The sequence below is a fragment of the Cryptomeria japonica genome, chromosome 8 (genome assembly GCF_030272615.1).
Source record: "Cryptomeria japonica chromosome 8, Sugi_1.0, whole genome shotgun sequence".
NCBI classification, from domain to species: domain Eukaryota; kingdom Viridiplantae; phylum Streptophyta; class Pinopsida; order Cupressales; family Cupressaceae; genus Cryptomeria; species Cryptomeria japonica.
Window position 1 is genome coordinate 581,298,909 of NC_081412.1, and position 144,179 is coordinate 581,443,087.

Here is a 144,179-nt window from a genome sequence, read left to right on the forward strand (position 1 = left end):
ATCAAATGTGGGCACACTAAACTTAGATTGATTCATAGAGGCAATTTGTTGCTGTAAAGAAGAGACAGTTTGTGCAAGATTGTTAATGGTCGCTTCAGTTGAAGAATTCATATTGGATGTGTTAGATTGAGATGGAGGTGTTATGTTATTGAAAGAAGGTAAAGAGTAAGGTGGTGGGACCCTATGATAGTCAGTCATAGGAGATGATTGGACAAGAGGAACACTACAAGGAGGAATGGAATGGTTAAATGAATTGCCCCCTTGCGTCATGTTCATTTGTGGAGATGTAATAGGGACACTCATTGAAGGAATGAATGAAGAAGTCGGATTAAATGAAGGAAGAGGGTTAATTGAAGAAGGGGGATTGCCCCCATGACTAGTGATCACAGGAGGAATGTCTTGTATAGAAGTGGTCATTATGTTTGATGTAAAGGTAGGTATGCTAGCAATAGAAGTTGTCAAAGGAATAGAATGATTGACTTGTGTAGGAGGTTGTGTATAACCTAAAGATTCGGCACAACTCTTTATAGGCATCACATTCGAGTTCACAATGTGTGAAATACCACGCAAAATATCAATTTCATTCTTATCACTTTGAAGCATACGTTTTAGACCCTCAATTAAAGGAAGAGCTTGACTATCGGGATACTCATGAGACATCCATTGGTGGAAATTATCAAACTGGTTATCCAATTTCGAAAGTTGTTCTACAGAAACCTCATGGAGAGCTTCTTCATCATTAGGAGGATTAGAGGAATTACCCATGTCCTCGTTAAAAAGGCTATTCAAATTAGGTTCCATCTTCTCAGTAGTTAAACCTCGGAAAGACTTAATTCTACGGCTTCGTCTAACGGGAATAGTGTAAGTAGGGCTTATTGTTGTAAAACTCATGCACTAGAAAGAGAGAGAAGATTTTGAATTTAGAGGTAGCAATTTTCAATAAAATCAGCCAATCTTCTGGATTTAAGCTGTTAAATGCAATCACGACAGTCTCCCGAAATTTCGGAAAAAATGTCCGGGACCGTGGCGCTCGGAGTGCAACACGGTCCTTGCAACTTTTTTCGAAATTTGCAGGGATGAAAGGTATGATGATTTTAAAGCTAATCTAAAAAAATTGAGTGATTTTACGATCTGTAGATAGGCCAAATTAAAGTTGCAATCTCGAAATTGAACCCTACCAAGATTGTCGAAAAATGCAAAATTTGAATTTTGAAAAAGAGAGGGAAATTGAAATTTTGAATTTTATGATTTTAGAGGGAATGTCAAGAGCAATGCAAATTTTGAAATTTAAGAATTGACTCAATTTCACGCAAAATTCAGTTTTGAAAGCGGAAATTAAAGTTGTTGTAATTAAGCATTTAATTTCAAAAGTCACAAATTGCAAGAATTTGAATAAAGCACTGAAATTTCGAATGAATGCAAACACACTTTTCAGATTTAGGACAGTAAGAACACAATTTTGACACAAAATTTCAGTTTCAATGATTTTTGAATGTTTAAAAGCCTTAATCCAAGCAATCACAAGACCAACTTTGACTGTAATTTTGAAGGTGTTAAAATTGATAAAATCAGCCAAAATTCTGGATTTTAGCAGGAAAATACAGTAAGATCTAGCTCCCGAAATTTCGGAAAAAATGTCGGGGACGATGGCGCTCGGAGTGCACACGGTCCTCGTAACTTTTTTCCAAATTTTCAGGGATGAAAGATATTGTGATTTTATTGCGGAATCCAAAGTTACAGCTGATTTGGAGATGTTTTGATCAGTGAAATTGTCGGACAAAGATTGAATCAAGAGGGTTTCAAAAATTAGGGTTTTGACACTTAACCACTTAATTTTCAAGATTAAAGCATAGATATGAATTGATAATTTGTAATAGAAGGGCAGATTTGAAACAAGCATTAACATTTAGACATTTCACAAGTTTAATTACTTAAAAAGAAAATTTAGGGTTTTTATGCAATCACCTCTAAAATTTTGCAAAAGATCAAACATGGAAATGTAATCAAGGAATCCAATTTTCAGATTTAAGCATGAATAATCAGAAAGGATGTTCACGTCGGGTTCACCAAAATGTAAAGCGGAAAATCGCGATAAGGAGAGAGAAGGGAGATTCACTAGGGTTGATGGTTTTCACTTAGGGAAGAGACTTTACATTCAAAAGAGGGGTTGAAACCCACAAGATCCAATCCCACACAATGCAAGATTGGATGCTAAATGTGTTTCAAGGGTTAAGAAAGCAAGGCTACCCTCTTTTGTAAAGAATGTTGATAGAAGAATTAAGCTAGGAATGCATAGAAAGTGATAAAGATTCGCTTATAAACTGAGATAGGGATATAGGATGAAGCTGCGGACCTGGAATTAGCAGTAAAATGTCGATATGGCGCTGTCCTGCAAATTTGAGCAAAAGTTGTCGGGACGATGGCGCCCGAGCGCCACGGTCCTCCGAAAAATCCGCGAAACGAAGGGGGATCTGTTCGTCTCTGCACAAGGATTCCAGATCTTCAATTTCAGCCGCGTACCTGCAACCCACACACAGAAAAGTGAAGACGATTGGGGGGTTAGGGATTAGGGGTTTGCCTTTAGGTCAAACCCTGGTTTTGGAATTAACCAAGAAATGAGCAATGCTGTAAATGTAAATGTCTGTAATGTAAAACAAGTACTAAAACCTTGTTGTAAGGATGTTTGTATCCTTATGTGCGAAGGTATAGATGTTGTATGTTGTATGTTGTAGTAGTATGTAGTAAGTGATCTCCTCTTCAATGGTTGAATCCTTGTCTTGAATGCAACACTTAGCCTTGAATGGAGACTTGAAATGATCAATTGCTTGAAGGAATGCTTGAATGCTTGAATTCTTGAGTATAATTTCCACGCCTTTTTTATCATCATGTCGAATGAAAGAGGAAAATGTAGTTTATATACTTGTCAATTAGGGCTGATAGACTGATTTTCCCGACCTTAGGCCGACCAGGAAAGACAATTTTCCAATTTGCAAACATAAAGACCCGAAGTCCAAAAGAGACCGGGCCCAAAATAGGACCCAGGGACCAGGGCGCTGGGCGCCCTGGTCCTGAAGGACCAGGGCGCTGGGCGCTCTGGTCCCACCTCCCGGGACAGCAGGGTGCAAAGGAGGTTCAGGCCAGGGTGCAAGAAAATGCAGTTTTTGGTGTCATAATCAGGTTTCGGGGTCTCCATTCAGGTTGCGTGTTGCGTCGCCATCGTGAAGACCGAAATGCAGTCGAAATTGCAAGTGTCGCAATTTTAGGACGCTACACACTTATATATTTTAGAAGTAAAATTAATGAAATTTGAATTAGGTTTCTCTCATAATTTAGTAGATTGATCTCATGAGTTGCATATTCAATTCTAAATGTGATAGATCCAAGACTCCACATAGATTTGACTTATAATCTATGGGAATGGACTTGCTGATAGTGGATAATACAATCTAGTATATTGTGTTCACCACTCCTCGTTGAAAATCATTTAATTGCAAGGGCCAAGTTCCCCTAGGTTGATTCCCTTTATAAGAGTAGTTTTATAATCATGAAAATGATTTAAGAAAACACTCATTAGTGAGCAAATATCTTACTAGGATATTGAATAAGGTCAACTTAAGGTTGTTGACCTGAGTTGTGTGTGGCACATGGCTTGCAATGTGCATTTCTATTGAAGAAGTGTAGTTATGACATGTCATAGAATGTTTAAATTTTCTCAAAAGATAGTGAAGATCTAAAGTAATCATATTCCTACTTAAGAACCAATGAAGGTAGAAAGTACTTTGGCAAGATTGCTATCTGAAGTGTGGTTTTGGCTATGTATGCTTGTAGAAGCCAAGGGAAGTTGGTTCATGTACTTTAGTACTAAAAGGAGTGAGTGTTTTTGACCTTGTTGCCTTTTGAGGAGAAGCCAATAGCTATATATAGTGAAATTTTATAAATGATCCAAAAGAATGGTGTTAGTAGTGAAGTTGTTTGGTGTCATAAAATAGTAATGTTTTCTATGTTGGTTTACATTGTGTCATACTATGAAGAATTAAAGTGTGGCCATTATCTAGTGAATCATGATTCTAATGAAAGTGTAGAATATTATGTTGTTCCCTTTTAATCTATTTTAAAATGAATAACAATAAAACCATTCTATTCATTCTTTTTTATTTTTCTTTTGTTTATTAAAGGATGAAAAATAATACAATTCTCTTTTCTAACAACAAGATGACACATAATTCTAAATTTTAACTCCATTTTACAATAAAACTAATATTAAATATTAACTAGAGATCTACATGATACCTTACATTGGATAATTCTACTCTAGAATAATCTCTCTATGTTTTGGTAATTGCTATGTTCTATACCTAATTTTTTCTTGATAAAAAATAATATTTTTTATTGGTTAGGATGATTTTCTTAGTTTAAGTTATGTTTCAAGTTATTGCAAAAAATAATGGAAATGGTTAAGATAATTTTATTTAAAAAAATCATCCAATTGACACATGTATAAATTTTCTTCCAATGTATTTAATATCACATACATATATGTGAAGCTTAAAGCATTATAATAATTTGACCTCACATATAGATTTGACTTATAATCCATGGGAATGAACTTGTTGACAATGGATGGATCACAACCCATTATTGTTTTTGTTGATTTCTCAATCCTATAGCTCCCAAAGATCAAGAATTATTATGTAGGTCAAAAAATTTATTCAACTAAAAAAAATAAATCATTATAAATATGAAATACATAATGCATGAATGAATTATATAATAATGAATCTTTATGATAAGAAAAATAATCTCCAAAAGAAAGAAAGACATGAATGACTAAAGCCTAAAAAGCAATATCCAAAAAAGAAACGAAGATGAAGAACACCAATGAACCATAAAGAAGTTGCAACAAATTGTTAAAATATTATACTAGATTTTTGAAACAAAAATATTATACTATATGAGGCTCCACAAACAAGGATTATTTGTTTGTAAGATATGAATGCCAAGTAGTTGTGTTTGGAAGAATAATATCCTACTATGTTGAATCAATGGGGGCCATGCATGAGCTAATGACAAAGTCATCAGGAACGACAAAAGATGAAGATGATTGAGATGGGATCTTAATGCAAGGAGTAGGAACATGAAGATAGGCCTGTGATCCATTGAAACATGAAAGACTTGTGATATACCCTTAAAAACCCTCTAAAGTATCATCATCAAAAGGTATAAAATTTGCATGTGCAGGGGAAAGAAGAAAATCTATAGCAAGATCCTCTGGGAATGGAGAGATATGAGGGTCTCCACGCATCTCCCAAAGTCAAGTCTAAAGTGCACGAGGGCACTCAAGGTTTGATATAACACACATAGTGTCATGATCAACACTAGAACAAATCACTCCTACCACATGGTCTATGATAATACCCCAAGATGATCTATATCCTAGAGTCACTAGTTTAGGTATGAGTGCATACAACTAAGACAAAATATCTAGCCACCTGAGATTTGTTAGGATGTCGTGATGCCAAGACTCCTAATTGCTCTTTGCTAGGATGACAACTAAAGGATGAAGCAAAAACCCATTATACCTCCTAAAATAAAATAATCAGACCCCAAAAATCTGATCACATGTAAGGAAGATCAAATAGAACCTTCTCCAACAAACATATCCATTCTAAGTGCCAAAACATTCAAGTAATTGACTAGATATTGAAAACACAAAAATCTGAATAAAAAGTACCTAGGGAAATATGGAAAAATGAACCTGAGATCTGGATAGAGTATTGAATGACCTTTCCAATGGTGTTTGGTTTTAAAAAAATGGAGTCTAAATGTGCAAGGTATGGCCTCAAAAGCGTGGAAATCTAATTTTGACTTTGGAGGCTTGGTACAAAAATATTAGGGTAGAATCTAACAAAACCACTTGCAAAAGAGATCAAGTAAAGACAATATGCTCAATAACAACTTGAGAATTCTGTATCATTGCACATAAGAATATTGGAGATAAAATTATAATGAATGAATGAATCCTTATAAAAGGATGAGTGAAACCCTAGATGCAAAACCTAAAGGCTAGATTTGATTATCGTGCGCCAAGTGTCATAATAATAATGAATGAAACAACTTAAGCTATTATTAGCCAAATTATATAAAAGGAAAAAGCACCTAGTTTAGTTTAAGTGAAAAAGTTAAACCTAATTAATAAATAATTAAAGAAAGTGTCCTAAGTACTCCAAGATACAATGCAAAGAATATTTAGTAAAAATGAGGAACAAACTGGTGGAGGATGCTATTGAAAGTTGAGCTCAATTAAAATTGAATAGTTTGGATTGAACTTGTAAAAACATAGTTACTAACTTGTAACCACATGCTATTTTGGTAGTGGGCAAGGGGCTCACAATTTTTTTTGTACCTCAGTGGTTTGATGCAAGGGGATCACTATTAGTCACCCATGAACAAATTTTATTATTTTTTCCTATAAGATTTTAAATTTGAACTTTTCTTGCTAATTTTTGTTGGAACCTTTTAATTCCTAACTACCCAAAATAAATTTCCGAACTACAAGATTGAAGGAAACAACATGATTTTCTTGGTTGTAGTATGTTTGCATTAATTATGGATAAGTTTTGGAATTAAAGTATTATGATTGGGATTTTGAATAGATTTTGGTTAAAGAAGTTATGAGGGTAGAGAGAGTGAACAAGATAGAAGGTTGGAAGATATTTTTTGGGGGACAAAAGCAACAAATAGACAAGGTTGCCAAAAGAAAAAGGAGTTGAAAGGAATTCATAGGTTTCGTATGATAAAAGAGGAAGCTACCATAAAATAAAAGAGTAAGAAAAACATAGGTGCTAGGACTTGTATGCGGAAATAAATGAAGATTGGAAAGAGATTAGAGGAAGTAATTGGTGGGCCATCGGGTTGGAGGCAAGTTTTTGTTTACTTGTGCATGCTATGGAGAAGTTAGGAAAACCTAGTGATAAACAAGAAGAATATTTAATCCCTATTTTATTTAGTAACCCAAACGCATGTATGTAATAGGAAATTATTTCTAGTTAATGAATTGAAGAACATATTTATTTTGTAGATGCTCCAGTTAAATGTGTAGAATATACATGTGGTTTGGGGTTGTATTCTTTAGCATTTTGCTTGCTTGAAAAAAATGTTTACTTTGTGTAACTATCGTTGTATGTGGAGATTGCTAATTATTCTATTTGGGTATGCGTGTTGTGGCATATGAGTTCTTATTTTATGCTTGTTTGCATGCATAATTATTATCATTTACTTGTAGTAATAAGTAAGGTAATTGAGAGCACTCACGACTAGATTGACTAGTTATAACTTGTAACAACGTAGAGGTTGTAGAACTACCTTCAACAGTGAATACTTGATTATTCCTTGAGGTTACACACATTGCTTGTAGTAGTGCAATAGATCTTTGTTAAAATTGAGTGTAAATAGTCACTTTTAGTTTTTCCTACTACAAGTGATTTGTGGCTTCATCAAGTGGAGAGTATCAACATAAAGGAAGAGCACAATCAAGTTTCTTTTTTTAAGGGGCTAGATTAGTTCAACCTCCATAGTAAGAAAAAGGAGGGGCAAACATGCAATAGAGCAAAGTTAATTATAGGGGAGGCTACAATTGTGACAAGGCCTTATAAAAGAAGATCCAACAAAAGGCTAGAAAAAAACAATGCGACTCATTATCTATGATGCACTAGGGTTTAGGGTCACTATCTTGATAGTTGAAAAGATCTTCAAAACATTAAAACTCTATCACCTTCATCAACTTTTCCATATATTTTAACATGAAAGATATATAAAAATAGATTTTTTTTAATATTACCAAATTCCTAAAACTCTTTATTAAAAATAGCTATAAATTTAAATGTTATAACTGAAATACGATGATGTGTGTATATATATACATACAATATAGTAGGCTGTGAAGATGTAACTTGACTATGAAAACACAATAATGTTGACTACTACAAATAATTATATGGAGGCTTTTGCCATGTTGTGTGCTATGGAGAGGTTGTCTTCTTGGTTGGAGAAAGATTACTTGTGAATCTGACTCACAAGTGCTTGGTTGGAGAAGGATTACTTGTGAATTTGACTCACAAGTGCTAGTGAATATGTTGATTGGACAGTAGGTGGATGGTGTTAATTAGCACTTAGCTTTGGTTATCCGACAAAATCTTTGGTTGATTATTTCCTTAGAATCCGTTTACTTTTCTCATATTCCTCGGGAGTGGAATAGAGTTGCGTATTGTTTGGCTAAATCACCGTCAGATCAAGGACATGACTGGAATATTGTAGATAGGCAACATTTACCTATGGATTTAGTTCACATGCTGTAACAATTAGTTGGGGAGGATAAGACTCTAATTCTTTGCTATTCTGTGGGTCCTTGTTTTCTAAGTCTTTCTGAATTTAATAAATTTTTACCCCATTTGAAAAAAAAAAGATTCATTTTCATAACTAAATTTCTCACATACGAAATATCTGATCTGTTTCATACCCCTTTGTAAGATTGTCAATAGTATATTGAATTTTATAAAACAAATTGATTAACTAACATGGTCCATGGGGAACCATATTCCAGGTTGGTGGCACTTACACTACAATTTAAGAAAGTGTTCAAGAACAACCTCTCACCGGGATGGTGATCAAAGAATGATGGGACAAACATGGAATTTGATGTACTCTATATTAATTTATTATAAAATTACTATAAAATAGAAAATCACTATTCAAATTTTTTTTGTGTCATCCTATAATTCATTTCCCATAATTTTTTTTTTTTTTTTTTGTTATCCTACGATTCGTTTCCCTTGAAATGATCTGCATGTCCCAAACATTAGGGTGGATTGATTAATCTAATAGCATTTCCATTATTGTTTTAGATTATTTACCAACAGATGCAACCATTGCAAGCATCTTTATTCAAATCTCCATAAGATATTTGAAATCATTTCATAGTTCCAATGACATATAAACTCATAAAATTTAAGTACTGTTATTCATGCTTAATTCCAAGAGCCAAATAGATATTGGAAATGTCACTAAAATTATCTCCAAAGTTGGCTGTTTTTGTTGGAATTGAAGTCCAACGGTCTGGACCATTCATATTCTTCTTCTTTCCACTTCTCTCATCTGTCTCTTCATATTTTCTGGAAATTTTTACAAATGAGTGAGTAATGCATGAAGTATTGTATTGTAAGCTGCTGGAATATCAATAAAACAGAGATTGTCCTGCTTTTACCGTAGAGGTAGTCATTAATGGCGAACCACATATTCTTTCTTGTATCATGTATTTCTTTTCTGCATAAGATTTGATTGTTGAAAATCAGAATTCATATTTCCTTTCTGCTCTGAAATACTTTAACAGTTTTTGTTGTTGAAAAATGCAGTGCCTAAAACCTTCCAACCTACCAATTTTTTGGAACACTAAAGAAATGAATAAACAAGATCTGCACAGAAGAATAAGATCGGAATCTGGTTCAACTAAATGCAATGGCTCATCTTCATCCGGAAGCATCTATACCCAAGAATGGAAAGAGATGGTAAAACAGATTAAGTCCCCAGCAGACTGGGATGTGTACCTGAAAACCAGACCAGAGCTGGTGGAAATAGGTATAAGAGAAGGTATTCCAGACTGTGTTCGTTCCCATGCATGGCAACTCACATCTAAGGGTTACCACCTTCTCCATTCCCACCAAGGACTGTATCATCAACTTCTAACTCAATCCAACTCTTTGTCAAATCAACCCTTGTGTAGACTTGAAAACATGGGCATTGTTAAAGACATCCATAAAACTCTAGAGTCACAGCACTTCTCTAACCAGGTCACCAGTTCAGGGTCTCTGTACAATGTCTTAAGGGCCTATGCAAACTATGATTCAGAAGTTGGGTACACAGAAGGAATGAGTTTTATAGCAGCATTACTTCTTGTCTACCTGAATGAAGAAGAAGCATTCTGGGTCATGGCTGCATTGCTAAAACAGGAAGGGAACAGGGGACTCAGGGGAATATATACATATCACATATATGATTTGTGTGTTTTTCAGTTTGAAAGTTTACTAAAGGATCACCTCCCAAAGCTGGCTTCTCACTTTGAGAAAGAAAAAATCAAAGCTAGAATTTATTTTCCTTGGTGGTGTATGACAATGTTTGCTGCTAGATTTCCCCTGAACTTTGTTAAGAGGATTTGGGACATTCTTTTCTCTGAGGGTTTATGGCTTCTATTTAGGGTTGGGTTGGCACTGCTTAAGTACTGTGAAGAGTATTTGCTTAGACTGGGTTGTGAGAGGCTCAAGAACACTTTGACTCTGTGTCTCTTTCCTGAGGATGCTCTGGATCCTGATTTGATATTGCCACTGGCCTATTCTTTTAGGGTTGGGAACAACAGGATGGAGGAGCTCAAGGTGGACTATGAGAGGATGAAGAATCTCCCATGCTTAAGACCTATGGAGTGTGTCAGGAGGCAACCTTTTCATAAGAATACTGGAGTACAAGGTGAAAATTCTCATGTTTGAAGTTTTTATATGTAGACATATGATTTCCGCAGTTCATAAAGTTATTGTGTATATGTTTTAATGTTTTTTTTACAATAGAATTAATTGGAAGGTCTCATTTTAGTTCACAAAGAGATTATTGAATGTGAAGCCCAATGGTCTTGCATTGTTCTTATTCTTCTGTCTCTTCCTGTCTCTCTTTTGTTTCTTTATATTTTTCTGGAGGTTTCATAAACTTGTCGATAATGTAATATGTATAAAATCTGTAACCTAAATAGAAGATTGTTCTTTTTTTTTTGTAGATGTAGTCATTAATGGTGAACCACATGATTACTATGTTATATACTTCATTTGATTGTTACAATGACTTAAATTCTCAACAGCGACAACTATTTCGTACATGAGAATTTTTTATACATAACTCTAAATAATTTTAAATAGCCTTTTTATAATATTATTGGAATATATTTAGAATTTGAAAATAATGGTTCATTTTATATTAATATATTTATATTTTAAATTAATGGTTAAAATATATTTATGTAAATTTATAAAAAAAATAATTGAGATTTTTTTTTATTGAAAATAAGATTAATAAATATAATTTTAAAAATAATAATTTAGATAATTTTATTTAGAGTTAGAAGTTTATGCAATAGAAATCAAAGATTTGAAAATAATTAGAATTTAAAATGTTTAGTTGATTTTGATAGTTAATAACTAATTGTCTATCATTTTGCATATTGAAGTGGTGTGGTGGACAATAAATTACTAATGTGTGCTATATAGGTTTACATTGGATAATACTAAAAAGAATTAAAGTGTGGCCATTATCTAGTGAAGTATGATTCTATTGTAGTAAGACCAAGAGCTCATCCTTCAGAGTGAATATGTGAAGGTTCTATATTTTTGTTGTTTTGATGAGAGATAAGATTTCAAAGTGGATGTAGAGATGACTCTTTGCATGTGTAGAAATGTATACATGCTACATGCACACATATGTTATGTATGCATATGTGTATTCATGTGTCTATATATATGTGCATTAATTTGAGTTATTTGTAATTAATTTAAGACTATGATATTCCTTTTTAATCCAATTTAAAATGAATAACAATAAAATCACTCTATTCATTCATTTATATTTTGCTTCTGTTTATTACAACTTGAAATATAATACACTTATTTTTTTTAACAAGATGAGCTAAAATTTTGCTGTTTAATTTTGGACGCCTTCAGATTGTGGTTGTTATAGGGACAACACCGTTGTTATGCTGCTTATAATATACAAAACAAGATGAGCTAAAATTATTCTTTTTAACTCACATTTTATAATAATTGATCCTCAAGATGAGTAAAACCAACATTAAATATTAATTAAAGTTCTACATGATACCTTAGATTGGAGAATTCTACTCAAAAGTAGTCTCCAATGTTTTGGTTGAGAATAGTTTCATCTTGATTGAGATTATCAAGTAATTGCTATGTTCTTTTTTCTTAAGAAAAAATAAATAATTTTAATTGGTAAGGATGGACTTCTAAGTTTAAGTTATGTTTTAGGTTAAATTAATGGAAATGGTTAAAATAATTTAATTTATAAATATCAATCTATTGAGATAGATTGATATGTTCTTCAAATGTAATTAATATCATATCACCAACTCGATCCTTATTGGATTTGATTCGATCTGCTTTTCCAGAGAGATGATATGCATGTCATCGATCAACACCACCAACACATCGCATTCCAATGTGCGTTTTCTAAATATGGAGGTTTGCACCATGCTTTTCTGCTTTTCTCTGTCACATGCCATAAATGGCTCAGATGTTTCCTTTAGCAAATGGGTACGAAGATCAGATCTTCTTGCAGGATAAGTTCAATCTCTTGCCAACATTTCTTCCTCAAGCTGCAATCTTCTGGCATCCTCCATGACTTGCAGGTTCTTCATAAAAGTCGACCTGCTTGCTGATTGTTATGTTGATGTACACTTCATTGACCTGTGTACTATCACTACCTGGCTTCCAACTATCATCTTTGTCAACATCCACCTCTGCTTGGTTTGCTAGATTGGTTTGACATTCTTCATTGACCGAGATTAACTATCGATTCGACTCACCTTACCAGTAAAACCTAACTCCATCGGTGGGCTTTCATACCTACAGATCTCTTCTCTTTCAGTGGAACAACTCTGCCTTCCACCAAACATGTTGGTCCTACTACTCAGTCCATTTACCGACAACATTAATATGAACTCTGAGTATATCGATTCACATCCTTTAGTTCTTCTCTTGCTTGCTTGCTTTGTCTTGTCCGTGGTCCTTCTTTACTGGTAAATGACACATTTCATGTGTACCGGCAACCTACCTTCAATCTGCTTACATACACATGGATTGACATCGTCATGTCTTAATTCTCCTATACCAGTCACCACTTCTTACTCACCGGTGACCATGCCAAACTAGTTGACATCAATGACAACTTAATGCCAATAATGCCAACAATCTCCCCCTTTGGCATTAATGTCTGTTGGCCATTTGGAGGAATTGATTATGTGTTGTATTGTTGTTTTGTCATTGATGCCAACACTAGGTGTTTTGATGCTTTATCGACACCCTTCTGGTCTTGGTAGGTTGAGTGGTTTCTGGTTGATTTGAATCCAGCATGATCCGGTAGGCTCCGGTATAGTTTGGTTATGGAATTGGCTTATTCATGATACTCATGTTTATATTCAGTTAGTTGGTTTTGGTCTGGTGATTGGATGCCATTGTGTTTTCTTAGAAGCCTGGTTTCTAGTTCCGGCGAGGGTTTCACTGGCAGAGCTTTTGATGAAGATCTTTGATGAATTGCATAAGTTGTGTTGGTGCATCTTCTAGTGGAGTTTCAAGATGTCGTTGGTGATCATGTTTGAGACTTGGCAGATGGAGATCATTGCTGTAGCGTGTGGACCTATACTGGGTCCCGATTGGTCTATGTTATGGACCGATTTAATGAAGTGTGTGGATTGGACCTCTCAATGTGTTTCTAGGATGTCTTATGTGTTTTGATATTATTTGTTTGGTCTAAGGCCAACATGTTTTGTAACTATGTAATTGGTTTATTGTCTAGTGGCCAACCTGATTGTTTATGGTTGAGGGTTTGTATATATAGATGCAAGATCTCATTGTAGATAACATCATGGTTATGGGAAATTGATATGTAATGTGCGAATAATGTAATATCATTCAGGTAGAGGATTTTGTCAATAATTGGAGATCGAATTGGGTTTATGTAAGAGGATTTAGTCTTCTGGTATTAAGCTTAACCGAAACTATACTCAGGCATAAGAGACACTATCTTTTGGAGTTCAACACTTCTCTGGATTGTAGTCTGGATTTCTACGTAGTTAGTGAGGCTCCTATTGTGATAAGCATTGTGATCTAGGCTATTGGACTTCCTACAAGTGCAGGCCTCTCAATTGTAATTTACATGCTTACTGTAGGAGTATTATCTAATTATGGGTAGGCTTCCCACAGTGGTTTTTCCCTTTTCCAGGTTTTCCATGTATAAATCTTGGTGTCGTGTGGATGGTATTTATTATGTGATTATTGTTTATGCTTAATTGGTTTAATTTCTATTCCGGTATTTGGTTTAAGCATTCTGGTATTAATGTTTTGGGTTCCAGTATTAAAGTTTTAATTGCTAATGGTTCCGGTAATCTGTGACAATTGATTCACCTCCCCCATTTCAGTTGTCTTTCGGTTATTTGAACTGTCTAACAATGTCAACTTACTACAAAACTTCATACCAATATATTTATCCCCTTTTGACATAATGAGAAAGGGTCAGGGTACTTTATACTCCCCCTTTGATACATACCTATCTCCCCCTTAGTGAAATCTTCTCTTAGTGATTACAGCCGATATTGAGACATACAATCATGAACTTTCCCTATGAACACCATGTGGTTCAAGAGTTATAGATGCCGCTATGAACTCCCCCTGAACCATATAACTCCTTACAAACTTAAGTGCATAAGGCAGGTGACACAACTCCCAATTTGTGTCTTAAGTACTCAAAAGTACTTACTGACAATGGCTTGGTGAAAATGTCCACCACTTGTTCTCCTGTAGGGACATAGTCCATCTTTACTTCCTATCCTTCAACATTCTCTATGAGAAAATGATACTTGATGGCTATATACTTTGTCCTGGAATGCATCACCGAATTCTTTGATATGTTGATGGCACTTGAATTATCACACCAGATGGGAATAGGATTAGGGATGCCCACCTGTATGTCCTTGAGGGTTTGCTTCATCCAAAGCACTTGAGAGTAGCATGTAGAAACAACAATGTATTCTACTTCAACAGTTGATAGGGAGACTGAATCCCGCTTCTTGCTATGCCATGAGACCAACCAGTCACCTAGGAAGAATGCTCCACCACTTGTGCTCTTCCGGTCATCAATGCAACCTGCCCAATCAGCATCAGTATATGCTTCTAAAAGGAATTCCCCTTGTTTAGGCCTTGTTTAGGGTACCACAATCCATAAACTGAGTGTTCCTTTCAAGTACCTAAAAATTCTGTTTACGACATTCATATGTGACTGCTTAGGTGTAGCTTGAAATCTAGTCACCATGCACATTGTCTGCACTATATCCGATCTAGAAGTAGTAAGATATAATAGGCTGCCTATCATGGATCTATACAATGTCTGATCCACCACTAGTGATTCATCAATCTTGCTTAATTTGATTCCGGTCGCCATGAGGGTACTTACTGGTTTGGAGTCCTCCATTTGAAATTTCTTCAACATATCCTTTGCATACTTGGTTTGTGAAATAAAGATTCCATTATCTTGTTATGATATCTGCAAACCAAGGAAGTATGCCAATTCTCCAAGCATTGATATCTCAAATTCTGACTGCATCTGATCAACAAATTCTTTGCAAAGGGTGTCCTTGTTGCCTCCAAAAATAATGTCATCTACATACACAACCACAATGATCATGTGGTTTCCATCTTTCTTGATGTATAAATTGTTGTCAGCACTCCCCTTTTTGAATCCTATCTCCTTTAGGTACTGATCTAGCCTTGAATACCATGCTCTAGGATCTTTCTTTAAACCATATAGGTCTTTCTTCAATCGACACATAAAGGTTTCATCATCATGTAGTAGAAACCCTTCCGGTTGCTCCATGTACATTTCTTCTTCCAAATTTCCATATAGGAAGGTAGATTTTACATCCATTTGATATACTTTATAACCCTTGTAGGCAGAAAAGGGTAGAAACATTCTAATTGCTTCTAATCTAGCTACCAATGCAAACGTTTCTTCAAAATCAACGCCCTCTACTTGAGAGTAACCCTTGCACACAACTCTAGCTTTATGCCTAACAATTTTACCTTCTTCATTCATCTTATTTTGGTAGACCCATTTGGTGCCAATGATGTTCTTGTCTTCCAGTCTAGGGACTAATTCCCAAGTCCTGCTCTTTTCAATCTATTGTAGTTCTTCTTCCATGGCATCCATCCATTCGTCTTTTGTTGGCCTCATTGAATGTTGTAGGTTCTACTTCAGTCATGAGGCAGAAGTTGACTTGTTCATCATTCCAGGCAAGTCTTCTCCTACTCTGCACACCATCACTCTTATTACCTAAAATCTGCTCTTCCGGGTGGTTGATTTGCACATACCGGTTTGGAGCCTTTTTGGATGCTTCTTCCAGTTCATTGTCTGACTGAGCTTCCTAACCTTCATCATTGGAATCATCATATCGATTTACCTGTGATTGTCTTCCTTTGTGCATATCCTCATCAACTCTTACATGCACACTCTCAATGACTCTTCTTAGTCTTTTGTTGTAGCATTTATAGGCCTTACTGTTAGATGAGTAACCAAGGAAGATTCCTTCATCACTCTTGGAATCAAAACTACATAAACCATCCATATATCTCTTGATAAAATACTTGCTTCCAAATACCTTAAAGTGCTTGACTGATGGTTTTCAGTCATACCATAACTCATAAGGTGTCATTTTGCTGTTTGTTCTTAGTTGAACCTGGTTCAAGGTATATGAAATAGTATGAACCACTTCCTTCCAATATATGTCTGACAAACTGGCCTCATTTAACATGGTTCTAGCCATCTCCTTGACTATCCCGTTCTTCCTTTTTACCACACCATTTTGTTGTAGTTTCCTAGTGGCTGAGTATTGCCTTCTAATTCCATGTCTTTCATAGTAATCTTCAAACTCATTTGATGTGAACTCTCCACCCTGGTCTGATCTTAGACATTTCAGCTTGCACCCACTTTCCTTCTCCACCATCTTCCTAAAGATCTTGAATCTGTCAAATGCTTTTGATTCATCTTGTAGGAAAGTGACCCATGTCATTCTTGAATAGTCACAATGAAGATCATAAAATATCTTTCACCGGCAAGAGCTCTTGTCCTAGTTGGACCACACAAATCTGTATGTACAATTTCAAGTGGTCTTGAGGTGTTGTGTTCTTTTGTTCTGAAGCTCACCTTAGTCTCCTTCCCTTTCACACATTCATCACAAAATGTGCTTACGGTTTGATGATGGGTGTAATATTCCTTACACACCCGTTTTTTCTTACTGCAACTAGGTTATGAAAATTTATGTGGCCTAATCTTCAGTGCCACAACTAGCTTTCATCCACTTGTCCCAACATACATTGGGATTCAAAACATTCTTTTAGATTATATACATTACCATCTGTCCTCTTTCCTTCGGCTATAGTTTGACTGGTACTCTCTTTCTTTATCTAGCAGCCAATAGAATCAAAGGTGAATTTATAACCTTTGTCACACATCTGACTCACACTCAACAAATTGTTCTTTAAGGCTTCCACATAATACACATCATGATCTTTTAGTTTTCCATCAATGTTTAGAGTACATTTTCCCTTTATTTTGATGGATGAGTTGTCTTTGAATCTCATTGAACCACCATTCCAATCTTCAAGCTTGATAAATTTCTTTTTATCACCGGTCATGTGGTAGGAACAACCATTGTCTACAACCCATAGATTTCTCCTTTCAAAATGTAGGACAATTTGCACTATCAGATTTGATTCTGCCTTGTCCTTTTCTTTCTCAACCCATATTAGTTTGGTTTCCTTCTCCTTGTTAGTTGCAATTTTGTGCTCCGGTTTAACTACCAGTTCTTGATCAAGATCTGTCCTCTTCTACTTGATTTTCCCATTCTTACAAAACTTTTTTATATGTCCAAACTCTTGACAGTTATAGCATTTCACATTTTCATTGAAGGATGAATCTTTGAAACTATTGTAGGACACTGGTTTGCTCTTCCTACATTCAGAAATCCTATGACCAAATCCATTGCACTGATAAGAGATGACATTCATATCCCAGAGTGCATTAAATGGATTTCTACTTTCATAAATCATAGTGGGCTTATTGTTTAATCTACAACCAGCTATCCTATGTCCAAATTTGTTACACCGGTAACAATAACCATGAAAGTTTGGAACATATTGGTTAGGTTACCTTAGTCCTACAAATGACTGCCTCACCAAGGGTCTTCCTTTCATGTTGCTGACTTTGGTGAAGCTTTCATGATCAACTCTTGCATTTCTCCTTAGATTTGCATGTAGGTACATTGAGTGTGGCCTCCGGTTCATTGATTGTGTATACCAATTTGTGTGGCGGTTTCTAACAGCATCTACATAAGTCTTCCTACCTGTATCCTTGCTTACTGTGAATGTCTTCTTCTCTTCACCTTCACTTGAAGCAGTGAGCTGTATCTCCTTACCGGATGTGTCCTTGTTGTTTGAACTTTATCCTTCTTCAAATCCTAAGCCACCAGTATCTTTAAATGGCTTCTGTTTACTCAACATCTTGTCGAAGGCTTCGGTTTTGCCTTCATATTTTCTTCCGACTTTCATTTCTTCCTTACTTTTTTCAAGCTCCTTTCTGAGCTTCACTATTTTTGCTTCTAGATCTTGATGCTCCTTTTCCTTCTTCATCAGATCAGAGGATGTCACTTGACATATCCTCTTGGCTTCTTCCAACTAGAGCTTCAAGTTAGATATAACTTGATTGGACTCATCTAGGGATTGCTTCAAGAGACCTTGTTCATCTACTACAGAAAGCTTGAACTTCTTGAGTTCTCTTCTTGTTTTACTCAGCTCCTCAAGAGCACTTATGATCTCACCTTCTAGATCCACTTCGGCCTCAATGTTTTCTTCTTCCTCATGTCCACCAACTGGTTCATAAAGTGCCATGAAGAGATTAACTTCTTTGTCATTCTCATGATAGTCATCTTTTGATGTAGTTTCTTCATTTGTGGCATCATCCTCAATAGTATTTAGGTTATTCTTCTTTTGGTAGCCTCTTCTTCCTTATCGACAGACATTTCTTTCTTTGTCTTTACCAACAGATCTGCTAAAACTTGTAGACTCATCTCCACCGGTTTCATTATAAGGACATTTTATAGCAAAGTGTCCAACTTTTCCACAGTTGAAACATTTGAGTGGTAATTTTCCTTTATACTTGCCAAATCCTCTCTTGAGATTTCTGACAAAGTTTTCTACCTCTACATCCGAGTCTTCACTAGATGCTTTATTAGCAACCTCTTCCTTGCCCTTCTTGGTGGAGTTGAACACTGCCTCTTTCCTTGAGGATGCTTCACTAGTTGTTCTCATTTCATAGGTTGTTAGTGATCCAAATAGCTCATCCATTGTGAAGATCTTCAAATCCTTGGCTTCCTCTATGACAAAAACCTTAGTATCATACTTAGGTGTGAGAGATCTAAGTACCTTCTTGAAAAGAATCTCATTTGCAATTTCTTCTCCAAGTCGTCTAATGGTGTTCACAGTTTCATCTATTCTTTGAAGGTAGTCAGCAATATTTTCTTCATCCTTCATCTTGATACCTTCAAGTTGATCCCTTAGTGCTTGTAGCTTGGCCTCTTTGACTTTTGCATCTCCTTCAAATAACCTTTGCATTTTATCCCAAGTCTCCTTGGCAGATGCATAGTGCATGACCTTGACAAACTCATTATCAAACAACCCGCTCAAGATAACATGTTTAGCCTTATCCTTTGCATTATTCTCATACTCCTTCTTGGCATCTAGATCAGTGGGAGGAACACAAGGGATAGTATACCCATTCTTGACAGACATCCACACATCAAAACCAAGGGAGGAAATATAGGTCTCCATTCTTCTGATCCAGAAGGCATAGTTAGATCCATCAAACATGGGGGATTTTGAGGAGACAGACTCATTTCTTGCTATTATGTTCTAAGACCAAAATCTACCCAAGGTTTAATCAACTGGGAACCTAGGCTCTGATACCAATTGTTGAACATAATGTACCACTGAGAGGGGGGTGAATCAGTGGTTCCTAAACGTTTTGCTTTTTAAACAACTTTGGAATATTGGTTATCACCCTAAGCACTAAACAATCAAACCGGTAAGACAAATGTTGATATCAAAAGAGGAAAACACACAAATGAAACCCACAACACCAGATGTACGAGGAAAACCAAATATGGGAAAAACCTCGGTGAGAAATTCTGCTGGAGTTTACTGCTCCAATCTAGCCTCACAATGAAACAATGGGTTACAATTATTTAGGGCACCAAACCAAGGAGCACCATCCCCTGCACCAAGCTCCAAGTCAGTGATGTATAATGAAATACAATTTTGATACAATTATAGCACCTGGTTGCAAATAAGTTTTGTAAAACCTGATCAATAGATTTCTGCCGGTTAACAACCTCCTCTTCTTCACTAGTTCTCACACTGTCGGTTATCAGATTACTCTCTCTGATCACTCACTAGTTACTCCTAGCATCTATTCTATCTCCCTCAGCCTCACACCACACTATGTCACTCTCAGATTCTTTCTTGATCAGTCACACCTCATTGGTTAGAATAACTATTAGACCTGCAATGGTTTACCGGTTACTTTGTTTCTATTGGTTAGAGCCTCTCATCTGTTCACCTACTAACTCACTTTGAAACTTTCTTAGAATAAACTCTAAGAAAGATGATCTTTCTCCTTGCTCAATCTCTCTTCTCTCTCTCTCTCTCTCTATCTCTCTCTCTCTCTTCGCATCAAGCATCAACAAGTTTCAGTCTCGAGCTCACATATTTATCTTCTAGGGTTCTCACTAAAGCAACATTCAAACAGTGCCATGTTAGGTTTTGCCTTCACCAACTTGATTCGTATTAGATTTGATCCGATCTGCTTTTCTAGAAAGATGATCTACATGTCATCGATAAGCACCACCAATGACTCGCATTCCAATGTGCATTTTCTAAATCTATAGGTTTCTACCATGCTTTTTTGCTTTTCTCTATCACACACCATTAATAGCTCTGTCGTTTCCTTTAGCAAATGGGTACGAAGATCAGATCTTCTTGCAAGATAAGTTCAATCACTTTCCAGCATGTCTTCCTCAAGCCGCGATCTTTTGGCATCCTCCATGACTTGTAGGTTCTTCATAAAAGTCGACCTGCTTGCTAACTGTTATGTCGATGTACACTTCACTAGCCTGTGTACTATCACCACTTGGCTTCCAACTGTCATCTTTATCAACATCCACCTCTGCTTCATTCGCTATGTCAGTTTGACATTCTTTGTTGACTGAGATTGACTATTGGTTCAAATCACCTTACCGGTAAAACCTAACTCCACCGGTGGGCCTTCATACCTACAACCTCTTCTTTGTCGATGGAACAACTTGGCCTTCCACAAAACATGTTGGTCCTACTACTCAGTCCATTTATCTATATCATTAATCTTCTCTGAGTATATCAGTTCATATCCTTCAATTCTTCTCTTTCTTGTTGCTTTGTCTTGTTGGTGGTCCTTCTTTACCAGTAGATGATAGGTTTCATGTGTACCGATAACCTACCTTCAATTTGCTTACATACATATGGATTGATATCATCATGTCTTACTTCTCCTATATCGGTCACCACTTCTTACTCACCGGTGACCATGCCAAACCAGTTGACATCAATGACAACTTAATGCCTATAATGCCAACAAAAGATTCCAAATCCAACATTGGTTCTCGACACCATACTATCCTCAAGGGAATGGAAAAGATGAGGCATCCAACAAAACAATCCTCAAAATATTGAAGAAAATAATTAATGAGGCTGGTAGGGACTGACATGTTCAATTGAATCCTTCTCTATGGGCTTATCGCACTAGCATTCATACACCAACTGGAGCAAATCCATATTTCCTTGTGTATGGATCGGAAGAAATCTTACCAATTTTAGTAGAGATACCTTCTCTATGTGTGTTACTAAAGGGACTCATTCCAGATGAGGAACTAAGGGTATCAAGGTTGTAAGAACTATAATTGTTACAAGAACATCACCAAAATGCTTCAGATCACTTAAAATCATATCAGCAAAGAATGGCAAGAAGCTATATTCACAAATTTAAGCCCATAGTATTTTAGTTGGGAGATCTTGTTCTCAGGGAAAATCCACGCAACTAGCAAGATAGAGAGAAAAAGGGGAAGTTTGATCCAAACTGGTTGGGTCCTTATATCATAGTAGTTGCATATGGATCTGGAGCTTACAGGTTGTCTACACTATAGGGTGAATGGTTTGAAGAACCAATCAACACCATACACCTAAAAAAGTTCTATGTTTGAGGTAGCGGGAAATCCAAAAAAAAGTGAAAAAGTAGAAAACCCATAAAAAGCAGAAAAAGGAAAATATAAAAATAGTGAAAAAAAAATCAAATATGAGAAAAAATGTAATAAAAACAAATGGTGAAAACATGGAAACATGCACTATTTTTCCGCTGGCTCTTCTATCTATGAGTTCACATTTCTTTCCGCATCTATCCATCACATACATACATATTCATAATAAGGCCTTTTGTAATTAATCAGACATATCCATCTTGCCATGTTTTGCATTATCATTGTATATCCATAATGAAGTTTGTCTCTAGCTGGGGGAAAAATCTTGAACTTAGCTGAGGGAAACATCGAAAACTTGGAAAAATAAAAAACATTGAAAAACTTAGAAAATCCAAAAACAATTTGGATTTTGAAAACAGACAAGCAGTAAGACAACAAAGCAAAACAAAATCAGGACGTAGACAAAATGAAACCATGAAATTCAAAATTCTGAGATTCAACAAGAAAGTAGCAATACATATCAACAATCATTAATTGGGATGATTATATTTGTTTTGAGAAAGAGAACATACATGTGACATGCATGATTCAATGTTTGTATCTTGATTTTCGATAATCATGACCCCTATGTAACTTGATGATGTCTGAAACTAGAGGAGCTATGATGGGGCATGGTTATTTTATTTGTCTTTTGTTTGTGGTTTATCTCTTAGTAATGTATGTACTTGTCTAAGGACATGATCGACAAAAGATCATTGAGGACATGCCAAGTCATACATGGAAGGGGATAATCCTTGTCTGTTAATTGGTGCAGGAGCACCTAAGGATTGAAATTCCCTTACCCTATTTTGGATTTTGAGACCTTCCAGTGGTCATGTACATACTTAAGGACTGGCCCTAGTCCATTTTGTTTGATTGTTTCTGGTAGTTTTTGAATTTTTCGTTATCGGCAAAACCCACCTCGATCGGCAAGTCTTACCTTGATGAGGTCGCCATAGTTGGAGTAGTTGTATCAGGTTTCAATGAGCATAGTTTCAAGTTACCCTGACGACCTGATGAGAAAGTATAGGTGCAGAGTATTGTTATCAGGTATCGGAGAGAGTGGTTTCAAGCTATCCCGCGGACCCGATAGAAAAGTGGACGGACCGGAGTAAGTCATCGACTATCGGAAGGAACGCTTCAATGTTACACCGATGAACCAATGACAAAGCACAAGTGGAGGAAGATGCCATCAGCCATCAGGATAACATGTTTGGAGGAGACCCGATGGAAATGCCCAGGAAGCAGAGGAAAGCATTGGCCATCGGACGAAGGGATTTCTTGCTATCCCGATGCCTGATAGGAAAGTGCGAAGCAAAAGTGTGAAGACATCAGTCATCAGTAGCCCCGTTTTGGTGTTCCATCGAAGACCTGATAGGAAGTACGACAAGTTAGAGGTTATCATCAGACATCGGTAACCTTGTTTGGATGTTACCTCGATGTTCTGATGGAACCTATGAGACAGTTACAAATGGAAACCATTGGTAATGAGATTTATCTCATCCAATAGGAGAAGTTCATAATAGAAGAGAAAATGTATAAAAAGACCCAACGGGCATCTGTAAGAGGTTGATGGCCTCGGAGAACAAATTTGTTTTTCTGAATAGCTATAAAGACGTCTATTTTGTGGTTTCCAAATTAGAGTCAAAATTCTGTTTGTGAATTGCAAATAATGTTTTAGAATCTTTAAGTTCATGAATGCTGTTAATGTAATTGTTTCTTTTCTCTATTTTGTGAGTTTCTGGTTCGAACCCGTGAATAAATTCAGGGTTTGTAAATACAACTTTCCTTTTCAATTTTTGTTCCTTGCTTGCAATAATCATATGGCTCTGACTTGAAACTCCACAAGATCATTGGAGATTGTCAAGCAGAGCCAGAAATGTACAATATGTTTTCATTTGAGAGAGACCAAGAAATGGCCATCGCCGTTTCTGCTTACTAAGATTAGGCAATCTTGGTGATACTCCAGCTAGGTTTCAGTAATTTGAAGGAGATAACTTGCAGGGGAAGAAAAATTTCTGAGAACTGGTAGAATATCCAGAAGGATACACGCCTGAAGCTGAGACATTGTATAACTAAAGAGGGAAAGTTTTCTAAACCAAACAAGACGGGTGGTTTTGCAAAGAGTGAAAGAATGTGTGTGTCCTTCACCCCTGCAAGGATTTAGTAAACAAGCTTACCTTGTGAGCTTGAGGAAGATGAGATAAGCAAACAAATGGTAGGGAAGACCTTAGAAGTCTAGAGGAGTAGACATGAAACCTAGAAAGAGATAGAAGAAAACCATCAAAGAAACCTATTTGATGGTAAACTAAGTGGCCTCCCTATCATATTGGTATTAGAGCCATAGTTTAGACTTGGGAAGAAAGTAGTTGATGTCAGATACTAAATCAGTAGGAGAAAATAGTCTCATAATGGTGACTAATGTAGAGTTAGCCAAGAAGGTAGAAGATCAGGAGGAAGAGAATAGACTCCTGAAAGAAAGATTATCACAATTGGAGAGCAAACAAGACATAGTTGAAGAAAAAAATGAGAAAGTGACAATCAAGGTCAATGAGGGGAAAGACAAAGAAGTTGTAGAAGAGGATAGGACTCTTGAACCAGACCCTATTGTACTGGAAGAACCTTTCCTGAAAGCAATTAAAGCCTTAGGAGGAAAATCCCTAGAAGGAGTGCCACTTTTTCATAGGAAAATGGAGCCTAAAGTAGTCATGGAATGGATTGAAGGAATGGAGAATCACTTTGAGTGTGATGGAATTAGTGAAGCCCAAAAGGTGAAGGTAGCTAAGTCTAGATTGAGAGGATCAACCTTAACTTGGTGGAAATTTATCCAAGAAGAAAGGCAAAAAGAGGGCAAGAACCCCATAGCTACTTGGAAGGGCATGTTAGCCAAGGTGAGGGAAACCTATATCCCTGGAGATTATGAAATCCAGTTGCACAAGATGAGACAAAACTTGACGCAAAGAGACTTGGATGTGAGTAGCTACACTGAGGAATTTTAGAAATTGTGTCTGAGATCCAAGGTGGTATAGGATGAGAGCATCAAGGTAGCCAGATACTTGAATGGCTTGAGATGGAATATTCAAGAAGAGTTGAGTTTGTTATGTCCTAACACTGTGCATAAGTGATATCAATTGGCACTGAAGGTGGAGGAAAAGAGTAAAAAGAAGGAAGAAAAAAGCAACAGAGGAAGAGGCAGAGGAAAAGATGGTAGAGGCCAAAGAGGCAGTTTTGGTGGAAGAGGAGCAGATCAAAGGTCCCAAGGAGAGTCCAAACTTATAGAGAAAAGTGAGGATTCACATAGAAAGAGAAGCTATAGAGGAAGGGGATCATCTAGAAACCCAGGAAGAGGTAGATTTAGTGGACCAGGAAGAGGGTCCTACTTCTCAATCATGAAGTGTTACAATTGCCAAAATTTGGGTCACCCTACCTATATATGTCCAGAGAAATCCTCTTCTTCTCAAGGAAGTGAAAGAAGAGTGACATATGCACAAGAAGATGCATAAAACAACAAGACACAAGATATGATCTTACCTCCTGAAGATGGAGAAATTTTAATGATAAGAGCCCTGATTAAGGAGCCAATCAAAGAAGAACCAACTCAAAGAAGAGGTTTGTTTAGAATCAAATGAAAGGTCCTTGGTAAGGTTTGTAGAGTGGTGATAGATTCAGGTTCTACTGACAACATTATGTTAGAGGAAGCAGTAAGTAAACCAAAGTTGAAAATAATTCCACATAGTAATCCATATAGGGTCACTTGGCTCAACAAGGAGCAGCATGTGGTAGTAAATGAATACACATGGGTTGAGTTCAACATAGGTAGTTATAAGGATAAAGTCTTATGTGACATCCTATCTATGGTGCTTGCCATCTACTTCTTGGTAGACCATAGCAGTTTGACAGAAAGGCCATTCACAATGGAGAGAAGAACTCTTATTATTTTCAAAAGGATGGAGTTACATACCATATTTAGTCCCTAAGTGATGAAGGAGAGAGCAACAAAACTAAAGGCCCAAATGTGTTATTGGTAGGTGAAAAAGAGTTCATTAACACTCTCAAGGAAGGAGGAGTGGGATTTGCTCTTATAGTAAAACCAAAGGAAGCAAAGAAAGAAAAGAAGGTTAAAATACCTCATGGAGTGCAACAGATACTAGACAACTTCAAAGCAATCATAAGTGATGGAGCACCAACAACCCTACCTCCTATTAGAGCCATAAGCCATCAGATTGATTTTATTCCCGAAGAATCATTACCCAACAAAATAGCCTATAAGATGACTTTAGAATAGAACAAGGAAGTGGCTAGACAAGTCCAAGAATTGTTGGACCAAGGGTTGATAAAGAAGACCATAAGTCCTTGTGCCATACCTACAGTGTTAGCACCTAAGAAAGGAGGAACATGGAGGCTATGCACAGATTCAAGAGCCATAAATAGAATCACTATCAGGTACAGATTTCCTATCCCAAGAATTGAAGACTTAATGAATTTATTGGGAAATGCAAAGTATTTCACTAAGATTGATCTTAAGAGTGGATACCACTAGATCAGGATAAAAGAAGGTGATGAATGAAAAACAACCTTCAAAACCAATGAAGGACTTTATGAGTGGCTTATTATGCCATTCGGTCTTAGTAATGCTCCCAGTACATTCATGAGACTCATGAATGAAGTGCTGAAATATTTTATTGGTAAATTTGTTGTTGTATACTTAGATGACATCTTGATTTAGTAGAATCAAAGAGGAACATCTAGAGCATCTTAGTATTGTATTGCAAAAATTGTATGATGAGCAACTAACAATAAACTTAGAGAAGTGTGAGTTTATGAAGCAGGAACTTGTCTATCTTGGATTTGTAGTTTTAGGAGGAGATTTGAAGATGGATACATCAAAGGTGGAATCCATCACAAATTGGCCAACACCAAAGGCAACAAGTGCAGTAAGAAGTTTTCATGGTTTGGCACAATTCTACAGAAAGTTTATCAGAGGGTTCAGTGAGATTTGTGCACCCATGCTGGATACCATCAAAGGAGAAGTTAAGATTAAGTTTTAGTGGACCAATGCAGCTAACAAAGGGTTTGAACTTTTGAAACAAAAGGTAGCTACACAACCAGTACTCATTCTTCCTAGTTTTGAAAAGTTGTTCACAATTGAATGTGATGCTGAAAGGAAATAAAAGAGCAAGGAAAGGAAAATTAATCCAAGAAAGTTTATGATGAAGTAATTGTTACCAAGAGAAAAGCAATAAACTTGGAGCATCACCCAAATGTGAAGAAGGAGGCACAAGAACTTTTGAAAGGGGAAAAGCAAAGAAAAACCCCTTGTGATATTATGAATGAGGCAATGCCTAAAAATGAAAAAGAGAGAGAGAGAGAGCAAGAAGCTCTTTACAATATTGTCATTAAGAAGAAATGAGAGAGGAGGCATCTCTTAAATAGAGATGAGGAGAGGAGTTACAAAGTAACTCCCAAATCTATGAATGCCACCATTCATAAAATGTGTGTGCCATGTGTCCACATCCTCTTATGGAGGAAATCTAATATTCCTTAATAAAGGAAAATAAAAGAAATGACCTGTCCTCACACATGTACTAGAGGACAAATTACATGTAGGAATTCCAAAGGAATATCCTAAACTAAATAAAAATAAACCTAAGCTAAGTAAAGATTAAATATTCTAACACCCCCCCTTAAGCTTTACTTGGGGAGCTTACATCAAACCCTTCAATGGGTTGTAATCCAAGATTTTTACAATGAAATTGGAACTTTTCTTTACAAAGTGGCTTGGTCAAAATATCTGCAACTTGGTCTTCCCCCTTGCAATAGAGGAGTGAAACTTGCTTGTCTTCAATTTGTTCTCTAATAAAGTGGTGTTGGAGAGCAATGTGTTTTGTCCTTGCATGGAAAACTGGATTTTTAGCCAAGGCAATGGCACTTTGGTTGTCACAATACAATGGAGTTGGTTCGTGTTGAGGTAGACCCAAATCTTCAAGAAATCTTCAAGTAATCTTCTAAGCCACAAGACTTCTTTGGAAGCATTAGTGCATCCTTTGTACTCAGCTTCAGTGGATCCAAGAGAGGTAGATTGTTGCTTTTTACTATTCCAAGAAATTGCTCCTGAACCAACAAAAAAACAATAACCACAAGTAGATTTCCCATCATTGGGATCTCCACCTAGATCGGAATCAGTAAAACCTTTTAAAGTAAAATTAGAATTGGCATCATAAAACAAACCTACATTAATTGTTCCTTTAATATATCTTAAAATTCTTTTAGCAACTTTAAAGTGTGTTTGTTGAGGTTTAGACATGAATCTTGAAACCAAACCAACACTATAAGCAATATCTGGCCTAGTAAGAGTTAAATAATTTAAACTTCCAACTAATTGTCTATACAAAGTAGGATCAACAAGAGGAGTTTGCATATCAAGCATTAACTTAGTGCCTAATTCAATAGGAATTGAAACATGATGAGCATCATTCATTTTAAATTTATCTATGAGATCTTGAGCATATTTACTTTGAGATAAGAAAATTCCTTTAGAGGTTTGCCAAATTTGCATTCCTAAGAAATAATGTAAAAGACCTAAATCAGTCATTTGAAATTTTTGATTAAGTTGAAACTTAATATCAGAAATCAAAGTATTGGAACTTGAAGTAAGAATCAAATCATCTACATACAAGATAATAATTATAATATCATCTTCACTATGTTTAATATACAAGTTAGGATCATTTTTACTTCTAATAAAGCCTTGAGAAAGAAAGAATTCATTAATCTTTGCATACCACTCCCTAGGAGATTGCTTTAATCCATAAGTTGATTTCTTTAATTTACAAACTAAGTGTGCATTACCTTCTTTAATAAAACCAGGAGGTTGAGACATATAAATTTCTTCATGTAAATCACCATTAAGAAAAGCACTTTTAACATCCATTTGGTGAATAGGCCAATTCATTCTAGAAGCTAAAGCAAGCACAAGTTTAATTGTAGGCATTTTAGCAACAGGAGCAAAAGTTTCATTATAATCTAAGCCTTCAATTTGAGAAAAACCTCTAGCAACTAATCTAGCTTTAAATTTACTAACTTGATTATTAGCATTCAATTTAGTTTTATAAAGCCACTTGCAAGAAACAAGATTTTTACCATGAGGCAAGGGAACTAAATCCCAAGTTTGGTTAGAAGTTAAAGTATCATATTCTTCCTTCATTGCTTTTTGCCAATGCGGTTGATTTTTAGCTTGATCAAATGTTTTAGGATCATTAGAATTCATAATAGTAGTCATTAAAGCATAATTACAATAATTAACCCTCCTAGCTTGAAGTTTATCCATTCTAGCTAAGTATTCATCACTATCTTGAATTAAAGATTTAAACCATTTAGGTCTTCTTTTAGAAGTAATGGATTCATCACTAGAAGAAGAGTCATGAGGAGTAGAGTTATTATTATCATCATCACTATCACTAGAAGGAATAGAAAGAGATGCATTAGGAGTAGGGTTAAGAGAAGGAGGTTGGTCCTCCACAAGTACAACTTTGGTTTGACCAAGTTCATCATCCTTCACTTTAGAACAATCATGAATGCCCTTTTCTGCAATACAAACATCTCTTGCAACTTTTACCTTGTTAGTAATAGGATTGTAAACTCTATAACCTTTAGTATTTTCATCATAACCAACGAAAATAAAAGGAGAAGATTTAGCATCTAATTTTTTCCTTTTCTCCTTAGGTTTGTGAACATAAGCTATGGAACCAAAAATTCTTAAATTCTGCAAATTAGGCTTTCTACCAGACCAAGCTTCTTCAGGAGTTTTATCCTTTAAGGCTTTGGTAGGTGTTCTATTAATTAAATATGTTGCACAAGCCATAGCTTCAGCCCAAAACTTGTAATCCATATTTTTAGCATGCAATAAACATCTAGCCATTTCAACAATTGTCCTATGCTTCCGTTCTGCCACACCATTTTGTTGTGGTGTATAAGGAACGGTAAGCTCATGTTTAATTCCAAAAGATATTAAATAAGCATTAAATGCATTATTGACATATTCTCTTCCATTGTCAGTACGAAGAATCTTAATTTTAGAACCAGATTGCCTTTCTACAAACATATGAAATTCAGTAAAAACATCAAGCACTTGATCCTTACTATGAAGGAAATATATCCATGTTCTCCTTGAAAAATCATCAACAAAGGTAAGTGCATACCTTGAACCTTGGATGGAGGGATTCTCCATGGGACCCAAGAGATCACTATGAACGAGGTGCAATTTAGTGTATGCCCTCCAAGATTGACCATGAGGAAAGGGTTCCCTATGCATCTTACCACTCATGCAACCATTGCAAACAATTTGAGAAGGGACAATAGTAGGCAATCCATCAACCATATTTGCTTTTTGCATTAGTGAAATATAATCAGAATTGAGATCGCCAAGTCTTTCATGCCATATAGTAAAATCAACAGTAGTAAGCAAAGAATACTTTGGAGGAGCAAATTCATAGAACTTGAATAAGTTATCACTATCCATTTTAGCAATAGCAATAACATGATTAGTGCTTGGATCAATGATATAACATATGCCCCTATAAAAGTTAATCTTATAATCTTGACAAAGTTTAGGAACTGAAATCAAATTTGATTTTAATTCAGGAACATAAAGAACATCATGTAATTTCCCATTAGGAACATTCACATCAGCAATAGCTTCAACTTTACAACTATGATTATTAGCTAATTGAACAGGAATATTAGAAGTATCGGGATGCAAAGATTCAAAACATTCTTTATGAGAAGTAACATGTTGAGATGCACCAGAATCAATAATCCACTCAAGTGGTTGAGAAACATTATAAGTACATGTAAATGCATGACGAGATGAATTACCATTACCTTTCTTATAATGAGGTTTATGTTGATTATTTTGATTATTTTGATTCATGGGCTTTTTACCATTTTGTTTCTTAAAACAATTATTAGTAATATGTCCATCTTTCCCACAATATGTGCAATGGGGTCTTGTTTGAGAATTATTCCTTTGATTATTGTGATTATTATTATGATTATTATTATGATTATTATTATGATAGGATTTAGAATGAGATTGATAATTAGAAGATTTGTGATTATTATTATGATTATTATTATGATTATGATTATGATTATTATTATTGGATCTAAAATTATTATTATGATTTTGATTTTTAGACATAAAAGCATGTTCACTACTTTTAAGAGTACCAAATTGAATTAATTTAGCTTCCTCTTGACGCAATAAATTACGAAAAATATCATAAGTTAATTGAGTAGCTAAGCTAGGAATAGCAAGTTGAGCATGAATATTCGTAATAAATTGTTGAAATTGACGAGGAAGACATTTTTTAAGAATAAGATGAATTAAACGTAAATCAGCTAGAGTAACTCCTAAACCAGTTAATTGACTATTAACAGAATCAAACTTTAATAAGAATTCATCCATAGTTTTAAAATCCGTATACCTTAGATCTTCAAGTTGATCTTGAAGTTGAATTTTTCGGGATTCATTTGAGCTATCATAAGTAGTTTTTAAAATTTCCCACGCTTCATGCGCTTTTGTACAATTTCCAATTAAAACATACAAATCAGGAACCATTGAAATACCAATTAAACCAGGTGCTTCCTCATTTTGAGCCTTCCATCTATCTATGTCGGCTTGAGGAGCAGTTGTAGCGGGCTCAAAGGTTTTATCAGTAGCAACATCCAAAAGGTGTTTGAAACGAAAAATAAAGGAAATATGTGTTTTCCATGAATGATAATTGGAACTATTTAATTTAATTTCCGGAATTAATGTAGACATATTTGCAAACTAAGCTTAAACAATAATAGTTAATAAAAAAAATTACTCCTTTTGATTAAAAAGAAATAACTTCCTTGATTAAAAAAGAATTGAACAAAATTTTAATAATAACAAAAAAAAATGTTAAAGAGACAATTTATCAAAAATATTAATTTCAAATAACAAATTTAAAGTTTAAAAAAAAACTATTTTAATTAAACAAACTTTATTAAAAAAATTATTCTTTAAAATATCACTATTTAAAGTAAAGCTTTTAAATCTTTAATAAAGTTTTTATTAAAAGCACTTTATAGGTTATGTAAACTTTACTATTAAGAAAGGTTTATAAACTTTATAAACTTTCTTACACGTAGGAAGAAGAAAAGACCAAAAACTAAAGCTTATTACATGAAATGAATGATTAAACAATGGTTCAGGCAGCAAGGTAGCAAGAATACGTTATGAATGGAAAATTATAAAAATAAAAATTGAATGATATAATGAAAAGTAAGTATGATACAAAACGGAAAAGAACAAATATGCTATGTGGCAGAGAATTCAGAAGGTCCAGAAGGGTAAGGAAATGAAAGGAATACAGAGGTAAGAATAGAGAACAAGCAGAAAGAAGGGCAGGTCAAAGGCATTACATGACAGGGAACAAAAAATGAATTCCTTCTCATTAAAGCCTCTCACCAATAACATGGCTGATGCAGAAACTGAACCCAAAAACTTAATAAATTATAACAGGCGTAAGAAAAGAAAAGATTTAATAGAAATATGGCAGGATCTGACAAATATAAAGTAACAAAATAGGAGAAACAGAAGCGCGCTATTCACACTACAAACAAAATACTTTCAGACCAGATATATTAACCTGCAGAGAAATGTTAGAACACTTGTAGATTAAAGCAGATAGAAACTTAAAAAAACTACAAGCGAATTAAAGATACAATTTAATAATGCAAAATGTTACACAGAAGAAGTGTTGTGATTAAGGAGCAGAAACGATTCTATGCCAAATGACTACGTAAGGAGTAGAAATTTAAATTTCTGATATAGATCAGATCTGTAATGAAAATATAAACAACAGAGGTAAAAGTACTCTTTGAAAAACGATTTCTACAGTAAATAAAAAACAACAAATGGAATGAGATATTCAGAATATGTTACTATGAAAAGATTGAATAAAGAATATAATATAAGTATTAAACTTCTGGAAAAAAAAAACTGTGAAAAGAAAAATGTTGAAACCTGCAAGAAAATCACATATGCAACTCAATGATAAACCAGTTTTGGCGGCAAGCCGACCAAACAGATTAAGGAGGCTGAGTTTGGCGGTAAACCTTCCAAACTATTCACACTAAAAAAAACCAGAAACTTTGGCGGCAAGCCTTCCAAAGCCCTTTTTTTTAATAAAAAAAAACTAGAATAGAAGATTAAACCTGCAGGCAAACTTGTTAACAAGTTTGAAAAAAAAGTTAAAAATTTGAAACCAAAACCTGCACAATAGAAAATATTAGAAAAGAACTTCTTCTCCTCTCAAGAATGCCTCCAACAAGGTGAACTCCATAGAATGGTAACCTTCATCAATGTTAACTTAAAACAAGGATTAGAAACCTGCTCTGATACCATGGAAGGAAATAAAAGAGCAAGGAAAGGAAAATTAATCCAAGAAAGTTTATGATGAAGTAATTGTTACCAAGAGAAAAGCAATAAACTTGGAGCATCACCCAAATGTGAAGAAGGAGGCACAAGAACTTTTGAAAGGGGAAAAGCAAAGAAAAACCCCTTGTGATATTATGAATGAGGCAATGCCTAAAAATGAAAAAGAGAGAGAGAGAGAGCAAGAAGCTCTTTACAATATTGTCATTAAGAAGAAATGAGAGAGGAGGCATCTCTTAAATAGAGATGAGGAGAGGAGTTACAAAGTAACTCCCAAATCTATGAATGCCACCATTCATAAAATGTGTGTGCCATGTGTCCACATCCTCTTATGGAGGAAATCTAATATTCCTTAATAAAGGAAAATAAAAGAAATGACCTGTCCTCACACATGTACTAGAGGACAAATTACATGTAGGAATTCCAAAGGAATATCCTAAACTAAATAAAAATAAACCTAAGCTAAGTAAAGATTAAATATTCTAACAGATGCAAGTAATATAGCAGTTGGTGCTATTTTGAGTCAAGAGAATAGACCTGTAGCTTTCTTTAGTGAGAAGCTTAATGATGCCAAGAAGAAGTATTCATCCTATGATCTCAAGATTTATGCTCTTGTCCAAGCTCTTAGGAAGTGGAGGCACTACTGGTTACCTAAGGAGTTTGTTGTTTACATAGATAATCAAGCTTTACGTTTTCTGAATTCACAAGATAAGTTGAGTTATAGACATGTTAAATGGGTTGAGTATTTGTAGTCATATACTTTTTCCATTAAGCATAAGAAAGGAAAGTGTAATAAAGTAGCAGATTCTTTGAGTATAAGGCTACTAACAGTGCAAGAAGTGCATATTCAAAGTATTGGAGTTGATTACTTCAAGGATTTATACCCCAATGATGAAGATTTTGTAGCCATTTACAAGGTTTGTCAAGAATTTCAGAATCACTTTCATAGTGAATATGTTGACTTTACTTTGTAGAATGGTTTGTTGTTTAAAGGTGGACAGCTGTGTGTTCCCAAAGGATTGATGAGGGAAAAGATGATCCAAGAAAAGCACAATGGATGTTTGAGTGGTCATTTTGGCCTTATTAAGACATTGGAACTTGTGCAAAGGTTCCACTATTGGCCCAAAATGTAGAGGGATATCAGAAGGTATGTTGAGAAGTGTATGGTTTGTCAGAAAGATAAAGGTACAACTACTAATGCTAGTCTTTATCAGCCATTACCTACTCCTACAAGGCCATGGGAATGTGTAAGTATGGATTTTGTGGTTGGCTTACCCAAAACAAAGCTTGGCTGTGATAGTATTTTTGTTGTTGTTGAAAGATTCAGTAAAATGGCACATTTTGTTCCTTGCAAAACTAATCATGATGCTAGTCACATTGCACACTTGTTTTTCAAAGAGGTTATAAGAATCAACAGTTTGCTAGTTAGTATTGTTCCAGATAGAGATGTCAAATTCCTTGGACATTTTTGGAAAACTCTTTGGAAAAGACTAGGATCTAACTTGTCTTTTCGTTCAACCTATCATCCCCAAACTAATGGTCAAACAGAGGTGGTCAATAGGACACTTGGAAACCTTTTAAGGTGTTTGACAAAAGAGTATGGACAGAGTTGGGATCAGGTTCTTCACTAGGCAGAGTTTGTGTACAATGATAGTGTCAATAGGTCTACTGGGAAGAGTCCTTTTGAGATAGTGTATGGTATGCACCCACAAGGTGTTATGGAATTATGAGATCTTGGTGATCTGTTGCACATAAGTGGTCAAGCTGATGATGTCGCTCAATCTATGAAGGAGGTTCATGACCAAGTCAGGTGAGCTCTCCAAGATTCCTCACAAAAAGTTAAAGCCAAAATTGATACCACACAGAGAGATGTCAAATTTTCAGTTGGAGATTTGGTGAAGGTACATTTGAACAAGGCTCAACTTCATAAAGGAGTTCCTAGCAAGCTACAAATAAAGAGAATAGGCCCATGTAAATTTTTAGCCAAGTATGGTTGTAATTCCTATAAGATTGATTTGCCATCTGATATTGCTTTGTCTCCCATTTTCAATATTGCAGATTTGGTTGTCTACAAGGGGAAACTTCCCAAGGAGGATGCACAAGTTTTAGATGTTCAATAATCACTTGCCAACTTGCCCTTACTTTCTTCTTCCATGCCTTAGGCTGAGAAAGTGTTGGATTCCTGCATTCTCAAGAGGACTAGACAACAGGTCTACATGGAACATTTGGTCAAATGGATGCATAAACCTTATTCTGAGGTGACCTGGGTCCCTGAATCAGACTTTGTCAAGTCGAGAATTCATCTCTCCTTTCTGCCGCGTGCACTCATTTGACTTCTTTGTTTTTGGGGGATTATGGTGCAGGAGCACCTAAGGGTTGAAATGCCCTTAACCTATTTTGGCTTTTGAGACCTTCCAGTGGTCATGTACATACTTAAGGACTGGTCATGTACATACTTAGGTTCTTTATACTTGTTGAATATTGTTGGCCATTGTTGTTGCTAGGATATGTTGTTGTCATTGATGTCAACATATTCCTATGATTTTCTCCATTCATTGTAGATTGGGAAGATTTTTTGATCTGGTTTGTAGTGTTGGTTTGCTGATCATTATTTTGTACAGTCCGATATATCCTCTGGTATATTTCGATGTGATTGGATCTGGTGCTAAGCTTTTGGGATATTGCTTGGAATAATCTTATGTATCTTCATTTCATTTGGATCATGATTTTTTGCTCCGCAAGTTAACTTTCTTCGTGACATTTGCTGATTGGTTGTGTTCTTGAGCTTTCAGACATTGATCGATGAAGATTTGAAAAGTGGTGTTGGTGCAACTATTCTGAATGATTCTAACGTGCATTCTAGTATTTCTTATTCATGTCCTATTTGTTTTGGAAATTTTCATTGATTGTTGTGCAAGATTTTGGTGGTTTCTATCAACCGGTGATGATTTGCATGTTATGCAATATTTTTGGTGGTGTAGCGTGTTGCAGTTGATCTTGGCATGATTTTCGGTAGAGTTGTGCGTTTGAGAATTTGGTTTAGGAGCATGATATGCTATGTAAATGATGACAAGTGATTTTTCCTTCGATGTTGATTTTGTGGTGAGATTGGTGTTGCAGGATAGATGTTTGTGCTTAACCAGAACTGTAATCAGGCATTTGGAGATGCTATTCTTTCAATTCATTTTTTCTAGATTGTAGTCTGAATATTATTGTAAGTCAGCGAGACTTCCCCGAGGGTTGTAGCCTTTTGGGCCATTATATTTGAGCAATGAGCTCTAGGCAGTGTTCCTGAATGCATGTGCATTCCCCATTATAACATTTTCACATACTAATGTATAGTATCATCTTATTGTGGGTAGGTTCCCATCGTGTTTTTTCCCTTAACTGGGTTTTCCACGTAAAAATATTGTTGTTATGTGGTGTGCTGTTAATTTTATTATTTGTCTTATTGTTGTAGTTTATTAGATCCATGTTTTGTGGTTAAGTTTATTATTCCAATGAATTTTGATTCACCCCCCATCTTAGTCTTCCATCTTGGCTATTGCTGACAATTGATATTAGAGCTAGATTCTTTGGTAGAAGCTTAATCGCTTGAGGAGATCTAGGATAGAAGCTCACTTTAAGAAGGACAGTCCTATTAGCATTTGGCATTATAACAGACAATGGAAGATTGTTGGCATTTCAACAAGGATATTGAGAAGCTTGTTGATGATTATGGATATAACTGATTAAGGATGTTTACTGTCTTAATATTATTATTTTGTCATTGATGTCAAGAAATTGATTTTCTAATTCAGTATGATGTTGCCATATCTTGAGAAGTATGATTTGAAGAGTATAAAGATGTCGGTAAAAGACACAAAAAGATTATGATGAATAAGAGGATGAATTAATGTATTCAATGGGCAACTATTACTGAGTCAGACAATGATGAGATCATGATGTTTAGATTGTTTTGACATCATACATATGTTGTAAATTGTAAGGCTAATACTATACTATGTTACCAAGCAAAGAACCTAGTCGGTAAACCCTAAGGAACCTAGTCCGTAAACCCTAAGGTTATCGCTATCGGTTAATGAAGGCAGAATGTCTACCAAGTGAAGTTTAGTTGTAACCAAGCTGTAACTGAATGCATTAAATGTTTACATGCATTATTTAATGAAGGAAGCTGATGAGCTGGAACTGATTAAATGATTGGTATGCCGTAAATATAGTTTTTTAAGAATCTATGGCAATGGAAGATCGGCAAGAAGATCTATAGCTCAGATTGAACTGCAATACCCTAGCACAAGTTCCAAGGCGAGGTAAAATTTTTTTCAGATTGAAAGATGCATTGAACCTGGTCAAGCATGAAGATCTGATGGCTATGATTGATCATGGGAAATGTGATCAAGGAGATCAAGCGGTTAGCTAATTGTTTATAAATAGGAAACTGTTGATAAACAATGCATGCGGGAAAATGTATGCACATGGATGCTACATAGTGATTACTGAGCACAAAAGCTTGAAGACCTGTTTGAATAACAGAGTATAGAAGCCCAATAGATGGACAAGATTAGTTCTATGTCTATATTGTATTAAGAAAATAAGAATATGCTTTAGCATTTTAGATATGAAGTTGCAGATAGATTTTATTACTGTTATTTTGTGAAAGTGACAGAAAATCTCTTAACCGAGTGGACTTAACAGTCTTATTTGTAAAACCCTCTAGCAAGGTGACATTCTGATTGAGTGTTTGAAATCCTTTAACAAGGTCACCTCTAACAAGGTGAAGATCCTAATAGATCTGAGGGAAATCCCTTAACCAGGTCACATCTAGCAATGTGTTTGTAATCTTTAATAGGATTTTCTTTTAACGGAGCATACTCTAGAAGAGTATATTTCTTGGTGGGTCCAAAATCCCACAGTGGTTTTTCCCTATTTGGGTTTCCACGTTAAATCTGGTGTTATGAGGTCTATGATGTTTATATGCTTTTGAGTTTGTATGTTTAGTAGTTTTGGTTATATTATTGAAGTATATGTTACCGAGGTTGAATCTGATGTTTTTATGGAAGATTAAGTTTGTATGATTCACCCCCCCTCTCATCTTGTTGGCTATTGGATCTATACTTATATTAAGTATCAGAACTATCAGGTCTGAGATTTGATAGAAGTAACTATGCTATGTGGAAGGCCTAGATGAAAGTGCACTTAAAATGTCTTGGTGAATATTATTGGAAGATTACAAAGAATGTCCATGTTGTTCCTCAAAATGGACCATCTACTCCTAATGAGGTTAAGGAAGTAGAACATAATATTAGAGCGAAGGAAGCATTTATTCGTGCCTTGATTGATTCTGAGATAACAAATGTAATGGGACTTCAGACCACACATGAGACTCGGTAAAGCTTGAGGTGCTTTATGAAGGTGATAAACAAGTGAAGGTTGCTAAGTAGTAGAGTTTAAAAGGAAAGTATGAGACATTAAAGATGAGAGATGATGAGAACATACACTCTTTTATGGCTAAGGTGAATGACCTTGTCCTAGGTATCAGATGTGTCAGTGGAACCATTGAGGAAGATGAAATTGTTGCTAAGGTGCTGGGATCTTTGCCTTCTATCTATAAACATAAGATTTCTGCTATTGATGAGATCCAGAGTGTGACTACTATGACAAGAGATATGTTGGTTGGAAATCTTGCTGTATTTGAGCTAAGTGAATTTGGAGAATCACACGGAAAGTATGAGACAACATTTAGAGCATCTGCATCTATATTCAATAAGCAAAAATATGATTCCAATGAGTGTAGAATATCTAGATATGAAAGATAGAGGAGAGAGATGGAAGAGCAAGAAAGGGAGTTGGATGAACTCAAAGCACTGACTCCCTAGAGATTGCCTAAAGGTGCCTGTAAGTATGATGGAAAGTTTCCTTTGAAATGTTTCTCTTGTAACAAGATATGCCATTTTGCTTCTAGATGCCTGAAGAGAATGGCTAAGTATGAAATACATGATAAGTTTGATAAGCATGATAGGAATGATAGATATGACAAGCATGAGAAGTATGAAAAGCTTTACAAGCCTAACTAGAAGTATATGAATCAAAAGAACTGTTATTATGCTACTGATGAAGGTATCACAGATGAAGAATCTAAAGGAGATGAAGTTGTATTCCTTGCCATTAAGGGAGATGGACTTGTACCTGTTGATTCCACTAGCTGTACTATTGAGGAGAAAAAAATAGCTACTAAAGTTGAAGAGAAATATGAATGGGTGATTGACAGTGGTTGTTCACATCATATGACCAGTGATAAAAGAAAATTTGTAAGCATGGAAAGATATGATGGTGGAATAGTAAGATTTGGAGATGATAAAGCCTGTGTGATCTGCAGGAGAGGTTCTATTTATTTTGATGGAAAGTATAAAACTGATGATGTCTTGTATGTTGAAGGTTTGAAGCATAATATTTTGAGTGTTGGATAGATGGTTGATAAGGGTTATGATCTACAATTCAAGGATGGTAAATGCAAGATCTTAAATGTCTCTGGTATAGAGATTACATCTGGAGCTAAGACCAAAGGTAATGTTTTTCATTTGAATGCTGGTGTGAAAAGATGTTTGATTTATCAGATTGATGAGAGTTAGTTATGGCATAGGAGAATGTGTCATGTAAATTTGATTCAATGATTAAGATATGTTCTACACATGCTATTAGAGATCTGCCTAAGATTTTTAATCCTGCTAATCCGGTATGTAAGGAATGTCAGTTGGGTGTAAATAATTATTCATCTTGGATATTATTACACTTTACTTAAGTTTACATAGGTACATGCATTTCATAGTAGTTTGGGTATGAGACACTTGGGTGTTTATGCCACATTGGGATAGTGTATGTAGGAGAATTTCTGACTTTTATGGTGTTGATCTTATCTTGTTGTTACATTCTACCTCATATGAAATATTATATTGTTTCTCCTACCCACCCACACCTATTTTCTACCCACCCTTGTTTCTTATTGAGTCACATGTCATGTTTGTGTGCTCACATATCCATAAGCCTTTCCTATATAAGAAGGCTCATCTACATTGTTTGTACGGACAATCACGGACAATCAATCTATATCTTGTAATGATCCAGTTGATCATATTTTGTATCTTGATAGAATACAGTTTATTCCTATAATCTATTTTGTCTCTCTTATTTGTGCTTTTCATTTCTTTGGCAAAATATCACATGATATCAGAGCTGGTCCATGTCTCACATCGTATCAGAGCCATTAGAGTGTCATTGATTTGCCAATTGAGAGAAATTTGATGCAATTTGATGTTTGCATTTTGGAGCTTTCTATTGCAGGTTTTTATTGAAGCTTGATGAGTTTTTCCTTTTGTTTCATCCAAATCGAACTTCGGAGGCCAAATCTAGAGGCATTTGAAGTTTGAAGCTGCGGCGGAAATTTGCCAGAAATTATAATTTTGCATGTAATTTTCAAATAGTGATATCTCACAAATCCAGACTCAATTTTTCGAGCAATTTTTTTTTGTTTTGGGGTAGAATTTCATGATCTATATAGTGGTGCATGAGGTTTCTAATTTTTGGATACATGTTTTTCATAAATCATGAAATCCTGATTTTTACAACTTTAGAGGCTTCATTTGGGCTCATATGGACTCCTTTTCAGGTGCCATTTTTTTTGAAAGTGCATATTTTTTAATCTACTTTAATAATCTGCCATTTGTTTGTAGTAATTTTGAGTAGAAATTTTACTTTCAATATTTGGTCATTTTTGACCTATTTGGTACTTGTATTTTGCTTGGATCTCTGTTTAGATCACTAGTAGTATTTGTTGAAGTCTCTTATATCTCATTTTGAGAAGTTATAATCATTGAAATTAGAAGTACACTTTTCCATTATTTGCAAGTGCCAACATGACCTTTCTATGGGGGTCAATTGTTCATTTATATCTCTTGGTGAAACTCCATTTGGAGGCATCTTCTTCTGTAGTATTCTATAGGGCTTCTTTGTTGGTGGCATCATTTTCATGTTTCCACATTTCAATATTTTATCATCATGTATGCTCTTGCTTGAGGAATGTTATACTCGCACTATCATAAAGTGTCACACCTCTTTGTATCTTGTAATTGTTGACTATTTGATATAATCCTCTTGTACATGTAGATTAGGAATATCTTGTGAGACTTGGTGCATGGCTCCAGTTGAGACTTAGATTGTACACATTTGTGCATGGCTCCCATGAGACTTGGATTGTACCAGTATTTCAGCTATTTCTAAGTATCCAGATGATGCTCATAGTAGGTTGTCTCCATGCCTGATCTTCTTTTTGTTGCATCGAGTGATTCATCGTCATTGACTTGGTACCTGGTTTTGTCACACTTTGACGTTATTGGTGCAACATTGGCTCTCTTTCTTCCTTATGGGGAGAAAATTTTGGTCATCATCATTGGACCATCTTTGCAGGAGATTCGATATTGAGGGGGGGCTTCATGGTCTCTTCTTCTCTCTTATGGGGGAGACATAGTTTTGTTCTTCTCATTCATCATTGAGAGCATTGTGTTCTTTCACCATCTCTCTTTTGGGGGAGGGTTTTTTTTCATTGGGTTTTTCTCTCTTTCTCCATTTATGGGAGATTGCATTTGCATTTGTACATGGGTACCTTACATGGCCTAGTAGCTGGGAGCCATCTTGCATTGCTTAGTTGCATTGTAGACTTAAGTGCATTCCCCTAAGTTGAACTTAAGGGGGGGTGTTGGTGTAAATAATTATTCATCTTGGATATTATTACACTTTACTTAAGTTTACTTAGGTACATGCATTTCATAGTAGATTGGGTATGAGACACTTGGGTGTTTGTACCACATAGGGGTAGTGTGTATAGGAGAATTTCCACCTTTTATGGTGTTGATCTTATCTTGTTGTTACATTCCACCTCATGTGGAATATTATATTGTTTCTCCTACCTACCCACACCTATTTCCTACCTACCCTTGTTTCTTATTGAGCCACATGTCATGTTTGTGTGTTCACATATCCATAAGCCTTTCCTATATAAGCAGGCTCATCTACATTGTTTGTATGGACAATCACAGACAATCAATCTATATCTTGTAATGATCTAGTTGATCATATTTTGCATCTTGATAGAATAAAATTTATTCCTATCATCTATTTTGTCTCTCTTATTTGTGCTTTCCATTACCTCTTGATCTTGGCAAAATCTCACATGGTATCAGAGCTGGTCCATGTCTCACAGTAAGGAATGTCAGTTGGGTAAGCAAAAAAAAATTTCTTTCAAAAGAAAATAATATACATATGATAGATTGCTAGATCTTGTGCATACTGACCTATGTGGACCTACAAATGTTTAAAGTGTGCAGGGTGATAGATATTTTATGCTGCTAATTGATGATTATTCTAGGATCATGTGGGTTGTCTTTTTGAAGGAGAAATCAGAAGCCTTTGATAAATTCAATATATTCAAAGCTAAGGTTGAGATTGGGTCTGGATTGAAGTTGAAGTGTCTGAGATCTGATAGAGGTGGAGAATTTTGTTCTGGTGAGTTCAATTCATTTTTTGAGAAGCATGGGATTAGGAGACAATTATCTGCTCCTAGAATCCCTCAACAAAATGGAGTTGTTGAGAGAAAGAAGAAAATTGTTTTGGATGCTGCAAGGACTATTTTGATTGAAGGGAATGTTCTAAAGATCTACTTGAGAGAAGCTATTCGTACTACTATTTACACATTCAACATAGTTCACATCAAAGGAGATACCGGTAAGACCCCTTATGAGCTTTGGTTTGGTCATGTTCCTATTGTGATATATTCTTGAGTATTTGGTATCAAATATTATATCAAAAGAGACAAGGATATAGGAAATTTTGATGCTAGAAGTGACAAAGGTATATTCTTGGGATATTCAACAAAGAGAAAGGCCTACTGGTGACACAATAAGAGACTGAGAAAGATAATAGAAAGTGCAAATGTGAAGGTGGATGAGAACCTTGGGAAAGAGATCAGAGCATTTGGTTATGATGATGGTCAACATATTGGTTTAGCCCCTATTCAGCCTGTAAAGACTAAGCAAAATGATTTAGTAGAAGTTGTGAATCCGGATGTTGTTGGTGAAGGAGTGCAGGAACCTGAAAAATTAGAACAATCAGAAGACTCTGAGGTATGTAAGATTAAATCATTCTAAAAATCAGATTATTGGTGATAAAATAAAGGTATGATGACTAGAAGAAGGTTAGCTAATGAAGAAGTATGTTTGATTTCTAAAGTTGAACCTAAAGATGTTGCTGAAACCTGTAATGATGAAAGTTGGTTGAGAGCTATGGAAGAAGAACTAGATCAGATTGAAAATAATAACACTTGGGAACTTGTTCCTAGACCTAAGGATAAGAATGTTATTGGTACTAAATGGGTATTCGGAAGTAAATTGAATGAAGTGGGTGAAGTTGTCAGGAATAAAGATAGACTGGTCTGCAAAGGGTATTCACAACAAGAAGGGATTGACTATGAGGAAACTTTTTCTCTAGTTGCCAAACTTGAAGCTGTTAGACTGTTGCTTGCTTATGCTGCTTATAAATATTTCAAGGTATATCAAATGGATACACAATTTGCCTTTTTGAATGGTGATCTTGAGGAAGAAGTTTACATTGAACACCTTGATGGGTTTTCTCTGTCAGATGATGGAGACATGGTATGTAAGTTGAAGAAAGCTCTTTATGGACCAAAATAAGCCCTTAGAGCCTAATATGCTAGACTAGATAAATACTTGTTGAAATTGGGGTTTAGTAAAGGTGTTTCTAACAATAATCTGTGCTTTAAGATAGAAAATGATAGCATCCTGATTTTTGAAGTCTTTGTTCATGATATAATCTTTGGTGGTGATGATAACTTGAGCATGAAGTTTTCCAATGATATGCAAAAGGAATTTGAGATGTCTATGATTGGTGAAATAAATTATTTCTTAGGTTTGTAGATTACACATACTAGAAAAGGTATATTCATATCTCAAACTAAGTATGCAAAGGAATTGCCGAAGAAGTTTGGATTAGATGACTCCAAACTGGTTGGAACTCCTATGGTGACTAGTTGTAATTTGTCTAAGAATTATGAATCTCCTAAAGCTAATCAGAGTTTGTACAGATCCATGGTTGGTGAACTGTTGTATATTACTCAGACTAGCCTGAGCATTATGCATTCTATGTGCATGGCTGCTAGATATCAAGCTGATCCAAAAGAGAGTCATGTCACTACTGTGAAGAGGATATTCAGATACTTGAAGGGAACCGTTGACTATGGGTTATGGTATCCTAGGAATGATGATTTCATGCTATGTGCCTATACTGATGCTGATTGGGCTAGTGATGTTGATGACCGGAAAAGCACTACCGGTGGAGTATTTTTTTTTTGGTAAGAAGTTGGTTTCATGGGCTAGTAAGAAACAAGATTCAGTGTCCTTATCTACTGCTGAAGCTGATTACATTGCTACTACTATTAATTGCACTTAGGTAGTTTGGATGAAGCAAATATTGAAAGATATAGAGTATTTATGATTTGACTACTACTATATTTTATGATAATTCCAGTGCTATCAACATGTCAAAGAATTTGATGTAACATTCAAAGAATAAACATGTACATCAATCAAATATCATTACTTGAGAGGAACTCAGTGAAGAAAAGGTGAAGCTGGAGTATGTATCTGTAGCGTCCTAAAATTGTGACACTTGCAATTTCGACTGCATTTGGGTCTTCACGATGGCGACGCAACACTAAACCTGAATGGAGACCCCGAAACCTGATTATGACACTGCAAACTGCATTTTCTTGCACCCTGGCCTGAACCTCCTTTGCACCCTGCTGTCCCGGGAGGTGGGACCAGGGCGCCCAGTGCCTTGGTCCTTCAGGACCAGGGCGCCCAGCGCCCTGGTCCCCCAGGACCATGGCGTCGAGCGCCCTGGTCCCCCAGGACCATGGCGCCCAGCGCCCTGGTCCCTGGGTCCTATTTTGGGCCCGATCTCTTTTGGACTTCGGGTCTTTATGTTTGCAAATTGGAAAATTATCTTTCCTGGTCGGCCTAAGGTCGGGAAAGGTCGGGAAAATCAGTCTATCAGCCCTAATTGACAAGTATATAAACTACATTTTCCTCTTTCATTTGATATGATGGAAAAAGCGTGGAAACTATACTCAAGCATTCAAGCATTCAAGCATTCCTTCAAGCAATTGATCATTTCAAGTCTCCATTCAAGGCTAAGTGTTGCATTCAAGACAAGGATTCAACCATTGAAGAGGAGATCACTTACAACATACTACTACAACATACAACATACAACATCTATACCTTCGCACATAAGGATACAAACATCCTTACAACAAGGTATTAGTACTTGTTTTACATTACAGACATTTACATTTGCAGCATTGCTCATTTCTTGGTTAATTCCAAAATCGGGGTTTGACCTAAAGGCAAACCCCTAATCCCTAACCCCCCAATCATCTTCGCTTTTTTGTGTGTAGGTTGCAGGTATGCGGCTGAAATTGAAGATCTGGAATCCTTGTGCAGAGACAAACAGATCCCCCTTCGTTTTGCGGATTTTTCGGAGGACCGTGGCGCTCGGGCGCCATCGTCCTGGCAACTTTCGCTCAAATTTACAGGACAGCGCCGTATTGACATTTTACTGCTAATTCTAGGTCCGCAGCTTCATACTGTATTCCTATCTCAGTTTATAAGCGAATCTTTCTCACTTTCTATGCATTCCTAGCTTAATTCTTCTATGCACATTCTTTACAAAAGAGGGTAGCCTTGCTGTCATAACCCTTGAAACTCATTTAGCATCCAATCTTGCATTGCATGGGATTGGATCTTGTGGGTTTCAACCCCTCTTTTGAATGTAAAGTCTCTCCCCTAAGTGAAAACCATCAACCCTAGAGTGAATCTCCCTTCTCTCTCCTTGGAGTTGGAAGAGGGGAGAGCAACTAGGGTTCAATTGCGATTTTCCGCTTTACATTTTGGTGAACCCGACGTGAACATCCTTTCTGATTATTCATGGTTAGATCTACAAATTGGATTCCTTGATTACATTTCCATGTTTGATCTTTTGCAAAATTTTAGAGGTTAATTGCATAAAAACCCTAAATTTTCTTTTTAGTAATTAAGCTTGTGAAATGTCTAAATGTTAATGCTTGTTTCAGATCTACCCTTCTATTACAAATTATCAATTCATATTTGTGCTTTAATTTTGAAAATTAAGTGGTTAAGTGTCAAAACCCTAATTTTTAAAACCCTCTTGATTCAACCTTTGTCCGACAATTTCACTGATCAAAACATTTCCAAATCAGCTGTAACTTTGGATTCCGCAATAAAATCACAATATCTTTCATCCCTGAAAATTTGGAAAAAAGTTGCGAGGACCATGTGGACTCCGAGCGCCATCGTCCCCGACATTTTTTCCGAAATTTCGGGAGCTAGATCTTACTGTATTTTCCTACTAAAATCCAGAATTTTGGCTGATTTTATCAAATCTAACACTTTCAAAATTACAGTCAAAGTTGGTCTTGTGATTGCTTGGATTAAGGCTTCTAAACATTCAAAAATCATTGAAATTGAAATTTTGTGTCAAAATTGTGTTCTTACTGTCCTAGATTTGAAAAGTGTGTTTGCATTCATTCGAAATTTCAGTGCTTTATTCAAATTCTTACAATTTGTGACTTTTGAAATTAAGTGCTTAATTACAACAACTTTAATTTCCGCTTTCAAAATTGAATTTTGCCTGAAATTGAGTCAACTTTTGAATTTCAAAACTTGCATTGCTTTCAGTATTCCGTCTAAAATCATAAAATTCAAAATTTCAGTTTCCCTCTCTTTTTCAAAATTCAAATTTTTTCATTTTTCGACAATCTGGGTAGGGTTCAATTTCGAGATTGCAACTTTAATTTGGCCTATATACAGATCGTAAAATCACTCAATTTTTTCAGATTAGCTCTAAAATCATCATAACTTTCATCCCTGCAAATTTCGAAAAAAGTTGCCGGGACCGTGTGCACTCCGAAGCGCCACGGTCCCTGACATTTTTTCTGAAATTTCGGGAGATTGTCCTGATTGTATTTAACAGCTTAAATCCAGAAGATTGGCTGATTTTACTGAAAATTGCTACCTCTAAATTCAAAATTTTCTCTCCCTCTCTAGTGCATGAGTTTTACAACAATAAGCCCTACTTACACTATTCCTGTTAGACGAAGCCGTAGAATTAAGTCTTTCCGAGGTTTAACTACTGAGGAGATGGAACCTAATTTGAATAACCTTTTTAACGAGGACATGGGTAATTCCTCTAATCCTCCTAATGATGAAGAAGCTCTCCATGAGGTTTCTGAAGAACAAATTTCGAAATTGGATAACCAATTTGACGATTTTCGATAATCGATGTCTCAAGAATACCCCGATAGTCAAGCTCTTCCTTTAATTGAGGGTCTAAAACGTATGCTTCAAAGTGATAAGAATGGAATTGATATTTTGCATGGTATTGCACACATTGTGGATTTGAATGTGATGCCTATGAAGAATTGTGCTGAAAATTTGGGTTATACACAACCTCCTACTCAAGTCAATCATTCTATTCCTTTGACGACTTCTATTGCTAGCATACCTACCTTTACATCAAACATAATGGCTACTTCTACACAAGACATTCCTCCTGTGATCGCCAGTCATGGGGGCAATCCTTCCTCTTCAATTAACCCTCTTCCTTCATTCAATCCGATTTCTTCATTCACTCCTTCAATGAGTGTCCCTATTATATCTCCACAAATGAACATGACGCAAGGGGGCAATTCATTCAATCATTCCATTCCTCCTTGTGGTGTTCCTCCTGTCCAATCATCTCCTATGACTAATCATCATAGGGTCCCACCACCTTACTCTTTACCTTCGTTCAATAACATAACACCTCCATCTCAATCTAACACATCTAATATGAATTCTTCGACTGAAGCGACCATTAACAATCTTGCACAAACTGTCTCTTCTTTACAGCAACAAATTGCCTCTATGAATCAATCTAAGTTTAGTGTGCCCACATTTGATGTTGCGAGCCCACTTTCTCTTGACATTGTTCGAGCTATCCCTCCTAAACATTTTGAAATCCCGCATTTGGAGCTTTATAATGGTAAAGGTGATCCTCTAACACATGTTAAGACTTTTCAAACAATATGTACTGATTTTGCTTATGACCAAAGGTTGCTTTCAAAACTGTTCACTAGAACATTAAGAGACAAAGCCCTACAATGGTATTGCTCGTTGCCTTCTTATTCTATTACTTCTTTCGAACAACTTGCAAATGCTTTCATTCAACAATTTCAAAACAATATAAGTCCTAAAGTTACTTTGATTGATTTAATGCATTGTAAACAAGGTGTTAAAGAAAAAGTGACTGATTTCATTGGTAGATATAAGCATTTGTATGCTCAAATTTCTTTTCCAGTGCCTGACAATGATATTCAAAGAATCTTTATTTCTAATTTACAAAAAGATATTCGAGACAAACTTCTATTTTCTGAGTTTACTTCTTTCCAACAGTTGTGTGCAACTCTTCACAATTATCAACTGACTGTGAGTCAAATGGAACAATCACATCCTATGGCTCCGAGTGATAAGGGTGATAGCAGTCAACAACCATTTGGGAAGTTTAAACCGAACAGAGATTCCATCAAATTCAATGAAAACATCATCAACAACAATGTGAATGCAGCATTAGGTGTGCCTCCTATTTCTAAATTTTTCAAGAAAGAAAGAAAGTATACTCCTTTGAATGAATCATTGCATAGTATTATGAATAAGTTATTGGAACAAAATGTGCTTACTCTTCCTCCTATAAGGCAAATTGATCCTGCAAAGATTACTTCACCTTATTTTGATAACAAAGCTTTTTGTCAATTTCATCGTCAGCCTGGGCATGATACTGAAAAATGTTTTTCTTTAAAGGGTAAAATTCAAGATTTGATTGATAATAATACTATTTCTATTTCTGGAGTGAATGATAAAGGCAATACATCTGTAGCTCCTCCTAATCAAAATCTTCAGATTTTCACTGATCCATTACCTTCTCATACCTCTAATGCGATTGAGACTAATGATTCCTCTTTTTCATCTGATGGTCTTGTGTCTATGACTCCGAATGTGATTAACTTTGTAGAGCAGCAAGAAAACCCTAAAGAACCTTCCATCACATTTGATTCCAGTGAAACCATTAGGGCACCTGATGGTCCTTTATACATAGTTGCAAAAGTCAAGAATACACCTTGCCGTGGAGTGCTTATTGATCCTTCGTGCATGGTTGATGTTATTATTGAAGAATTTCTTTTTACTTTGGAATTGAATCATGTGATATATGACAAAACAGATGTGATTGTGAAACTATTTGATGCATTTTCTTCTCCTGCAATTGGTTCTATTACATTGCCTATTGAGGTCCATAACAAATCCCTTGATGTGAACTTTGCTATTATTCCTTCATCCGAACAATTTCGTGTGAAGCTTGGCTATCCTTGGCTATCTTCCATGAAAGCTATTGCTTCTCCTATTCATAAGTGTTTGAAATTTCCCCATAATGGTGAAGTTGTTACTGTCAATCATAGTCTCTTTAAACCAGCTGAAAGAACTTCTAGCGTTCCTATTGATTACTTTTGGCCTAAACAATTCCAATCTCTTCCTCCGCGAAGTGATCATCTTTTCAAATCTTATCAAAATTGGAAAATAGATATGATCCTATCTCTAAGTGAACCTAGAACACCCAAACTTGATATTCCTATCATTCTTGAGAAGAAAGTTCTTCCTTTGAAAGATAAAACTAATGTCTTTCCTCAAGAAGATTCCCAACCCATCCCTATGGATGTGACTATGTCTATATCTAATAAACTTCCTAAAAGTAGACCTATCCCTCCTCATCATGATGGACTTGGTCTCCTTCCTAAACCAAAAATTCCTCCTTTATATGGAGCAGTCCCTCCTCCTTCATTTTATAGAGAGAAGAGACCTTCTTCTTCTCTTATTATCCAGCCTAAGAGACCGCAACCTAAACACCCAAGTGATAAGGATGAGAACATTCCTCCTCCTCAATCTTCTTCACTTCCTACTAAGACTAGACGAAATCGTTCTGCACATGAATGCCGACGAAAGCGTCGTCTTAGAGCTCAAGCAGCTGCTTCTCAAACTTTGCAATCTCCAAAAACACCTTCAACAAGCATTATTCCATTTTCTCCAAAATCTCCAAAACATAAGATGCATGATGGTCTTGATCCTGTGCGAGTTAAAGACCCTATTTTTATAAATCTTGATGATGCTATAGATGAAAATGTTATTCATGATGAAAATGTTACTTCTCTTGCTTCTGATAGTGAATATGAACTTGTTGATATTGATAACCATTTATCTAATGAATTTTCTAAAGCACTTATCCTAGCTCCTAGACAAGAACAACGTGGCTTGGAACATGAACATATCCCTTGTTTGGATCTTGTGATAGCTCCATCTGCTGTGTTGAATGTTCCTCCTCTAGCGTGTTCCCTGCCTTCCCGAAACATTGATCAGCAAGATCGGGGGATAGATGACGTGCTAGACTAGTTACATTAGCATAGCAGATTCTCTCCTCCTCTCTTGTGTTACTTCTTCTATACATTACTTTCATTCTTCTATTTGTTGTCCTTAGTGTTGTCTACTTGAGGATGATGCAAAGCATTGAGATCTCTCGATCTCTCTCATGTTGACTCAAAAGACACGTGTTCCCTTCTTCTAGGTGACCTTCCTTGATTGGGGAATGAAGAACAATTATGCATACATACATATGATATATATACATGAATTATCATACAGCATACTGACCCCAAGGAAAGCAAAGTCACCTCGTGCTTTATGTTATGTGTCTATTATCCTTGGGCTTATCTCACACTTGGGGGCTAAATCCTTGTGATAACGTGCTCCTTTCCCTTTTTCATTTTCTTATATGTATCACTACCTTACAGAAATCACCCCCGGTGAGGCATGTGCGATCGCTTTAACGTAGGGGGGCATACATCCTGTTCATATCTTTTCAAGATACTTGAAAATTTCTTGACAAATTTAGCTTTGCCTTGAAAATTTTTGATATCTTTCTTGCATGACTCATAGTGAGGGAACCTTACTACTGACAGTCATGGTTCTCCCTCGTGGTCTTCCCTTTTACTTTGTCAATCGAAGTCGTAAGATCCTTAGTCCATTGGGGGCTTGGTGTATCTTGCCTCCTTGACGTGGTGAAAGTTTTTCAATGTTGTTTCCTTGTACTTTACTGGAAGTATGAGCGTACGCTTATACTCCCGCCAAAGTGGGGGCTAAATGTAGCATCCTAAAATTGTGACACTTGCAATTTCGACCGCATTTGGGTCTTCACGATGGCGACGCAACACTAAACCTGAATGGAGACCCCGAAACCTGATTATGACACTGAAAACTGCATTTTCTTGCACCCTGGCCTGAACCTCCTTTGCACCCTGCTGTCCCGGGAGGTGGGACTAGAGCGCCCAGTGCCCTGGTCCCCCAGGACCATGGCGCCCAGCGCCCTGGTCCCTGGGTCCTATTTTGGGCCCGGTCTCTTTTGGACTTCGGGTCTTTATGTTTGCAAATTGGAAAATTATCTTTCCTGGTCGGCCTAAGGTCGGGAAAATCAGTCTATCAGCCCTAATTGACAAGTATATAAACTACATTTTCCTCTTTCATTCGATATGATGGAAAAAGCGTGGAAACTATACTCAAGCATTCAAGCATTCAAGCATTCCTTCAAGCAATTGATCATTTCAAGTCTCCATTCAAGGCTAAGTGTTGCATTCAAGACAAGGATTCAACCATTGAAGAGGAGATCACTTACAACATACTACTAGAACATACAACATACAACATCTATACCTTCGCACATAAGGATACAAACATCCTTACAACAAGGTATTAGTACTTGTTTTACATTACAGACATTTACATTTACAGCATTGCTCATTTCTTGGTTAATTCCAAAACTGGGGTTTGACCTAAAGGCAAACCCCTAATCCCTAACCCCCTAATCGTCTTCGCTTTTCTGTGTGTAGGTTGCAGGTACGCGGCTGAAATTGAAGATCTGGAATCCTTGTGCAGAGACGAACAGATCCCCCTTCGTTTCGCGGATTTTTCGGAGGACCGTGGCGCTCGGGCGCCATCGTCCCGACAACTTTCGCTCAAATTTACAGGACAGTGCCGTATCGACATTTTACTGCTAATTCCAGGTCCGCAGCTTCATACTATATTCCTATCTCAGTTTATAAGCGAATCTTTCTCACTTTCTATGCATTCCTAGCTTAATTCTTCTATGCACATTCTTTACAAAAGAGGGTAGCCTTGCTGTCATAACCCTTGAAACTCATTTAGCATCCAATCTTGCATTGCGTGGGATTGGATCTTGTGGGCTTCAACTCCTCTTTTGAATGTAAAGTCTCTCCCCTAAGTGAAAACCATCAACCCTAGAGTGAATCTCCCTTCTCTCTCCTTGGAGTTGGAAGAGGGGAGAGCAACTAGGGTTCGATCGCGATTTTCCGCTTTACAGTATCTACAAAGGAATAAATAGCTGATATTTTCACTAAACCTTTGCCTACAGATACATTTGTCTACTTGAGAGAGAAGTTAGGGGTATTCACCCCTCTTAATGAGAACTAGATGCATTAAGTTGCATCAATTCAGTGGATCTCAGAGCCTTAGCTCCTTATTCCGATTGGTGAGTTGGTGCTGCTCCTCTGGTGGAATAGTTTGTTGATATGGTTATATAATTTTGAGGGAGAGAGATTCATGTTTCTATCATTGGGGAGAGATTTTGGTTTTCTATTTTGTGAGCTTTGGCATTGTGGTCAAAGGGAGAGAGGTCAAAGGGAGAGAGGTCAAAGGGAGAGAGAGATCATGTGAAAAACTTCTTTCTAAGTCTTGATCTTAGGGGGAGTTTGCTGGAGATATATTCTTTTCTTTACATTGATTGTTTTTCACATTCATATGTTGCCATCAATTCCAAATGGGGAGATTGTTGGAGATTGTTGGTCAATGCCGCTGCTAGGATATGTTGTTGTCGTTGATGTCAACATATTCATGTGATTTACTCTAGTGATTGCAAATTGGAAAGATTTCCTGATCCGATTTGTAGTGTTGGTTTGCTGATCACTGTTTTGTAGAGTTCGGTATATCCTCCTATATATTTTGGTGTGATTAGATCTGGTGCTGAGCATTTGGGATATTTCTTGAGATGATCTTGTGTATCTTCATTTCAGTTGGATCATGATTTGGTGATCCATAAGTTATCTTTCTTCGTGACAATTGCTGGTTGGTTGTGTTCTTGAACTTTTAGACATTGACCGATGAAGATTTGAAAAGTGGTTTTGGTGCAACTATTATGGATGATTCTAACATCCTTACTGGTGTTTCTTAGTCATGTCCTATTTATTTTGGTAATCCGCATTGATCATTGTGTGATTTTTTGTTGGTTTCTATCAACTAGTGATGACTTGCATGTTATACAATATTTCTGGTGGTGTAGTGTGTTGCAGTTGATCTTGGCGTTATTTCTAATGGAGTTGTGCATTTGGGAATTTAATTTAGGACCATGATATGCTATGTAAACCATTATATTGGTTCAATAGTCGATGTTTGTATCGTGTGATGTAATTTTGTAATTGAGGGTTGATGGCTTAGCCGACCTTGTTATCAAGTTTGATGAATTGTATATATAGGTGATATAGTCATGTAATTTATGTGTCGATGTTGTGTCTGCATTATCAGAGAGAGGTTTGTGTGTGAACAAATTATTTTCCCTTAACTAGGTTTTCCATGTCAAAATCTTGGTGCTATGTGTTGTGCTGTTAATTTGTTTATCTATCTTATTACTACAGTTTATTAGATTTGTGTTTTGTTGTTAAGTTAGTTATTCTGGTGAAGACTAATTCATCCCCCCTCTTAGTCTTCCCTCTTGGCTGCTACTAATAATACATATATGCTTGTATTAACTTACTAAAATAAAATCCATGTAAGAGATACTTAGGTCATCTTGGTGTAATTGTACCCAGGTGCTTGTATTTTCTTACAACATTTTAAAAGCTCAATGATGAAATCAAGCACTATTCCAAAATGCAAAAAATATGACAATGTCATTTAGGTAGGTATTTGCATTTTCTTTTTTATTTTCAAGTATTTATTATCATTTTGCATTATAAGCATCCATATCATTCATGATCAATGATTAACAAATAATGATTGAATATACTTGGACGAACAAAAACATTTTCATTAGTTGCATTCATTTCATTTTTCATAGTATTTGCGTTTATTCATAATAAGCATTTCATTAATCATTTAGGTTTATTTATCATTGATATAATTTGTTATCATATTCATTAAACACTTTTTCACTTACATATAGTATTACATTATAACCATTGCATAATCATCATTTCATCTATCATAATTTTATATCATCATATAATTTTACATCATCATATGCATATGCATCCATAGCAATTAGACTTCACATTAGTATTATCAACATTATAAGCATTACATTATAAGTATCATCACAAGCATATAATAGACATTAAATCATTATTTTAGTTATGCATCATGGAATCATCAATGCATCACATATATAAGCATGACTTCATAATCAAAGAATCATCCATATAACCAATGCATGTAAAGAATAAATCATCATCACATAGATCATGTAAAATCATCATAATGACATCATCATGTATGAATATAAAAGTAAAAATCACAGAGTTGCATCATATAGAGTCCATCAATGTCTGCATATCATCATAAAACATAAAATGTCCAAGTATACAAAGATATCAAAAAATCATAATCAATAGTGTACAAAGTCTCATGATATAACATCAAAGAATATCAAGTCTCAAATCATGTGGCACTGCAACCAGAATCTATATGTTTCTGACAAGAAGGTTGTCCACCACCGGATGGTCGTGTCCCTGGATCAAGGTCCTTGCGATGTGGTACCATGACACCACCACTCTCTGCCTGACCCTATCGGCCTAATCGCTATGTGGTTGACACATAGATACTTTCTCTTTGACTGGGAGGAGCCACACTCTCATATAGTTTGCGCCAGTGGGAGATATCCTTCCCAACATGTACCAACTCCCTGATTGTATCTGTAGAGAGGGATCCAGTGCTAACCTGCTATATGTGCTCGAGCATGCTCTTTTCTTGCCCATACCTCTCAAAATTAGTATCCCTCTCATGTTCAGCAATATCCATCTCTAGAGTAAGTGTCTGGATCTATGTGGGAAGCTATGCAACTCGTGCTCTCAAATCACCTATATCATCATGTCACTTTGGCACATCCTACTGCATCAACTCATCCTCATCTCCCACCTCTCCCTTTGCTGTGTCTCCACCTACTGGGGCATCCACCTATACTACCTTGGTAATCCTATGCCTAATCAACAAAACATCATCCTCAGAGTCCTCATCATGACCAACCAGCCCAAAATCAAGAGGTGTACCTCTCCCCTCTCTCCTCCCTTGACTCCTATTTGCTCCTCCTCTATCTCTTCTACCACCTATTCATGGACCATGTAATAATGGACCTCTATCCAATCCACCTTGCCTTCTACCTCTGCATGGATCCTTGCCTCCAATAGGTAGTGGAAGACCTCTCCCTCTAAGCCCAAATGGTCCACCTTAGATTCTAGCCCGACCACCTCTCCTCGATCCTTCTCTCCCTCCTTGACCATCATCCCCCTCATATCCACTATCCCCTCAGAATCTCTCTTATCTCCGTCTCCTCCTCCTCCATCGAGGATCATCATTATCATTTTCCTCATCCCCTGAGCTAGGTGGCGGATCTGCAGGATTTGTAAACTATGGGAATGGATGAGATGCTAAATATTATGCATACTCCTTAGTGGTCTCAACATCCAAACTATGTGGTCACAAATCAAAAGGAACAAGTGGCATGGCTATAAACTCTGCATATGTTGCATCAAAGGAAAGAGAAGGACCCCAATCTTGCCTATCCTTGTATGTTTGTGCATACAAGGTGACACCCTATGGTATAAAATATGGCTTTCTGAACTGTCTAAGAACTCTCTTAATGAGTTGTCTCTCAATGATAAATGGAGTATGACCAATCAAATATCTACTTTGTATGATCACTAGTGGTGAACTCAGATCATCCATCCATAGCTCACGCTCTATGTAGGGTCTCTAAACAACTAAGTCCATGGTGTCAAGAACCCATCTCTAGTACTCAAGCATACCCAACTTGTGCTAGGTAAACATAACACGATATAAATAAATGTATGGCTAACCATCTCCCCACACCCTATCATGAATAGGTTGGGTGATAAAGATATGCTCTCAACACCACACCTATAGGAGAGTGACCCCGAATGACAAACTGACTACACCATTATAGAAAAACTGGTGAAGATCATGGTATAAATGAGCTAGCATACAAACTCCCCAAGCATACTTGGTCCTATGCTATATCATACTGAAAAGAATCCTGCCCCAACCAACTAATAATATGCGTGATCTCCTATCTGGGAAAATAAAACCACCAACTAATCCATCTAGAATGAAAGGTAGAGTCTCATAATACATCAACATGTCCTCCCATCTAATCTCTAGATCATCAATAGAATCATCACCAAAAATAGTCCTCAATGCTGCTATCCCGCCCATCTCATGGTGATCATACTGGACAATCTCGCCAATGATTAGGATGCACAATATCTTATACACATCCTCCAGTGTAACACTGATCTCACCAGGTTATCTTGATATCAATAATCACCTATTTATCCTGATATTAGGCATATACAAGAGTTGTCTCAAACCACATGCATCAATATGTCTTACGAATGCTACATCTAACTCATACACTAAATGTCACATCGAGGGAAACTACTCACGACACTTGAGAACATCTAATCTCTCATTTTTACGCAAACAATATTGTCTAAGTCAATCATCATGAATTCATTTATCCTATCTATCAAAGAATCCATGATATCAATCTATCATCAAAATTGGTTGTTTTACCTATCAACTCTTCATTAGAGATTAAATTGGTCTCTTAGAGCTTCTATCTAATCTAAAACCATTAATCACATCATCAATCTATCTTGACAAATCACATCATCTATCTATCTTGATAAATAAAAAATTATCAATTCATCAAAAAAAATTGAGTTAAGACATAATTGTACAAGGCAGACATGTAAAAGTGCTAAACCAAATCATATATGCATGAAAAATTTGTGTATTTGTGCTAAAACAAACAAAAGTGCTACAACATGTAATAAATGTACCATCAAAAAGGGTATTTGCACCAAAACACACAAAAGCACTATCCAATCCAACAAACACGTGACTACATTGTGTGACTGTGCTATACTAAACAAAAGCGCTACAAAATCTAACAAAAGCGAGAAAAACCTAAGCGTTTGCGCTATACTAAACAAAATCGAGAAAAACCTAACCGTTTGTGCTAAAAAAGTAAATACACGAAAACTATCAACAAAAGCGTGAATACTTTGTGTAAATGCGGCAAAAAAAAGCGCGAAAAAACATGCATATGCACTAAAAGATCAAACAAAAGCACGAAAAAAGGACCAAAAAAGCAGAAAATTCAAAAATAACCTAACATGTGGATTTATCGGAAGAAATAAAGAAAATAAAAGTCACAAGAGAAAGTTTATGGTACCTATTGGGGGTCCATACACATCTAGTCTGTGATACCTCAACACTTGCTCGAATCGATGGCTAGAATAGGGGACCACCATGGTGACAACTCAACGCTCCAAGTCAACTCTCCTACTTTCACTCTCCAAAAAGAAAAAAGGCAAGTGAGGTGGAAATAGGCCCAATGGGGTTTATATAATTACCATTTTTTATTTATTAAGGGGGTAATTAATTTTTAAAATTTGAGGGGCAATTTTATTTTTCAAAAATAAAATTTAATTGCTAGGGGCTTTTAAATCAAACCTTTTCATCATTTTGTTAGGAATCCCATAAATACTGAGAGGGGGGGGGGGTGAATTAGTATCTAACTGGTTAATGGAATTTCTTAACTTAAAATATGCAAAACATAATATAACAGTGTGCTGGTATGCAAGAAATAATGCAATAAATAGAATCAAGAACATCCACATGAAAAGCACACCATAACACAAGATTTTAACGAGGAAACCTGGTGTGGGAAAAACCTCAGTGGGATTTGTGACCCACAATATTCACTCACTGACCAATAAGAGAATATTACTTACAAGAGGGGCCTGCGCATGCAGGAAGGCCAACTGCCTAGAGCTCACTGCTCAATGGGAAGTCTCACTGACTTACAATGAGGATTATACAAATCCAATAACTTGTACTGCTTTACAATAGCATCTTCAATGCCAGATCCAGTACCGGTTCCTGCTCTATTCTTTACATATACCCCTTAACCTATATTTCGCACAATAGGTCTGCCTAATATTTTTCTTATACTTATGTCTCCTTGTTTTTTTTATGTCAACAATGATCTCTTTTATATATAAGAGTCATTTTACAATTTTGCCAAGTCGGCTTACAAAGTTTTTCAATAATAAACAAAATATAATAAAACAAAATCCTATCGGCGTCTGTGCCGGTGCCAGTGTCCTGAGTGCCGGTGTAGAGTGTGATCTGCTAATGCTAGTGCCATAGGATTGCAAGGTTGCCATCAATGACAAAACCTTCAATCACATACAATGTCTCATTGGAGTGTGCATATGCCAACAATCTCCCCCTTTGGCATTGATGGCAACAAGAAATTTAAAAAATGATCCAAAAATGTTACGAAAAATGTGTGTGCTCCCCCTGAGCATATGATTCCTATGATATTGAATTTTCTCATCCTACTACTCCCCCTTTGGCATCAATGACAAAGGTTGTCAAGATGTCAGTAGAGTTTGTAGTTTCAACCTTGTAACTGGGTGGTTACAATTTGAAAAAGATCTCCCAAAATCAAGTTTATACTGTCCATATACTTTTTGCTATCCTTTATTGCTGTTTCTATTCTCTTCACTATGCCGGTGAGATGCTGCAAATGCTTTGCCGGTGTTTTCTTTCCCTATATTAATGCCTAAGATACTTCCTTCTGTAGAGATGCTAGATAGTCCAATCTTGGACTTAGCTTTGATCAAATGCTTTGCCTTATTTACTATTCTTTCTTTCTCTCTTTCCAATTTAAGTAGTTCTTCCTCAAAATTTGTTATCTTCTCCTCAAAAACTGATAGTGTATCAGGTGAGTTGACAAAACTATCTACAAGTTTATTGATTTCATCCTGTATCTTGCTCATTTTCTTGTCTATATCTATAGTCAAAAAGTTTATTTTACAGGTATCTTTGTACAGATTTTTGTACTCTTTCAACAAATTACATAATTCCGATAGAAGTGTGTCAAAATCTTTGTTACACTTCTTTATTTGCTCATCAAAGAATTTCTGTTTTTCAATTTCTACCTTATCCTTCAATGACTCTTCCTTTATTTTGTCAATGTTTTCTGTGATATATTTGCACGGTATATCAAGTTGTCCTAAAGAATCTTTGTTATCTATATTACAGTTAGGAGCAATTACCTTCAAAATTGGTATGGTATCATCAATTGCTTTGTAAGCTTGTGAGCTGCAGTCGGTTATTTTCTTGATTGAATCTAATAGTACCTCAGTCACATTAGTTGATTTGTATCCCGATGATGAATCAACATTCTGAGTATTGGTGGAAGTAACTAAGCTTGTATTGACCTATGGTAGGTTTGTCTGTGTCTGCATTTCTTTAAGCAATGGTTTTTCTGCTTCACTAGTTGCCGGTGGCACTGTTTCCTTATGTACCTGTTCTTGTTGCTATTCCGGAGCCTTTTGCTTTGTTTGTTCCTCTGTTTGTTGTGTTGTCTTAGTCTGTGTCTGAGTCTCTACCTTTTTCTCTTTATCTTTTGCCGGTTTCTCTTGTGTGTTATCAGTTTCCTTAGCTACCAGAGGCTCACTAGCCATATTAGCCTTATCAGTTGTATCTTTGTCTACCACTATGTTGATCTTCTGAGTATCAACATCCATAGTATATAAGACTTTAGGATTAGGATTATTATCCTCTACATCCATACTCTCAGCTACCGATTGATCATCTATTGTTGTTGTTTTTACCGGTGGAGTAATTAAAGGAGGTGGAGGTAAGTTGTCTCTAACCTTGATACTAGGTGGTCCACCAACTTTTCCTTTCCCCTTGTCTCTATCTTTTTGATAAACTTTTATGGGTTTGGGGTTCTTGTATTCTTCTTGTTTTTCTTTCTAGGAATATGTCCCATCCATCTTCAGTTTCTTCAGTCACCTCATTTACTCTTTCAACCATTAAAGCAATGTGCCGGTGTGCAGTAGAAAATACTGTCCTTTTGGCTTGAGCAATTAGGTCATCAATTTCTTTGGGAGAGTTTACCAGATACACAACTAGTAGCTTTTCAATTTTTATTTTCTTATCCAGTTCTATTACTGCTTGTCTTCTTGCTTCTAGTTTTTTGAATAGTTCATCTGGAACTTCATTGACTACTTCCATTAAAAACTTCTTATACATATCCATGTGCAATATAACACTATTTTCAACTTGCTCTTTTTCATCAGCTGTTAAGGTGTCATATATTTTCTCTATGTTCTTCAATTTTCCTTCCTCTGTGATTTCATTCAGCAGTATATCAAGAGGGGCCAAGTCTTTGTTTGTCCTCTTTTTCTTCTTGGGTGTCAGTTTCTTCTTTGGTGTGGCCTTTCTTACCAGAGATCTCACTGCTTGTTGTTTTTTCCTTGTCCTCCTGGGTGAAGGTGTGGTTGCCGGTGAGGGATCTCTTTTTCTTACAACTCTTTTGAAAGTTGCAGGCATGTCACCTTCCAAAGAAGTACCTACCGGTGATAGGTGAGTTTCAGGTTGTGGAGCTGCTAACTCATCCTCTGTTATACCGATTTTCTTTAATACCTCTTCTTTGATGGCTTTTGCTTGTTTGGAACCTCTTCTCACAACTGCTTCAATCTTTTTCACTCTCTTCTTAGATTGTATTTGACTTTCTATGGTTTCAGCACTACCAAATACTTCTTCCTTAAGTTCATTTGGTGCTTCCAGAAGTGCTTTAGCATAAGTTTCAACTATATGATCATCAGTCTTATAACCCATCTCTGTTACCCAGATTGTTCTAGGGATGACTGCTTCCATGCAGATTTCATCTTTCTTGATTACAAAGCATATTTCATCTTTGTATTTGTCAACAATCTTTTGTGATAACCTTATTCTTTTCTTCATTTTGGCCTTTAATGCTTGAAAGAAGTCATGAATATTGTTTTCCTTGTCTTTTCCCATGTTATTGAATAGTTCTGTTAACTGTTTGCCTACCGGTATATCATATCCAAGTTCTTTGTAGCCTATACCGGAAACCTATTTTGTTATATGTAGCATCAGACATACTAACAGATTTCCAAACTTGAAAGTTCCTTTCTTGTCCTTCTTGATCTTTCCAAGGTTGTCAATTAATTCATCTTTTAACCACTCACATACATCAATTTTTGCATTATCTTTGATCATATCATAAGCACTCTTAATGCATAAACTTGAAACTGAATTGAGTCTATTTGCATTAGTAGCTTTATACCCTAATATCATGCTGATGAATCTCACATTAATGTCTATTATATCATTAACTCTTAGGGACCTCTTGTCAAATGTTGCACTAGTTAGGTTTATAACTAGGTCATTGGAAACTTTCTTGGTTTTATCTGGTCTTTTACTGATGGTTGGTAACCTTGTGACAACTTTCACAGCTTCCTTGGTGATTTTGTGGACTGTATCTAACCAGAAAAACTCACCATGTACCCTGCTTAAGACTATCCTAATCACATCCTTGGGAAATTCAGGAATGCTAAGGATCTCTGTAAATCCTAAGGTGTCAATGATTTTGTGATCATCTTTTACATTGCTGGTTTTATCACATATCACAGTTTTAAACATGGTTTTAATTTCTTCATCTCCTAGTTCCTCAATGTTGCAATGGATGTCCATTCTGGGGTCTTCAACATAAACAACTCCCTTAGGAATTTGAGAAAAAGCACCTAAGGTATCATCTTTCTTTGCTATCTTGGGAACTAACTGAAATACAGGCCTAGGTCTTTTTATCACTTCAACAACAGTAGGGTTTTCTATATATTCAATTGCAGAGGTGGATGCCATGATTAAATACCTTTCACTGCCTTTAGGATGGATGATTGCTTGGAGTGTTCTTGCTTCTTGTTTGAAATTCCTTAGCTCAGAATCTTCGCACTCTTCGTAAATTTGAAATCTTGGTGAAATGAAATGGAGCCAAAACCTTAATTTTATAGTGTCTATTCGCCATCTACCAAATTAATTGCATGCCAGTTAAGTATTCACTTAACATTGTTTGCCGGTAATAAGTAATTTTCAACTTCTTATCTCTAACCGAGGGAATAATAATACATGTGTCATTAGATTGCCAAACTCTCAAAGAAACTTTCTTCAATTGGATGAAGAACTTCCTGCCAGTGGAGCACTGGTCTGTCCTTCTGGTGAAGCATCACTTCGTCCTGCCAGTGAAGCATTGGTTTGTTCTACCGGTGGAGGAGTATTCCCAATATTTAGATCAGCTTTTCTAATCCATTGTTTTGAGAATTCTTGCTTAACCTCTTCAACTTTTTCTTTACCTTTCAAGCTAGAAATTTTGTTGTCTACCGGTGTTCCTTTACTTCTATAGAATTTAGCAATATGCCCAATTTTGTTACATGCATAACAAGTTACATTATTCTTCTGAATAGCTTTTCCATAACCTATGTTAGTTTGTGTTCTGCATTGATTAGATAAATGTCCAAATCTTCCACAAACATAACATCTCACATTCATTTTGTAGTTTTCAGAGTTGTGACCAACTTTGTTGCTTTTAGAACATTCACCGGTGGGTGTGTTGATATTCTGATAATTTCTAGATCTACATTCATTTGCTCTATGACCATACTTATTACAGTTAAAGCATTTTCCATTGAATTTATAGGCATTAGGTTGTCTTACCAGTTTGCTGTGATCCTAAGTATTTGCAGTACTAGAGCTTTCACCAATTTCGAAGCCAATTCCAGAAGTGTCACCTTTAGGTTTTTGATTCTTCAGCAAGGTGCCAAGTTCTTCTAAGCTTTTCTTGAGTTTTTCTTTATGTTGACTTGCAGTTTCTAGTTCTCTTTCTAAGACTTCCTTTTGTCTCATCAGTTCATTTGAGTCATTCTGAGTATGCATCAGATCTGTCTTCAACATGTCATTTTCATAGCTAAGTCTTGTGTTCTCATTTGCTGCATCACTTAGTCTTCTGGTCAATTCTTCTTCATTCTTCTTCCTATCCTCAATCTCTTTGCAAAATCTCATAGTCATATCCCGAATCTCATTCTTTGTTGTCATTATCTCTTGTTTCAATTTTCTTATCATATCATTAAGTGATTCCTTTTCATCATTCTCATTTTGCAATTTTTCACAAAGTTGTCTTCTCTTATTTCTTGCAACAGTAAAATTTTCTTGAAGTGCCTGAATGATATCCTGAGCTGCCCTTAAATCATCTTCTAGTTTGATATTTTTCAATTCTCTGCATCATAGTCTGTAAGAGCTCCTTCAAGTTGCTTCATTAGATTTTCCATCTTTACCGGTGTCAAGATCTTCCTCAAGCTGTTAGGCTTCTGAGAATAGAGGACCAAGCTTTGCTACCAATTATTAGGAATCCCACAGATACTGGGAGGGGGGGGGTGAATCAGTATCTAACCGATTAATGGAATTTCTTAACTTAAAATATGCAGAACATAATATAACAGTGTGCCGGTATGCAAGAAATAATGCAATAAACAGAATCAAGAACATCCACATGAAAAGCACACCATAACACAAGATTTTAACGAGGAAACCCGGTGTGGGAAAAACCTCTGTGGGATTTGTGACCCACAATATTCACTCACTGGCCAATAAGAAAATATTACTTACAAGAGGGGCTTGCACATGTAGGAAGGCCAACTACCTAGAGCTCATTGCTCAATGGGAAGTCTCACTGACTTACAATGAGGATTATACAAATCCAATAACTTGTACTGCTTTACAATAGCATCTTCAATGCCAGATTCAGTACCGGTTCCTGTTCTATTCTTTACATATACCCCTTAACCTATATTTCACACAATAGGTCTGCCTAATATTTTTCTTATACTTATGTCTCCTTGTTTTTTTTATGTCAACAATGATCTCTTTTATATATAAGAGTCATTTTACAATTTTGCCAAGTTGGCTTACAAAGTTTTTCAATAATAAACAAAGTATAATAAAACAAAATCTTGTCGGCCTCTATGCCGGTATACTTCCTTTCTTCTGTGCCAGTGCCGATGTCCTGAGTGTTGGTGTAGAGTGTGATCTGCTGATGCTGGTATAATGTCTTTGCCGGTGCCATAGGATTGCAAGGTTGCCATCAATGACAAAACCTTCAATCACATACAATGTCTCATTGGAGTGTGCATATGCCAACACATTTTATCATGAGATTCATAGCTAAAATAATTTTTTTCAAAATTTCATGATCAATCTCTTGAGGGGGCACACTAGTGGTATTTTATAACTGATAGGGGTAAAAATATTGAGACTTGATTTTCTTTGAAACAATGTTGTTCCAACAATATTTCAAAGAGGGGCAAAATGTATACACTAAAAAAAGGCTATGATTAATTAAATAAATATTTATTATTTATTTAATAATTATTATTTAATTAAATAAAATTTTAACTATTAAATTCATTTAGTCTTTCTTCCAATTCAATCTTATTAAATATTTAGTATTTAATCATGCACTATGCATTCTTCTAAAGTCTTCATTAATTAAAAAATTCTATAATTATTTAATCCCACCTCACTTCATCTCCACATCACTTAATCTTGCTAACTCACAATTTTGCGGCTAAACAAATTATTAATTTTCATTTATTAAATAGCCATATTTATCTTCAACTTCTGTCGCCTAAATAAAATAATGTGTACGTACACACATTTTCAACTTCCCTATATTCTCTCCTTTACTCCTACATCTTTGGAGGAAGTTGTGTCCACATCATCCTGGTCAACTTCTACTTGTCCCACATTTCTTAAATCTCCTCCAACCATCCTATATTCTTGGAGTCTTCATCTTCAGTCAAGGTGAGCATCTTGCCACTTGGACTCCTCTTCCAACTTTTCCTCCATCCTGCATGTGTAGGAGGATCATCTTACCCCCTTTTCTCTCATATTCCAACCAATCTCTTCATAGCCATCAATCTTGCAAGATTTAATCTCAAGCATTGATCTCTGGCACATGGGATTTTTGCTCATGAAAATCTATAAAAAGGGCATTTCCTATGCATTTTGAAGCTAATAGTCATCTAGTAGTTATCTTGCAATCATGTGAATTTTGAGCATCCAAGCATTTTAGCAATTCATAGTGTGCCTTTGGATTTTAGTTTAATCTTTCATATAGTTGCAAATTTTTCTTTGTATACTCATTTTAGCTTGCATATCAAACATCTAGTTATTAGCCCATTCATCAAGTTGTCATCTTGGAAGCAACTACAATGCATACTGAGAGAAATATCTACAATCAAGTTCAAATGGTGATAGGAAACAATGGGACAGTAAGTGAAGGTATAATGTTCTAAGTTTTAAATCCTTTATTTGTTTCATTGGTAACTTTTGGAGTATTCTATAGGATTTTTTTGTTATTTGTGAAAATTAATCAATCTTGCAGGTTCACTTTTGAAGTATATTTCCAAGTTACACAACTACTATTGGGGTCATAAGTGAAACGATACCTACATGATTGATAGTACTAAGATAAAACTTGAGGCCTACAAGATTCACCCCCATCACCATGTACTAGAGGTGTTGGTTATGATATGATGGTCTGAGTTAGTGAGTGAATGGACTCTAAGGTATGTATCTCGACACTCTTCTTCATAATGGAAATGATAGTCACATCCTCCACCATAGGTCTACCCAAGGGTCTCAATGTTACGTTTGTGTCATGCCATGTCCATTCCCTATCATGTCAGGAGCCCCCACCCTTGCCCTAAAAAATTTAGATAGTCAAAATAGTTTGGGATATAATTAAGGACAAACTCACAATAGAGTTTCCTCAAAAAGTATTGAGACACCTCATTTCTATTGTATTGAGGCTAATAGAAAACCATTCACCACCTATCCCAAAAATTATTCCTTAGATATTTGTGGTGGCACCAGTGGATAAGGAACCTCCTTGATCTAGGGTGTAAAGGTTTATTGGTTTGAGGGTCGAGGAAAAGTACACACAAGTCGACTTTGTTAATTTTCTTTTTCTTTACTTCAACACATGATAAATTGTTTCCATAATTTTTTTTTTATTCTCTTTTATTGGACCACATATTAATTTGTCCACCCATTGAACCTACAATGGCCATGATATATTACAGTGAGTTAGCAAGGCTTGCCCCATGAGAGGTTTTTGAAATGGGATCTTTAAGCTTATTCATCAACTCCTCAAGTTGTTTTTTATTATTGTCAATTTTCCCTAGAATGTTTTCTTGTGTGCCTGCGGAATGTCTATGAATAGAAGGAGGGGGTTTTTATGCTTCTTCTTTGGAAGGATCTTGACGAGGCGGTGATGGTGGATTTGTAATATTTTCACATAGATTCTTAATTCTTGAAAATCAAAACAAATTTTAATTAAAAAACCTAATTTAATCTACAATTCAATCAAAACTTGAGAGTAAGTAATCAAAAGTACATACCTCTTTGACCTCTTCGATGTTGTGGTGGTATTTTGATGATTATCCAACACCTCCAAGAGAAAAAACGTCTTCTTATTTTGACAAGCATACTCTGCAGAGTTAAATAACCAGACAAACTTGTGGGTTGCAATAGTGAGATGACAAAAAAACAACAAAATTTTACTTTTATTTGTGTTTTTCTTTTTGGTACACACAAAATAAGATGCGTACCAAAGTGCATGATGGGGGCCAACTTTTTTTTTGGCAAATTTTTGGTCCCATCTTGGTGCACTCACCCTATAATTAAGGAGAAGCCAAAACTTGTAATAATGAATGTAAAGAAATAGATAGGGCTTGATAACTAGGCTTTATGAGGTACCCATATATGACTAAAAATATCTCTCATAATTGGAAAAAGGAAGAAAACCTCATTATAAAAAACACTCTCCAAAAGAAAGAAAGACATGAATGACTAAAAATCCTTACAAAAATATCCCCAAAATAATAGGAACATGAAGAGCACTAGTAAAGCACAAAGAAGTTGCAAAAAAATGTTAAAATATTATAGTATATTTTTAAATTAAAAAGATACTACTAACCCGATCTAAACAATACTACAAGTCAAAAATACAATTTCCAATAGCCTCATGATATTGATCAATTAAGGTTGAAAGGTAATCTTTATAAAACATAAATGCACGAGTGTCTACAAGGTAATTGTTACATCTCACTGAAATGCATGGGTGACTATTTGCTACATCCACCTAATACATCGGAACAAAAACAAGATACATACCTCACTCCAAATTGAAACCAAGGAATCATTAACACCAATAATATAAGACCCCCATTATAAGTTATGTAGAGGAACAACTTCATACACTAATCTTATGAGGAGGGTAATACAAAGTTTTTATAGATCTTTATAGCAGTTATAAAAAATTAACAAAAATAAACACAAATAATATTCACACCACAACATAGTGATTTACAATGTGGGAAAAACCCTTTCAGGAGAAAAATCCCACACTCCAAAAGCTATTGAATATATTATTCATAAATCAATAACAGATTACAATAAACTTTTAGAGAAAGCTTCTCATAGGAGAATCACCAACATAGATCCAAGGGTAACTGAACTACTATAAGACTCTTACACACAACATCCATCTCACATACATAATATATAGGAGATATAATATATGTGTTGACATTACAATAAGTTTGTTGGTATGAGGATATTGAGAAGGTTTTTGGAGATTGATGATATAATTGATAAAGGATAATTACTGCCTTAATAATATTATTTTGTCATTGATGTCAAGCAATTGATTTTCTGATACAATATGATGTTTCCATATCTTAAAGAGTATGTTTTGATGAGTATAAAGATGTCAGTAAGTGACACAGAAAGAATGTGAAAATCAAGGGGAGTAATAAGTTATTCAATGGGAAACTATAATCGAGTTAGACAGTGATGAGATTATGTTATTTTGATTGTTTTGATATCCTATATACGTGTATTCGAAGACTGAATAAGAAGGAGAAAAGATTTCATGCAATGGAATGAGTAAAGGTTTGATATTGTTCTATTTTATCGAGAAAGGATCTAGTCGGTAAACACCAAGGTTATTAGTATCGGTTAAAGAAGGAAGAAGTCACCGAGTGCCATCAACAAGCAAAACTACTAAGATAGTGACCGAGACAAATACAAAATGTCTAGCGAGTAAAGTTCAATATTAACCGAGTATCAATTGAGCAGTAACAGAGTGCATTGGATGAATAAATACATTATTAAATGAAGGATGCCAATGAGCTGGAGATTTATAGAAGATTGGAATATCATGCAAGAAGTTTGTTAAGGATCAACGGTAATGAAAATTCAAGAGTTAGATCTACAACACATATTGAACAGTCATGACTGAGCACAAGTACCAAGGAAGGAATACAAGTTTCAAGGCAAGATAAAATGTTTTTCAGTTCGAAGGATTCAATGAACCTAGTCAAGTTTGATGATATGATGGCTAAGATTAATAATGGGAAATGTGATTAAGGAGATTAAGTGGTTAGGGATTACTTATAAATAAGGAAAAGTTGATGAACAAAGTATGCGGGCAAATAGAAGAGCAATGATACTGCAGAGGTGATTACCGAGTATAAAAGATTGAAGATCTGATTGAAGAATAGATTGAGAAGCCCAGCAAGGAGGAAGATAAGTCTTATGACAAGATTATTTTGAGCACATAGAGTTTGCTTTAACATTTTAGATGTGAAGCTGCAAATATATTTTATTACTTTTATTTATTTATGTGACAAGAAATCTCTTAACCGAGTGGACCTAATAGTCTTATTTGTAAATCCTCTACCAAGGTAACATTTTGAATGAGTGTTTGAAATCCTTTGACAAGGCCACTTCTAACAAAGTGCAAGATTCTGATAAATCTGAGGGAAATCCCTTGATTAGGTCACATCTAACAATGTGTTTATGTAATCTTTAACAGGATTTGCTTTTAACCGAGCATACTCTAGAAGAGTATATTTTCTTTGTGGGTCTGAAATCCCACAACAGTTTTTCCGTATTAGGGTTTCAACGTTAAATCTAGTGTTAAATGTATTTTGATGTTTCAAGTTTATTAGTTTATGAGTTTGAATGATTTATAGTCATAGTTGCATATCAAGTAAATTCTACCGAGGTTGAATCTGATGTATATGTTGTATTGTGAGTTTATCTGATTCACCCCCCCTCTCATCTAACTAATAATTGGTATCAGAGCTAGGACTTAGAAAGAAAAGTTTAAAGGAACTTGAGGCAAGATCTGAAGATGTATACAAGGGATGCACCAAAGTTGAACAAGTCAAGTTTCTCCACATGGCAGAAAAGGATGAAGTTGCACTTATCAGGAATTGGAGAATATGCAACATATTATCTGGAGAATGATTACACTACACCTAGCACCTACCCGATGACAATGGAGGAGATAAAGGCAAAGCAAGAACATATTGAAGCAATGATTGAAATAACATCAACATTGACTGACTCAGAGTTTAATGATCTAGAAGGTTGTAATGATGCCAAAGCTATGTGGAATAAGCTTATATCTGTGTATGGTGGTGATGAACATGTTCAAAGAGAAAAAGTAGACAATCTAAGAGGACAATTTGAATCCATGAGAATGAATGAAGGAGAGAACATAATCCAATATAGTACAAAGTTAAAGGAAATTGTCAATCAAATCAAAGGAGCAGGAGGAACTATTGAAGAAAAGGATGTAACAAGTAAGTTGCTTAGAACACTTCTACCTGCTTATGCCATTCGAGTCTCTACAATTAATGAATTAAGGTCTATACCAAACATGCCAGTCTCTTTGGATGCTACTATCGGTAAGCTACATTCTTTTGAGTTAAGTAATTTTGATAATAGTGGGTCTTCGGTAAACAAAGTTGAATCTGCATCCAGTTCTTTTCATCTTGGTGAATCTAATGATTACAATGATAGAATGTATAAGTACATTGAAGGAAATCACAGTGGAGCAAGTGAGAGATTTCGCAAAAACATGGAAGAAGTACATAAACTATATGAGGAAATCAGAAAGCAAGAAGAGTTTGAAGCATTATTGGCCAGAAGGTTACTGAGAGGCAAAGGTAAGTATAAAGGAAAGTTACCTTTAAAATGTTTTAACTGTGATAAAATTGGACATATGGCTTCAAACTGCCCTAACAAAGAATCTTGTGAAAAGAGAGAATACCGAGATGATAGACAGAAAGACAACCAATACAAAGGGCACTGAGACTTTAGAAGGAGAGATTGAAAAACATGCCTAGTAGCTGATGAGGAATCCAATGATGATAAATCTGATGGGACTGAGATAGAGGAAGTTGTATATGTGGCTATCAAAGATGGATCAGATGAAGAAAGGTATGAAGAAAAAGCCTTAAGAACAGATTTAGAAGCCCAACAAGGAGGAAGATAAGTCTTATGACAAGATTATTTTGAGCACATAGAGTCTCCTTTAACATTTCAGATGTGAAGCTGCAGATATATTTTATTACTGTTATTTATTTCTGTAAGTGACAGGAAATATCTTAACTGAGTGGACCTAATAGTCTTATTTGTAAATCCTCTAGCAAGGTAACATTCTGAATGAGTGTTTGAAATCCTTTGACAAGGTCACTTCTAACAAAGTGCAAGATTCTGATAATTCTGAGGGAAATCCCTTGACCGGGTCACATCTAGCAATGTGTTTATGTAATCTTTAATAGGATTGGCTTTTAACTGAGCATACTCTAGAAGAGTATATTTTCTTTGTGGGTCCAAAATCCCACAGTGGTTTTTCCCTATTAGGGTTTCCATGTTAAATATGGTGTTAAATGTGTTTTGATGTTTCAAGTTTATCAGTTTATTAGTTTGAATGATTTAAAGTCATAGTTTCATATCAAGTAAATTCTATCGAGGTTGAATCTGATTAATATGTTGTATGTGAGTTTATAAGATTCACCCCCCCTCTCATCTAACTAACAATATGAAGTTACCGCCAAATGGTATTACAAAACCAAGGTCTAAAAACATGTAAGAGTAGCACCCATCTTGTATCCAATATAAGAATTATGATGTGTCAATGCATAAACCAACACATGTAACTCCCTTTAACAACTCATTTATGTGTCCAACATGTTTTTTATATTTCTCATTATAGGACTCCCAACTTTTGAAGGCCATAACTTTTGAATCAGGTTACTAATAGACAAATCATTTGAAGTGTTGAAAATATTGCAACATGCTCTATCAAACTATATGTGGATATGATGGTTACAAAACCTTTCAGGCTATTTGAAAGCATCTAAGACCCTCAAAATTGAATTCAAAACTATAAATAAGAGAAACTTTAATATCTTCAAATTGAGACATGATCTTGGAATGAAAATTGACCATCATGCTTATCTAACCATTTCAAATTTTAGGGGAAAATTTTAGACTAATCTATGCTTAAATATATAAATATTGAAAATAGTAATCTTATTGTGATATTTTCCCAAGATCAAGAGCTCAATGAAAAGTACAAAATAGAGAGACCAAATATAGGACAAGAATAAACTGTATTCTCATCAATAGATAAATGATCAATTGTTTCATACAATGAATATGAGCTTGCTTATATAGGCAAGGCTATATGGATATGTGAGCACACAAACATGACATGTAGCTCAATAAGAAATAAGGGTAGGTAGGGATAAGTAGGGGTAGGCCAAAGAAACAATATAATATTTCACATGAGGTGGATCACCCATCGAATGTGGAATGTAATAACAAGATATGATCACAAAAGGTGGAAATTCTCCTACACACTATCCCAATGTGGCACAAACACCCAAGTGTCTCATACCCAAACTACTATGAAATCATGAACCTAAGCAAACTTAAGTAAGGTGTAATAATATCCAACATGAATAAATAATTACACCAACACCCCCCCTTAAGTGCAACTTAGGGGAATGCACTTAAGTATACAATGCAACAAAGCAATGCAAGAGGGGTCCCGGCTACAAAGCCATATTAGGTACCCATGTACAAATGCAAATGCATGCAAATGAGGAAAGAGAGAAACACCCAATGAGAAAAAACCCTCCCCCAAAAGAGAGATGAAAATTATACAAGAGAAATTTCATAGAAGTGTGTGAGGAACAAAACCCCATGTGAGGAAAAAGTACCCCCCATATAAGAGAATAAGAGAAGCTAGGTAGCCCCCCCCTTAATCTAGAATCTGCACCAATGGTAGAAGCTCAAGAATGAATGAAGAAATTGATCCATGAACATCGAACAAAATTCCTCCCCTTGGGAAGAAACAAAACCAAAGTTGTATCCATGAAATCTACCCAATCATGAAGGGAAGAGGTATGAAAAAAACTCATGATGAAGTCTCTGAAAACTACTCAAGTGTCCCCATGTTGATGCTAAAAGATACTCCCTCCAAAGGTGGTGAATTGCTCCACATTGCTGAAAAAGGTATTCCAAGATCTAGTGGAGATGAATGTAGAACAAGTCCCAAAGACTCACATGTCTCCTCTAAGAATAAAGAGACCTTCTCCAAATACTGTACATAAGTATCCACAATCATGTCAACCTTGAAAGAATGATCATGTAGAGAATGAAAAAGAGGGTCATAGTGTTCCCTCACAACAATCAAAGAAGGATCATCTTCATCAAAGAGAAAATGAGTATCATCAATGATGTCTCCCAAATATGCAATGTAGGATTCCACAAACAAACCTGCAATGTCTCTCAAGTACTCATCCCATGAAACTGAAGCTGAAAGACAAGGAATATCCTGATGCACTAAATCACAAGAAGGAAAACTATTGCACTATTCACATCATCAGGTGCAATAGGCGATGTGATATCAATAGGAGGAGATGAAATGCAAGGCTCAAGAACAAGGTCACATGTGAGAATCACCAAGTTCAAGTACCCAAAGTTCTCAAAATTTGAATCATCATATGTAGAATCATCACATGAAGAATAACCATATGTAAAATCATCCTCATCAACAAAATCTGAAAAGGAGTATAACTGAGATGCATGATCAACCACCCTAGTTGCAATGATAGCTCTAGTCTCCGAGTCTCTAATGAAAACTGACTCAGTTGTGAACTCCACAATTTTCTTTGTTGCCCCATATGTGATTTGATAGATGGAAATAAGATTGTTTGTCAAGTGGGGTACACACAACACATCATTGAAGGAGTTATGCCCAGTGATAATAGTCCCTTTCCCAATCACATCCATGTATGTATGATTGACCATCAAAATCTTCTGCATGGTGCAAGGCTCAAATGTAGAAAACATAGACTGCAAAGATGCCATATGATGAGAAGCTCCTGAATCTAGAAGCCATCTCCCTAAATCATGACTTGTAGTAGCACAAAGAGATTTTCCTTTTATTATCCCAAAAGAGTGAGTCTTCCCACTTGTTGAAGCCATGAATGCTTGCCCTTTCCCTTTTGAGTGTGAGGAAGTGGAAGGTGATGAATCCTCCTTTTTGTAGGAATTAGGTAAATCAATGTTGTTCTTTTTGATAATATGTGTGAGCTCATGAATCTTCTTAGAATGGAAATGATGCTCCTCATGACCAACCTTTATACAATAGGCACAAGTTGGTCTATCCTTCTTTGGTGAATTGTCCTTCTTGGAAGAGGATGAATCTCCTTGTTGTGGAGAAGGTGGTGCTTTGTCCTTAGGCTTTGATTGCCATTTCTTCTTGTTTGAATTGTCCTTTCCTTGATTTCCTTTGTTCCCTTGATTTTCCACTAATTCTTGAGACTTAGAAGTCTTAATAATTCCCATGCTTATCAACTTAGTTTGTTCCACCATCAACATTTTGGCGAAAGTATCAAGTGTAGGCATTGTGTAGCTTGATCCCAATGTCATCCTATGGGTTTGGAAACTAGAAACAAATGCTACATATTCTTCTGGAAGCTTTCCTATCAAATTTAAGATCAATTGAGTATCCTTCTTATCAATGCCACAATCCTTGAGTTATGCCCTCGACTCTTTTGCCTTAGTGAGTTAATCTTGTATAGTATAAAAGTTCTTGGGATCTAACATGGTGAGATCACTGTTGATTTGATATCGCCTAATCTCATCAACTTGACCATACAAGTCTTGAAAATTTTGCCAAACATCCTTAATTAAGGCACATTTCTCAATATGAAAGATGATATCCTTTGACACATACTTTCTTAAGGTACCAATTGCCATGACAGTTTTAGTGAGCCAATCCAACTGAGCAACAAGATCAACCTTAGGATCAATGAGAGAAACAATAGTTCCATTAATGTAACAAGTTAGTCCTTTTTCCATAATTTTACTCCATGCATCAATTTTCCAAGTAGCATAATTGTGAGATTTTGCCAAGATCAAGGGCACAATGAAAAGCATAAAGATAGAATAGAATGACAAGAACAAACTGTATCCTCATCACTATGAAAATGATCAACTGGATTAACCAATACAATGAATATGAGCCTGCTTATATAGGCAAGGTCATATGGATATATGAGCACACAATCATGACATGTGGCTCAATGAGAAACAAGGGTAACTAAGAAATACTAGGGGTAGGTAGGAGAAATAATATAATATTCCACAAGAGGTGGATGACCCACCAAATGTGGAGTGTAATAGCAAAATAAGACCACAAAAGGTGGAATTTCTCCTACAAGCTATATTACTATGTGCACACTTCCCTAAGTGTCTCATATCCAAACTACGAAGAGATGCATTATCCTAAGTGAACTTAAGTAAAGTGTAATAATATCCATGATACATATTTATTTACACCAACACCCCCGCTTAAGTGTAACTTAGGGGATTGAAGAATCAAGTCAACAATGTAAGATGGGTCCCGACTACTAGGCCATGATAGGTACCCATGTACAATATGCAAATTCAAGAAAAACTATGCAATACAATCTCTCACGAATAGAGAAAGGGAGAAAACCCAGTGGGAAAAAACTCTCCCCCAAAAGAGAGATGAATGTACAAAAGACTCTGAAAGAAGAAGGACAAAACCTCAAAGAGGAAAAAGTCCCCCCCATAAGAGAGGAAGGAGAAGTCAGTTGAACCCCCCTAATGAGACATCCCACACCCCCAAGAGAGCTTGCAACTACTAGAACTTACTCTTGCTGAAAGGTTTGGTGAATATGTCTGCCACCTGCTCCACTGTAGGACAATACTACAAATCAATGAACTTCTCCTGAATCAGCTCTTGGATGTAGTGCATATGGATCTCAATGTGTTTGGTCCACTGATGTTGGACCAGGTTCTTTGAGATTGCAATAGCACTTTGATTGTCACAATGTAGAATTGTCAGCCGTGGAATGGTGAACCCAAACTCTGTGAGAATCTGCTGAAGACAAATGATCTCAGTGGCTGCGTTAATAACTCCTCGATACTCAACCTCTGTTGAAGAGAGAGAAATATCATGCTGCTTCATGCTCTGCCAAAAAATGGGACTTGAAATGAGGTGAAAACTGTAACCTAAAGTAGACTTACGATCATCAAGATCGCCAGCCCAATTGGAGTCTGTGTAACCAACTAAGAAAAGTTCTGTGCCTGCTGCATAGTGAATCCCATAGTGATGTATACCCTGGATGTAATTAAGGATGCATTTGGCAAGTTTCTAATGAAGCTCATGTGGTTCCTGCATGAAGAGGGAAACCATGCCAACTGCAAATGAAATATCGGGGTGTGTGTGAGTCAAGTAGATGAGACTACCCACAAGTTGGCGATACAATGTGGCATCAACTGGTGGAGAAGAGCACTAAGCCTCAAGATTTACTCCTAAAAGAAAGGGAGTCGATGCATGCTCAGCCATATGAAAGCATGCAAGTAGATCAAGAGCATACTTATGTTGCGATAGTGTAATCCCAGAAGGTGACTGTGAAATCTTGATACTGAGAAAGTAGTGCAAAAGACCCAAGTCAGTCATAGAAATTCTGTCATGCAAAGTAGATTTGACCCTTCTAATGATGGATGCAATGCTCCCTGTAATGATCAAATCATCAACATAGAGAACCAGTATCAAGTGAGAGTCATCCTGTTGCAAAATGTAGACAATCGGATCAGAATGACACCTGGTGAACCTTGCTGAGAGAAGAAAGGAATCCATCTTGGCGTACCAAGCCCTAGGGGTCTACTTAAGGCCATAGAGAGATTTCCTTAGTCCGCAAACCAAGGAAGAAACCTGGATGAAACCTTATGGTTGTTCCATATAAATCTCCTCATCAAGATCCCTATGAAGAAAAGCACTCTTCACATCCATCTGATGTACAACCCAACCATGAGCTGCGATAATAGAAAGTGTCAAGTGAATGGAGTTCATCCTGGCTACGGGCACAAAGGTCTCAATATAGTCAACACCTGGAACCTGAGAGAAACCTTTCACAACAAGCCAATCCTTATACTTATCCACACTACCATCCACTGCAAACTTGATCCGATAGATCCACTTACATCAAACCATCTTTCTCCCGTTAGGGAGAGGGACTAAATCCCATGTGTTGTTCCTGATCAAGGAACTATACTGTTCCTCCATAGCATGGTCCCACTTAGGAACCCCTGATGCTTCCTGAAATGTCTGTGGATCAGAAGCGGTAGCAATGAAAGCACGTGGAAGGTCCTAATGCTATGATTGAGTCCTCTGTGTATCTGAAGGATCCCCAACAAGAGAACCTGCTGACTCAAGGGTTTGTCGAGCCTAATGAGGTCTAGGTAGAGGTGGAGAACAAGGCTCCTCAACTGCAAGTGGACCTTACGAAGGTGTAACCCCGCGAGTTAGAGTTGAAGGAGTCTCATCATCTGAATCACTAGCATCACTATCCATAATGGAGGAAGGTGGAGGAGGTAGAGAGGCTAAGATAGGAGAGATTTCCTCAAAATTAACACTCCTCTCAATGAACACCTCATGTGTCTCAGGATCCATCAATCGATATGCCTTAACACCCTCAAGATATCCAACAAATATGCAAGGCCTACTCTAAGGTACCAATGCCTTGCATTTCTGCGGAGGTATGCGAGCCCATGCTAGACACCAAAAGACTTTGAAATGTCTCACAATTGGTTTCCTACCAGCCCAAGCCTCAAAAGGAGTAATAACTTGCAAAGCTTTGTGAGGAACCTAATTTTGGATGTGTGTGACACAACTGATAGCCTCTGCCCAAAAGGCCAGATCAAGAGAATGTGCATGTATCGTATAGCTAGGCATTTCTTTGAGAGTTCTATTCTTACACTCTGCAACTCCTTTCTACTGTGGAGTGTAAGCAACAGAATGCTAAAGATCATTCCCCTCAAATGTACAAAAATATTCAAGTCTTTTGTTCACATATTCCCTTTCATTATTTGTACGAAGAATCTTGACCACTTTCTCGGATTGCTTCTCCACACGAGTCTTGAAGTCTTGAAATCTGTCAAATACTTCACTCTTATAAATAAGAAAGTAGACCCAAATGAAGCGGGAGTAGTCATCAATGAAGGTGAGAACATAGTGGGCCTTACTAAATGAAGGTGCTGGAAATGGACCGGCTACATCGCTGTGAACAAGTTGAAGAACTTCCAAAGCTCTCCAAGATTTTCCCTTATCAAACTTCTCCTCGAGATGCTTGCCCATGGAACAACTTGAACATACACCCTCCAAAAAACTAATTCGAGGTAGACCTATGACTATGTCTTTACTGCTAAGCTACTGAAGATAGCGGTAGTTGAGGTGACCAAACCGCTTATGCCATAGCTTACTTTCCGAATTTAAATGAGTAAAAAAGGCCCTAGAAGGAGAAATTGGTAGAAAGTGGGAGAATGAATAAAGCCTTGAGTTGTCATTGACTTTTCCCACTGCTACCAAGGCATCATCATCAAGTTCCTTTACCACAACTGAATCAAGTGTAAACTCAACCTTTTTCCCATTCCCATAGTGAGTGATTTGGTAGATAGAGGGAGGATTGGTAGATAAGTTAGGAACATAGAGAACATTCTCATATGTTCCATCATCCATGTCAATTGAACCTTTCCCTTCAACCTCAACTTGTGTATTGTCACCTATGTAAATGTGAGGAACCTTTGATGGCTCCAATGAATAAAAATGCTCTTTTGTAGAACCCATGTGATAAGAGGCACCCAATTCAAGTATCCACTACTGTGAAGAACCTATTGTAGCCACAAATTCTTGCCCTTTTCCTTTAGACTATGAGGAAGAGGAAGGAGATGAATCCTTCCTTTTGTAGGTGGATGACAAGTTGATGTTGTTTTTCTTAAGAAGATTTGTCAACTCATCAACTTGCTTGGTTTGGCATCGATGCTCATCATGACCATACTTCTTGCAATATGCACAAGTTGGTTTATCCTTCTTAGGTGGAGTCACCTTCTTGGAAGAGGATAAAAAATTGCCTTGTGATGGAGAGGATGATTGCCCTTTTTCCTGATGTGGCTTTGACTTATATTGCTTCTTCTTCTTGTTGGAATCTTTGCCTTGACTCCCTTGACTCCCTTGATTAGCCATGAAAGCCTTGGAATTTGAAGACTTGAGAAGCCCCATCATCCAAAAATTAGATTGTTCCAATATCAACATTTTTGTGAAAGCATCAAATGAATGCATAATGTAGGAACTCCCCACTATCAAATGATAAGTTTGGAAGCTTGAAACAAATGTTGCATATTCTAGTGCAAGCTTGTGCAACAAGTTGAATATCAACTGAGCATCCTTTTTGTCAATTCCACAATCCTTAATCTTTGCTCTTAGCTCATTTGCTTTGGTGACATAATCTTGGATTGTATCAAAACTCCTAGGATCCAAGTTGGTGAGCTCAATGTCAATCTTGTAACCTCTGATTTCATCAACTTGACCATAAAATTTCTGAAACATATCCCAAGCCTCTTTTATTGTAGTACACTTCTCAATGTGAAAAATGAGGTCATCTAATACATACTTATGCAAAGTTCCAAGAGCCATGCAATTCTTAGTGATCCATTCTAACTGAGCATTAGGATTAGCCTTGGGATCAGGTGGTGCTGCTATTGTTCCATCTATGTAATGCATGAGACCTTTTTCCATTAATTTTCTCCATACTTTAATTTTACAAGATGCATAATTATGTGGAGTTAAAGGTGGAAATTTATGAGGACTCATTGCAACAAAAATAAAAGAGCACAAGGAAAGAGATGCACAATCACACAAGACACCCCCCCAAATTCACTCAATCAAAGAACCCCCCCCCCCCCCAAAAAAAAAAAAAGAAATGATGATTTGGCACTTTATACTTAGTGCATGTACAATGAGCCACTTGCAAAAAATTGGAAAGTGGACTTTTGATTTCAACTTTACAACTACCTCAATGAGGCCAAAGGAGACTCAAAATGATAATGCGAGAGATATAAACTAAGATCCAAGAAAATTACAAGTAACAAGTAGGCCAAAAAAGACCAATATCTGAAAGTACAATATCCACTCAAAATATCTGAAAATTGATCATAGATTATGAAAGTAGATGAAAACATATGCACTTTCAAAAATGATGGCACCTGAAAAAGGAGGTCGTATGAGCTCAAAAGAAGCCTTTGAAGTTGCAAAATTTAGGATTAGATAGGTACAACTGAGAGTATCCAAAAATTCTTAAAAACATGTGCACCCAAAACAAAGCAAAGTTGAGCAAGTTATGAGCCTCCAAACATGACCCAAAAATCCAAATTGCTCAACGGAGAGGGGTCTAAAATTTTCAAAAAATATTGACGTCAGATAAACACTATGCTAAAGTTGACGTCCATATGAACATCAAAATGACCATCACACCCTTGGACTAGGTTGATTGGGTGGCTAATTGTGCGCTGCTGACTAGGCAAAAGGTACTATTGGTGCTGACTGGCACCTTGTTGGCATTATGCACTCTTATGAGTGATAACTCAATGATGAATGAATAGTACCAAATTGGTACTGAGAGGGGGGGGGTGAATCAGTACATACAAAATACTATCCAAAACCGGTTTGACAACAAATACTCCAAATGACTAGCAAGCAGTGACACTGGTTGAAACAAAGTGTAACCGGTAAGACCCAGAACAACTAAAACAATCATAAACCAGTTACTTACTTAGCTTTCCTCTTAGCTCAATACTATAGTACCATTACATCCTCATGCATGAACAGGTAAACTATCATTAGATCTTCACAATAGTTAGTTCAATATGTTTTATAGACAGGCATAAAACACAGAACCATCATATGCTTAACAGGTAATAACAAAGCATCACAAGATAAAAGCATCACACATGACACACATATTTTTCACGTGGAAACCCAACTGGGAAAAACCACGGTGGGGACACTAGTACATTCGGGTCAAAATTTCGATGGTAAATCGTCAGAATTCCAACGATAGGCCAATTTTTTGGAATTTTTTTTTTTATAGAAAAAGATTGACATTGGTATCTCTCTTCTATCTCTCTTCTCTATCCCTCTCTACTATCTCTCTTCTCTCTCCCCTCTCTAGGTCTCTTTCTCCATCCCTCTCTTCTTCTCTCCTTCTCTACTTCTCTTTCTCTACTCTCTCCAGGTCATTATCTCTTCCTCCCACCCTCTCTTCTTCTCTCCCTCTCTACTTCTCTTTCTCTACCCTCTCCAGGTCATTATCTCTTCCTCCCACCCTCTCTCTCTCTCTCACCTCTATAGGTCTCACCTTCCATTCCTCCATCATTACCCATGTTGTCAAGTTGCAAGATATTTCCCAAAGTACTTGGTTGCTAGGGTTGATTTGCTTAAGTGTTGGAGTCGGAGTTAGATGAGACCTGCATGATTAAGCTGTATTAAGTGATCAAGTCACCAAGATCTCAATTGTAAACATGACTAGGTTCTATGGTTTTAGGGTATAGCATAGGTCAAGATTGAGGTATGGTGGTCAAGAATTACCTTCCAATGACAAAAGACATCCAAATGATGAAGAATGAAGGCGATGAACTCATAGAAGTTTGGAGGAGATAATTTGACTAAGTTAAAATTTTGTTTAAGTCATGGTCATGATACTAGCTTGCTCATCAAGAGAAATTTGTGCGAATGAACCCTAGAAATGTGCCCATGCTAGAGAAGTAAAAATTCCAATAAAACCTAAGGCAATGCTAGTAAGGGGTCAAAATTAAAGAATTAGGGTACAAAAAACAAAATTTGGCTAAGTCGAGATGTTGCTCAAGGATGACCTAAATCATGGAGTGTAAATCAATCATGAAACATGAGAATGGATAGGTCTTGACCCAAGAAATGTAAGTCCCCTTGTGATTCGAGTAGATATCACATCACAATCATTGAGTCTATCTGCAATATAAAGTCAAGACCCGACTATTGGAATCTTGGAGTCATCCCATTTGATCACGTAGTTTAGCACTTGGGAGGATTTTGTTCAAGAGAGGATAGAATACTTAGTATTTTATTTTGTGTTGCATAGTGCATAAAAAACACATCAACAGAAACCATTGAAAGGTTTGGTTAAAGCCTTCAAATCACAATCTCTACGAGAAGCTATCAAGAGTGCCCAGAATTTGGAAACTTTAGTATCCAAGAACATAATTCATAAGGTCAATGTAATAATTTATTTACCTTGGATATGTTTTATCCTAAGTGTGATATTCCACTATTAAAAAGCTTAATTAGGTAATATTTTTACTTAGGTAGAATAAGATAATGAGTTGCACATTCTCCTTCTTTGATTGAGATTCTACTTTTTCCTTGTCACAAATTTGGAAACTTGGATAAGCAATTTCTTTTTTTGGTTTTCTAGCTCTTCATGATCCTCATGGATTTGGAATCTTGTAAGCTATATATTGTAGGTTTTTCCTCGATTAACATATGAAATGAAACTATTGTGAGCTTTCATATCTTAACATACCAAGGGCTTAAGTTTGGGGAGGACAGGAGGATGACAAAGGGGGTGGGGTGGGATGCAAATATATATACAACTTAAAAAATTAATTATAAAAGGATGTGTATAGAATAAGTATAACAACTGTAAATAAAACTTTGCCACACTATGTAAATTTTACAATAAACATAAAAAATATGTCAATGATTGCAGAAAGAAGGTTTTGTAGAAAAGTGGCTAATAATTAAAGCCTGATGAAAGCATAAATCCATTATTGTACATTATGAAATGTCATCATGCAAACAAACTGTTATTTGATTTGAGACAACGAGTTAATTTTTCATATAGTGTATATGATAGAAAGAAAGCTAATACAAGTGCAATGCTTATGCTATACAAAAACCAGTTGAAGAAATTTGATATCAACTTTCTCTCTTTTCCATCATTCTCATCGAATTGTTCTACCCCATGAACAGGCAAAGAGCCCTTAATGCCTCCAACACCAAGAGCCATGACATACAGACCAGTGTAGAGTATTATAATTTGTCCACCTTCGACTTGCTTGCAAATACCAGCTTTGTATGCACTTCCCATGTCACATGCCAGAGGCTTTAGTGAAGGAAAATGTGCTTGTACTGTTAATAACACCCAACCCTGCATATTTCATGAACATCAGAATCTAAACAAGTCGAGAAGAATTTTTGTAAACTTTGGAAATAACGGTATTGCAAGTTGAATTCCACTGTCATTTCTGAGCATAAAACAATAGGTTCTATGTTATCACATTCTTTCATTTGTTCAGGGCTGATTAATTACAACAAAAACATAGGTTCTATATGATCCTAGTTTTCTATTGTACAGAACAGATTGCTTATAGTTGTTTTTTTTCCTGGTCCTTAGAGCTTAGTTTACATATTTGCATGCTAGCAGGAAAGGTTTAAACATGGGATGTCAAATGGCTATTCGCTCAAATTATTGAAATTATTTGTATTATAAGTGAAATCCAATGTTTGCTTTTGGATAGTTCTGTAATGAGTCCTCCACTTCCTACAATACCTGGGTTGTCCTTTGGAGCAATGTCAAAATTGAATTTGAATCTGCCTTTCTGTTGTGGAACACATTTTCTATAGGCTTCTACCATGGATCCATTTATTAGGGGAATTAATGATCTCAGGATTTGAATGTCTATCCTATGATTTGGACAGGATTTAAGACTTTTAACTATCGAATGCTTGGCAAGAGGTCAAGGCATTTTAGTTACAGTGTTTCTTAGGCTTCTCTGGAGAGAGTTTTACCTTACAAGTTTGTGTGCTTTTGTTAAGATATCAGTGGTTGTAAGTAGCATAGTATAAGAATTTGTAGGTCAATGAGGTTTCTTGAGATAAGAAAGAATTGACCTCGTAAGAAAACACTAACATAGAAGGACAAGCAAATGTCTACATCTAATCTTTGTTATTAAAAAGGTATAATAGAAACTATCATTAAACTTGACTAAAAGATTGAATCAAACTAAAATGAATTAAAATGGAAAAGGTGGGGTAAGATAATAATCTGAAGAGAACAATATGCATAGTTAAGGCTTTGACCATGTCAATGTTAAAAAAAAAATTCATAAAATTCATAATAATGGTTTCAACTAAAAAAACAACCACGAACCATAATCGTCTTCAATATGTCTCTGTATTTTGTTGACAATCAGACATAACAGACAAAGTCACAAAAGCAAAACCGAGCTTCTTCTATTTGCAAGAAACTTCGCTGTCTGCAACCATTCTTTATTTAAAGAACATTAAAAGGTAAGTATAATAACACTACTAAAAATAAGTTTTTGAGTCTATTTTGAAGATGTCAACCAAATTGAGAAACACGTAAATTATAGATCACAAATTCAACATTTTTCTGAATGCTTATAGAGAACAAAAGCTACAGCAAGGATTCCACCATGTTTGGATTTATCCACAGGTTTGTTTCTTCAGTCCACATATTCCTCTAGCTAGTGTGCTTCACCTCGTTTAGATTTTTATCAATAAAATGTTTTCATCAAGATAAAACCTGCAATCATGTTAGACAAGTATTGAAATTATAATGTAAACTTTTATGAGCATCAATCTTGTGCAATCATGTTGCACACTAGTGCTTTAAATACAAAATTTAATCTTAGAAATTAAGAAACAAAACATCAAAGTTTAAAAAAGTGTAGCGATTGTGTTACCTCAAATGTTGATAAAATCCTAGAGTTTGAGGGAATTCTTAACTTAATAGTAAAGATAACCTATGAACATTGAAACCATAATATTTGTCTATTACAAATTCAATTTTCTATCTTAAAACAAAATAAAATACAAAGAGATTTTCTAGCTGGAATAGAGTTTTCAAGCTCGAGTTGGAAGATTCGCAAAGATAATAATGTTGTGAAATCTTCAAACCATAGAAATCAATTTTACAAAGCACTCACAAAAAATTAAAAAACCGAGCAACATAGACGAAAAGATCAGAGCTGAAAGCTGGAACATGGGGACAAAGTATCTTTAAGAACACCATTAAAGTAGATGAGTATTGTGCTTAACATGGGCAATCCTCCCACATGAATAGTTAGAATGTGCAGATGATTTAACTTTTAACTTTTCCACAGAAAGATACATTGTTTTGTTTATATAACAGTAACCTAGATTTAACCCAAATCATGGATTTATATTTTCCTCCATCTAACCTATTCTTTTTCTTTTTTTCTCTAAATTGAAGAAAGCTGAGAAAAACTGAATGTCAAAGACATAATAGTTGCCCAGGAAGACATCAATAAAATCGTAGAACTAGTGGCTTTATGTAATAGATGAAAACACAAGAAAAGATGTGGATCCTAGTGATCTCAGCTATATTCCCTTATGCTTAAATGAATGTCCATTCCCTGTTCCAAAGGTTCCCATTTTGGCACAAGTGGGGAGGATGCTGGCAAAGGTTGTAAAAAATTTCAACAAGTCCAAATTTTGCATATCCAATGACCATCGCAGTCCATGAGACACATTTCTTGGAGGAATTTTGTCAAACAGTTCACGTACCTTGTCTCTACTTCCACATGTTGCATACATGTCTGCCCATTGAAATTTGAACATTAACAATGGTGGTAGAGTTTTGGAACTTTGGGAACAAACTAAGAATAGGTATAAGAATTGCAGATGAAACTTTGGCATACTAAGTGTTTAAACTAGTCAACATAAAAAAAATGGAAACAATTGCATTAACAATAAGAATGGTGGGTAGAGGTTTGGGGTCAATGGGTAGTGCCCCTTGTGGGGGGTTTGGGGTAGAGCCCCCATCAAGGTTAGGGGGCATTGCCAAACCTTTAATACGGATGACATTTTCACAATAATTTCACCATTTTTGTTTAGAATTGGAGTTTCTAATTTGGGACCATGGGAGACTCATAAGCATCCTCAAGATGGTCAAGAGACTCCTTGGAGTCCCTAGGATGTCCCTAAGTGGTGCGGCAAGGGGATGTTTTGCCTAAGTATTGCATCTTGAAAACATAGGGATTTTGGAGGGGGGGAAGGGGTCCCCATGTTTCAATGGTTTCAAAAGATTCTAAGTTTTTTTTTATCTTGTCATAACAAAATATACTCCTCTTGCATCCTTGGATGATTTGAAAATTGAAAACAATTTGACAAGAAAAAACTAACTTCTAAAGTTTAGACTTAGTTTTCTTTTTTTGTCCAAGTCACTACAACATTTCAATGATCAAAGTAGCTTTTTTTTGGTGGTTTCGAAGCATCCAAAAGGCTTGAGAAATTCAATATTATCTTTCATTCCACCAAAATTGGAGATCAAGAAGCATGCTCACAAACAAGGATTTGTTTGTAACTTAAGGCAATCGACTAGTTGTTGGGGCATTTTCAGGTCTAAAGAACCTACCATTGTGTCAAAAAGGCCCATAAGACCCCATTTTCATCTAAAACTTGTCTCTTTTGGTCGTAGAAGCATTTAAGGAAAAAAAAAATCACACAACCAATGATATGCCTATACCATACATATTTGAGTTAAAATAAAAATAAAAAATTGACAAGGTTTGGAGACCATTCAACAATTTGGGAGATTGCTAATACATACACTCAATTTATAAAGTCTCAATTTGATGTACTTAATCTTCGAGAGGCCTATACAAAAGCATTTTGAAATTGCGAACTAAGATAAATTTCCATTTTTGGTAGTTTTCATCATGGATTATGGTATTAAATTCCGACATTCTATTGTCAAGATAAATTCAGAGAACCATTTGTACTCGAAACAAGGGATAGTGAAAAATTACATTATGTAGGATCTCCTACCCTATCTCATTGAATTCATTCCTATACCAAGTGACTATGAACAAAAGCGTAGGTATTTAACAACAATGACATGGTCCATGGACTAGTGATCCTCTTCTTGATACTCCATCTACAAATGAGAACATCTCTTATACACGTTGCTACTTTAGAATTAAAAGTTGCTTCTTCTAGAACTTTCCATGATTCTTTGCAATAGGATTATATGTCTTCTAGATTCACCCCACTAGGACACATTCCTATCAAGCATCTTTACCTTTTTGAAAAGTAGACCACATTTCAGATCTAGATGACACCATAATGACTTTGATTTCCTCTTGCAAGATATTCCTCCATCATGTATTGCTTCATCGAAGTTCGAATTTGCTTCTTCAAGGGCTCTCAATGATTCTCTATATAGGATTCTTCATGTCTATGAGATCCACTTCATTGGGAGGCCTACTTAAACATTTCACATCTGTTTGTGGACTCTCACCTTTCAAATATGTTATGAAATCAACTATGTTATGCTATTTTGATTTTATTATCATTTATATTTAACAATTTTAAAAATGTTATCACTTACATTAATTTCTAGGTTAATATTTATTGAGCTTCACTTTGTTTCGAGAATAGTTTAATATTCTCTACTTAACAGGGCCAACCACATGAAGGTGGAAGCTCATTTGGCCCCTCCCCCCCCCCCCCCCCCCTAACATCACTCTAAATTCGCCGTTAACATCTAACATTCATTCATTCTTTCATCCATTATTAAAATATAACATTCATTCATTATCACATAACGTTCATTAACACATAAAATTCATTAACTTTCATTAACGCAAAATTCATCAATAATCATCAACACATATCATTCATGAACATTCATTAGCACATAATTACATTCATTAACACATAAAAATCAGTCATTATCAAATAAGGTAGATTACAATCATTTCTTTCTTTGTTTTTTCTTTGAAGCTATGAAAAGACTAAGTGGAACATCAGTTTCTTCATCATTTCCCCCATCTTTAGATGTTCCGCCCTCTTCTTGTGCTCTTGATGTATGCCTAGTCCTATACAAAGGATGAGGATGCTGAACCAAAGGGGGGTCCTTTGCAATAACAAAGAATTGGGTTAAATTCAAAACATTTTTTTATTATTGTTACAAGTATTTCATTAATTTAAAGAACACAACCGTTACACTCTTTACTTGATGGGGCCACATCATCTTCCACATCATTTTGTCTAGCATCAACTTCGACATGTTGAACACCCTCTAGATCCTCTGGAGTTGAAATACGAAATGTTACATTAATCAATACACCAATTGCAATTAAATTTGTTTAAAGGAATAACAGTGGTCCTCTTTACCTGATTGGGGAACATCATGTTCTTGATGTTGTCTACCCAGATCATGCTCCACTTGGTCACCATCTACTACATGCTCTAAAATATTAACAATAAAGGTTACATTAATTACTACACTAATTTTCAATTTAAGATGTTTAATTGTATTAATAATTACATAAAAAAAATTGAATAGCAAATGAATACCTCCACTACTAGGATGCACATACAGACCTTCATGTATAGGTTCTGTTCCACGATTATCATGCTGCATTCCAATGTCACGCGCAGTGTTATCATTGCTTGCTTATTTAAGAAAAATATAGTCACTTTATGTTGAAACTTAACATCAAATAGATTATTGGTTAAGTATTCAATTTGAAATAATTTTCATTTAGCTTAATTACCATTGTGATAGATGCATCAGAATCTCGTGTTTTCCCACTCAATTCTCATAGCCATTCAGCCATGGCTATATAGCCTTGCTAGTAGCCAATTCTCTTGTCATCTTCTGTGGGTACTCTATTGAATTTAGAGCCCCGCATTTTTGCTTAGTGTATGCGGGAAAAGTGGGCGAATAAAACTAAATATGTGAAAATTATGTTATAAACTAGTCCACACACACACACAGGACTTCTTGATGCAAGCTATGGAGTAACGTAGTGTTACTCAGCTTCCCAAGGAGGGTCCCATGGTTCTCTATCTCACAATGTCCCTCAAACCAACGTTTTTGCTCTCAGATCACTGAGCAAAATGGTTTAGGGATGGCAAATATGAGAATGAGAGATGCTTTTGATTGATTTTAGTATGAAATGGAGATTAAGCTATGTATGATTCTAAAATGCAATACACTAGATGATAAGATGATGAGGTTAGTATGAATACTATCCTAACATGATATATTTAGTCTATGATTGAGCTAAAATGATAAAGAAAGTACTCTAGCATGCATATTTAGTCTAATTCCTGATCTAAAAGAGGTTAAATGATGAGCATATATGAAATGAAAGCTTGAAAGAATTTGAGCATAAGTGTAATGCTTCAAATTTGAAAGATGATTGTTAAGAATGGAGGAATGAGAGCTCTATTTATAGCAAAAACAGGGCAATGGATGGTCAGGATTGAAAGGTTTAATCAAGGGCTAGGTTTGAAAGTTGTGTCTACACTTAGTATTGTGAATTTTCCTTGTATTGTTTGATAAAAAAAAAATTGTTTACAATTTATAAATATTTTGATGTGATACTTAATTTACTGATTCTTACAATTCATGCGGCAAGTTTCATATAACCACCAGAGTTGAGTTTGTGTTGCCCATGCTTTTCATGTCTTCCCTTGGTTGCCTTTGACGTGTCACTCAATCTATGAAAAGTTTGAAATATGTTAGATTATATAAATATAATGAATAATTAGTACATATTCACATTCTTAATAGTATCACATACCTTCTTCTGGCATCTGGTGGTGTATTTCCTTTTTTCCTTTCAATTCTCTCCTTTGCATGCAAAATCAGGTCCTTCCACTCCCTCTCTGGAATCATGGGGGGACGCTCATACTTTACGTTCTTCTCTAAATGTGTCCTGTATTGGTCCCTCACATACTTTAGATGTGTGCCAACTTTTTCCAGGAGCTTAGTCTTGTCAAATGTGTCATTTCCAAACAACCCTACCATACGATTTGTGAGTTCATCTTTTAACTTTTTTTCTTGGTCATTCCACCTTTAAAGCAAAAACAAACCTGTTAGATTTAGAAAGAAACTGAAGCTACCTTTGATATAGTTCAAGAAATGGATAAAAGGAAAAATATTCTAGCAATGATACGAAATCAAAATAGTGGATAAGGGTTAGTTCACGTATGATGTTCCACCTTTTACGTATGGTGGGCCCAAATATCTGCAATATAATGTCATTAAGATTTTTCTAAAAAATATCATTTCCTGCAAAAAAAACATGGGATCATTAGTCCAAAATGAGTGATCAGTAAGTAAATTACAATTAGACTATATATAATAATAATTTTAAAGTACCTGGAACCTTCCGTATCTTCAAGAGAATCAATTCTTCATCACTCACCACTAATGTGGCCTACAATGTTCTCGTACTAGCAATACAGGAAGATCCAGGAAATGATGGTATGTTATCACCAGTAGTCGCCTCTGGCGCATCCTCATGTGCATCTCCTGCCATAGTAAATGAATCCACTATGAAATGCCTCCAAGAAAGAACACTTCAAGGGTAATAAACACATAACGAAAGAGAGAGAAAAAGAGGGATCTACCACCAGTGGGTGGGTCAACATGAGCTGGTGCAATAGATGATGTCTGCATGCTACGTGTTGCTAACATTGCAGTCGGCAATACAGTTGGGGTCGACCTCAGACCCATGTCAGCACCTGAAGAGTAATACATTAAATATGTAAAACATTAAAAAAGCAAGTTCACAAGTCCAAAGGAGTGGTTTTAATATATAGAACATGGTCATCACCTGAACTACCCGCAATACCCTGATCATCGCCACCAGGATGATGAGGCCGTATAAATTTATGTAAAAACAACACATACATATTTTAGTTAATGACATAAAAGAGAAAAAAATATAAATCATTATTGAACTTTTGTTATGATTAAAGCTTTCATTATTGCTTACTTGCAAGTTGTCCACTGTCTGCAACAATAGTTGCACCCTCTCTATTATTTCATCAGTCTGAGGGCTTATGGTTGCCAAATCAACAATCTCTTGGCCAATTTTTCTAATATTTTTTTGTACCAATTGTATAGGGTTTGTGCTAAGTACGATGTCAGCAGTGCATAACACTGTCGAGTGCCCCACATCCCTATGGAGGTCCTGAGGTACTGCAAGTTCCTTTCCCTTATCCTGAACATCCATCTATGACAAGAATATAATTAACACTATCAAAATTACTTCAAAACACTCAAGAAGAGATCATAATGTAACAGTTTGCTTCTATCTAATTTGTACAATTACAATGAGGTTTACCTGCTCCGTAGAAGTGTCAGAACTTACACCCCTATCTGTGCTATGTGGTGGATCCATGTGGCTTTGTGACAAAGAAAAAATATAAAAACGTTAGCAAAATGAAACCAATAGACTTAGCAAAAAAACTTAATAATACAATGGTTTATTGGATTCATTAGTTGGAAGTTGGCTTAAATGGTATATATATAGTACGTACCACCCCCATGATAGTAACTTTGTTTGTATCTATACGATTCAAATTGTAATTGATTAGCAGCTCTTCCCCTGCACTTATTGATTTTATTGCATATACAAACACACAATTTCCCTCACGTGCCTCAAATATGAAATTGGGTTGCTTATTAGTTGACCTAGGTCGTGTACTATTTATAAAACCTGCAATATTCCTTGTTGCTTTTGGCCTTCCATCAATGTATAAAGCCACTCATTTACTTTGATCATTATCTTTTTGTTGTATATAATTGGCTGACAGTGCATACCTACGCATACTTTTTTAATATCGAACAATTTGCATCCAATCATTATAATTGTAACAAGGTCCAACAAACTCCATCAATTTAGCAACTTTTTTGTAAGAGACCTTTATGCTGTCCATGGAAAATAGGCCCAAACCATGTAACGATGAAGGTGCTATGCGATATATCCTCTCATTAACACAAAAATCAGTGTTTATTGGAGGAAGTTCCTTGGGTACATATTGTTTCAGTAGATGTTTGTACCTCAAGGGCACCTCAATGTCGCCTTTGGTCTCATCATCATAAGAACATGACCCCCCTTGAGCAAGAAAAAATTCCATGTGTTTATTGAATTTTCTTCTAATCTTTTGACCTCTAGTTGATCTCCCTATTTGAGATCTACTACATGTCTCACTTTCCTCTTCTATTCCTGCATTTCCCTCACTCGAGGAAGACACATCTGACAAATACCTATTTGGTGATACCTGTGCACCATCAAATGAGAGAGTTAGTTGGTAATGAGAGAGATATTTTGCAAATGAGGGTAATATTGATGAAAAAGTCGGCCATAAATTTGATTTTGAGATTAAAATTTGAGTAATTCCAACTGGGGCCTTAAGTGTTGATAACTATATTAGATTTGCTGCTAATGTTGAGGTTTGAAAAACTAAGGAAGTTTGTTTTTCTTGTAATTTTTTAAAAATATATTATTTCTATAAGGTGTATTGACTTATACCTGTCGATCCATGAGACTATGCAGGATCCTCGTCAAAGGGGTTCAGGTTCCTGCACCAACAATTGAGCATCATAAGCATTACATTTGTAATTTGATAAACAATAAATACTGCAGTATCATAAACATCATAAGCATCACATATGTATCATCATATATGTAATTGAGCATCATAAGAATCACATATGTATCATCATAAACATGTAATGCATCACATACGTATCATAAATCACCATCCATCACATAGCTAATAAGTAGTCCACATTCCATAAATAAACACAAAGTCCAAAGAATGTCACATGTATCATCATAAGCATGTAATCCATCACATATGTATTTTAAATCACCATCTATCACATAGCTAGAGGTGCATCATGAATTAATTAAGTAATGGCATTAGAATTCAAAACATATGAATTATTTATGTAACCATATAAGTCAAATCAATTTCTATCAAGATATCAATATTAAATAGATAATATAATAATTGCATCTCATACATTTCATTCATATCATTGATCTTCTTCTTCATCCAACTCATCATCATGACCATGCTGATGATGATGATGATGATGATGATGATGATCCTTGTTGTCATTGTCGATGTCGTCGTTGTCATCGTCATCATTGTGTTCATCATCGTCATCATCATCACCATCACCATCACCATCACCATCACCATCACCATCACCATCACCATCACCATCACCATCAATAGCAACAACATCATCATCATCAACTTCTTCTTCATGTACATTTCCATCAAGAACATCATCGACTAACTGTCGATCATGATCATCATCTATATCATCTTCTACTTCTTCGATATCTTCTTCTTCCATCACATTATACATTATCGACCTTCCTCTTGGATCATGTCTAACAACAAATGACCAACCTGGTTTATGTGGAACCTCCAAGTAAAATACCTTCTCACATTGACTTGGAAGAACATAGGGCTCATCCCCAACTTGTTCAAATGACCTTGTATTAACCATTGTAAATCCATTATCATGTTCGATAACAGTTCTATCAGGATCATTTTTATTTAGTCGTAGCCTATACCATTTGACGACGAACAAAATTAATTTGAAGGAATTAAAGTCACACTGAAGTATATCATCCAAAATGCCATAGTATTGATTTTGAGACTCTTGAGGATGTATGTTGTTTCTAGATGAAATATTGGTCACCTCAAAGACTGTAGTTATCCCAGAATCACAAGTTTTCTTCATGTCATCCAATTGTTTGATGCAAAATTTATGACCATTGTAGCACATAGCCTTGTGGTGTTTGACCTACAATATGTCTAACATATTAAAATTATTGCATCATGAGTTGATAAACATACGGGTGATTAATAAAATTATACATACCTATTGATCTCTTAAACCATATGCTAAATCAATTTCCTTTGTGTAACATTGGAATCTCCATTATGATGAGCTTCTTTAACCAATGAAGCGACACCATCCCATGTTAATGTGCGACCAGAATATTGACATCGTTCAATCCACACCATCATCCAATCAAGATTGTTTGCAATATATAAATGTAGCGCATCCCACTCCCGACCAACTGTACAAATAATTAATAGACCACTTACAACTGATTTATTTAGAAGATGAAGAATTAATTTACTACAACAACATCTTATAATTACCTCTCACTTTCTTCAATCTACCTTTCCCCATCAAGTGCCCCCCTTCAAATTTATTAATGGGGTTGGGATCCCAAATGCGATCTACGTGGATTTTTGCTGCAAACTTAGGAAGATATTCAGTAATGTACACCATAGTTTGGTATACCATATATCTCTCCACCATAGAACCCTTAGGATGTGCTCTTTGTCGAACCAAAGCCTTCAAAAATTTCAAGTGCCTCTCAACCATCCACATTGACCTAGTGTGTATAGGTCCACACAATTCAATCTCCTCAACTTGGTGTATGAGGTAGTGTTCTTGTGCATTGAAAAAAGTTGAAGGTCGACACTTTTGCATTTCACACATTAGATGAGGGATTTTTCTCTTCCAATATTTTATATCTTCCTTGTGGATTTCTTTAGATGACAACCACCTAAAAGAGATTGAAGACACAAAAATATATGAATGAGACTTTACAAAATAATATACAATATATTGCATAACAAGTAAAACAAATGGCAAATATAATATCTATACAACAAATTGAACAAACATCACTACTTACCTCATGTATTTTCCAAGATCATATATGACTTGCTTGATATTATTGTCGACCTGGGAGAGATAGAGGTAGAACATACATTTTTTAATTATAAAATGATCTTTTCATTGTATTCTAACATAATACAATGAAAAGTACATGCGCATTATACAAATATATAGTAAATACACAAGAACACGAATTACCTTAATGAAGGTATGCCAGTCATGCGTTTTCATCCCTGGCCCAAATTCACTCTTCTTTGATATGAGATTGTTTATGTTCGCAACAAATCCTGTGGGAAATCGAATTTTTCGTATGACTTCTTTTATAGAATTGCTTTGTTGCTCCGTTAATAACCAAGGAAGGGCACTTATATTAATCTGATCTCCATTGCTATTTGATTGAATGACATTTTTTATTGCATGATTGGATTCCACAATGTCACTACAAATTTTGACAATTTTTTCTTTGTCACGCCTTCCATCCAATATTTTCCATAATGTCTCTGTTATATTCTTTCCAATATGCATTGTATCAAACAAATGCACAATTTATAGCTGCTCGTAGTTAGGCAACCTACTGAATTATCTGGGATAACTTTTTAGTCCCTTTGGAAGGTGGCCATCCATGCCTTGACGACCTTCAGTATCATCAATTACATCATCAGTAAACAAAACACGATAGAAAAATTCAAATTCCAAAAATAAACCATTAGATGGAATGACATTACCTTGATGATTAGTTCTATTATATTCCAACTTCCATAAGTGAGGATTCATTCTTCATGGCTTTGATGTAGTCTCTTCTTTCCCATTGAAAAGATGTTTTTCAGTATTCCGGTACTTATGATTTTTGTGAAGGAAGTGCCTATACTCATCAAACACTTGCTTTCCTAAACTTTTTGAATGACGAGATTTCATCTTTGGACCACAAACTGGACATGCAAATTTTTCCTTTGTTTGAAGACCTACAAGATATTGTATAATTCTATTAAATCTGTTAATTTTTATAATTATAATTATCATGCGCAACTTGAACACTATAACGTACCACAAAAATATGTTAGCCTTGGGGCATCATGTATTGTCCATACAAGTATTGCATGGAATTGAAATTGTCTTTGTCCTATTGGTCTAGAGATGTCATACATGGTCACACCATTCCATAACTCCAGCAACTTGTCAATAAGAGGCTCAATATATACATTCATATCTTTAACTTGGTACTTGCCTAGTGGAATGAACAAAAACATTACATAATTATTATGACCATTTTACTGCAATATTTATAATTAAATGTAGATGACTATTAAATGATAAAATACCTCGAACAATCATTGCCAACATTATGTGCTCCCTCTTTATTGACATCCATGGAGGAATATTATTGTTGATAACAAAAATAGGCCACACCGAGTAAACAGATCTCAACTCTCCAAATGGATTGACACTGTCCGCTACCAATGAAAGCCCGAGATTACGAGGTTCTTCTTTTAAGTGTGGCCACTTTTCCTCTATGTCCATAAATGCTGAACCATCTGTAGGCATTCGAATAATGTCATCTCAACTTCTATTGCATGCATGGTAATCCATAAATTGTCCCAAGCTAGTGCACCTGATTAATCATTGCATACGTGGAATAATGGGAATATAACGAAGAACCTTGCGAGGCACCTTTTTTGTTATTTGATCTGTTCGATAGCTACTGATATGACATTCAGGGTATTCTGTTCCAAATTCATGTTGTTTATGATATATAATATGATCATTGGGACAAGCATCTATTGTTTGATACTCCATTCCAATATCTTTCATAATGGTAGATAATTCTTGGTATGAGCGAGGTAGAATATTTGATGGTGGTAAGAAAAACTCACCTATCAATCTACAACAAAAAAAAAAGTTTGAGGTGTTAATATAAATAATATTAATGGTACATGATTCACCATTTATTAACTGTAATGACATGTATGACACACCTTAATATACGTGAGATTTTTATGTTGGATAAACCATTCATAACCTTCAAGTTCAACAACAACAATACAATAGAGAGAAGAGTTGTTTGGGAGCCTTTGTAAAGGGGCTCATATGCCTTCTCAAGAAGAGGTAAATCATGAACATCAAGGTCATCCTGATCATCATGATCAACTGTGCCAGTAATAAATGTGTCATGGATCAATGTATTTGTACCATCATCTTCAATTGTGTTTTCTGGTGCATGATCATCATCTTCCATGGGATCATTATCTTCAGCTTCCATATTCACACCTCCATGTTCCTCCACTTCGAATACCATGTTCTTTGGGTTGTGTTGGTCCATATCATGTGCCCTGGGGTTCTCAACCTATATAAAAATGATCAACATAAATAAACCATGATCATGATCTCATTATCAAGTGATTTCTTATGTATATAAATTGTTAAAATGGTATAATGAACAACTTACCAGTGGATGATAATCATGTCCCCCTTCAATGTGACCATGCTGCCTACAATGTTTCTTAGTTGTTTTGATTAGAAGTCCTCTAGTCTTTAAGCCCTTACAAATTTTGCAGGGACAATAACATTTCCCATCACCTTTTCTTTTCAAGTTAGACCATAATCTAGCAATTGTCTCCTTATTTTGTTCTTCACTGATATTATCTGACATGGTCTTTCTTCACAGGCAAAAAAATCAGGCTATGGAAACTTCAGTGCAAAAGCTTCACAAAAATTGCAAAGAATTCACATATTCTAAATCGTGATCTGATGATGTGAACAACTCATATGCAACTATATGGCATGCAAAGAATTTATTTTAACATACACTTATTCATCCACATTGCAGGGATAACAATACAAGGCTCACATATTGGTCTAAGAGGATGCCATGGTCTCACAAAGTGACCAAGAACCATATGAAATGATGGTCTTGAATCCACACACAACTAGGGAGGATCCATACGATTATGTATGAATTCCCCCTTCTTTGTTTAATGGGGTTGGCCTCCAAGACATAGCCATCAATAGTCACTAAGAAAGTACAAGTGGATCATAGCTACCCATTCAACAAACACTTACCCCTATCCTCAAATTTTCCCAATGTTTGATTTCTTATATACACTCATCCAAGGTTATCTACGTTGATCTTGGTGAGGAATCACATCACAACAAAGAAGGCAACATTTAAAAATAGCAAGAGTTTCACTAAACTACCAAAGATCATAAATATTGAAAGAAAGAAAAAATAGTACCAATAATAAGTCAAATAAATGTGTTCAATTCCAATAGAAAATCAAACATAGCCACAATAACTACACAATAGAGAAAACTCACATTAGTTATTAGACTAATTCAAACAAGATAAAATAAAATTGTTGGCCCATGCAACAAAGATGAGAGATCATCAATAATTGAAGGAAACTTCACAATCCTTAAAAGTGCACATTACATAACTATACGACTAGAAATTGTGGCTAAATAGAGTGAAGATTCATCACGACTCCAATAATAGTCCCTCATGTGTGCATTTGTGGCATGAACACAAAAACTCCCACATGGCATGGTCATGTACCTAATGGAGAAGACATGCCTAGGCTACATGCCCAAAAAACATGACTATAATAATAGTCCCTCATGCATGCATTTGTGGCCTACACACTACAAAACCTAACATATCATGGCAATACACCTCATAGAGAAGACACACCTAGGGCCACATTGCACATAGCAATGCACCTCACAAAGAAGAGATGCATAGGGCACATGCCACATAGCAATGTGTCTTATGGAAAAATGTGCATGCATGTCACACACCAAAGCTATATGTATACATCATGAGGCACATTCGTATGTCATCAAACACAATCTATTGTATCTAACATGAGTTCCTCTCTACATGTCTGTAAATCTTCCAACACTAATCACCACTAAGAAGGAATAATATAAAATGCATCTTCAAATATTTGTGTGTGTGTGTGGAATTGTGTCTTTGAACCCAAATCGCTACCATCAACAACATGTAACCATCACCTACACTATATCAAAACATAAGTATGGTGTGACATCATATCTATTTGCACAATGTCAAAACACATGCAAACATGAAAATCATCATAGCATGACAAAAATCAATCTCCACCTGTTGGAACAAGGATATAAATAAGATAATAGGGTAAGAGGAAACCCGTACCAAGAACCACATACCAACTATCGGCAATGCCATCAAGATAAATGTAGGATAGGATACCACTATGAGCCATCCAATGGTCCATTATATGAGGAGAACTAGGGGATACTATCTTTGAAAGGTGTGGTCAATAGAGATAATCTCTACTAATGCCACAATATGTCACCATAGCTTCTTGAGTTTTCCATTCTTCTACTTAACACCACATTTATTAAGTTCCTCAACAACGAGGTTGGTTCTCAATAGGATGCACAAACATGTAAACACACAAGCATGGTTTCATCATACTTGTAAAACAATACAAATTCATTTTTGTAGTTAATTACTTAGTGTAAAAATAACTCCATTACATAACATAGGGCAATAATCACCATAAGTTTTCAAATAAACTGCCCAAACATCAATTGGAGTTACCCTTTCTAAGGTACAAACATAATTTATTTATAACTTCAAAATTAAAATAATCACAATACATCATAATAAGTTCAATAGTGCATGGAAATAGACAACATGATCCATAATTAAACCCATAAATTACCCTAATTGGATATGCTAATAAAATGGTGTCTCAAATAATAGAGATTATGTTGGACCTATAATAGAGATCTGGACTTTGTTTCATCATACACAAGCATTGTTTCATCATACTTGTATCCAAATACACCATCCATAGATAGGTACTCAATACTAGAATATCATGGGTACCCTTTTAGCTGAATTTACCCTATATTTAGGTGAATCTACCCTTGTATCATTCCTTGATCTAGTATGTCATTCCACCAATCAATAATTTTTCCATATTCTTGGGAGAATACAATATCCCTTAGGTGAATATGCCATATCCTTAAATGAGTCCTCCTTGTCATCATCCTAAGTCCTCTTTTTGTTAAGTCTTATCCCTTCATCTTTAGGAAAATGCACCTATCCTTATGTGAATGTACTTTCTCTTAGATGAATCTATTTCACATAAATCATTTATCTTATCCATCTTTCTTACGCAAATGGTGAATTTTTCCTATCCTTAGATGACTACACTCCCATTTAGGTGAATCTATCTAGTTTTAGTCTCCTTCCATTATTTTGTCCAAATTTGTATCCTCTAGTTTACATGAATCTACTTGTTCTTAGGAAAATCAACCCTATCATTCAAAGGAAAATTCACCTTGTCATCATCCTTAATCATCTACCTTTCAAGTGTATAGTCCATCCATCCTTGGGAGAATCTAACATATTATTGAGTTCAAATCCTCATGAAATACAGTCATGTTTATCTCAATGATGGCTCCAAGTGCATCTACTTATTGCTTGATCTTCATGGTGATGGGATTCACTTTTATGAATATGATGGGGTGTTCAACAGAATAGCATGTGGTGGGGGACGATAGAGGATGGGATCCTACCTCAAATTTCAAAGGATGGGCTTCCCGCAAGATCTTCCATGTTGGAGGTAATCTTTGTAATATTGCCCTTCCCTTTTTATAAATTTGTTCAGAAATTTTAGTAAGCCCTTTGATTAGGTTTTATAGGTTATATATGTATGGATGCTATTGGTTCTTTCATATCTATTTAAATCCAATATGTAGATATTAGATTGGATCTTTCACCATGCCCTACGCCATGGTGAGTGCCTGCTTTTAGATCTTGTCAATCTCTTTTGAGTAGCTCTTTTAATTGACTTATGGTAGTCAAAATTGGGTTTGTGGAGAACTTAAAGAATAGATCTTTCTTCTAATGAAAATTTTAGGTTAGATAAAGTTTGGCCTTTGTGCCCAGAAAAATGATGGCAAACAACTACATTTTGACATTTGATAGGGTTTGCTTATGCTTCCTCTCAACAAAGCGTATTGGAGCTGAAGAGCCGAGAAGAGTTTGAGAATTGTGATGTGAGCAATCCAATAAAGCTATATGATGGAGGGCTTGATGCAGTCCCACTCATTGAAATGGGTGATAGATATTTTACCAGTGGAAATGCAGAAGGCCGTCAACATGGAATGAAAGTGCACATTAATGTTTTATCTGATGGACTCGACAATGGCCAATCTGACAATTTCGATGTAGTTTCAGATGGGCTTGACAATGTGGCCAAAGATTTGGGTTTAGATTTATTATCAAATGGAATGAAGCATTATATTGTTGCTTCTGCTAGTGATGATTCGATGGAGGAGGGGGCAATAAAGGAGGTAATTTCTGAAGAGCCCACATCATCATGAAGGCAATTATTTGATTGCCCTCCATCAATTCTCATAAAACTCACACTCTCCATTTGTGGCATTGTTATCACCATGCTTATCTATGCCATGCTTTAGCTTATCAACTCTTTGTTGGATTAAGAACATATATATATGTATCTTGTACAATGTTTGCCAGCATCCTCCCTGCATGTGGCAAAATAGGAGCTTTGGAACAAGGTATGGACATCCATCAAAGCATAATCAAAGGGGGTTTTTTGTCAGAAATTCGTTGCAAATACTCCAATAACAAAAATAAAAAAATGGGGTAGCATACACACGACATGTGAACTATATGATGGAATACCTCAAAGAGATGTGATTTCATGGGATTTTAAGATCGCAGGATATGCACAAAATGGATTAATTAAAAAAAAAACCAGTTGCCCTTGATTGCGAAAAAAAGTTAGTTGCCCTAAATTGAAAAACAAAGAGTTCCTTTGATTGCAAAAAAAACCTTACCTTGCTTGTGCAGAGATCCCTTCGACGGGGGGGGGTAGGGAGGCAAGACAGTCACCGCTTGCTTCGGCCGGTTTGCTTTCAAAATGAAAATGCATTGTGTTTTTTTAAAAAATAAAATGCTTAAGGTCGTCGGAATTCTGACAAACACGGGCATTTAAAAAAAAAAAAATCAAATTTTCACACAATGCTCCTTGTCCGTCGGAAACCTCCATCGGAATTTGACCCCAAATGTATTAGTGGGATGAATACCCACAAGCTACTTTTTGAACTCTTTAGAAGTTTTCTCTATTAGGAGCCTTGTCCGGTTAAAGACATTACAATATGTTCTGCTAGGAACCGATCCTGTTAGGGATCACCCAGTTAAGGGATGGCTATAATACCCGGTTAAGGGTTAAACCCGGTTAGGGTTACCTTGTTAGAGGATTTCAAGAACTCAATAGCTAAAGGATTTCCAGAGCTCTATAGCTTCCCAGAACTCAATAACTTCAAGTTACCCTATTAAAGGATTTGTATCAAGCCGGTTAAGGCTACCCTGTTAAGGGATTTCACAACTGTTGAAGTGGTTAAAGATCAACAGGAATTACAATGATCTGATAACAACACTCAATGTTAATGCAGATCCATTTTGGCTCCTCTTCACCTTCTACACATTCACTTGGCAGGTATCTCTTCTTTCTTTTGGTCTGGTAAGAATCATGTATCACTTCCCTTAGATACACACATACAACTTTTGCCAACAACTTTAGAAAGAAACACAACATCGACTTTATAGGAAACAAACAGGTTGGTAGCAAAAACCCTAAACCTGTTAGGTTAAGCAATTCAAATGGTTCAATCCTGACCGTTGAATCATACTGCATTAAATGCAACAATCTTGAATCTATCTTGAGACATTCTCCATCGTCCATTATCCACTGATTTCATGGCGGCTGATAACCCATCATGCGTTATCACTATTTAACAAACTTCGCACATTCCCAAGGTAGATAGGGATAGTCTTCTTCATGCAAGATCCTTCACGTGCATAGGGCTTATGTGGCAACACAATCTTTTCTCCATTATACTGCTAACTCGTCACACAAAGATCACTGATTGAGTCACACAGGCTTGAGGTACTCCAACCGGAAATCCTGAAGTGGAAACTACCTACCAACCAGTAGTCATATAATGCTTCCATGTACCGATTCCCATAACTACATGCCGGTTCACCTTGAACAAATATACCGCTTCACTTTGGCATTTATACAAGTTCACACATATGCTGGTTCTCTCTTCCCACATATCACATATTGACATCAATGACAACATACAATATCATTATGTCCTTATACTGGTTCACATAATGCAAACAATGAGAATAGTTGATATTGTCATTGATGGCAACAAACTAGCAATCATCTGGCAACCAACTGGAAATCATCTGGCAACCAATTGGCAGATACCGACACCAGCAATAGATTTCTACATACATTGACAGACACTTCACTGACATCTGCAACAATGTATACTAGCACTCAGGCCGACATGGAATAAACTTTTGTTTATTGTTTTGTAATGTAATTACCTTTTGTAAGCCGACATGATACACTGTAAAAGACTCATATATGTATGAGATCTTATAGGTCATTTTCATGATAGAGAGAAAGTAGATGGATGAGAAGCGTAAGGCAATTTTGTATATTGTATTAGATTTTGATAATCCATTTTGTGGTTAGTGTGACTCCTATTTTGTGATTGAGCAATGAGCTCTAGGTTGTTGGCCTCCCTGCATGTGCAGGCCCCTTATTGTAAGTAGTATTTATTCATTGGCCAGTGAGTAAATATTGTGGGCCACAAATCCCACCGAGGTTTTTTGCACACCGGGTTTCCTTGTTAAATATCTTGTGTTATGGTGTGTTCTCTATGTTGTCTTTGTTATTCTAATTTCTTGCATTAATTCTTATTTACTGGTACACTATTTTGGGATGCAAAGTTATTAATAAGTTTAAATATTCTGCTAACCGGTTAGACATTGATTCACCCCCCTCTCAGTGTCTTTGGGACTGCCATTGAATCTAACAATTGGTATCAGAGCCTAGTCCTCTATTTTCAAAAGCCTAACAACTTGAGGAAGATTCTGACACTAGTATAGATGGAGAACTTAAGAAAACAATTGGAAGGAGCTCTTGAAGATTTTGATGGAGAGAAATTGAAGAATATCAAACTTGAAGATGATCTAAGGATTGCACAAGAATTCATAAAAGGACTTCAGGAGAATTTTGCTATAGCACAAAATAAAAGAAAAGAACTTCATGAGAAGATGCAGAATGATGATGATGAAAAAGAAACTCTTAGAGACATTGAAAACAAGTTGAGACAAGAAAATAGTAATATGAAGAATGAAATGCAAGATATGACTATGAGGTAATGTAAAGATATTGAAGACAAGAAGAATAATGAAGAAGACTTGACTAGGAGACTTAATGATGCTAGAAATGAAAATCTAAGACTTAGTCATGAAAATGATATGTTGAAGACATATCTGATTCACATGCAACATGATAAAATTGAGCTTATGAGACAAGTTGGAATTCTGAAAAATGAGTTGGGTACTACAAATAAGAACAAAGACAAATTCAAGAAAAGTTCAGAGGAACTTGATGACATGTTGAAGAGTCAAAAGCCTAATGGAGATACTAATGGACTTGGATTTGAAGTTGGAGAAAGTTCCAGTACTGCAAACAATCAAGATCAGAATAAACCAGTAAGACAACCTAATGCTTACAAAGTTAATGGGAAATGTTTCAATTGCAACAAATATGGTCATAAAGCAAATAAATGTCGATTTACAAATAATCAGAATATGAACTCACCCACTGGTCAATGTTCCAAATGCAACAAAGTTGCTCATAATTTAGAAAACTGCAGAATGAATGTGAAATGCTATGTTTGTGGAAGATTTGGACATTTATCTAATCAATGCAGATCACAAACCAGTCAAGGATATGGAAAGGCTATTCAGAGAAATAATGTGACTTGTTATGCTTGTAACAAGATTAGACATATTGCTAAATTCTGTAGAAGCAAGAATGCACCGGCAAATAATATGAGATCTAGCTTAAAGGGAAATGAGAAGGTAGAAGAAGTAAAGCAAGAGTTTTCAAAACAATGGATTAAGAAAAGAGATCAGAGAACTGATGAAACTATATCTTCACCGGTAGAATAGAGTAATGCTCCACCGATAGGAGATTCTTCATTTAACTGAGGAATAATCCCTTGGGGGTATGGTAGCGAATTGAAAAACATGCATTCTACCCTTGGTTGATGGTGAGAAGATACATTTCTTCTTTTCCGATAGGTGTGTTAAGTTTACACTTAACCGACGAGCATTTAATGATGTTTTAGTGAAATTTTTGGCTATAAAGCACCAAGAAACCCTCATTTCAAACTCACCAAGCATTCAAACTTTCTGTAAGCAGGAAATCAAGAAAAGGCATTCAAGGCGAATCTGAGAAGTGTTTTTAAAGCATTAAGCAAACATCAAGATAAGAGGTATTTTTCATAATGGCTGCTTCATCTTCAATTCCTAAATTTATTTTGAACCCTACCATTGTGGAGAATGTGAAATGCCCTAGGCCCATATTCAAAATAATTCTTGAGATTGCAAAGCAAGATGACTCTGTCAGATCTTTTTCAAAAAAAACCTAGGGGTGTAGCATTTGCAGAAGACCCTAGGATTTACATACATTGCAATATAGAAGACCTAGGATATGAGGAGTTAATGAAAATGTTTAATAATGCCATTTGTGATGAACATGGAATTGTTAAACCCGAACAAAAGATTGTGGAAACTTTAGGTTTTGTGGATATACTAAATATCTCTCAATTTCCAGAGGAAGTGGTAAGGTTTGTATTAAGTAGAGCACATGAAGAATTATTATGGTTGGATTCTGTTTGTAAGATAACCTGACAAGCAATTAGGGAAGTTACAGGTTTATGCTCAATCAGTAGCAAACCTGATAAGACAAAGAAGATTCTGAACAAAATGGTGACAAGCCTAACTAGAGCAACATCTGACAATACATCACTTAGAGTGAATGACATTAAGGACATTAATGGGTATGTGCAAGATCATGGGGCAATTAGGGAAGTTACAGGTTTATGCTCAATCAGTAGCAAACCTGATAAGACAAAGAAGATTCTGAACAAAATGGTGACAAGCCTAACTAGAGCAACATCTGACAATACATCACTTAGAGTGAATGACATTAAGGACATTAATGGGTATGTGCAAGATCATGGGGGGCCAAAAAGTGGCAATGGAGAAAAAAATGTGTTTTCAACCTTTCCAAACACGCCAAAATCCACTTTGACTTTTTGTTTGGGTTGGACGAAATTTGAATTTGGTTTGGTAATACCAAACCAAATCGGATATCCAATTTGTGATGTCACTATTGTGATATCACACTTTTCGAATCGGATATCCGATTTTTTCAACATAAAAAATTTAGTTTAGTAAAATGGGCATAACTTTTGCGTTTCTTATCGAAAATTTGATTATTTATAGGCATTGGAAAGGTAATTCATAGACCTATAAAATGGATGAGGTATTTTTATGATATTATAGAAAAAAAATTAATTATAATCATTTGAAGTTAGTCCTTCAATTTTAAAACTTTAAATACTCACAAATTTTGCATACAAAGTCTCATTTTTTTTCCTATCACCTACTTTATCTATCACTTGTATATCTATACTTATATAATATATTTTATATATCTCTTTCTTCTCTACTTATGTCACTTATTTTCTCATTCCATGTAGATAAATAAATTCCCAAGTTACATGCATCTCTGTATATATCTCCATCTTTCTATTCATATCTCTCACTCTCCCACTCCATCATTGTCACTCCTTATTTCTATATTTCTCTCTAATAATATCTCTTCTCTCTATTTATCTCCCTCCTTTACCTTATCCTACATATACTTATATATTACTTGTCTCTATTACCTCCTTTCTCTCCCTATCTTGTCCCCTCTCTCTCTATATCCCTATAGATCTATCTTCATGTATATTTATATCTCATTATCTCTAAACCTCACTTATTGACTCCATCTCTCCCTCCATTTGTCTTACTCTCTCTATCACATTCTATCTATATCTATCTCTATCTCCATCTTCACATCTCCATCTCTTTCCCTATCAATCTCTCTCTTTATATGTTCCTCTATCTCTTTATATATTCCTCTATACATGATTAATCTACTTCTCTATCTCTTCCTCTATCGCCCTCTTGAATTATCTTTCCCTTTCTCTACTTTTATCTCTTTATTTACTCCATCTTTATAAATCTTTTTCTCTCTCCCCACATCCTTCTCTATAGTGCCTTTACATATCTCTATATCTTTCTCTTTTTCTCTCTCCCTCTCTATCTATCCCTATATATAATCTCTATCTCTCTTTCTCACTCTCTTGCACTATCTATATATCTCTATCTATCGATATTTCTCTTCCTTTATATCTCTCTATCTCTTCCTTTTTTTATCTCTCTCTTTACCCCTCTCTATCCATTTTTCTCCATCTCTTCATATATTTATCTTTGTCTTTACCTCTCTCATTCTCTATATCTATTCACCTCCCTCTCCCTTTATCTTCATTTTTTATCTCTATCTTCCTCTCTCCTTTTCAATATCTAGATATGTCTACCTCTTTCTATCCATCCTTGTCCTTTAGTTTTTCTCCCTCTCATTTCATACTCCTTAATATCTATATCCCTATTTATGTCCTTGTCCTTTAGTTCTTTTCCCTCTCTTTAGTTCTTCATCTCTCTTCACCCTTATATCTCTCCTTATTTGAAAATTAGTATATATGGTCTCCTAAGGGGTTATATCATGTCCTAAGGGGTCATAGAACATCATATGACCCCTTAGGACACAATATGACCCCTAACGACACCATATGGTCTGCTAAGGGGTCATATGGTGTCATAAGAGGTCATAAAATACCATATGACCCCTTAAGACACAATAAGACCCCTAATGACACCATATGGTGTCCTAAGGGGTCATAAGACACCAAATGAACCCTTAGGACATCATACAACCCCTAATGACACAATGTGGTATCCTAAAGGGTCATATGGTGTCCTAATGGGTCATAACCATATGACCCCTTAGGACACCATACGACCCATAGCACCATATAGTGTCTTAAGGGGTCATATGGTGTCTTAAGGGGTCGAAGAATGTCATATGACCAATTAGGACACAATACAACAAATGACGACACCTAAGGGGTCATATAGTGTCATAAGGGGTCATAAGACACCATATGACCTCTTATAACACCATACAATCCCTTACGACACCATATGGTGTCCTAAGGGGTCATATAACACCATATGACCCGTTATAACACAAGAAGATCCATAATGATACGATATGGTGTCCTTAGGGGTCATATGGTGTTAGGAGAAACCATATGACCCCTTAGGACACAATATGACCCCGAACGATACCTAAGGGGTCATATGGTGTCCTAAGTGGTTATATGATGTCCTAGGAACCTTTAGGACATAATATGACCCCTTAGCACACCATATAACCTCTAATGACACCATATGGTGTCCTAAGGGGTTGTAGGACACCATATGACCCGTTAGGACACAATATGACCCCTAACAACACCTAAGGGTTCATAATGTGTCCTAAGGGGTCATAGGACACCATATGACCCCTAACGACATTATATGGTGTCTTAAGGGGTCATATTATGTTCTAAGGGTTCATAGGAGACCATATGACCTGTAACGACACAAAATGACACCTAACGATACCTAAGGGGTCATATGGTTCTCTAAGGGGTCATAGGACACCATATGACCCCTTAGCACAAAATACAACCCCTAATGACACCATATGGTGTCCTAAGGGGTCATAGAACACCATATGACCCCTTAGGACACCATACGATGCATACTGATACTATATGGTGTCCTAACGGGTCATAGGACACCACATGACCCCTTAGGAGACTATATGACCCATAACACCATAATATGGTGTCCTAGAGGGTCATAGAACACCATATGACCCATAAAGACACCATCTAGTGTCTTAAGGGGTCTTAAGACACAATATTATCCCTTAGGACATAATATGACCCCTAACGACGTCATATAGTATCCCAATGGGTCATAGGACACCATATGACCCCTTAGGACACCATACAATATCATACCACCCTTTACGACACCATATGGTGTCCTAAGGGGTCATATCATATCTTAAGGGGTCATATGGTATCCTAAGGGGTCATATAACACCATATGACCCCTTAGAACTTATATGACCCCTTAGAACACAAGAAGACCCATAACGACATGATATAGTGTCCTAAGAGGTCATATGGTGTCATGAGACACCATATGACCCCTTAGGAAGCAATATGACTCCTAACAATACCTAAGGGGTCATATGGTGTCCTAAGGGGCTATATGATGTCCTAGGAAACTTTAGGACACAATATGACCCCTTAGCACACCATACATCCCCTAATGACACCATATGGTGTCTTAATGGGTCGTCGGGCACCATATAACCTGTTAGGACACAATATGACCCCTAACAACACCTAAGGGGTCATATCATATCCTAAGGGGTCATATAACACCATATAACCCCTTATAACACAAGTAGACCCATAAAAACATGATATGGTGTCCTAGGGGTCATATGGTGTCAGGAGACACCATATGACCCCTTAGGACACAATATGACTCCTAATGATACCGAAGGGGTCATATGGTGTCCTAAGGGGTTATATGATGTCCTATAAACCTTTAGGACACAATATGACCCCTTAGCACACCATACTGAACCCCTAACGACACCATATGGTGTCCTAAGGGGTCGTATGACACCATATGACCTGTTAGGACACAATATGACCCCTAACAACACCTAAGGGGTGATATTGTGTTGTAAGGGGTTATAGGACACCATATGACCCCTAATGACACTATATGGTGTCTTAAGGGGTCATATTGTGTCCTAAGGGGTCATAGGACACCATATAACCCCTAACGACACAAAATGACACCTAACAATACCTAAGGGGTCATAGGACACCATTTGACCCCTTAGCACACCATATGACCCCTAATGACACCATATGATGTCCAAGGAGTCATATGGTGTCCTAAGAGGTCATAGAACACCATATGACCCCTTAGGACACCATACGATGCATAATGAGACTATATGGTGTCCTAAGGGGTCATAGGACACCATATGACCCCTTAGAGGACCATACAACCTATAACAACATAATATGGTGTCTTAGAGGGTCATAGAACACCATATGACCCCTTAGAACACCATACGACCCATAATGACACCATGTGGTGTCTTAAGGGGTCATAGGACACCATTTGACTCCCTAGCACACCATATGACCCTTAATGACACCATATGGTGTCCTAAGAACTCATATGGTGTCATAAGGGGTCATAGAACACCATATGACCCCTTAGGACACCATACGATGCATAATGACACTATATGGTGTCCTAAGGGGTCATAGGACACCATATGACCCCTTAGAGGACTATAAAACCCATAACAACATAATATGGTGTCTTAGAGGGTAATAGAACACCATTTGACCCCTTAGAACACCATACGACCCATAACGACACCATGTGGTGTCTTAAGGGGTCATAAGACACAATATTACCCCTTAGGACATAATATGACCCCTAACAACGTCATATAGTGTCCTAAGGGGTCATAGGACACCATATGACCCCTTCAGACACCATACGAGCTCTTGCGACACCATACCACCCTTTACAACACCATATGGTTTCCTAAGGGGTCATATGGTATCCTAATGGGTCATATAGCACCATATGACCTCTTTGAATACAAGAAGACCCATAACCACACAATATGGTGTCCTAAGGGGTCATATGATGTCATGAGACACCATATGACTCCTTAGGACATAATATGACCCTTAACGATACTTGAGGGGTCATATGGTGTCCTAAGGGGTTATATGATGTCCTAGGAACCTTTAGAACAAAATATGACCCCTTAGCACACCATACAACCCGTAACAACACCATATGGTGTCCTAAGGGGTTGTAGGAGACCATATAACCTGTTAGGACATAATATGATCCCTAACAACACCTAAGGGGTTATATTATGTCCTAAGGGTTCATAGGACACCATATGAACTCTAAGGACACCGTATGGTGTACTAAGCGACCATATTGTGTGCTAAGGGGTCATAGGACACGATATGACCCCTTAGAACTCCATACGACCCCTAACAACACCATATGGTGTCCTAAGGGGTCATATAACACCATATGACCCCTTAGGACACCATACAATGCATAATGACACCATATGGTGTCCTAAGGGGTCATAGGACACTATATGTCTCCTTAGGAGACCATACGACCCATAACAACATAATATGTTGTCCTAGAGGGTCATAGAACACCATATGACCCCTTAGAACACCATATGACCCATAACAACACCATGTGGTGTCCTAAGGGGTCATAAGACACAATATGACCCCTTAGGACATAATATGACCCCTAACGACGTTATATAGTGTCCTAAGGGGTCATACAAAACCATATGACCCCATAGAACACCATATGACCCCTTAGAACACAAAAAGACCCATAACAACATGATATGTTGTCCTAAGGGATCATATGGTGTCATGAGACAACATATGACCCCTTAGGACACAATATGGCCCCTAACAATATCTAAGGGGTCATATGGTGTCCTAAGAGGTTATATGATGTCCTCAGAATCTTTAGGACACAATATGACCCCTTAGCACACCATACAATCCCAAATGACACCATATGGTGTCCTAAGGGGTCGTAGGACACAATATGACCCCTAACAACACCTAAGGGGTCATATTGTGTCCTAAGGGATCATAGGACATCATATGAGCCCTAACGACACAAAATAATGCCTAATGATACCTAAGGGGTCATATGGTGTTATAAAGGGTCATAGGACACCATATGACCCCTTAGCACACCATACGACCCTTAATGACACCATATGGTGTCCTAAGGGGTCATAAAACACCATATGACCCCTTAGGAAACCATACGATGCATAATGAAACCATATGGTGTCCTAAGGGGTCATAGGACACCATATGACCCCTTAAGAGAACATACAACCCATAACAATATAAAAATGGTGTCCTAGGGGTCACAGAACACCATATGACCCCTTACAACACCATACGACCCATAATGACACCATGTGGTGTCCTAAGGGGTCATGAGACACAATATGACCCCTTAGGACATAATATGACCCTGAACAACATCATACAGTGTCCTAAGGAGTCATAGGACACTGTATGACCCCTTACGACACAATACGACCCCTTAGGACATAAAATAAACTGTAATGACACCTAAGGGGTCATAGGACACCATACGACACATAACAACACCAAATGGTATCCTAAGGGGTCATATGGTGTCCTAAGGTGTCATAGCAAACCATATGACCCATAGCACCATATAGTCTCCAAGCATATGGTGTCCTAAGGGGTCATATGACACCATATGACCCATTAGGACACAATAAGACCCCTAATGACACCTAATGGGTCATATAGTGTCCTAAGGGTTCATAGGACACCATATGACCCCTTAGGACACCATACGACTCCTTGCGACACCATATGACCCCTTAGGACATAATATGACCCTGAACAATGTCATATAGTGTCCTAAGGAGTCATAGGACACTGTATGACCCCTTACGACACAATACGACCCCTTAGGACATAAAATAAACTGTAATGACACCTAAGGGGTCATAGGACACCATACGACACATAACAACACCAAATGGTATCCTAAGGGGTCATATGGTGTCCTAAGGTGTCATAGCAAACCATACGACCCATAACACCATATAGTCTCCAAGCATATGGTGTCCTAAGGGGTCATACGACACCATATGACCCATTAGGACACAATAAGACCCCTAATGACACCTAATGGGTCATATAGTGTCCTAGGGGTTCATAGGACACCATATGACCCCTTAGGACACCATATGACTCCTTGCGACACCATATGGTGTCCCAAGGTATCATATGGTATCCTAAGGGGTCATATAATGTCCTAAGGGGTCATATGGTGTCCTAAGGGGTTGTAGAACACCATATGAACCCTTAGGACACCATAAGACCCATAACAAAACCATATGATGTCCTAAGGGGTCATATGGTGTCCTAAAGGGTCATGGGACACCATATGACCTCTTAGGACATAGTATGAGCCATAACAAAACCTAATGGATCATTTGGTGTCTAAGGGGTCATACGATGTCTTGTGACCCCTTAGGACACAATATGACCTCTTAGCACACCATACAACCCCCAACAACACCATATGACCCATTCAGACACAATATGACCCCTAACAATACCTAAGGGGTCATATGGTGTCCTAAGGGGTCATAGGATACCATATGACCCCTTAACACACCATACGACCCCTAATGACACCATATGGTGTCCTAAAGGCTCATAGAACACCATATGACCCCTTAGGACACCATGAGACTTATAACAACATCATATGGTGTCCTAAGGTGTCATGTGGTGTCCTAAAGGTTCAAGAGACACCATATGACCCTTTAGGACACCATATTCTCTCTCACATTTTTTCTTTTCCTCAATTACCCTCAATCACCTCTCTCCTCCTATGGGTTTATAGATACTTGCCTCTCCCCCTCTACCCACCCCCTAATTACTCTCTATGTCTCTCTTCACCTTTGTCCCCATCTCTCTTCTCTCTTTGTTGATACTTTCCCCTCTCCCCCTCTCCTCCTACCCCCTAACAATCTCAAACTCTCCCTCTCATTCTCTCTTCACCCCAATCACCCCTCCCTCTCTCTCTTCACCTTCCACCTAATCATCTATAGCTCTCTCTCTCTCTCACACACACACACACACACACTCTCTCTTCCCCCCAATTAATATCTCTTTCTCACCTCTCCCCCTCTCCTTTTTTTGATACTTCCCTATGCCTCTCCTTGTCCCCTCTAAATTTTGTTGCTAGAGATGAGAAAGAAATGCAGAGAGACTAGTCTAGATCTTAGGGAAGAGAGAGTGACATAGAGGAGGAAATTATGAAGAGGTAGAAATATAAGCACCTTATAGAGATTGAGATATTTAATGAGGTATTCATTGATAGTTAGAGATATAGGTCTAGAGAGAGATGTATAAATATGGACAAAAGAGAGGGAGGAAGAAACAAATAGGTGGAGTGATAGGTTTAGGAGAGAGAGGTGGAGAAAGGAACAAACATAGATAACATGGTTTATCAAAATTTATCGAACTCAATAAAATTCATAAATTTTCTATTATTAATTAATTACTTATTTAGTTTATTTTGAGATGATTGTTACAAAAATTCATGCAATAGGGAAATCATATGAAAAAGTCATGAGTTTTTTTATGTTTTAAAATGAAGGATGAATTTAAATGAATTATAATTATTTTTTAAAACAAGTAATTGAAAATATACCTATCCCATATCATAGAGCTCTTAATTACCTTTCCAACACCTGTAAAAAATCATAATTTTGATATAAAACGCAAAAGTTATGCCCAATTTACTAAATTTTTTTTTTTTTTTTTTCAAAAATTGGATATCCGATTTTAAAACATAATTTTTCCCTCCATACTTTGGTTCAGGTTTGCTTTGGGATTTGGCTTGGAATTGACAAGCCTGGAAAGTCAACTGAAAAAACGTGTTTTTCAGTATTCCTTGATTTTCTAGACTTTACATTGGTGGTTGATGACTTTTTTTATAGCTAAAATTGATAAAACAAAAAGGGTTTTTTAAGGACGTTCTTAGATTTCCAACAATATAAGGCTTGTCTTATTTTGACTTCAATAAATAAGTTATTAATAAGTTTAAATATTCTGCTAACCGGTTAGAAACTGATTCACCCCCCCTCTTAGTGTCTTTGGGACTATCATTGAATCTAACACACCCGACGTAGCGTTGATGTGGCAGGCGGTGACATGGCAGACAGAGGTGGGCCTGATTGGCGGCGGTTAGATGGCGGGGCTGGGTCAAAGGGTCGATGGTGGCTGTCGTGGTGGCCACTGCTATCAGCGGACGCTAGCTACTGGACTGGTTGGTGGTCTGCTGGAGCGGTGGTGCCGGGCTAGAGGGCTGATGGAAGGTAGCGGCAGGCAGCGAGCCGAGCATGCTACAGAGGACCAACAGCTTGGGCGGTCTGCGGCTTCCAGAGCAGAGGATCAATAACTAGTGGTGGAGCTGGTGGTTGGCGAGCCGAGGAGATGCGGTGGATGGTGGCATGACCGGTTTGCACGTTCAGCACTGCCACAACCTACAAAAAGCATAGTGCGGTGGGGGGTCTACAGACCCTCAAACAAGGTTTTTTTTAAATTTATTTTTCTTTTTTTTTCAGAAAGGAAACCCCTTTTTAAAAAAAAAATATGCGCTTTTTTTTTTTTATCAGAAAATGATTTTTTTTTTTCAAATCCAAAAATTCCGTACCGCCCAAATTGGGCAAAAAAATTTCTCCACACCCAAAATTCGACTTTCGCCAAAATAGGTTGAGTTTATACTTGATTTTTATGGAAATGACCTCCTGGATGCAATGGTGAGATCAAAAATGCTCTAGGATGACTCCAAAATGCATAGAGCCTTAGACGCAAAAATAGAAGCCTTCCAATATGTCTCCCAAAAAACAATCAATGAAACCCCAATAGCTCTGATACCATGTGATATTTTACCAAAATCAAGGGCACAATGAAAAGCATAAAGAGAAAAAATAGAATGACAGGAACAAACTATATTCTCATCAATATGCAAATGATCAACTGGATTAACCAATACAATGAATATGATCCTGCTTATATAGGCAAGGCCATATGGATATACGAGAACACAATCATAACATGTGGCTCAATGAAAAACAAGGGTAGGTAAGAAATACTAGGGGTAGGTAGGAGAAATAATATAATATTCCACAAGAGGTGGATGACCCACCGAATGTGGAGTGTAGCAGTAAAATAAGACAACAAAAGGTGAAATTTCTCCTACAAGGTATATCCCCATGTGCACATTTCCCTAAGTGTCTCATATCCAAACTATGAAGAGATGCATTATCCTAAGTTAACTTAAGTAAAGTGTAATAATATCCATGATAAATATTTATTTACACCAACAATAATTATGAGGAGTTAAGAGAGGAAACTTAGGAGAACCCATAGCAGAAAAAATGAAAGAACACAAGAGCACAAAAGACACAAGAGACACCCCCTCGAATTCACTCAATCAAAATAAACCCCCCCTCAAAATGATGATTTTGGCACTTTATATGTAGTGTGTGTACAATAGGCCACTTGCAATTAATGGCAAGGTGGAATTCTGATTTTCTTTAACAACTGCCCCAATAGGCTGAGAACTACAATGCAGAAGAGCAGAAAGATAGATCTATGCAATACAAGTGCCAATTTGGCCAAAAAAGACCATATGTTGGAAGTACAATTTCTACTCAAAATCACTACAAACTGATAGCATTTTATGCACTTTGAAAAAAACAACACCTGAAAAGGAGTTCATATGAGCCCAAACGGAGTCTTAGAAGTTGCAAAAATGGGGATTAGACAGGTACAGTCACCACAAATTGATATTTAGAAAAAATATGTCCACAAAAATCAGAAAATAATACCAGCACGTGAGAGTACATGAAAAATTAGCCCATTTCAAAAAAAATTGCACCCAAAAAGGAGCAAAAATGAGCAAGATATGGCTATTTGAAGTTGAGCTGCAAAATAAAAAAGCTCAATGGGAGGGGCTGCCAAATTTTTAAAAAATGATGACATCAGAAATCTGTGTTGTTAAATTTGACAGTTGTATGGCTGTCACCAAAACTTTACCTCCCTACCTATGTGGCGTCGTACAATACAGACTGATGACATGTCACAGTTTGATTGGTTTGCAAGGATGACGTGTTGTATGAAACAATTTGTGTGGCAGATAAGGTGGAGACTATGTGGCTATACAAAGTGATGACAAGATGATTGAGATGTCTGCATGGAGGTATGAAATCAATGAGGTATGTTTCTTTCATGGTAGTCTGTGTGGCACAAATGGTAGTGCACCACGTGGCGCCTGCGTGTTGAATGACAAAGCAGTGCTAGTGGAAAGGCCAGAAGGAGGTATCAACGAGTCGGGTGTCTAGGGATTATAGCTGTCGGTGACCATGAGTGCTGAGGAAGAAGGGGTCATCGGGGTGGAGGCAACCGGAGCTCAAACTACCGATAGTGCTCGACGGCGAGAGAAAGGCCGACACGGGTCGACAGAGGGCATTGGAGCCGTGAGCTAGGAGGCCAGGGAAAATGTAGGACTCGCCGGTGTTGAAGTTGTAGGTGGAAGGATGCACAGGAAGAGTGCCTAGTGAAAGGGAGGATGACATCAAAAATTGCCAAAAAATTGTGCAACGGTGGCGAGCTATCACTGGGTGGTAGGTCCAGCGCAGAGCCTGCAAAATACACAAGCCCAGTACAATACGAGGGGTGGTCACGGATCCCCCCAACAAAACATATATTTTTTTATTTTTAATTTAAAAAGCAACTTTTACAAAGCCATTAAAATTTTCATAAATAAAAACTGCGAAATATAAAATGATATTTTAAAAAACTTTTCATAGAAAATAAATATTTTTTAATTTTTTTTTTGCAAAATTGCACTGTATTGCCGAAATTGGGCAAAGTTTTTCCTCCAAGCTCCAAAATCGACTTTCACCAAATATAGGCGAATTTATAGTCAAAATTCATGGAAACAGCCATTCAGACATGATGGTGAGGTCGTATCTAGTCTAAGACGCCTCTAGAAGATGCTGCTCCTCAGATCTACCTCTTGACATCCTTCAAAATCTCTCCCAAAGACAAATCAATGACACTCTAATGGCTCTGATACCATGTGAGATTTTTCCAAGATCAAGAGCTCAATAAAAAGTACAAAATAGAGAGACAAAATAGAGGACAAGAATAAACTGTATTCTCATCAATAGATAAATGATCAATTGTTTCATACAATGAATATGAGCCTGCTTATATAGGCAAGGCTATATAGATATGTAAGCACACAAACATGACATATGGATCAATAAAAAACAAGGTTAGGTAGGGATAAGTAGGGGTAGGTGGGAGAAACAGTATAATATTCCACATGACGTGGATCACGCACCGAATGTGGAATGTAACAAAAAGATAAGACCACAAAAAGTGGAAATTCTCCGACACACACTATCCCAATGTGGCACAAACACCCAAGTGTCTCATACCCAAACTACTATGAAATGCATGAACCTAAGTAAACTTAAGTATGGCATAATAATATCCAACATGAATACATAATTACATGAACACTTATGTATATGCAAGGTCAAGACACCATTTTCCTATATTCTCCCACTTTTCAAACACCTTGTAAGAGAAAAGGGAGTATCTACACAATAATTTAATTGGTAGGGGCCATAAGGCCCATAGACTTCAAATACCATATGCTTATCTATGCTCATAGCCTTAGTTAAATAATCTTTAACATTCATCAAAGTCTCCACCTTCACTAGCTTCACCATGTCATCCTTGACCATATCTTTGACAAAATGGTGTTGAATATCAATGTGCTTGGTTCAGGCATGGAATGCATTCTTAGCTAGGTAGATCGCACTCTAACTATCATAATAAACCGTCACCGTACCTTGTTTTATTTGAATATCTAAGCATAGTTTCTTAAGACAAATGACCTCTTTACAAGCATGAATAGATACCATGTTCTCTACTTCAATAGTGGATAAAGAAACCACAACCTATCACTTACTTATCTAACTGATTGCACCAACAAATAAAGTAAACACATAAGCACTGCTGGATCTTCTACTATCAATATAACCTGCCTAGTCTAAAAGTACATAACTATGAATATCAAGGGAAATTTGATCTCCTACCAAATTTCCATGATAACACAAACAATACTTTGAGGTATCCTTCAAGTATATGAAGGCTCATTTAACTGTATCCCAATGAACTCGACTAGGATTAGAAATATATCTAGAAAGAACTCTCATTGCTTGGGAAATGTCTAGTCTAATACAGAACATAACATACATCAAAATTTCAAATGAATTATGGTGGATGAATGATGAACCTTGCGGTCCACTAGAAATCATAGATCCCCCCCACACCATTGCCTCCAGGGGCATTACTGCCCCTAGGCAATAGTACTGGCCGTGGGGCCAGCACCAGGATTAAGGTTAAAACCAAAAGGAAAACCTGCATTAGGTGTAGCTGAACTACCTATAGGTCTACCAGAAACAGGCAGCCGCTATCGACACTGAAACCAAGGCTTTGACTGGGGTTTTTACTAAAAATTGTACCCGAATCTATATTTTTTTTAACAACATTAGGGGTGAGGTATGCACCTCCCTAATTTGACTTTGGAAAGACACTCTTCTCATGTCTTCCATCTCTGATGGTGATGTAGAACATTTTGAAATAGATAATTTCATTCCAATTGTAAAGGGAACACATAATGGTTTACAATCCTGCATGTTAAACCTTTGTAAAATTGAATTCACATACTTATTTTGGCTTAGCTAAATATTTCTATTCACCCTATCTATTATTTTTTTTCATCTCAAGAAAGTGTTTTGTTGCACCAAGATCTTGTGTCTCAAAATTAGCAGTAAGCTAAGACTTTAGTTCTAGAATCATAACTTTCTCTTTATGAATGAATAATATATCATTAACATATAATTGAATGTGTAGGAGATTATCACCATCAAATTAAATATAATAAACACAGTGATCTGTTTTAGAATTCTCAAATCCCAATCTTAACACATATGAATCAAATTTTTGGTACCACAGCCTAGGACTTTGTTTGGGGCTATACAAATATTGTTTCAAATTACAAACTGGATTACTTTTACCTTTGACTTAATAGTGCTTTGATTGTGTCATATAAATATCCTTCTTCAAATAACCAAAAAGGAAAGTAGTTTTTACATCAATTTTCTCAACCTCTAAATCATAAGCAACAACAATAGAAAGAAAAAATCTAATGGATGCCATTTTTGCAACAAGAGAAAATATCTCACCATAATCAACACCCTCAACCTAAGAATAGCCTTTTACAACCAGCCTTGCTTTATACTTCTCAATACCTCCATCTAAACCAATATTTTTCTTGAACACTCATTTGCAACCAACGGGTTTTCATCCTTTAAGTAATGGAACAAGATCCCGTGTATCATTATTTTTCTAAGTTTCCATTTGTTCATTCATAGAAATCTTCTAGGATTTCACATCATTCATACCTAATTCCTTTTCTATAGATCTAGCTTCATTCACATTAGTATTCAAAGAATAAATACAACTCTAGTCATCAAGTGAATACCTTTTAGGTGGTTGCCTATATCTTGTAGACCTTTGAACAAGTTGAGTTGGATGTTGTTCCTCCTCTTTTGAATATTTTAAGCTAGATGAGCTCTCCTCAACTTCTTTCCTATCTAGGGTTCTCGATTCAACTCTTTTAGGAATAGAATAAAATTGAATCACATATTCATGTTTAGTATATTCTAGCTATAATGTAATATAAAAGGATTTCGTTTCTCTAAAAAATAACACTTCAACTATGTATTACCTTTTGTGCAGTAGGATCCCAAATCTTGTATCATTTCACGCCAAAGTTATATCTAATGAAGATACATTTCACAACTTGGTTCTCCAACTTTGTTTGCTTCTCCTTTGGCACATGCGCATATGCCTTGCAACCCAAAACTCTAAGATGTCTCAATGAAGGTGACCCGACCTTTCCTCTATAGGAATTTTCTCAACTAGAGCTGATGTAGGAGACTAGTTAATCAGACAATAAGCAGTGGTAATAGCTTCAACCTAAATTTTTTTTTCTAGACTAGCACCACTCAACATACTCCTGACCTTCTCCATCAATGTCATGTTCATTATTTCTACAACTCCATTATGCTATGGATAATGTGAAGTTTTCTTCTATCTATTAATTTTTAGGCTTTATAGAATCTATCAAAATCATTGGAGCAAAATTTATCATCATTATCAATGCTCAAACATTTTATTTTCTTTCTAGTCTACAGCTAAACCATTGATTTAAATTATTTAAATTGACTGAAAACTTCAAATTTTATCTTTAGAAAATATACCATCCTACTAAAATCATAAAAAAATGAAACGAAATATGTGGATTATCCAATGGAAGGAACATCTACAAGAGCAAACACATTAGAATGAATAAGATCCAAAATAATACGAGATTTATGAGAAATCAAGTAAAATTGAATAAAATTTTGTTCCATAAATGCATTGCTCATATAAATCAAAGTCAATATTATAATTTCTAAAACCTTCAACAAGGGTTTTATTTTTCAAGGTCCTTAAACTCTTTCTTCCAATGTGGGAAAGCCTCTAGTGCCATAACATAGTCTTCTATATATAGGTAACTTTTTTTTAGAAGAAAGAGCACCCTTACGTACCCAAAAGCTATATCCATCTACAAAAGGTGAAAACCTCAAATATTCCAATGAAGCATCCATATATTTAATTTTCATAGAAATTCTATTACAATCAACATTGTTTGTTTCTAGCTTATATAATATGCCAATTTTGACACCTCTAGCAATCACCATCACACCTCTAACCATTTTACATCCTGCATCAAATTTTTTTATTTACACACTTGCATCTATAAGTTTTCTCATGGATAAAAAAATTATTTTAGTCCAAGGATATGCAACACACCACTAATCCTTTTCACTCTACTATCATGAAACTTGAATCTAAATTGAGATGACCAACAATATCTAAATGAAAATCATCACTCAAGTACACCTTACCTCTATTTAATTCTTTATATTGAGAAAAATAATCTCTATTGGAAGTTGTATGAAAAGATGCACTTGATTCAATTAACTATGCATCATTACCTACATGAGTGACCAAATCTGTAATGAATGCATCACCATCTTCCTTCTTAGACTCAAAAAAAGAATCAAACTTCTTTTTCTTTTGCTTTTCTTCTTTGCATTCCTTATGAAAATATATTGATTTATCACAATTCCAAGAAATGAATTTGGACTTTCTTGGAGATTTGGATCTCTCTTGGCACTTGAATTTGTCATGCTTCTCATTCTTCTTTCCTTTTTCCTTGGGTCTTCCCCAAATATTTAGTGCTTACTTCGAATGAATGGATACCTTACTCCACATCTCTTCACCAATAAAGACACACACCACATCTTCAAACTTCAAAACAATAGAAGTACAACCTATAGCCATAACAAGAGAGTCCCATGAATCAAGAAAAGAACAAAGAAATAGTTGACATTTCTCCTCTTCATCCATATTGACACCAACAAATGTTAGTTGAGACACCAATATATTTAATTATTTCAAGTGGTTTGTAATCCATCCACCTTCTTCCACTCTTAAAGAATACAATTTGTTCCTCAAGAAAATATGATTCAATAAATATTTGGTTTGATACATCTCACCAAGCTTATTCCATAGTTTTTTTGTAGAGGTCTCTTCATAGACATTGATTAGAATATAGTCTACCAACCATAATATGATTAAACCCTTGGATTTATGGTCCATAATATCATGTCGAACAACCACAGTATGATCTATTGGTCTTGAGTCATTCACATTGAAAGCATTCCACGAATCTCAATCTATTATGAGAAACCCTCATCTTTACTTTCCACATCTCAAAATTACTTCCTAAAAAATTTCTTCACCTCTATTCTCCTTGATGAAGTTTCCATCTAAAATTTCTTGCTACAAGATCAAAAAGTCTCTTCTGCACAAGCTCTCAATCAAATAGGATTAGTTCAAAAATCCCAACAACCCACAACTGAAAGCAAAGGTGATCATAATCTGATGCGACTTGTAAGGAAGTTAAGTAGAAAAACAACTTCCTAGACTAATCTTGAGAGTAGGGTAATGCAGATGTTTTATAGATCTTTACAATAGTTATAAAAACCTAACATAAATAAACATAAATAGCATGCATACCACTACACAATGATTTACATGGGGAAAACCCTTTCGATTGAAAAATATCACACTCCAAAAGTCACCCAATATATTGTTAAAAAATGAACAATATATTACAATATACTTATAGATATTATAAGAGTATCACTTACAAAGATTGAGAGCTAACTCAACTCCTATAAGAGTCTTACACACAACCTCCATCTCATGCACTTAATATATATCTAAGATATTGTAAAGGGGAAAATTTGATTTGGCAATTTGTAACATAGAAGGGAGAAATCACCAAATCAATTTCACTTGAAACCTTTACATTCAAAAGAGGGAAGAGAATCCACTAGATTCAGTCAAAAATTAGATTAAGGACTGAATACTGAATGGATTGATTAATTTTTGTGGGGTTTTTCCTCTCTTTTGTAATTTGAAATGATGAATTGAGATAAAGTGCTAAAAAATAGAGGTAAAAATGAGAAAACAGTGAGCTACAGATGCGATATTTTCACGTGCACTTGGATCTAAGTAGTATAAGCCGAATCAAATTTGACCCTTGAAAAAGATCCTAAAAAGTCAGGACCATCGCACATCACAACGGTCCTCCAAACTTTTTGCATGCTAAAGGAGGATGATTCGTCTCTATAAATGAAGCTTATTCTGAGGAGTACATCTCTATACCTGTTTCCTACACATAGAAAGAAGTGTAAAAAGGTTGGGAATAGGGGCTTACCTTAGGTCAAACCCCTATTTTGGAATTGACCATGAAATTGAAATAAAGATCATTGAAATGGCTGTAAGGAAATATTCTCCTTTTGAGGGAGATGTTGAATTATGACTGAAAATTGGATGATGGTACCTCGTTGTGAAGTTTTACTTGCCTCCACATGGAAGGTTTCATGAAATAGGATGTAAATCTCCACTTCAATGCTTGAATCTTGACTTTATTTCTACTCCAAGGCTTAAAGGAAGACTAAAAAATTCTCAATTGCTCTTGAATTCTTGAATGCTTGATTTCTTGATGTCGTATGTGTGCTCTTTCTAATTTATGAATGCTTATGGATGTTAAATGAGAGGGTAAATCCACTTTATATACCTACCCATTGGAAAAAGAATAAATTTTTTGACATGAGCCAACACAGAGAGGGGATCTCACTCAAGTTTAAAATGCTATTTTGGGTTTTGAGGGGCCCAAATTAGGGTGGACCATGATGTGGCGCCATGGTCCCAGTGAGGACCATGGTGTGGCACCATGGTCCTTCCCTATTTTGGGGTAGGTTTAAGGTGCTTGATGAGGTGCAATTTGAGTTTGATGGAATTTATGATGTGTATGAGCATAAATCGGATCTTTAATAAGGCCAAGGGGCACAACCACTAAAGTGAAGGCCCAAATGAAATCAATATTGCAAAGGGGTGCAATTTTAGGATTCCACATTTATCCCCCACTTTAGTGGGAGTATGAAGTCAATCATGCTCTCGGTAAGGTACAAAGGGTTCAAATTGAAAAACTTTCACCAAGCCATCAAGGAGACAAGATACACCAAGCCCCCAGTGGACTTTAGGATCTTACAACTTCAATGATAAGGTAAAAGGGAAGATTAGAAGAGAGAGAGAACCGTGACTACAAACTAGTAAGGTTCTCTTACTATGAGTCATGAAAAGAAAAATATCAAAAATTAGAAATCAAAAGATAAAGATACTTAAGTAAATTAGGGTGGACCATAATGTGGCACCATGGAAAATTCCAAATTTGTCTTGAGAGAGAATCATTGAGTGGAGTGTATGCCCCCATGTTAAAGCGATTGCATACGCTTCATCAAGAGAAATTGCTTTAAGGTAGGATACACCAAAAAATACAAGCACGTTATCACAATAATAATCCCCCAAGAGAGGAAAAATCAAAGGATAATGATCACAAAATACAAAGCATGGGGTGGTTTCACTTAAATCTCGAGTTAGTATGTTTTTTATGATAGCCAATGTATATTATGTGTATATATATGCATAGAAATATTATCCTCATCCCCCCAAAAAAGGAAACCATCATGGAATCAAGGGACACATGTGCCTTTTGATTCAACATGGGAGAGATCAAAATAGATCTCACCTCTTTGCATCATCCTCAAGTAGACAAAACTAGGGCCAACAAATAGAAGAAAGGAGAGACAAATAGAAGAAAGTCACAAACAAGAAAGATAAGAGAGAGAGAATCTACGATGCTAATGAAGCTAATCAAGCATGTCATCCACCCCTTGATCTTTCTCATCATTGTTTTGGGAAGGTGGACAATAGACAAGAGGAGTGACATCAAGCATAATAGATGGAGCTATCACAAGTTCCAAGAAAGGACCATGCTCTAATGACGAGTCACTTTGTCTATTGCTTGGAGCTAGGATTAATGATTTTGATAATTGTGTAGATAAATCATTGTCAACATAAACATAAACATATTCATAATTATAAATATTAGGATCAAAATTTTCATCATTAACAATATTCTCACCTATTTATTTATCAAGATTAACAAAAATAGGAGCTCTAATAAGAATATAACTCGAACCATTGTTGGTCTTAGGCATTTTGCCTCTTGGAGATTTAGGTTGAACCTCTTCACTAGGAGAAGGTTGAAAAAATTGAATTATGTCAATAGTCAGTGTCTTAGGAGAAGGAATTGTTTGAGAAGCAAGTTCATGAGTTTGGGTACGACATCTCCATCAACATTCTCTCGCACAACTGTTTCATTTAGTTTTAGCCGAAGGTTGTGAAGGTTGAGGTTCATCAAGTATAGGCTTCTTTTCTTCTTTGAAGGAAGGATGCATAGGGGAAGGTCTTTTAGGTTTAACAATAGGAGAGGCCAGTGTATTACCTTTGTAAGATGTAGGAGGTGGAACCACACCATATAACGAAGGGATATGAGGTGTAGGAAGGATACTAGGTCCATCATGAGGAGGAAGAATAGTGTTGGCATATGCACACTCCAATGAGACATTGTAGGTGATTGAAGGTTTTGTCACTGATGGCAACCTTACAATCCTATGACATAGGCAAGACATTCCACCAGCACCAGCAAGAATAGACTCTACACTGACACTCAGACCACCGACACCGATAGTGAAAGGAAGCATACCGACATAGAGGCCGACATGATTTTTGTTGTAATATATTTTGTTTATTATTGTAAAATCTTTATAAGCCGACTTGGAAACATTGTAAAATGACTTATATATATAAGAGATCATTGTAGAACATTGATATATAGAGGTAGATGAAGTGAGATATGGAATGTAATTAGGCAGACCTATTATGCGAATTATAGGTCAAGGGTTTATGTAAGAAGTAGAGCAGAAACTGGTACTGGATCTGGCATTATAGATGCTATTCTGAAGCAGTACAAGACACTGGATTTATATAATCCATTTTGTAAGTCAGTGAGACTTCTATTTTGAGCAGTGAGCTCTAGGCACTTGGCCTTCTTGCATGTACAGGCCCCTCTTGTAGCAGTAATATTCTCTTATTGGCCAGTAAGTGAATATTGTGGGTCACAAATCCCACCAAGGTTTTTACCACATCGGGTTTCCTCGTTAAATCCTTGTGTTATGGTGTGTTTTTCATGTGGTTGTTTCTATCTCTATTTATTGCATTATTTTCTACTTATCGGTACACAGTTTTAATTTGCTCTACATGTTTTAAGTTAAGAAATTCTAATAACCAGTTAGATACTGATTCACCCCCCCTCTCAGTATCTGTGGGAATCCTAACAATTGGTATCAGATCTTGGTCCAATGAACACAGAATGACTCCAATGAACTGATGAGACAGAAAGAGATCCTAGAAAGAGAACTGGATATTGCAAATCAACACAAAGAAAAATTCAAGAAAAGCTTAGAAGAACTTGGTGACTTGCTGAAGAAACAAAAACCTAAAGGTGACACTTTTGGAATTGGCTTTGAAGTTGGAGAAAGCTCCGGTACTGCAAACACACAGGATCACAGTAAACTGGTAAAACAACCTACTGGTTACAAATTTAATGGAAAATGCTTTAACTGTAATAAGTATGGTCATAGAGAAAATCAATGTAGATCTAGAAATTATCAAAACACCAATGCACCCACTAGTCAATGTTCAAAATGCAACAAAGGTTGTCAAAACTCTGAAAATTGTAGAATGAATGTGAGATGTTATGTTTGTGGAGGATTTGGACACCTATCTAATCAATGTAGAACACAAACCGACATAGGTTATGGGAAACCTATTCAGAAGAATAATGTGACTTGCTATGCATGTAACAAGATTGGGCATATTGCAAAATTTTGAAGAAGTAAAGGATCACTGGCAAACAACAAAAGTTCTAGTTTGAAAGGAAAAGAAAAAGTTGAAGAGGTTAAGCAAGAATTATCAAAACAATGGATTGGAAAGTCAGACCTAAATAATGTTGGAAATACTCCTCCATTGGTAGAACCAATCAACACTCCACCGACAGAATAGAGTAGTACTCCACCGGCAGGAAGCTCTTCATCAAATTGAAAAAAGTTTTCTCGAGGGTTTGGCAATCAAATGAGACATAAGCTATTATTCCCTCGGTTGATGATGAGAAGTTGAAAATTACTTCTATACCGACAAATAAAGTTAAGTGATTACTTCACCAACATGCATTAAATATGGTAGTTGGTGAATTGACATTATAAATCAGTGATTTTGGCTCCATTTCACTTCATCGTGAATTCAAACACTCGAAGAGCGCAAAATCTCCAGAGCTAAGGCATTTCAAGCAAAGAGGCAAAGCACTTCAGAAATCAATCCTTCCTAAGGTAGAAAAAGGTATTTATTATCATGGCATCCTCCCCTGCACCTGAATTCATAGAAAACCCTATTGTAGTCGAGGTTATCAAATGCCCTAGGCCCATATTCTAGCTAGTTTCCGAGATAGCTAAAATGGATGACAATGTTGGTGCGTTCTCCCAAATCCCCAAAGGAGTTGTTTTTGCAGAAGATCCCAGAATGTACATCCATTGCCATATAGAAGAACTAGGAGATGATGAAATCAAAAACATGTACAAATCTGTTATCTGTGATGATTCTGGTAAAGTAAAACCTGAACACCAAATTGTTGAAACCCTAGGATTCACTAAGATCCTTAGCATTTCGGACTTTCCTAAGGAAGTTATTAGGAAAGTGTTAAAAAAAGTACATGGTGAATTATTTTGGCTTGAATCCATCCATAAAATTACAAAGGAAGCTGTGAAAGCTGTAACAGGGTTACCTTCCTCTGATAGCAAACCAAACAAAACTAAGAAGGTCTCAAATGACCTAGTAATAAACTTGTGAGATTTTGCCAAGATCAAGAGCTCAATGAAATGTACAAAATAGAGACACTATATAGGACAAGAATAAACTGTATTCTCATTAATAAAAATGATCAATAATATCAAATACATACAATGTAGATGAGCTTGCTTATATAGGCAAGGCTAGGGATATGTGAGCACACAAACATGACATGTGGCTCTATAAGAAACAAGGGTAGGTAGGAAATAGGTGTGGGTAGGTAGGAGAAATAATATAATAGTCCACATGAGGTGGATCATCCACTGAATGTGGAGTGTAACAACAAGAGTGGAGTGTAACAACAAGATCAACACCATAAAAGGTGGAATTTCTCCTACACACACTATCCCAATGTGGCACAAACACCCAAGTGTCTCATACCCAAACTCCTATGAAATGCATTACCTAAGTAAACTTAAGTAAAGTGTAATAATATCCATGATGAATGATTATTTACACCAACACCCCCCCTTAAGTGCAACTTAGGGGAATGCACTTAAGTCAACAATGCAACTAAGAAATGCAATATGGGTCCCGGCTACGAGGCCATGTTAGGTACCCATGTACAAATGCAAATGCATGCAAACCAATGCAATGAAAACTCTCACAAAGTGGGGAAAGAGAGAAAAACCCAATGGGAAAAAACCCTCCCCCAAAAGAGAGATGAAAACATATAAGAGAACTCTCATAGAAGAATGTGAAGAACAATACCCCATGTGTGGAAAAAGTCCCCCTCATATGAGAGAAGAAGAGAAGCTAGGAAGCCCCCCCTCAATGGAGAATCTGCACCAATGGAAGAAGCTTGATGTATGAAGAAACTGCTCCATGAACATCGAACAACATTCCTCCCCTTAGGAAGAAACAAAACCAAAGGTATATCCATGAAGTCTCCCCAATCATGAAGGGAAGATGTATGAAGAAAACTCATGATGAAAGGAATCTCTAAAAACTGCTCAAGTGTCCCCATGTCCATGCTGAAAGATACCCCCTCCAAAGGTGGTAAACTGTGCCACACTGCTAAAAAAGGCACTCCAAGATCTAGTGGAGATGGATGTAGAACATGTCCCAAAGACTCACATGTCTCCTCAAAACATAAAGAGACCTCCTCCAACTACTATACACAGGTATCCACAATCATGTCAACCTCTAAAGAATGATCATGTAGAGAATGAACAAGAGGGTCAGAGTGTGCCCTCGCAACAATCAAAGAAGGATCACCTTCATCAAAGAGAAGATGAATGTCATCAATGATGTCTCCCAAATCTGCAATGTAGGATTCCGCAAACAAACCTGTAATGTCTGTCAATTAATCATCCCATGAATCTGAAGCTAGAAGACAATGAATATCCTTTTGCACTGAATCACATGAAGGCAAAACTGTCGCACTATCTGCATCATTAGGTGCAATAGGTGATGTGATATCAATATGAGGAGATGAAATACAAGACTCAAGAACGGGGTCACATGTGAGAATCCCCATGTTCAAGTGTCCAAATTTCTCCTCAAAATCTGAACCATCACAATAAGTGTGATCAACATGTGTAGAATCATCAAATGTGAAATCATCATCATCAACAAAATCTGAAAAGGAGTATAACCGAGATGCATGATCAACCACCCTAGTCACAATGATAGCTCTAGTCTCCAAGTCTCTAATGAAAACTGAGTTAGGTGTGAACTCCACAACTCTCTTAGTTGCGCCATGTGTGATTTGATAGATAGAAAGGAGATTGTTTGTCAAGTGGGGTACACACAACACATCATTGAAGGAGTTATCCCCAATGTCAATAGATCCTTTCCCAATCACATCCATGTATGTATGATTGCCCATCAAAATCTGAGGCATGGTGCAAGGCTCAAATGTAGAGAACATAGACTGCGAAGATGTCATATGATGAGAAGACCCTGAATCTAGAAGCCATCTCTCTGAATCATGACTGATAGTAGCACATAGAGCTTTTCCTTTTCTTGTTCCAAAAGAGTGAGTCTTCCCACTTGTAGAAGCCATGAATGCTTTCCCTTTTCCTTTTGAGTGTGAGGAAGTGGAAGTTGATGAATCATCCTTCTTGTAGACTTTAGGCAAATCAATGTTATGCTTTTTGATGATATGTGTGAGCTCATCAATCTTCTTAGAATGGCAACGATGCTCCTCATGACCAATCTTTTTACAATAAGCACAAGTAGGTCTCTCCCTCTTTGGTGAATTATCTCTCTTGGAAGAGGATGAATCTCCTTGTTTTGGAGAAGATGGTGCTTTGTCCTTAGGCTTTGATTGCCATTTCTTCTTGTTTGAGTTGTCCTTTCCTTGATTTCCTTTGTTCCCTTGATTTTCCACTAATGCTTGAGACTTAGAAGCCTTAAGAATGCCCATGCTTATCAACTTAGTTTGTTCCATCATCAACATTTCATTGAAAGCATCAAATGTAGGCATTTTGTAGCTTGAACCCATTGTCATCCTATGGGTTTGGAAACTAGAAACAAATGCTGCATATTCTTATGGAAGCTTGTCTATCAAGTTGAATATCAATTGAGTATCCTTTTTATCAATGCCACAATCTTTGAGTTGTGCCCTCAACTCATTTGCCTTAGTGACATAATCTTGTATAGTATCAAAGTTCTTAGGATCTAACATGGTGAGATCACTATCAATTTGATATCCCCTAATCTCATCAACTTGACCATACAAGTCTTGAAACTTTTGCCAAGCATCCTTGATTAGAGTACATTTCTCAATATGAAAAATGAGATCCTTTGATACATACTTTCTTAAGGTACCAATTGCCATGATATTTTTAGTGAGCCAATCTAAATGACCAACTGGATCAACCTTAGGATCAGCGGGAGTAACAATAGTTCCATCAATGTAATGAGTGAGTCCTTTTTCCATAAGTTTACTCCATGCATCAATTTTCCAAGTAGCATAATTATGTGGAGTTAAGAGAGGAAACTTAGAAGAACCCATAGCAAAAAAAAGGAAGGAACACAAGAGCACAAAAGCACAAGAGACACCCCCCCAAATTCACTCAATCAAAGTACCCCCCCCAAAGTGATGATTTTGGCACTTTATACTTAGTGCGATTACAATGAGCCACTTGCAAAACAAGGCAAAGTGGACTTATGATGCAAATTTTACAACTTCCCAAATGAGATACAAGAGACTTCAATCAATAGTACAATGAATCTAACTGAGATTCAAGCAAATATACAAGTACCAAGAGAGCCAAAAATGGCAAAGATCTGAAAGTATAATTTCTACTTACAATGACATCAATCTGATAACATCATGTGAAAGTAGATGAAAAATACGCACTTTAAAAAAAAATAGCACCTGAAAAGGAGGTCGTATGACCCCAAACGAAGCCTCTGAAGTTGAAAAAATTGGGATTACTCAGGTACAGTCACCAAAAACTGCATTTTCTGAAAAAATAGTGCATCAAAATCAAAAAATTTCTTCACCACTGTGGAGAGCACAAAATTCTAGCCCATTTCAAAAAAAATTGCACCCAAAAAGGAGCAAAAGTGAGCAAGTTATGGCCATTTGAAGTTGAACTGCAAAATCAAAAAGCTCAATGAGAGGGGCTTGCAAAATTTTTGAAAAATGCTGATGTGGCGCTGATGTTAGAAAGTCACTATGTTAAATTTGATGGCCGTATGACTGTCACAAAAACTTCACCTCTCTGCTGACTGGGTGTCAGTACTATACGGACTGATGGCGTGGCAGATGACTATGCAAGCCGTACCGTACAGATTTGCTAACTAGGCACTGTACAGTGGCGTATGGAAAGTTGACTATGTGAGCCACGTGGCGTCTGTGTGGCCGATGACTATGCGTATAGGCTGATGTGTCACAGTGTACGGATTGTACCCACAGGCCAGTGGCCGCCTGCCACGTGACGGATGCGGGTCCTCCGGTTTGGTTGACCGCCGATGGGAGGAGGCTGCCGGACGCGGACCGAAAGCCAAGGGCAGGCGGAGTCTATGTCTGAGGTAGCGGGCGCTAGCGGTAGGTGAAGTGACCGTCGGGAGGACAGAAGCCGAGGCGGTGCTACAGAGTCCGGTAGGAGACGGGCATGGGCGACGACGTGAGGACGTGGCGGCGGCGGTTGAGGCAACCAAGCGGGCCGGTGGGAACCTGCGGGCGCCGAAGGAAGTTGCGGTCGGGAAGCGAGGGAGGCGCCGGGAGGACCTGCGGGCAGCGATGGTGGCACAACTCTCGGTGTGGGCGGAAGGTACAGGCACGACGTCCAGAGCGGTTGAGGTGCTGCAGAGTATGACAGACCTGCAACACAAGACACGCAGGTACGACGGGTCACCGGGGGGGGGGGGGGGGTCTGCGGACCCCCCAAAAACTTGCTTTTTTTTTTTTGATTTTTTTTCAATTTTTTTTCAATTTTCAATTTTTCGAAAAAAAAACTTCAGAAAAATAATTTTTTTTTTTTTCGAAAATAATAATAAAAAATTTCGAAATCCATACGATTATAGCAAAATTGGCGAAATTTTTTTTCTCACCAAAATAGGTCGGCTTTATAACCAAAATTCATGGAAGCAGCCTTTTGGACGCAATGGCGAGGTCGGATTTGGTCTATGACGCCTCCAAAAGATGCTTCTCCTTAGATCTGCCTCTTGACGTCGCAATAATGCCTCTTCAAGACGAATCAATGAAGCCCCAATGGCTCTGATACCATGTGAGATTTTGCCAAGATCAAGAGCTCAATGAAATGTACAAAATAGAGACACTATATAGGACAAGAATAAATTGTATTCTCATCAATAAAAATGATCAATAATATCAAATACATACAATGTAGATGAGCTTGCTTATATAGGCAAGGCTAGGGATATGTGAGCACACAAACATGACATGTGGCTCAATAAGAAACAAGGGTAGGTAGGAAATAGGTGTGGGTAGGTAGGAGAAATAATATAATAGTCCACATGAGGTGGATCACCCACTGAATGTGGAGTGTAACAACAAGAGTGGAGTGAAACAACAAGATCAACACCATAAAAGGTGGAATTTCTCCTACACACACTATCCCAATGTGGCACAAACACTCAAGTGTCTCATACCCAAACTACTATGAAATGCATTACCTAAGTAAACTTAAGTAAAGTGTAATAATATCCATGATGAATAATTATTTACACCAACAAAACTTAACCGGTGCAACATCGAACAGAAGGTCTCTGAGGGTTAATGATGTGATCGATATAAATGTGAGATTTGTTAGCATGATTCTAGGTTACAAAGCAACTCATGCAAACTGACTTAACTTAGTTTCAATTTTATGCATAAAGAATGCTTATGACATGGTTAAAGACAATGTGAAAATTGATGTATGTGAATGGCTAAAGGATGAGTTGATTGATAATTTAAGAAAAATCAAGAAGGATAGGAAAGGGACTTTTAGATTTGGTAACTTACCTGTATGCTTAATGCTACACATAACCAAACAGGTTCCCGGTGTAGGCGACAAGAGCCTTGGATTTGATATTCCGATAGGAAAATAGTTATCAGACCTATTCAACAACATGGGTGAAAACAAAGAAAAGAATATCCATGAGTACTTTCAAGCACTAAAGGCCATAATGAACAAAAGAATCCGACTGTCACAGAAAATTGTGGACAAATACAAGGATGATATATGTTTTGTAATAAAAAAGGACAAGATCTGGATGGAAGCAGTGATCCCAAGAACAATTTGGGTTACTGAGATGGGCTATGAGACTGATGATCATATCATTGAGACCTATGCAAAAGCCCTTCTAGAAGCACCTAAGGAACCCAAGGAAGAAGTATTTAGTAGTGCCAAAATGATTGAAAGACAAATTCAATCTAAGAAGAGAGTAAAGAAAGTTAAAGCAATTGTGAGGAGAGGCTCATGATAGGCAAAAGCCATCAAGGAAGATGTACTGAAATAGACCGGCATTACCGAGGATGAGTTAGTAACTTTACAACCTGAAACTCATCTATCACCGGTATAAACTTCTTCAGAGAATGACATGCCAACAACATTCAAAAGAGTTGTAAGGAAAAGGGATCCTTCATCGGCATCCACACCCTCGCCTAGAAGAACTAGACAAAAAACAACAGGCAGTGAGGTCACCGGCAAAGAAGACAACCCCAAAGAAAAAGAGAACACCAAAGAAGAAAAGGAATCAACAAAACATTGCCCCAATTGTTGAATTGTTGAATGAAATCACAGATGAAGGAAAACTCAAGAACATAGATAAATTATATGATACACTATCAGCAAATGAAAAAGAGCAAGTTGAAAATAGTGTCATTTTACACCTGGACATCTATAAGAAGTTTTTAATGCAAGTGGTAGATGAACTACCAGATGAATTGTTCAAGAGACTGGAAGTAAGAAGACAAGCTGTGGTAGAGCTTGATAAGAAAATTAAAATTGAAAACTTACTTGCTATTTACCTAGTAAATCGCCAAAGGAGATAGATGACCTAATTGCAGAAGCCAACCAGTCACTATTCTTTACTGCACACCGACATATTGCACTCATGGCAGGAATAGTAAATGAGGAAATAGAAGATACAGAAAATGCATGGGATATATTCCTGGTTGAGAAGGAAAAGTAGGAAGAGTACAGGAACCCCAAGCCTATCAAAGTCTATCAAAAGGACAAAGAAAAAGGGAAAGGAAAGGTTGGTGGACCTCCTAGCATCAAGATAAAAGATAACTTATCCCCATCGCCTCTGATTACTCCACCGGTAACAAAAACTGAAGATCAACCGACAGATGAGAGTATGGGTATAGAGGATACAAATCCTAATCCTGAGGTACTTTACACAGTTGATGTTGATACTCAAAAGATCAACATTGTGGTAGATAAAGATACAACTGGTAAGACTGACATGACTAGTGAGCCACCAGTAACTGATCAAACTGACAACACATAAGAAAAACTGGTAGATGATAGCACAAGGCAAAAGACAGAGACAGAGACAGGTCAACAAACATAGAGTCAAACAGAGCAATAGGCTCTAGAACAGGAACAGGTTTTTGTGGAAACAGTGCCACCAGCAACAAGAGAGAAACAAAAACCTTTGCTTAAGGAAATGTAAACACAGACTAACCTACCAGAGGCCACTACAAGCATGGTTACTTCCTCCACCAGTGTAATTCAAAATGTTGCTTCCTCCTCAATAGGTTACAAATCAACAAATGTAACTGAAGTTCTTTTGGATTCTTTAAAGAACATAACAAATTGTAGTTCACAAGCCTATAAAGCTATAGATGACACAATCCCAATTTTGAAGATGATAGCTCCTAACTGCAATATAGACACTAAGGATTCTTTGAGCCAACTCGACACTTTTTCTAAGTACATTACTGACAACATAGTGACAGTTGAGAAAATAAAGGAAGAGGCATTGAAAGAGAAATTGGAAATTAAAAAACAAAAATTCTTTGATGATCAAATAAAGAAGTGTAATAGAGAATTTGACACACTTGTACCGAAACTATGCAACTCATTGAAGGAACTCAAAACTCTATATCGAGACATTTGCAAGACAAACTTCCTAACGGTTGACATAGATAAGAAAATGAGAAAGGTACAGGATGAAATCAATAAACTTGCTGACAATTTTGTTAACTCACTTGATACATTATCAGTTTTGAACAAGAGATAACAGGTTTTGAGGCATAATTACTCAAGATAGAAAAAGAAAAGGAGAGAATAATAAACAAGGCTAAAGATCTGAGACTAAGAATAAGTCCAAGATTGGACTATCTAGCATCCTTGAGAAAGGAAATATCTGAGGCAATAGTACAAGGACAGAAAACACCGACAGAGCATATACAACACCTCACCGGTATAGTGCAAAGAACTGAGGCAGCAATAAAAGACAGTAGGAAGTTTATGGAAAGCATAAATTTGGTTTTGGCGGATATTTTTCAAATTGTAACTGTATATGGTGAAAATGGATAACAATAATAATGATATTGAAAGGCTAAATGAATTCAACCACAAAACCCTAGCCTAACAACAACAAAGATCCACCATAACATATGAAGATTACCTAAGACAATGCAAATCAAATGAAATCACAAAGATTATACCATCATATGTCCAATAGGGTTTGGATCTCCATTCTTCCTATCTCCATTGATCTTGCTTGATATATTTGCTCTTAGATTTTATGTGCACAAGAGCTCAACAAAGAATGAAATGTGGTTGCAAGTAGGATCGCATATGCCAAGTAGTCAAATTGATCAAGTAGTTAGGTAGTTAGGGTTTGATAATGAAGGAAGCATCTCCTTATATAGAAGACACAATATGAAATGGATGGATAAGATTGAGAGGTGTAAAAGGAGGTCGGCTATGATTAGAGGGTAGGTAAAAGAAATAATAAAATAATGAAAGGGGTAGGTAGTGTATGAATTAAAAGATGAATGACATGTGTCATGGGTAGAAAAGGTTAATGAATTAATTAAATAAATAAAGATTTATTTAATTAATAGAAGGAGTGAGATCAATTAAATAAATAAGATATTTATTTAATTTAGGAAAAGGATAATTTAAATAAATAAATGTATTTATTTAAATGAGAAATAAGGCTAGAAGAGGATAAATGAATTAATTAAATAAATAAGGATTTATTTAATTAATAGAAGAATTAGGCTTAGATAATTAAATAAATAAAGATATTTATTTAATTAGATTGGACAATTTTAGGTGTCTATAGTAACTACCTAGTTACAATGCGGCTTGTCGCGTTGTTTTAAAGAAGATAAGATGAACTGATATAGAGTTGCCCCAAGATGGGAATGATATGCCCCCTTGAGAGATTGGATGAAAATGTGTGAAAAGACCATAGACAATCTCTCGATAAGAAAGAAAGGCTAGAATGGACTGACCAGATAAAGTGACAAAGTCACGGGATAACGAAGACTGACACAGGAGACTAGGGCTAGGGTAGTCTATAAGATAGACCACAAGGGGAAAACATCCTCATTGTCATCCACACATCCAAGAGATCAGAGTGCAGAGCGAGATAGAGCAGCAGCAGATAGCAGTGATGGCAATGGCTCATAGATTCGATCGTGTTCGCCGATTTCAGAGGCCAGAAGAGGCAGGAGAGCCAGTAAGTACCACAAAACCTCCTTGTACTTTGATGCATTTATTGTTGTCATTAATGCATGCTAGGTAGAGCAATAAATGCATTCTAGGATAGGGTCCAAAAAAATGTCAAAAATGTGTAGGCGCATCTGCGTTGGTGCCAGGTGCGTTTATGCGGTCTAAAAGAGCGTTTATGTCATGAAAGCATGTTTGTGTCCAAAAATGTGAATTTGTGTCTTCTAGGTCAAATCGACAGTTCTGTGATGAATATACGCTGTCGATTGGATAAGCTATTGAGAGGATACACTCAAGCAGGTCCTCTAGGGAAAACTAGGATAGCAAATAGGGCTAGGATTGACAATTCTATGATAGAACATATGTTGCTAATTAGGAAACTACTCAAGAGGATTCACTCAAGCATAGGCCCTAGGATAAGATAGATTGAGGCACTTTGTGATGAACAGGGAGTACCAAGACAAAGTACTTTGTGATGAACAGGGAGTACTAAAAAAAAAGCAGCACTTTGTGATGAACAGGGAGTGCAAAAACACGTAGTACTTTGTGATGAACAGGGAGTACCACTAGGATAGAAGCAACACTTTGTGATGAATAGTGAGTGTCACTAGGACTGAGATGATTGATTTGTGTGACTGTAGGAGTATTTGCCTATGCTGGAGTCACGGGAGAGATTCCTATCGACTCAAAGGTTGCGACCTCAGTTGACAGTCGAGGATCGAGCTGCGATTGAGGCTATGGGATTGAGACATATTCTGTATGTGCCTGAGTTTCAGGCAAACATGGGATTGCTGACTGCACTGGCGGAGAGGTGGCACTTTGAGACTTGTACATTTCGTTTGTCGATGGGGGAGATGACAGTCACCCTGGAGGATGTATACAAGATTATGCAGATACCGATCGATGGGGAGCTGATTCCGTATGATTGAGATGGAGATAGGGATGCCCTTAGACGAGTGTTTCAGGATCCTGGATTGGAGATGAGGGCAGGGCATGTGGCATGGGATACCATGACACAGACAAGATTGGCACTACCGATAGTGATAGGAGGAGTGATTAGTGGGTTCTTGTGTCCGGATAGAGCGACACGAGGGTTGGTTGTGGGCTAGGGGAGCACCTTGGAGACACTAGTGACACAACACACTAGATATGCCTAGGGACCATGTGTGCTGGCACACCTATATTATGAGCTTCATCAGTTTGTGTACCATGGGTCAGTAGGATTGGGCTATGGGGTCACATTGTTACAGGTGTGGGCCTATGAGCATCTACCAGTGACACGACCGATACATTTCAGGGGAAGAGGTCACAGACGCAGTTTCGTGCATTTGTATGACATGATCACCTCACAGCCATGGATTGGTAGGTTGGAGTATTGGCGGCGGCCATAGATGAGATTGATACAGTTATATGGAGGCCGTACCTGGGATGCAAGAAATGGGAGGATGATGCTGTAGAGCTACCCTACACCTTCCGGAGTAGGTATCTGATTGGGCAGATGCCCTATGTACTGGAGAGGCATCTAGTGGACAGGGTGGGCAGGCAGTTTGGTAGGATCTAGCGGATGCCACGGGGTTCGGGCATGTACGCACGGACAGTCAGGGATCAGGCATAGTTTGGGCCATTACTATCATATGATCAGGCTGTTACACAGCTAGTGGAGATGATGCCCCTACCCTGGGATATATGGCCAGATATCGAGGATGCTGACATGGATGCAGAGTACACATCATATTGGGTCGAGCATCCATTCCCACGCCTGACAGATCTAGGGGAGCCACTAGATGGAGATGGTGGTGGGGATGGTGATGATGATGGAGATGATGGGGGGAGAGGCCGATGGAGGAAGTGGGGTGCAGTTGGAGAGAGGAGGGTGGCACCGTGGAGGGAGGGTGGAGAGGATAGGCAGGTGCAGATTGTGAGGGGTCGCGGTGGATTACCGCTACAAGTGCCAGCAGCATAGGGTCCTAGATAGGTGCAAGGACAGGGATAGAGGTAGGTATAAGTATAGGTATAGCCACCAGTATAGGCACAAGCACAGGGACAGACACCCGTACAGGGGGAGCCATAGGTAGAGGTACAAGGGGTCAAGGTGGAGGAGGATGAGCTGGTTGAGCTGAGAGAGATCTGCTAGGGATAGGCAGATGAGATTCAGGATCTGGAGAGGGAGAGGGATAGACTCAAGAGGTGGCTCAGAGATACTGAGTGGGAGCGGGACTAGGCCATTCAGTGCTACACAGGGGTTGAGACAGCACTGAGGGCTGGGAGGCAGGCAGCAGAGGACATAGGGGCTGGATATGCCTATGTCCTGCAGGCAGGGGAGGAGATTGCCTACTGGCGGGATCTCTATTATGGTGCAGTGCCAGCTGATCAGCGGACGAGGAGCTTCCATAGACCATCGTGAACAACGACAGCTATGGGAGGGAGCTAGAGGAGACAGGCATCTAGTGGTGGGGTTATGGGTCCTCCACCACCACCAGATAGAGGGGATAGGAGGGATGATCCTGGGGTGGGTCCTTCTAAGGTTCAGACTCCATCGAGGCCAGGTGACTTCGAGGGAGGGAGTTCATCATAGCCGTAGAGGGCTGCCTATGTATCAATATTGTACCATTTTTGTATGATGATGTAGACACCTACGGGTGATTGTAGCCATATGATTTTGACATCATTGTATCATGACACTTTTGATTTATATGAGATGATTCATTTTTTGTGGCAGCTATATGCATGTGTACTTGTGTGATGAGATGTTCTTATGTGATGCTTATGATATGGATGCAAATATGTACATGATGAAATGCCATATTTTTGTTCTTTTATGTTTTTATATGTGTATGCATGATGCAAATGTGAATGTATGTAATGCAGATGAATATGATAATGCAAATGTAAATTGTGCTAACAGGTGTTGTGTGCAGGATGTGATGCAGTTGTAATATCTATATGTATGCATGAAATGCTTATATGTGGTAATGCAGGTGCAACTGCATGAAATGCAAATGTTTTTGGTGTGTCATTATACTTAGTCATGTGATAGCAGGCTACGCGGACTTGAGAAGGACGATGGAAGTCAATCAAGAAAGGGGGATGAAAGACAGAAGATATGAAAGTGAAAGAGCTTGTGCGTTATCATCATTGAGCGTTATTATGGCAAGTAGGTTATGACAATCGAGGCATATGCTCCACCCAGAAAGTCATTGTACCTATTTGCATGGAGATAAGACAGTCACAAACAAGGAATGGCCCAGTTCACACTAGACTCACAGTGTCCTCATATCCTTGGACAAGTCATAGCATTACTAAAAGACAATCCACAGACAACAAATATAAATAGGTGACGATACCCCATCCTTGCCTTTCTAGTCAAAGACATCTTGGAGATAAAATCTCTAGTCAGAGACATCTTGGAAAAGCTAAGAGACATTTCACCAAAAGATAAAATCAAAAGAAAACCAAGACTCGACACCAACATCCATTGTAGTCCTCAAACTTAGTGTCTCTTGTCACTTGTATAAGTCTTATTTGATTGTGGTCACAATGTTTACTTTCATAGAAAGGATAGATAGCACTGAACCATATGTTGTCTGAGTCTGTTGAAAGATTTGATTTGTTGAAGGCCATTGTTGCTACTGTGTCTCATTTGAAACTGACTGAATCCATGAAACTGATACTTTATTGCAGAGAAGATGAAACTTTATTGTGGATCTGTGATGCAAATGTTTCTTTATTGCGGATTGTGCACGGATAGACTGAAGAAAACTGAAAGAAACTGTACTCCTCCAAACATGTGATGTTCTCAGTTCCACACCCATCACTAGATGTAGGATTTGCCTTAGCCACAAATAGGATCTGATTTATTATGGATGGAAAGGGAGATGAAAAGGGATTATTATGAATGGCTAACCAATCTTAGGTAGATCAATAACAAGCCATGATGGGAATGGGTAAATTTATTATGAACGAATAGGTTGTGAGTGTGTGCAAAGTGAAGGATGAAATGGAATCCTGAAGGAGGGAGGAGCAATATCTCTACGCATGGTGCTGGTGACCCAGTTTTCACCATGGTACCTGCCCAGGGCGCCACCAAAGTGGTTTTCACCATTGGACGACACTTTTTTTGATTTTTCAATGTTTTTTGTCACAAGGCGCCTGTTTGCCAGGTTTTCACGAAGTAACGATTTTTTTTTGTTTTATAATTTTTTTGTATTTTTGAATTTTTTGATTTTTTTTTTGTTTTTTTTTTTTTTGAATTTTTTTGTATTTTTTTTTTTGAATTAGGATATTTCAAAGAGCTATGCGTAGAACCTGCGAAGGTGCATGCTGTTGATAGGATCCTCCAAAGGTTCACCTTCTGTAGTTGAGAGCTAATATGCCCCAGATCCATATGCTGTTGTAATGATGTAAGGACCAAGCCAATTTGGTTCGAACTTGCCCTTCTTCTCTCTGTCTTGCTGATTTTTGGGATTTCCTCTGAGAACTAAGTTCCCTACCTCAAATGTACGAGGCTTGATTTTATGATTGTAGCTATGACTTATTCATTGTTGGTAAGCCTTGCGATGATTAAAAGCAGTTTGTCTTCGTTCATCCAGTAGTTCAAGTTCTTGTAAGCGAGAGACCCTATATTCTTCATCACTGATAATATTTTGCAAAGAGACTCGTAAAGAGGGTAGCTCGACCTCAATAGGCAAGATGGCTTCAGTTCCATAGACAAGTGAATAGGGTGTAGCTCCTGTAGGTGTGTGGACACTTGTGCGGTATGCCCAAAGTGCAGGATTAAGTTGGATATGCCAATTACGGCCAGCGTCGTCGACTATCTTTTTTAGGATTTTAAGGATTGTCTTATTAGACGCCTCAGCTTGATCGTTACCTTGGGGGTAATATGGCATGGACAAACAATGGGAAATATGGAAGCAGTCATAGAGTTCACGAATATCTTGATTTTTGAAGGGACGCCCATTATCAGTGATAATGGAAATAGGAATACCGTATCGACAAATGATATAGTTGAGGATGAACGTAGCAATTTGTTTTCTAGTGACTTGTGTGAGAGGCACAACTTCAATCCATTTTTTGAAATACTCTATGGCAGTGATAATGAATTTATGACCATTGGAAGAAGGAGGGTGAATCTTGCCTATGAGATCGAGTCCCCACTGACAAAAGGGCCAAGGAGACGCAATTGGTTGAAGTTCTTGCACTGGCGCATGGATGAGGTCTCCATGAATTTGACATTGCTTACATTTCTTGACAAACTGATATGAGTTTTTTTCTATATTGGGCCAGTAATATCCAGTCCTGATGAGTTTCTTGGCTAAGGTAGGACCACTAGAATGTGGACCACATATCCTTTCATGTACTTCACGTAATGCAATCTGAGCTTCATCACTTTCTAAACATCTAAGAAGAGTGCCATCTAGACCTCGCCAGTATAGGATATCAGCTAAAATGACGTATCGAGAAAATTGACGAATGAAAGTGCGACGTTGGTTATTGGATAGATCAGGAGGTAGGGTATTGTCACGAATGTATGTGAAAATGGAACCATATAACTAGGACTCAGGACCGACAACACATATCATCTCAGTAGGAGTGATTTCATATGAAGGAACCAATAGGTTATCCACCAAGAACTCATAGCGGGTCTCATTCAAAGGTAGATCGATCAGTGAAGCAATTGTAGCCATGGCATTTGTGGCTCGATTCTGCTCTCTTGGTATTTGCTCAAAGTCTATCTTTGTGAAATGTTGTTTCAGGTCATCCACCATTTTTTTTGTAAGGCATTAATTTTTCATCCTTTGTTTGGTAATCATCAATGGCTTGACCGATTGCAAGTTTGGAGTCCCCAAAAACACGAAGTTCCTGGATCTTCCACTGAACTGCAATCCGTAATCCAGTTGTCAATGCTTCATATTCCACTATATTATTAGTGCAATGAAATGATAAGTGGTATGATTTTGGTATAGAATCCCCTCGAGGAGTTATAAAGAGGATGCCAGCTCCTACCCCATGCTGTGTGTATGATCCATCAAAGTATAGTTGCCATGGCTTTGCATGTGACATTGTTAAAATGGATTCATCTAGAAATTCTGAACTTAGAGGAACATCATCTATCATGGGAGCATCTGCTAATTGATCTGTGATGGCTTGTCCTTTTATTGCTTTTCTGTCCACATACTCGATGTCGAATTCACTTAGGATCATTACCCATTTGGCTAGTCGCCCAGTAAGTGTTGCTTTATTGAGAAGGTATTTCAATGGATCGATTCTTGCAACCAACTTAGTCTTATGAGTGAGCATGTAATGTCATAATTTCTGTGAAGCAAAGACCATGATGAGACATGCACGCTCAATTGGTGTGTAGTTTAACTCATATCCCACCAATGTGCGACTGATATAGTATACTACTTTTTCTTTGCCCTCAGCAATTTGTTGTGCTAAGAGTGCCCCCAGTGCTATTGGAGTAGCTTATATGTATAGTAACAGAGGCTGATTTGGAATTGGTGGCATCAAAATTGGTGGATTCAAAAGATAATCTTTTAGTGTCTGGAAAGCCTGTTGATAGTTATCATCCCATTTGAATTTGATGTTTTTATGTAGCAAGTGCTGAAAAGGATTACACTTATCTGCAAGTTGCGCTATGAATCTTCGTATGGACTGGAGTCTCCCTTGTAAAGATCGAAGTTGACTAATATTTCTTGGTGGTTGCATCTCTAGGATGGCCTTGACTTTTGCTAGATTAGCTTCAATTCGTCTTTTTGATACAATGAATCCTAGGAGCTTCTCAGAGGTTACTCCAAAGACACATTTCTTGGGGTTTAATCTTACTTTGTATTTTTCCAACTGATCAAAGATGACTGAAAG

At 36.7% G+C, this 144,179-nt stretch overlaps 1 protein-coding gene across 1 annotated transcript; it reads left to right on the forward strand.

The window, feature by feature from the left end:
• The first annotated feature begins 9,452 nt into the window (after positions 1-9,452).
• LOC131053071 (uncharacterized) lies at positions 9,453-101,289 on the forward strand. Its single transcript, XM_059210535.1, has 2 exons — positions 9,453-10,512; positions 100,892-101,289. Exons 1-2 carry the CDS (start codon positions 9,453-9,455, stop codon positions 101,287-101,289), a joined length of 1,458 nt encoding a protein of 485 aa, XP_059066518.1.
• Positions 101,290-144,179: the final 42,890 nt, after the last annotated feature.

Excerpts from the sequence above, each read along its gene's own strand:
- LOC131053071 (XM_059210535.1), top strand. The coding sequence starts at position 9,453 with ATGAATAAACAAGATCTGCACAGAAGAATAAGATCGGAATCTGGTTCA. Across the intron at positions 10,513-100,891 it reads TAAGAATACTGGAGTACAAG|GGTTTGCTTATGCTTCCTCT; the intron begins GTGAAAATTCTC and ends GACATTTGATAG.